The following is a 144,179-nucleotide window of genomic DNA, read 5'->3' as shown; positions in this document are numbered from 1 at the left end:
GTGCACTGCCATGTGACAAGCTAAGGATTGCCAGTAGCCAGCCCCAGAACACCAGTCTCTGGGAAGAAAGCATCACTCTGATGATACCATGATTTGGACTTTCCATCTTTTAAGCTGAACCATTGCTTTGATATTTACTTGAGCAGTCCAGGAAACTAAAACTCTAGGCATACCATATTCAAACAGCAGAAAACCAAGACAAAGAGAAAATCATGAAAGAAGACAAAGAAAAAACCCATTTCCTACAGAAGAACAAGGAAAATTATATCAGACTATATTGCAGAAGAGAGTGTAATGAAATATGTAAAGTGTTGGAAGATAAAACCACCAACCTGGAGAAATTTCCAGAGAAATTTTTCTTCAAAAGTGAGGGAGAAATAAATACTTTCTCAGACAAATATATTTGAGCAAATCTATTTCAAGTAACTTGTCTTGCAAGAAACTTTGAAAGTTCTTCAGAGAGAAGGAACATGGATACGTCAGAAATTGGGTCTACATAAAGAAAGGAAGAGGATTCAAGAAGAACAAATGAAGATAAAATAAAATCTTTAATATTTCTCTTCCTTTATTTTTTAAGGTACAAAGTTTTTTTTACAGATCAAAGAGAATAACATCCCATAAGAAAAACATGTAAAGATTTTAACATTCATGATACAAAATAAAGTAGAACTTTTTAACATAAAAAATGTAGCGCATTTTTGGGGGGTTAACTTTTTTAACAGCTCCCATATACTCCCCCCACACAGTTTTTCCTTTATTTCCTTATTATTCCCTATTATTATTATTATTACCCCATTAGCATGGTACCTTTGTGACAATTGATGAAACAATATTATTATAATTATACAATTATATATCATCCATAGTTTACACTAAGGTTCACTATTTTGTGTTGTACAATCCTATATGTTTTATTAAGAAAAATCTTCACATACATATTTACTATACATGGTGCACAATCAATGGCTCACAATATCATCATTAGTTGTATGTTCATCACCATAATTTTTTTAGAACATTCATATCACTCCAGAAAAAGAAATAAAAAGAAAAAAGGAAAAACTCATGCTGCCATACACCTTACCCCTCCCTCTCATTGACCACCAGTGCTTCCATCTACTCAATTTATTTTATCCTTTTTTCCCCACCCCATTATTTATTTATTTATTTATTTATTAATTTTTATTTAGCCCTATTTTTTACACATCTGCCCATATTCTGTATATATAAAGAGCATCAGAAGACACAAGGTTTTCACAATCACACAGTCACATTATTAACATTACATCTTTATACAATCATATTCAAGAATCTAGACTACTGTAACACAGCTCAACAGTTTCAGGTACTTCCCTCTAGCCACTCCAATATATCATAAATTAAAAAGGGACATCTGTGTAATGCATAAGGATAACATCCAGTATAACCTCTCCACTTTGTTTGAAATCTCTCAGCCCCTAAAACTTTCTTTTTTTTCTCATTTCCCTCTTCCCCCTTTTGGACAAGAAGCCTTTCTCAATCTCTCTCTCTCTCTCTTTTAAACTTTTTTTATTGTATAATATAACATATAGATAAAGCAAAGAAATAAAAAAGCAATAGTTCTCAAAGCACTCTTTGAAAAGTGGTGACAGGATAGATCCCAGAGTTTGTCATGGGCTACCATAAAATCTTCTCATATTTTTCCTTCTAGCTGTTCCAGAATATAGGAGGCCAGAGGACTTAAATACTTTTTTATTACCACAATTGACTTTTTTCCTTTTTTTTGGTGAACAATAACATATATACAAAAAACCTATAAATTTAAAAGCACAGCACCACAATTAGTTGTAGAATATATTTTGGACTTTGTCATGGGTTACAATTTCACAATTTTAGGTTTTTACTTATAGTGGCTCTAAAATACTGGAGACTAAAACATATCAATTTAATGATTCAGCATTCATATTCATTTCTTAAGTCCTATCTTCTGTGTATAATTCTACTAACGCCTTTGATCTTTCCATATCTCTCTTTAGGGTTGTTTGGGCTATGGCAATTCTAAATTTTTCATATTGGAAGGGTCTGTCACTAACATGGGGTAGGGAGATGGAACTATCTGATATTCTGGAGAGGATGGGCTAGGTTTCAGGACTCATCTGAACCAGGGATTCATCTGGAGGTTGTAGATTTCTTGAAAGCTACTCTAGATTCTAATTGTGGAATCTTATGTATTGCCCTAGATGTTCTTTAGGGTTGGCTGGAATGGTCCTGGTTGGGGGTTGGCAGGTTATGACAGGTAGCAAGGTCTAACTGAAGCTTGCATAAAAGCAATCTCCAGAGTAGCCTCTCAAATCTATTTGAACTCTCTCTGCCACTGATACTTTATTAATTATATATCTCTTCCCTCTTTTGGTCAGGATGGAATTGTTGATCCCATGGTGCCAGGTCTGAATTCATCCCTGGAAGTCCCCTCCTACATTGCCAAGAAGACTTTCACCGCTGGATGTCATGTTCCACGTAGTGGGGAGGGCAATGATTTCATTTGCAGAGTTGGTCTTAGAGGGACTGAGGTCACATCTGAGCAACAGAAGAGGTCCTCCAGAAGTAACGCTTAGGCATGCCTATAGGTAGTCTAAGTTTCTCAGCTATCTACATAAGCTTCACAAAAGTAAGCTTCATGATCAAGGGCATGCCTATTGGTTTGGGTATCCTTAAGGTGTGACACAGTATCAGGGGATTCCCTGATCGTAAGGTTCAATAGTTCCATAGTTTTTCTCCCCTCCCTCAGGGGACATTGCCAATACTTTCTGATTATCTGCTTAATATACTCTAGGATGCTTCCGGGCATTATGATAATCTATACAGGATTAAAGGACCTCTTTCTTATTCTTCCATGCCCAAGTATTGAAAAGACTATTTTGTCCCAGTTTAGAGGATTTGGGGGCCTTGTAAAAAGCAGTTGACCATAGATTTGCTGGTCTATTTCTGTACTCTCATTTCGATTCAATGGGTCAATACTTCTATCTTTGTCCCAGTACCATGGTGTTTTGACTACTGTGGCTTTATAATAGGTTTTAAAGCCAGGAAGTGTTAATCCTCCCACTTCATTCTTCTTTTCTAGAATGTTTTTAGTTATTTGGGGTCTCTCCCTTCCAGATGAATTTGCTAGTTAGCTTTTCCAAAACTTCAAAGTAAGTTGTTGAAATTTTGATTGGTACTGTGTTGGATCTGCAGATCAATTTGGGAAGAATGGACATCTTAACTATATTTAGTCTTCTTATCCATGATTAGGGAATGTCTTTCCACCTATGTAGATCTCCTTTGATTTCTTTTAGCAATGTTATATAGTTTTCTGTACAAGTCCTTTACGTCCTAGTTCATTCCTAAGTATTAGATTCTTTTAGTTGCTATTTTGAATAGAATTTTTTCCTTAACTGACTACTCAGCTAGGTCATTGCTTGTGTACAGAAATGTTACTGATTTTTGCACACTAATTTTATATCCCACCACACTGCTGAATTTGTTTATTAGCTAAAGCAACTTTGCTGTAGATTTCTCAGGATTGTCCTTCTTTGTCTCTCATGATTTCTTTACATTTAAAGTCTATATGATTTCTTTACATTTAAAGTCTATTTTGTCTGATATTAGTATAGCTACTCCTGCTTTCTTCTGATTATAACTTGCATGGTCAATCTTCTTCCATCCTTTCACTTTCAATCTATTTGTATCCTTGTGTCTAAGATGAGTCTCTTTTAACCAGTATGTAGCTGGATTGTGTTTTTTAACCGATTCTGCCAATCTGTATCTTTTAATTGGTAAGTTTAGTCTGTTAACGTTCAAAGTTATTACTGAAAAAGCATTTCTTGATTCTACCACCTTATCTTTTTAATTTTATTTGTCATATATATATATATTTCCCTCTTTCTCTTTGTATTCTTTAAATTATCCTTAGTGGTACTCTTCAATTCTGTGCCCTCCTCCAGACCTCCCTCTTCTGTCTTTTTTTTTCTTTTCAGCCAGCAGAACACCTTTTAGTATTTCTTGCAGGGCTGGTCTCTTGATGACAAATTCTTTCAGGACTCTTTGTTTGTGAAATCTTTCATCTCTCCCTCAGTTTTTAAGGACAATTTGGCTGGGTACAGACTTCTTGGCTGGAAGTCTTTCTGTTTCAGGATCTTGAATATATCATGCCACCACTTCTTGCCTCCAGGGTGGTAGTTGAGTAGACTGAACTCAGCCTTATTTGATTTCCTTTGTACATAGTAGCTTGTTTTTCTCTTGCCACTTTCATTATTTTCTGCTTCTCTTCAACATTTGACATACTGATTAGTATGTGCCTTGGGAAAGGCCTATTTAGATTTATTCTATTTGGAGTTCTTTGGGCTTCTTTGACTTGCATATTTATGTCCTTTATGAGGGTTGGGAAGTTTTCCCCCATAGTATCTTCAACTACTCTTTCTAGCCCTTTACTCCTCTCTTCTCCTTCTGGGCCACCAATGATTCTTATATTTGTGTGCTTTGTTTTTTCTGTCTTTTCCCTGAGTTTCCATTCATTTTTTTTTTACATCTTTTTTTGCTATTTGCTGTTTTGAGTCTTTGAAGTCAGTTATTCTGTCCTCTATATCACTTATTCTTTTTTCTGTCTCTTCAAATCTGGTGTTGTGGGCCTCTAGTATGTTTTTTATTTGGTCAACAGAGCCTTTAATCTCTGTGATTTCTGCTATTTTTCTATTTGTTCTTTCAAATTCCTTTTTGTGCTCTTCTACTGTCTTTTTGATCTCTTTTATATATTTGCTATCCAACTTATTTTATTAAGTAGAGTTGTATGAATATCTTTGATTAGTTGTCCAATGTCTGTCTCTCCTCTGGTCTTTTAATTTGGTCATTAGGCAAGGCTATGTCTATCTGCATGTGATATCCTTAGTGATCTTCTGCTGTCTTCATCGCATGTAAATATCTTGATTGATTTACTTTGGGAGTTGATTTCTTTCAGTAGTCTTAAGCCTTGTGTTTGTGGGATGGTTGTACAGCTGGGAGCAGGGCACAGGGTGGAGCACTCAGTATGGTAATTTGTTTCAGGGTAGGTATGGGTGCAGATTGGGGATGTTACACTGATGATTGTGAATGTGGGCACCCAGCAGCTAGGGAGGATGTAGCTGTGTGGGTGCACTGGTCTGGGGGGCATAACTGCGGTGTGTGGTGCTCTAAGGCACGGGGCCCTTTGTGCACATGTGTAGAGCTGTGGCAGTAGGTTGGTGTTAGGCTTTCATGGATTGGGGGCAGATATGACCCATCTGCACAGGTTGGCACTTTCTCAGAGCTGGAAAGTGAGACTGAGGGCTGTGTGCATGTGCAGTTCTAGGACTGCTATAAAGTGTTGTTCCCAGAGCTGACTGACATGATTGGGGGCCTGTGCACACGTATGGGCCTGGGAGTGGCACAAACAGATGCGTTGAGCTCAGGGAAGGTAGGGTGAGTCTGTGAAACACTATGGGTGGGATGTAGGGTAGCCTAGGTATGGAGGTTAGTGCCTGCAACCTTTATGTGCTGGCAACAGCCCACATGGAACAGGGAGTGGGAGGCAGTGCTCAGGAGGGGTTCAGGAGAGGTGGGTTGGGCTGCACTTGAGGTGGGGGTGTCGTGCAGGCACATGCACTGGGGGCTGGTGGGGTGGGGGCACATGGAGCATGGGGAATAGGAGCGGGTGATGGCATTCAGGTGCGTGGGGTGTGGGGTGAGTCGCTGGTCATGTGGCAGCACTGCTGAGTGTAGCACACCTGAGGAACGTGGCTTGGCTTACTTCCTATTCCCACATTCACGTCCGTGCATTCCCGTGGTCTCTGTGGCTCTGTGCCTCCACGCCAGGCTCAAGTTTTCTGCCTCTCAGTTCCTCAGCCTCTGCAACCTGGGCTGCCACATGTGGTGCAGAAGGCTCTCCCAGGTCAAACACACTCCCAAATTGCTGCCTCAGTTGTCCTCCATTCCGTTCTGTAACTTTTCCATGGAGCAGGGCTAATTTTGAGCTACTCTAGTTGGCCATCATCCTGGAAGTGTATTTCTCATTCTTAAATGATATAATGCAGAAGATAATTTGTTCAAAATAATAATAGTAATGATATATTTGGTGATTGTAGCTCATGGATAAGTGAAACAAATGATAAGAATGTTATGAGGGTCAGAAGGGAGGTACTGGGAATACTGTATTATAATGCACTTGCACTACTCATGAAGCTCTATAGAAAAAGTGGAAGATGAAAAAAGAAATAAATAACAAAGTCAATTGATATAAATGAATTAATTTCTATAATTAACTGGTTTAAATACATCAGTTAAAAGACAGAAACTGTTTTAATAAATAGAAAAATTTTGGTGAATTTTGCCTTTTGCATAGCAGCTACCAACCTCCATTAGCTAACCTTGTGTCAGGTGGCAGTGAGGTCTGCAGCCTGTGTTTCTAGTGAAGCTTGCTGGTGCCAGGGTAGACAATAAAGAGCTTGTCCTACAAAAACTGTAACCTTGTTCCAAATTGCTGGGGAGTCAGTTCATAGGGTGCCTATTTCAACTCCCATAAGCTGGAGTGATAGGCTGTGACGATTTGAAGAGATAGTCACTCCCTATGGTAGCTAGATTCTGGTGTCAACCTGGCTAGATGAAGGTGCTTAGTTCTATTGCTGTGGACATGAGCCAATGGCATGTGAATTTCATCTGTTGTTGAGTACATCTGCAGTCAGCTAGGAGGCAATGCCTGTTGCAATGAGTGATGTTTGATTTAACTGACTGGTGCTTAAATGAGAGACTCAACGTAGCACAGCCCAAGCAGCTCAGCATACCTCATCTCAGCACTCGCAGCTCAGACAAGGCCTTTGGAGATGCAGAAAGGAATCACCCCAGGGAAAGTTGTTGGAACCTAGAGGCCTGGAGAGAAGGCCAGCAGAGATCACCCTGTGCCTTCCCACATAATAAAGAACCTCAGTTGAAAGTTAGCTGTCTTTCCTCTGAAGAACTAATGAAATAAATCCCCTTTTCTTAAAAGCCAATCTGTGTCTGGTGTGTTGCATTCCAGCAGCTAGCAAACTAGAACACCCCCTTTGGGGGGACCAAAAATAGTTTGTAAAAGCCACAAAATAATGTCTCCAGCCTCAGTAAGGGAAAAACTGCAATCCCTAAGGAGTGGGAGAATTACATTTCCAGAGGTACCACATCATAATACTCAGAATGTCTACATCTCAAGAAAAAATTACAAAACATACAAAGAAATAAAAAAGTAACAATAACAAAACATACAAAGAAACAGGCCCATCAACAGGGTAAAAAGAATTTGACCAAAACCATCCATGAGGACATTCATACATTGGAGTTATTAAAGACATTAAATCAACTGTATAAAATATCTTCAATGAGCTAAAGGAAATCATGAACAAAGAACTAAAGGAAATTAGGAATAAGGTTTCTGAACATAATAGACAGAAATTATAAAAAGAAACCAAACAGAAATTCTAAAGTTAAAAAGTACAATGATTGAAATGAAAACCTCACTAGAGGGATTCAACAGCAAATTTGAATAGGCAGAAGAAAGCAATCAGAGATAATACAATTGATAATAACCAGTGTGAAGAGTGGAAAGTAAAAAGAATTAAGAAAAATGAACAGAGTTTGGGAGACCTGTGATACAATCAAACATACAAACGTTCAACTTATAGAGGTACTAGAAAAAAAAATTTGAAGAAATAATGGCTGAAACCTTCCAAAATTTGATGAAAGACATGAATATATACAACCAAAAAGCTCAATGAAATCCAAGCAGAATAAACTAAAAGAGATCCACATCAAAATAATTGTTGTCAAACTAAAAGAAGTCCTGCCAATTAAGGAAAAAAAAAAGACAGGAGAGAGAGGCTTGGAGGAGAGTATAGAAATGATGATCAGTAAAGGTAGCTAAAAGGATAAAAAGAGAAAAAAAATAGATCTGACAAATAAAAGTCAAATGATAAAATGGCTGAAGTAAGGACAGCTTTTACAGTAATAACATTGAATGTTAATGGATGAAACTCCCCAATCAAAAGACAGTTTGGTGAATGGATTAAAAAAATGATCCATCTATACGCTGTATACAAGAGACTCATTTTAGACCCAAAGATACAAATAAGTTGAAATTGAAAGGATGGAAAAAGATTCCATGCAACCAATAACCCCCAAAAAGCTTGGTAGCTATATTAATATCAATACAAAATGGACTTTAAATGCAAAAATATTATAAGATATAAAGAAGAACAAATATATTAATAGGAGGGTGAATTCTGGAAGGAATAACAATCATAAATACTTATGCATGTAATCAAGATGCAATAAAGCACATGACGCAAACACTGGCAAAACTGAAGGGAGTAATAGATGTTTCTACAATAATAGTGGGAGACCTAAACACATTTCTATCTTCAAATAGATAGACAGTCTAAATCCTCTTCAATAGATAGAGGATCAATAAGGAAACTGAGAACCTAAGTAATATAATAAATGAACTAGACCTAACAGACATGTATAGAACACTGCATCCCAAAACAACAGGATATACATCCTTCTCAAGTGCTTTTGGAACATTCTCCAGGATAGACTGCATGCTGAGGCACAAAACAAGTCTTAATACATTTAAAAATATCATAATTATACAAAGCACTTTCTTCAGTCATAATGGAATGAAATTGCCAGAAAACTGGAAAATTCACAAATATAAGGAGGTTAAATAACACACTCTTAAACTATCAGTGGGTCAAAGAATAAATTGCAAAAGAAATCAGTAATTATGTTGAGATGAATGAAAATGAGAACTCAACATATCAAAACTTATGCAATGAAGATAGTGTTGAGAGGGAAATTTATAACCCTAAATACCTACATTAAAAAAGAGGAAAGAGCTAAAATCATAGACCTAATTGACCACCTGCAGAAACTAGAAAGAGTACAGCAAACTAACCCTCAAGTGAGCATAAGTAAAGAAATAACAAAGATTAGAGCAGAAATAAATGAAATGGAGAGAGAAAAAAAATAACAATAAAACCAAAATTGGTTCTTTGAGAGATCAATAAAATTGACAAACCCTTAGGTTGACTGAGAAAGACAAAAAGAGAGAAAAAATAAAAAATATCATAAAAGAATACTATTAACAACTGTATGCCAACAAACTAGACAACTTAAATGAAATGGACAATTTCCTGGAAATGCAACAAGCTACACTGACTCAAGAAGATATAGGAGACCTCAACAAGCTAATCACGAGTTAAGAGACCTAATTTAGTTACTGAAAACCTCCCAGTCAAGAAAAGCCCAGGACAAGATGGCCTCATAGGTGAATTTTATCAAGAATCTCAGAAGAATTAATACCAAATTGTGCTCAAATTCTTCCAAAAAATTGACAAAGAAGGAATACTACCTATGCTGGTTTGAGAGGATTATGTGCCCTAGAAAAGCAATGTTTTCATCTTGATCCATCTCATAGAGGCAGCCGTAGAACTACAGAGCCCATGCAGCCAGAGACTTTTGGAGATGAAGACAGAAAACAACCCTGGGGGAGCTTCATGAAGCAAGAAGCCTGGAGAGAAAGCTAGCAGATGTCACCATGTTTTCCATGTGCCTTTCCAGTTGAGAGAAAAACCCCAAACACTAAGGAGCATTATTTTTATGATTCATGGATCCAGCTAGCTACCTCAGACTAAGTCCAGACTGAAAATACATCTGTCCAGGAAGAATCAGTGGAAGACCCTTTTATCTGATGGCTTGCACCCCCTGAACTGCATGCAAAACTGACAAGATTTTGAGAATTTTGTATGAGAATAGCACTTCAAGCTTTGACTGAAAGTCTTGAGATGAGGCAAAACTAAAGAAAAATGACTGCAAGGGAAGAACTAGACTGTCAATACATGGACTGAAGAGATTTCCTCAGGTCAAGAGAAAGGATCCTCTATCTCTGTCTTTGGGTAAGGTGGGGCTTATACACCAGGTTCAGAGAGATCCTGGCTGCTACCCTGGTGCCTAATGTCCCCAGTGGTATTCAGGGAGAGCATGGCCACTGTCCCAGTTCCAGCAGGCCTGGAGGACAAAGCATTGATTCACAGGTGACTCACAGGCCTTGGAATATAATGGAGTTTGCCCTGCTGGGTTTAAGACTTACTTGGGACCTGTGTGACTCTAGTTTTCCTTCCAATTTTTCCTTTCTGGAATGGGAATGTTTATCTGACACCTGATTCAACATTATATTTTGGAAGTAGATAACTTGTTCATTAGGTTTTGCACTGCTATAGATGGAGATAATTTTGCACGGGGTAGACCACACCCATAACTGGTTTTGATGAGACTTTGTACCGAGTTGTTACTAAAATGTCTTAAGGATTTTGGGATGTTGGGATGGACAAATATGCTTTGTAAGTGGGAATAACATGCCTTTTGGGGTCTAGAGGGTGGACTGCTGGAAACAAAATCATGTCCTCCACAAAAGACATGTTCAAATCTTTATCTGTATTCCTGTGGGTGTGAACCCATTTGTAGATCAGACCTTTTCAAGATGTTATTTTTAGTTAAGGTGTGAACAAACTGAATCAGAGTGGGTCTAAATCCATATAACTTGGAGGCCTTAAAAAAGAAAGGAAATTCATATGGAGTCAGTAGAGAAAGCCACAGGATGAAGATAGAATTCAGAAGAAGTCAGAGAGGTAAGATGGAGTTCACAAAGTGATGGGGAGCTGCCATCTACAGAACACTACTGATATCTTGATTTTTTTACTTCTAGCCTTCAAAACTGTGTGACATTATGTGATGATTTTCTGAGCCATTGATTGTACACCATGTGTGGAATGTATGTATAGGAAGATTTCTCAATTAAAAATATATATATATATATATATTTGAAGATCCATCCAGTTTGGCAAGGGAAACTTTGGATTGTATCTGCAGAATTGGACTTTGGACAAACTTATTTCTTCAGATTTACTGTTTAGGTTTTTCAAACAAAATGTAGGAAACGTCACAAGCAGATGGTTGAGCAATGAGGCAGGTCATCTCTGGTTACTATGCTCTTTAATGGGAAATAAAAAGAACTTTGTCAAAAAACTGATGATGACTAACATCAGCCTCCCAGAGTTCCTCAACAGCTGCCTCTGTGGACCTCTGCACCACTACCTCCCACATGGATTTTGGGGAATCCAACCTAGTGACCCCTGGCTCCCACCTTGAAGCATCAAGGTGGGATCACAAGGAGGGAAAAAAAACCCCAAAATACTGCAAAATATTGCATGACAATAATTTCCTGTGGTTAAGCCAATTACTGTATGATATGTATCTTAGCATCCCTAGCAAACTAAGACAGGCATATATGAAAAACCCACAATTAAAATTATAGTCACTGGTGACAGACTGGAAGCTTTCTCCCTAAGATGCAAGCCAAGGATGCCTGCTTTCACCACTGCCACTTTAAATCATACTGAAAGTTCTAGCCAGAGCAACTAGGCAAGCAAAACAAATAAAATTCATCCAAATCAGAAAGGAAGAAGTAAAACTATCTCTATTCACCAATGGCATGACCCTATATATGGAAAATCCCAAAGAATCTATAAGAAAGCTACAGGAGTTAATAAATGAATTCAGCAAAGTTGTGGTGTAAAAGATCAACATGCAAAAATCAGTTGTAACCATAGGTGTGGAATCTTGAATAGGGTATGAGATCATGTTGTACAGGTTAGGTTTGTACAGGTTAGTGTGATGCCCCAATATATCCCAGAGATTGGGATATTTATTGGGCAGAGAATAAAAAGTATTTGCAAAGTCCCCTTGGACAGCTGGGGAGAAAGGAGGAAATATTAAACTTCCCCCTCTGGGGAATTTCTGATAGTCTCACAAGCAGTAGGGATAATAAATTCATTAGGATGAGCCCTCAATCTTGGGTATAAGTAGTGGGGATAACAAATTCAATAGGATGAGCCCTCAATCTCGGGGCTTGTCCCTATGATGCTTCTTCCTGCAATGGAGAGGTTAAGCCCACTGATAATTATACCTAAGAGTCACCCCCAGAGAGGCTCTTTTGTTGCTCAGATGTGGCCTCTCTCTCTAAGCCAAGTTGGTAAGTGAACTCACTGCCCTCCATCCCCTATATGGGACATGACACCCAGGGGTGTAAATCTCCTTGGAAACATGGGACCTGACTCTAAGGGATGAGCCAGGACCCAGCATCATGGGAATGAGAAAGCATTTTTTGACCAAGAGGGGGAAGAGAAAAACAAGACAAAATAAAATGTCAATGGCTGAGGGATTTTACACAGAGTCAGGAGGTTATTCCCCTTTTAGTTTATGATGTATTGGAGTGTCTAGAGGGAAGTACTTGAAACTGCTGAACTGTGTTTCAGTAGCCCTGATTCTTGAAGAAGACTGTATAACTATATAGCTTTTACAATGTGACTGTGTGATTGTGAAAACCTTGAGTCTCGTGCTCCTTTTATCCAGGGTATGGACAGATGAGTTAAAAAAAAAAAAGATAAAATTAGATAAATAATAGGGGGAGATAAAGGGTAAAAATTGGGTAGGTTGAAAATACTGTGGATCAATGAGAAGGAGTAAGGAGTATGAGATGTATGAATTTTTTTTTCTTTTTATTTCTTTTTCTGGAGTGATGCAAATGTGCTAAAAATGACCATGGTGATAAATACACAACTATGTGACAATACTGTGAGCCACTGATTGTATAATATGGTTGGACTGTATGTGTGTGGATATTTCTCAATAAAAATATTTTTAATTGAAAGAAAAAAATTTCTAGCAGATACCATTAGTAGTATTATATCTTTAGGTTAGATTTATTCATGGTATCTTCAAGATGAAGTTATGTTAAATCTTTTCAACTTCACCCTGTTTTTACTGTAAGCAAAAGTTGGGAACTCAAAAAGCTCTTTGAGTGTTGCTATCGAATTGATTTTTTTGTTAAAGGGCAATATATTTCTAGAAACTTCTTTACCTCCTTCCCAATGTCTGTACTATTATTAATAGCTTCCAAAGGACCAATCAAATAATACATTTATCTTTTTCTAACTCAAAACAAGCTAAAAAAGAAAGATCAATTATATTTTAAAAAATCAGTTGTGTTTCTATACACCAACAAGGAACAATCTGTAAAAGAAATTAAGAAAACAATTCTATTTCAATATCATCTAAAAACTTAAATTATCTATTAATAAATTTAACCAAGAATACAAAAGACATGTACAGTGAAAAGTACAAAACATTGATGAAACAAATTAAAGACAATAAATGGAAAGATATCCTATTTATGGATTAAAAGACTTAGTATTGTAAATATGTCAATACTACCCAAAACAATTTACAGATTCAATGCAATACCAATAAAAATTCTAACAGCCTTTTTGTGGAAGTGGAATTTTGTTCAAATTCATATTGAAGGACACGGGGTCCTGAATAATGAAAATCACCTCTTAAAAGAACAAAGTTGGAGGGCTCATACTTATTAAAAAGCTATATTAACCAAAGCATCTGGCACTGCCACAAGGGCAGACTGACCAGTGGAAAAGAACAGAGCTGAGAAATAAACCCATAATCTATGTTCAATTGATTTTTTATAAAGATGCCAAGTTTACTCATTGGGAAAAAACAGTATATCCTCAATAAGTGATGCTTTGAAACTGGATATTGATATATACAAATTTTATAAAAGAATGAAATTGGATTCTTATCTCATACCATATACAAAAATTAAATTAAAATGGAGCAACATCTTATATATAAGAGCTAAAACCATAAAACTCTTATGAGAAAACATAGGGGGAAATCTTGAGGATCCTGTACTTAGGCAATAGATTCTTAGATATGATACCAAAACATGAGCAACAAAAGAAAAAACAGGTAGATGGGGCTTTGTTTCAGTTTGCTAAAGTGGCCAGAATGCAATATACAAGAAATGGGTTGGCTTTTTAAAATGAAATTTTATCGATATACATTATATCAATGTATATCTATACATACCATGTAATCATCCTAAGTGTACAATCAATGGCTCACAGTGTCATCATATAGTTGTGCATTCATCATCACAATTGACATTTTTTCCTATTTTGTAAAAAATAACACATATTCAAAATAATAATTTCAAAGCATACCACAACAATTAGTAGTAGAACAAATTTCAGAGTTTGGTATAGGCTACAATTTCGCAATTTTAGGTTTTTACTATTAACTGTTCCAAGATACTGGAGACTAAAACAAGTATCAATATAATGATTCAGCAATCATACTCATTTGTTAAATCCTACCATTTCAGCATAACTCCACCATCTCTTTTGATCTTTATCCCACTCTGTGGGGTCATTTGGGCTATACCCATTCTAATTTTTTCATGTTGGAAGTAGCTGTCAATAATAAGGGATAGGGGATGGAACTAGTTGGTGTTCTGGAGAGGCTGGCCCCTCTGGGTTTCAGGACTTATCTGGCTTAGGAATCCATCTGAAGGTTGCAAGTTTCTGGAAAATAATCCTAGTGAATGGAACCTTTGTAGAATCTCATATAAAGCCCTAGATGTTCTTTAGGACTGGCAGAAATGGTTTTGGTTGGGCTTTGGCAAATCATGATAAATTGCTATATATAGCTGAACAGCTTGTATATGAGCAGCCTTTAGAGTAGCTTGTTGACTTTATTTGAACTCTCTCAGACACTGATACCTTATTTGTTACACTTCCTTTTTTTAACTTTAAAAAAAATGTGTAATATAACATATATACAAAGTAAAGAAAATAAAAAGCAATAGTTTTCAAAGCACTCTTCAACAAGTAGTTACAGGACAGATCCTAGAGTTTATCATGGGCTACCATATGATCCCCTCAGATTTTCCTTCTAGCTGCTCCATAATATAGGAGGCTAGAGGGCTTAATTATTTTTTATCATTACAATTGACTTTTTCCCCTTTTTTGGTGAACAATAATATATAAACAAAAAAGCTATAAATTTCAAAGCTCAGCACCACAATTAGTTGCAGAACATATTTCAGACTTTGACATGGGTTACAATTTCACAATTTTAGGTTTTTACTTCTAGCTGCTCTAAAATACTGGAGACTTAAAGAGACATCAATTTAATGATTGAGCATTCATATTCATTTGTTGAATCCTATCTTCTCTGTATAAGCCCACTATCATGTTCGATCTTTCCATCCCTCTCTTTAGGGGTGTTTGGACTATGGCAATTCTAAATTTTTCATATTGTAAGGGTCTGTCACTAATATGGGGTAGGGAGATGGAACTATTTAATGTTCTGGAGAGGCTGGGCTAGGTTTCAGGACTTATCTGGACCAGGGACCCATCTGGAGATCGTAGGTTTCTCAAAAGCTACTCTAGTGTATGGAACCCTTGTGGAATGTTATAAATTGCCCTAGTGTTCTTTAGGATTGGCTGGAATGGTCCTGGTTGGGGGTTGGCAGGTTATGATAGGCAGCAAGGTCTAACTAAAGCTTGTGTAAAAGCAACCTTCAGAGTAGCCTCTCAAATCTATTTGAACTCTCTCTGCCACTGATACTTTATTAATTACACATCTTTTCCCTCTTTTGGTCAGGGTGGAATTGGTGCCAGATCTGGATTCATCCCTTGGAGTTCCCTTCCACGTCACCAGAGAGACTTTCACCCCTAGACATCATGTTCCACATAGGGGGGAGAGCAATGATTTCACTTGCAGGGTTGGGCTTAGAGAGACTGAGGCCACATCTGAGCAATTAAAGGAGTCCTCCAGAAGTAACTCTTAGGCATGCCTATAGGTAGTCTAAGCTTCTCTGCTATGTACACAAGTTTTGCAAGAGTAAACCTCCTGATTGAGGCATATCCTATTGATTTGGGTGCCCCTAAAGTTTGAAACAATATCAGGGGATTCCCTGATGGTAAGGTTTAATAGTTTCATATTTTTCTCCCCTCCCTCAGGGGTCTTTGCCAATACTTTTTGATTATCTGCTTAATATACTCTAGGATATATCCAGGCATTACAATAATCTATACAGGATTAAAGGACCTCTTTCTTATTCTGTGCTCCCTGTGTTTCAGTTGCTCAAATGAACTATACAGAAATGTTGTATTAGATTATGCACTACAGAAAATTTCAGTTCCAGACCAAATAAACTTTTTTTCCATTGGTCTCAAAGAGTACGTGTGGTTCTTCCTTTCCCCTATGTTCTGAATTACTTTAACCCCAACCTGTTTAGCTTCATTCTTATCTCTAAATATTAGGTTATATATATAAAACAGCCTCTCGAAATCCAGAAAAATAATTGCCGCTCCAGACTTAATGTGTCTGCTCTAAAAGCTTACAATCTAGGCCCCTGTTTTCTTATAAGCATTTTCTAAAGGTGGCCATACCATTTTCTGTTCTTTTGTTTCTGACTTATTTCATCTCACTAAATGTCCTACATGTTCATTTGCATCCTTGCATGCCTCACAACTTTGTTACTTTTTTTAGCCACACAACCTTCATTCATAAGTATACACCATTGTTTGCCAATCTACTTCTCCATCAGTGCATCCTTCAGCCACCTGCATTCACTGGGCATCAAGTAGAAGGTCCAAAGTCCACAGTCCATTAACATTCTCAATTTTAGATAATTTAATTGTTCCCAAGAGAAAGAAAACCAGTAAACATACCCTCAACAAATAGGAGAGCTAAACCTCCTCTTAACTCTTGGCCCACTCCCTGTTATTTACCTCTGCTGTTGCTGTGGTAGTGCTGATGGTTTCCTTTTGAACATAGTTCATAACATGCAATAGCAATTTCCCCCCGTATCATGGATTTAAACACTCTTTATACAAGAATTACTTTGAAGTAATTGCTGTGAGAACTAATTCATATCTCTAATGTTAATCACTAGGACATGTAGGTTTATACAACCCCTTTCAATCTTTTTCATCTTCAAAATGGCAATATTACTTATAGACCCATTAGAGCACCACCTTCACTCCTATCTATTTCCTTACATTGGAGTTCAACCTCATTAGCTAATGGTTCACCCATCTCTAGCTTCTATGTATCTCTAAGTCCTCTATATTCTGTATTATAAGCCTCTGATTATACCTTTATGCTAATCCTAAAAGTAGAATCATACAGTATCCATCCTTTTGTGTCTGGCTTATTTCACTCAGCATTATGTCCTCAAGGCTCATCCATCTTGTCATGTGCTTCAGAATGTCATTTTGTCTTACTGCTGCATAATATTCCATTATATGTATATACCACATTTTGTTGATCCACTCAACAAAATGGGCATTTGGTTTGTTTGGTTTGTTTCCATTTTTTGGAGACTTATTTGCTATATTTCTGTTTTCCACTTGTGATCAGGATGATAATGTCGATCTCACAGTGCCAGGGCCAGGCTCATCCCTGGGAGTCATATCCCATGTTGTCAGGGAGACTTTCACCCTTGGATGTCATGTCCACATAGCGAGGAGGGTAATGATTTTATTTGCAGAGTTAGGCTTAGAGAGAGAGAGGTGACATCTGAGCACCAAAAGAGGTCCTCTGGAAGTAACTCCTAGGCATACCTATAGGTAAGCTAAGCTTCTCCATTACATAAATAAGCTTCATAAGAGCAAGCCTCAAGATCAAGGGCTTGCCCTATTGACTTGGGTGTTCCTAATGGTATTCACTTTTATAAAAACAATTTATTAAGTTACAAGTTACAATTCTGAGGCCATAACAATATCTAAACTAAGGCATCCACAGAAAGACACCTTGCCTCTGAAAAAAGGCCATCAGCATGGGACACCTCTGTCATCTGGGAAGGCATGTGGCTGGCTTCTGCTTGTCTTTATACTAGGTACCATCGCCATCAGCTTTTGGTTAAAAACTCTTTATACAAGAATCATATCTTTAATTTCTTTCTAAGCCTCTGTGGGTCCTCACTTAGCTTCTCCAGAGCCAACTCTTAAGTTTCATCTCTTTGCTTAACATCTCCAAATGTCTGTATCATGGTTTCATCTCTCTGCTCTCTGTCAGCTCTAAGCTCTCTCTACATTTTCTGCTTTTATTCTCTTCATACAGGGTTCCAGCAAAAGGTTTAAGATCCACTTTGAATTGGGTGGGTCACATTTCCTTGGAAACAATTTAATTGCAAGGTTCCATCCACAAATTGGTGGGTCACATCTCTATAAAATCAATCTAATAAGTCAAAAGGTCCTGCCCAATAATAGGTCTGCCCTGCAAGATTGGATTAAAAGAACATGGCTTTCTGGGGGTATATAACAGCTTCAAATCAAAAATTTTTTTTAAATTGTGCACTAAAGGACATTACTAAGAACATGAAAGGACAATATACAGAATAGGAGAAAATATTTGGAAATCATATGTATGTAACAGTTTATATAAAGGATATATAAGGAATTTTTACAATGCAACAACAAAAAGACCAACATCCCAATTAAAAGATTGTCAAGGGCTTGAACAGACACTTCTTCAAAAATATACAAATGGCCAATAACCACATGAAAAGATGTTCAATATCATTTGCCATTAGGGAGATGCATGTTAAAACCACAACAAATACCACTTCACAACCACTAGGATGGCTATTATTTTTTTATGGAAAATAACAAGTTTTGGCAAGGATGGAGAGAAATAGGCCCTCATATATTGTTGATGGGAATATATATGAAGTTGCTGAGGAGAAGCGTTTGGTAATTCCTCAGAAAGTTAAACATAGAACTACCACATGACCCATCAATCCCACTTCAAGGCATATACCCAAAACATTCAATGAATGTAGGGACTCAAACAGACACTTGTACACCAATGTTTGATTTGGTATTATTCACAATAGTCAAAAGGTGGAAGTAACGTGTGTCCACCAATAAATGAATGGAAAACAAAATTTGATATATATGCAATGGAATATAATACATATATATATATATATAGCAGTCCAATTAACTGCATTGTGCCAATGTAAATTTCCTGGATTTTATAATATACTATTCTTATGTAAGATGTTATCATTCATGGAAGTTGAATGAATGATACAAACAACCGCTCTGAATTATTTGTGTAACATCTTGTGAATCTATAATTGGTCAAAATTTTTAAAAATTAAGAAGAAAAGGGATGGAAAAATATTTGCCATGCTAGAAGAATCAAAAGCAAACCATATAGCTATATTAATTTCAGACAAAGCAGACTTCAGATCAGGGAATATTATCAGGGACATAAAGGGGCATTGCATAATACTAAAAGGGTCAACTCTTCAAGAAGACATAAGAATTCTTAGTGTGCATGTACCTAAGGGCAGAGAATCAAAATAGCTGAAAAAAAACTGATAGAAATGTAAAGAGTTACAGAAAAATCCACTTACACTGGCGATTCCAATTCCTCTCTATCAATAACTGACAGATCCAGCAGGCAGAAAACCAGCAAGAGTATAGCTGAACTGAAAAGCACCATCAATCAACTGGATCTAATTGACATTTATAGAATATTTCATGTAACAACAGCAAAATACATACTCTTCTCCAGCTCATGTGGAACATTTACCAAGATACACCATATTTTGGGCCATAAAACACCTTAACAAATTTAAAAGAACAGTGATTGTACAAACTATTGTCTCAGACCACAATTGAATTTTAAAAAATAAATACAGAAAGACAACTGGGAAATCCCAAATATCTGGAGATTAAACAACACATGGCCCAAGCTAAATGACACATGGTTCAAAGAAGTCTCAAGAGAAAATTAAAAATATTTTGAAGTAAATGAAAACGAAAATACAAGTAGGATGTAGTAAAAGCAGTGCTTAGAGGGGAATTTATAGCATTAAATGCATATGTTAGAAAAGAAAAAAGATTTAAAATCAGTAAGTTAAGCTTCCATCATAGGAAAGTAGAAAGAAAAGAACAAATTAAATCTAAACTAAGCAGAATGTGCCAGTTTGAAATTGTGTACCCCAGAAAAGCCATGTCCTTTAATCCTGATTCAATATTGTTGGGTGGGATCTTTAGATTAAGTTGTTTCCATGGAGATGTGACCCACCCAATTGTGAGTGTGACCTTATGGATTAGGTCCATAAGAGATGTGTTTCAATAGAGATGTGTCTCCACCCATTCAAGGAGGGTCACTTATTGGAATCCTTTAAAAGAGAACCATTTTGGAAAGAGCTTCAAAGCCAACAGAGAAAGAGACATTTGGAGTTGTAGAAACAAAACACCCCTCAGGGAAGCTCTCTGAAAACCAGAAGCCAAAGGATGAGCAGACACCAGCAACATGCCTTCCCAGCTGAAAGAGAAACTCCAAATGTCATTGGCCTTTCTTGAGTCAAGGTATCTTTTTCTGGATGCCTTAATTTGGACACTTCTATGGCCTTGGCGCTGTAAACTTGTAACTTAATAAGTTCCTTTCATAAAAGTCATTCAACTTCTGGTATATTTCATTCCAGCAGCTTTAACAAACGAATACAGGTTCTGGCACCAGGGGTGGGGTGATGCATTAGCAAATACCAAACATGTTGCAATGGTTTTTTAAATGGATAAGCAGAAGATTCTGGAAGAATTGTGAGGAGGTTAATAGGAAAAGCCTAGAATGCTTTTAACAGATTGTTGGTGGAAATCAGACTTTAAATATACTTCTGATAAAGCCTTAGAGAGAAATGATGTGTTACTGCAAACTGGAAGAAAGGTGACCCTTGTTTTAAAGTGGCCAAAAGTTTGGCAAAATTGACTACTGATTTGGATGAAATCGATTTTTAAAGCTACAAGCTGGGGTACTTAGTTGAAGATATTTCCAAATTAAATGTGAAAAGTGTGGCTTGACTGTTTCCTGCAGCTTATAGTAAAATGCAACAGGAAAGGGATAAGCTGAGAACTGAACTCTTGGGTACAAAGAAACCATTAATTGGTCTGGAAAATTCTGAGTGAGACCCCAGAGAAAAGAGCCCCACATGAAGATTTAACCAAACATGGAAGCAGTCAGACATTACAGGACAAGTGAGTATTGGACATGGAGTTATCCAGAGAGGATTTGTGGAAAGTTCTATTGTCTGATAGTTAAGATCCCTGAATACTGCACAGAAAATGGACAAGTATGTAGTGGGATCTGTACAAACAGGATAACTGCCAATTTGGACTAAAAGTGACAGAAAATGGACAAATTGAGGAAAAATTACTTCACAGTCAAAACCATGGAAGCTAAGGTTTGGGGCCAAGAAATCTCAGGTCAGGAGAGCAGACCCACCCATGCATGTGGAGAGTATGAGTTTTCCTCAGAAGCAGAGCACAGGCCTTCTGCTTCATTGTTCAGGAAGAGTTTTGATGCCCCAGGCCTCAGAGAGGGTAGAGGACATAAACCAAGGAGGGGGGGGCGGTGTCTGGCAATTTCCGCATTGTTCTGAGGGGGGTGAATTATGTGCACCAAAGACAGCAGAGGGCCCAGGTGCTGCCCTGATGTTTGGGGAGTGTGGAGCTGAGAAAAAGGTGGTGCTTCCAATGATTCCCTGTGTTGCAACCCTCACCCCAGTGTTTTCAGAGAGCAGGGCTGCTGTGAAAGCCCTTGGAAAGGCGGGGCTGCTGCTAAAGCCCTGTAGATAAATGACTCTCAGATTTTGAAATCTAATGGAGTTTACCCTGCAGGTTTTTGGAACTATTTGGGTCCATTGCCCCTGTGTTCCTTTCATTTTCTTCCTATGGCCGTGAAAATATGTATCCTATGACTGTCTCACCTTTGTATATTGGGAGCAGATAACTTGTTCTGGTTACACAGGTCCACAGCCAGAGGAAAATATTTTGCCTTAGAACAGACCATACCTGTAGCTGACTTTAGTGAGATTCTGTACTGTTTCTGACTTTGTATTGTATTTGTATTGTTATTGAAATGGTTTAAAGCTTTTGTGATATTGTGATGGAATGAATGTATTTTGTATATGGAAAGAATGGGGTCCAGAGGGTGGAATGTGCTAGTTTGAAACTGCTGTGTGCCCTAGAAAAGCCATGTTTTTAAATCCTGATTCAATATTGTAGGGTAGGATCTTTTTGATTAAAGTTGTTTCCATGGAAATGTTACCCATCCAATTGTGAGTGGGACCTTATGATTAGGTGGTTTTCATAGAGCTGTGTCTTCACATATTCAAGGTGAGTCACTTCCTGGAGTCCTTTAAGAGGAAACCCATTTTGGGAAAAGCTTCAGAGCCAACACAGAGAGTGACATTTGGAGATGCAGAATGAAAATGTCCCTGGGGAAGCTTTCTGAAAACCAGAGGTTAAAGGACCAACAGATGCTAGCAACATGTTTTCCCAGCTTGACAGAAAAACTGTAAATTGGCCTTTCTTAAGTCAAGTTATCTTTCTCTGGATGCCTTAGTTTGGAAATTTTTAAGGCCTTAGAACTATAAGCTCATAACTTAATAAATTCCTTTTATAAAAGCCATTACATTTCTGGTATATCTCATTATAGCAGCTTTAACAAACCAATGCACAGATGAAAAGAAATAATGAAAATTGGAGCAGAAAGCAATGAAACTAAAAACATGACATCAATAGAGAAAAATCAATGAAACCAAAAGCTGGTTCTTTGAAAAGATTAATAACGTTCAGAAACCTCTTGCTGAACTAATCAAGAAAACACATATAGAAAGTGCTAATTTCCAATACAGAAATGAGAAAGACTCCATCACCACTGATTGCACGGATGTTAAAAAAACTAATAGAGAAATATTATGAACAACTCTATGCTTACAAATTTGATAACTTAAATATAATGGACCAATTCCTTGAAAGATACAATTTAACAGAAACTTACACAAGGAGAAATAAATAATCTGAACAGGCTCATATCTATTTAAGAAATTGAATCAACAATTGACAACCTTCCAAAAAAAGAAAAGATGATGCCCTGATAGTTTCACTGGTGGTTCTACCAAATTCAAAGAAGAAAGGACATCAATTCTTTATAATCTCTTCCCAAAAAATAGAAGCAGAGGGAACACTTCTGAAATAATTCTGTAAGAACTACTTCCCACTAATTTCAAGTCCATACAAAGACACTGCAAGAAAGGAAAACTACAGATCAGTATCTCTCATGACTATACAAGCAAAATCCCCCCCCAATATTAGCAAATTGATTCCAACAATGTATAAAAATAATTATGTACCATGACCAAGCGTGATTTATTCCAGGTACATAGAATTTGAAAAACAATTAATAAAATTTATCACATCAACAGACTAAGGAAAAAAAGTCATATATCATAGTAATAGATGCAGAAATCCATTTGCTAAAGTCCAACATCTCAAAAATCAAAGCAAACAATGGAGAGGAACTTCCTGAACTTGGTAAAAAAAATAGCTACAATACCCTACTATTAATATTATATATAATGATGAAAAACTAGATGCTTTTCTCTTAAGATGAGATACAATACAAGGATGTCCCTCTCACCACTCTTATCCAATCCAAAATCCAACTAGAAGCCCTAGCTAATGTAATAATACAAGGAAATAAACAAAAGGTATATGGATTTGGGAGGAAGAAATAAAATTCTCTTTGTTCACAAATGACATCATTGTCTCTGTAGAAAATCCAAAAAAATTTACAATCAAAAAGCCCTTCTGAAACTAATAAGCAATTATGCAAGGGTTCAGGATACAAGGTTAACATACAAAAGTCAACTGTTTTGCTGTATGTCAGCAAGAGAACAACTGGAATTTGAAATTAAGAACACAGCACTACTTACATTAGCAAACAAAAAATGAAATACTTAGGTATAAATCTAACAAAATGTGGACAAGATCAATCAGAAAACTATAAAACTCAGAAGAAAGAAATCGAAGAACATATAAATAAATGGAGAGATAATCCATGATCTAAATTAAATTTTGAACCCTAAGGTAAACTATGAACTTTGGTTAATAACAATGTATCCATATCAGTTTATTAATTATAACAAATGTGCAACACTAATGCAAGATGTTAATACTAAGGAAAACTCTCTCTCTCTCTCTCTCTCTTTTCTCTCTCTCTCACTCTGGTAGAAGGGGTAATATAAGAATTTTCTATATTTCTTGCTCATTTTTCCTGCAATCCTAAAACTACTTTTAATATCCTTTTTTATTCAGTGGTGGGGGGAAGTGCACTGGCTGGGAATTGCATCTGGGTCTTCCACATGGCAGGCAAGTATTCTGCCACTGAACTACCCATGCACCCTGTAAAACTACTTTTATAAAAAGTTTATGAGGGTGGGCCGCGGTGGCTCAGCGGGCAAGAGTGCTTGCCTGCTATGCCGGAGGACCCCGGTTCGATTCCCGGCCCCAGCCCATGTAACAAACAAAATATAATAAAATAAGAAAATGTTTAAAGATGTTTCCCTTTCTTCCTCCCTTCCTTCCTTCTCTGTCTTTCTTTCAAAAAAAAAAAAAAAAGTTTATGATTTTTTTTAAGTGAAGGTGAAATTAAGACTTTTTAAAGACAAAAGCTGAAAAAATTTATCTCCAGAAAAGTTGCAATACAAGATCTATTAAACAAGTTCATTAGTCTGAAGGGAAATGATATTGTATAGAAATCTTGTTTTGCAAGAAGGAATGAAGAATATCAGAAAGAGAGAAAATGCAGGAAAATATAGAGGCGAGCAAATAAGACAAACAGAAATCCAACCCTAAGACAGTGAACTTAAATTCAAATGTATTCATAATTATACTTCATAATATCCAAGAACTGAAAGCAGCCCATGTATCCATCAACAAAGTAGACAAACTGTAGCATATTCAGACAATGGAATGAAAAGGAACAAACTTCTTATAGCTATAGCAACAGGGATGAATCTCAAAAACATGACTAGTGAAAAAACTAGACATAAATGAGTACATATTTTATTATTTCATTTAAATGAAATTCAAAGATAGGCAAAGTTAATTTATTAATAAGGTTACTCAGAACAAAGGTTACTCTGGGGTAGAGTATAAACTAGAAAAAATGCACTAGTGAAAATTCAGAGGTGACGGAAATGATCTGTATCAGGGTTTGGCAAACTTTTCTGAAAAGAGCCACTGAGAACATATTTTAGACTTTGAGGGTCAACCATTCTCTTTTGTAATGAAAGCAGCCATAGATAAAATGCTATCTGAATATGTAGATTTTTCCTTGCTCCCTCAATTTTAAATTGGTTTATGGAACTTACTGTACAAACACAGGCTTCACAATGATTATATGGATATTTTATTTAAGTGTGCCTATGGTTAAGCTAAAAAAAAAGTAAACAAATGGGTGTCATTGATTTCTAATAAAATTTTATTTGCAGACACTGAAATTAGAATTTTACATAATTTTCAATGGGTCCCAAGATAGTCTTCTGTACTTTTCCAAATACTTGAAAAGTAAAAACCATTCTCCGCAGGCTGTACAAAATAAGGAAGGTGGTGTGCCAGATTTGACCTGTGTTGTAGTTTACTGATCCATTCTATAGTGTGATAAAGGGGCAGGTTATGTGGATGTATGTAACTATAAAACTGATCAAACTATTCACTTAAGATCTGTACATTTTTCTATATGTAAATTATCCTTCAACAGAAAAGGTCATTAAAAAAAAACAGAGGCAACAGATGGGGAGACCAGGACTAGGAAGTAAGCCAAGCTGTGTTCCTTGAACACACTACCCTTACCAGTGCAGCCCTGTGACCTGTGACTCACCCCACACCCCATGCACCTGAACCCTGTCACCCACCCCACACCCCTACCCCATTTGCGCATGCCTGCCCCAGCCTAACCTACATCTCCTGCCTAAAAACAGTCTTGCCCTGCCCCTTCTGAGACTCACCACCCCTCCCTGCCTCCTGCAGGTGGTCACCAGCACATAAAAGCTCTGGGTGCTTACCTTTATATCCAGGCTACACCCACCCCCAGTCCATACAGCCATGCAACCTCGCCTTGCCCCCCACCCCCACCCCCAAGCTCTGCACACATGTACATCAGTTTACGGCCCTCTGAGATCCACCACCCGCATGACCTCCAGTCATGCTGAGGTAGTTCATAAGAGTGGCCCCAGTATTACTACTGTATTTCCTTACAAAATGGCTTTATGAATTTGTATACTCTCAAAGATGTGTAAAAACATGCTTTCTGAAAAAAGGTAGTGAAACAAAATGTCTGCTGCATCTGCCAGGCATGCCCGGGCCCACCTGCATTCCAGACAAAAGAAATCAGCTTCAAGCCAAAGCTTATAGCATCATCCCTGTCAGTTCCTATAGTAACTCCCACCCTGCTTGCTTTCCTATATAATCTGGAGATAAAGGATATTTGGGGCCCAGATTTTGGACAGAAGTCCTCTGAGTCTGCCGCAGCAATAAAAACTTGTTCACATCTCAAGAGGCTCTGGCATTTTTTTGTGTGGTGTTCAGAAGATTCCCTACTTCAATGCCCCCAGTTCTGGGCAAGCACTGACCTCCATATCCAGGCCACACCAGCAGATGCTAGCCTTGCCTGCTGCCACTGAACTCGGCACATGTGCACTTAAGGACCCTGACACCCAGACCCACGCATCCGCAGTCACACCCTCCCTATCACTAAGCACCCATGCCTTTGTGAACTGACTTCTTGACACCTGCACCCCAACACACTGCCCTGCTAATGTGCATACTTGTCCCACTCCCCAGCACAAGTGCCCTGCTTCTACACCTGGCAGGTGCTCCCATGCACATCTGTGTTATACAGCACCTGCCCTGCACACATATGCACACCTGCTCCAATCCCCTCGAGGGCATTACCCACTTAGTACCACCCCCCACCTAAGACCTTCAATTCCTGTGACCTCTGCCCACCCCTACCACACTCCCATATCTGCATCCAGGGCCCACTGGATCTCCCCCCGTGCAAGGAAACACCCATGCCCTGACCCCCGCCCATATCCCAACTTGTAAGCCACATATCCTATACTTTGATACACGCAACCCCCATGCTCCATGCACACTAGTCCCATGCATCCACATACCCTCTCCATCCACCTCCCACAGTGCTATACCTCAGTGTACCCCACACTGCACCCTGCTGCTATGCTCCAAGGTCTTCCTGAGCTGTACCACATACCCATGGCCCCTGCACCACACCTCTACAACCCTGGGACCCACACCCCATGCTCACAGGCAACAGCATAGCATCCTTAACCTGTGCCTATACCTGCACTGCAATGTATCACCATGTTGTTGTGCCCTGCCCTGTACCGTTCATTCTGCTGCATGTCCATCCCACAAATACAAAGCTTTAGACTACTAAAGAAAATCAATTTACAAAGTAAATTTATCAGGATATTTACATGCTACAAAGACAACAGAAGATCATTAAGCATATCGTAATGCAGACAGATATAGCCCAGCCTAATGACCAAATTAAAACACCAGAGGTGACACAGACTTTGGAACAATTAATCAAAGATGTTCATATAACTCTACTAAATAAAGTAAATGGGATGGCTAATGACATAAAGAGATCAAGAAGACAACAGAAGGGCATAAAGAGGAATTTGAAAGAATAGATAGAAAAATAGCAGATAACTCAGAGATTAAAGATGCTGTAGACCAAATTAAAAATATGCTAGAGACACACAACAGGAGATTTGAAGAGACAGAAGAAAGAATAAGTGATATAGAGGACAGGATAACTGATTTCTAACACTCAAAACAACAAATGGCAAAAAAGATGGAAAAATTTGAATTGGATCTCAGGGAAATCATGGACAAGACAAAGCACACAAACATAAGAATCAGTGATGTCCCAGAAGGAGAATAGAAGAGTAAAGAGCTAGGAATATTAGTTGAGGATATAAAGGGGGAAAACATCTGAACCCTTATGAAGGAAATAAATACGCAAGTCAAAGAAGCCCAATGAACTCCAAATAAATCCAAATAGGCCTTCCCCAAGACACATACTAATTAGTCTGTCAAATGTTGATGAGAATCAGAAAATCCTGAAACTGGCAAGAGAAAAACAATCTACTACATACAAGGGAAACTACGTAAGATTGAGTTCAGACTACTCAACATGCACTATGCACGTGAAAAGGCAGTGGTGTGATATATTTAAGATCGTGAAAGAGAAAAACTTCCAGCCAATAATTCTGTATCCAGCCAAATTGTCCTTCAAAATGGGAGACTGAGTAAAATATTCACAGACAAATAAATCCCGAAAGAATTTGTCAACAAAAGACTGGCCCTACAAGAAATATGAAAGGGAGTTCTAGCAGTTGAAAAAAAAAAAGGCAGAAGAGGGAGGTCTGGAGGAGGGCATAGGATTGAAGAGTACCAGTAAGGGTAACTTAAAGGATAAAAGAGATAGAGGGAAAAGAATATATAGATCTGACAATTAAAATCCAAAGGATAAGATGGTGGATTCAAGAAATGCCTTTCCAATAATAATTTTGAATGTTAATGGACTAAACTTACCAATTAAGCATTGGCTGAATGGATTAAGAACTATAATCCAGCTATATGCTGCTTACAAGAGACTCACCTTAGACACAAGGATACAAACAGATTGAAAGTGAAAGGATGGAAAAAGATCTTCTATGCAAGTTATAAGCAAAAGAAAGCAGGAGTAGCTATATTAATATTTGTCAACATATACTTTAAATGTAAAGATATAAGAGACAAAGAAGGATACTATATATTAATAAAAGGAATAATTCATTAAGAAGAAATAACAATCATAAATGTTTACACTTCCAATCAAGGGGTTCCAAAGTACATGAGTTACACATTGGCAAAACTAAAGGGAAAAAAAAAAAAACTAAAGGGAGAGATAGATGTTTCAACAATAATAGTAGGGGAATTCAATACACCACTCTCCTCTATAGATAGAACAACCAGACGGAGATCAACAAGGAAATAGAGAAGTTAAACATCTTGATAAATGAATTAGACCTAACAGACATACATAGGGCATCACGCCAAAAAACACCAGGATAAACATTCTTCTCTAGTGCTCAAGGAACATTCTCCAAGACAGATGATAAGATGGGGCACAAAAGTGGTCTTAAGAAATTTAAAAACACTGAAGTTATTCAAAGCACCTTCTGTGATCACAATGGAATGAAGCTGGATATCAATGACACCCAAGAATGAGAACATTCACAAACATATGGAGATCAAATAACAGTCTTAAAGAACCAGTGGGTCAAAGAAGAAATTGCTAGAGAAATCAGTAGCTATCTAGAGATGAATGAATATGAGAATACACCATATCAGAACTTATAGGATGCAGCAAAGGCTGTGCTGAGAGGGATATTTATTGCCCTAAATGCGGATATTTAAAAAACAAGAAGGACCAAAAAATCAAGGACTTAAGCACAAAAATCAAGGACTTAACTGCTCACCTGAGGAACTTGAGAAAGAACAGCAAACTAACCTCAAAGCAAATAGAAGAAGAGAAATGACAAAGATTAAAGCAAAGTTAAATGAATGGGAGAACAAAAGAACATTAGAGAGAATCAACAAAACCAAAAGTTGGTTCTTTGAGAAAATCAATAAAATTGACCAGCCATTAGCACACTGATGAAAAAAAGAGGATGCAAGTTAACAAAATCAGAAATGAGAGGGTCATTACCACAAACCCTGAAGAAATAAAAGAAATCATAAGCTGATACTATGAACAACTATATGCCAACAAGCTAGAGAACTTAGATCAAATGCACAAATTCCTGGAAACACACAAGCTACCCTGACTCAGGAAGAAATAGAAGATCTTAAGAAACCAATCAGAAGTAAAGAGATTCACTCAGTCATCAAAAATATTCCTATAAAGAAAACCAGGACCTGATGGCTTCACAGGGGAATTTTAATAAACATTCCAAAAAGAACTAACACCAATCCTGCTCAAACTTTTCCAAAACACTGAGGAAAAAGGGACACTACCTAACATTTTATAAAGCTAACATCACTGTAATATGAAAACTGGCTAAAGATGCTATAAGAAAGGAAAACTAGGCCATTTTCCCTAATGTACATAGATGACAAAATACTGGCAAAATGAATCCAACAACACATTAAAGGAATTATACATCACGACCAAGTGCAGTTTATACCAGGAATGCAAGAATTGTTCAATGCAAGAAAATCTATTAATGTAATACAGCACATTAACAAATTGGAAGGAAGAATTCACATGATCATCTCAATTGATGCTGAAAAAGCCTCTGACAAAATTCAACATCCTTTTCAGATAAAAACACTTCAAAAGATAGGAGTCAAAGGAACTTCCTTAATATGATAAAGGGTATATATGAAAAACCCATAGCCAGCATCATACTCAATGGAGAGAAACTGAAAACTTTCCCCCAAGATCAGGAATGAGACAAGGATGCCCTCTGTCACCACTATTATTCAATATTGTACTAGAAGTTCTAGCAAGAGCATTCAGGCAGGAAAAAAGAAATAAAAGGCATCCAAAGTGGAAAGAAAGAAGTAAAACTTACATTATTTGCAAATGACAGCATACTATACTTGGAAAATCCTGAGAAATCTACAACAATGTTACTTGAGCTAATAAACAAATTCAGCAAGGTAGTGGAATATAAAATTAATGTGCAAAAATCAGTAACATTTCTATACATAAGCAATGAGCTAACTTAGTTAAGGAAAAAATTCCATTCAAAATAGCAACTAAATGAATCAAGTACTTAGGAATGACCTTAACTAGGGATGTAAAGGACTTGTACACAGAAAACTACATAACATTGCTAAAAGAAATTTTTAAAAAAATCTAAATAGGTAGAAAGGCATTCCCTGCTCATGGATAGGTAGGTTAAATATAGTTAAGATGTCAATTCACCCAAATTGATGCACAGATTCAATGCAGTACCAATCAAAATTCCAACAACTACTTTGAAGATTTGGAAAAGCTAGTTACCAAATTCATCTGGAGGACAGAGAGACAACCGAATAGCTAAAAGCATCCTAAAAAAGAAGAATGAAGTGGGAGGATTAACTCATCCTTATTTTAAAACTTATTATAAAGCCACAGTGGTCAAAACAGCATGGTACTGGCACAAAGACAGAAGTATTGACCAATCAAAATTGAGAGTGCAGAAGTAGACCACCAAATCTATGGTCAACTGATTTTTCACAGGGCCCCCAAATCCATTGAACTGGAACGAAATAGTCTTCAATAAATGGGCATGGGAGAATTGGATATCAATAGCCAAAAGTATGAAAGAGGACCTTTACTTCACACCCTATACAAAAATTAACTTAAAATGGATCAAACACCTAAATATAAGAATTAGTACCACAAAGCTTCTAGAATATAATGTAGGGAAACATCTTCAAGACCTAGTAATAAGAGGTAGTTTCTTAAACATTATATCCAAAGCACAAGCAACAAAAGAAAGAATAGATAAATGGGAACTCCTCAAAACCAAATGCTTTTGCACCTTAAAAGACTTTGTCAAAAAGGGGAAGAGGCAGCCAACTCAATGTGAGAAAATACTTGGAAATCACATATCAGAAAAAGGTGTGATATCCTATATACATAAAGAAATCATACAAGTCAACAGTAAAGAACAAACAATCCAATCTTAAAGTGGGCTAAATATATGAATAGACATTTTTCTAAAGAGCAAACACAGAGGCTCAAAAGCACATGAAGAGGTGCTCATTTTCATTAGCTATAAGGGAAATGCAGATAAAGATTACAGTGAGATACCACCTCACACCTATATGAAGAGATGCTCATTTTCATTAGCTATAAGGGAAATGCAGATAAAGATTACAGTGAGATACCACCTCACACCTATATGAATGGCTGCTATTAAACAAGCAGGAAACTACAAATGTTGGCGAGGAAGTGGAGAAATTGGGAGACTTATGCACTGCTGATGGGATGTATAATGGTGCAGCCACTATGGAAGACAGTTTGGTGGTTCCTTAGGAAACTAACTATAAGTGCCCCATGACCTGGAAATAGCAGTACTCAGCATTTACCCAGAAGAGCTGAAAGCAACAACACAAACAGACATTTGCATGCTGATGTCCATGGCAGTGTTATTCACAATTGCCAAAAGATGTAAATAATCCAAGTGTTCAATAACAGACAAGTGGATTAGCAAAATGTGGTATACACATATGATGGAATATTATGCAGCAGTAAAACAAAATGATGTCCTGGAGCACATGACAAGATGGGCGAACCTTAAAGACATAATGCTGAGTGAAATAAGCCAGACACAAAAGGACAGATACTGTACGACTCCACTTTTATGGCCCTGATAAAGGTAAAATTAGAGGTTTATAATACAGAATAAAGGGGATTTAGAGCTACATAGAAGGTAGAGATGGGGTGTGGTAATTAGATTCAGTTGTCAACTTGGCCAGGTGAAGGCACCTAGTTCTGTTGTTGCGGACATGAGCCAATGATACGTGAACCTCATCTGTTGCTGATTACATCTGCAGTCAGCTAGGAGGCATGCCTGCTGCAATGAATGATGTTTGACTTAATTGGCTGGTGCCTAAATGAGAAAGTGCACCATAGCACAGTTCAAGCAGCTCAGTATACCTCACCTCAGCACTTGCAGCTCAGCCCAGGCCTTTGGAGATGCAGAAAGAAATCACCCCAGGGAAAGCTGTTGGAACCCAGAGGCCTGGAGAGAAGGCCAGCAGAGATCATCCCATGCCTTCCCATGTAAGAAAGAACCTCAGTTGAAAGCTGCCTTTCCTCTGGAGAACTAACAAAATAAATCTCCTTTTATTAAAAGCCAATCCATCTCTGGTGTGTTGCATTCTGGCAGCTAGCAAACTAGAACATGGGGGAATGGTTAGCTAATAAGGTTGAGCTCAAATATAAGGAAATAGATAGAAGTAAAGGCAGTTCACTACTACGTGTATAAGTAATATTTCTGTATTGAAGGCGAACATGATTGAAAGGTGTTGTATAGACCAATGGGTCTCACTAATTAACACTACAAATATAAATAAGTTCTTGCATGAACTACTTCAGAGATATGATTCTTCTACAGAGTGTTTAAGTTCAGCGTATAGGAGAAAAACTGCTATTGCATGCTATGGGATATGTTTACCAGGAAAACATCAGTAGTGCCACAGCAACACCATGGGTAAATAATGGGGGTGGGGTGGGGCAAAAATTAAGGGAAGGTTTAGATTTCCTATTTGGAGGGATTGTTTACTGGTTATCTTTCTCTTCATAGCAGTAAAATTATCTAAAATTGAGAATGTTGATGGAATGTGGACTTTGGACATTATACATGGTGCCTAATGAAGGCAGGTGGCTGAAGGATGCACTGATTGAGAAGTAGATTGGCAAACATTGGTGTATACCTATAATTGAATCTTTTGCTGCCACAAAAAGGAATGAAGTTGTGACGTATGCAACACTGCAAATGAACCTGTGGGACATTTGGTGAGGCAAAATAAGCCAGAGACAAAAGAGCAATTATTGTATGGTCTCATTTAGAAAATGCTTATAAGAAAACAAGGGCCTAGATTTTAAGCTCTTGTAGCTGTCACATTTTGTCCAGAGTGGTAATTATTATTTGTGGATTTTGAGAGGCTGTTTTATATATGTATAACCTGGTATTCAGAGATAAGAATGACAGCTATCAGATTGAGATTAAGATAATTCAGAACACAAGGGTAAGGAAGGCATTGTGTATATTTTAGAACTTCACCTACTCTTGAGACCAAAGGAAGAAAGGTTAATTTTGTTCAAAACCTAAATTTTCTGTAGCACATATTTTAACTCAACCTCTCTAGATAGCTCATTTAAACAATCAAAACACAGGGAGCCCAGATTAAGAATAAGGGCCTTTAATCCTATATAGTTTAATGTAATGCCTGGATACATCCCCAAATATATTAAGCAGATAATCAAAAAGTATTGGCAAAGTTCCTTGAGGGATGGGAGAAAAAACATGGAACTATGAAACATTACCACTGGGGAAACCCTTGATATTGTATCAAACATTAGGGACACCCAAATCAACAGGCCAAGCCCTTGATCTTAAGGCTTGCCCTTGTGAAGCTTATGTATGCATCAGAAAAGCTTAGCCTACCTATAGGTGTGTCTAAGAGTCGCCTCTGGAGGACCTCTTTTGTTGCTCAGATGTGGCCTTGCTCTCTCTAAGCCCAGCTCTGCAAGTAAAATCATTACCCTTTCCCCTACGTGGGACATGACATCCAGGGGTGAAAGCCCCCTGGAGGCATGGGAGATGCCTCCCAGGGATGAGTCTGGCCTGGCACCATGCCATCTACAATGCTATCCTGACCAAAATGGGGAAAAGAAGTTTAACAAATAAAGTATCAGTGGCTGAGAGAGTTCCAACAGAGTTGAGAGGTTACTGTGGAGGTCACTCTTAGAAAACTTCAGTTAGACATTGCTACCTACCATAACTTGCCAAACCCCAACCAAGACCATTCCAGCCATCTAAAGTACACCTAGGGCAATATATAAGATTGTACAAAGGTTTCAGGCACTAGGGTATCTTCCCAGAAACCTATGTCCTCCAGATAAGTCCCTGGACCAGATAGGTCCCGAAACCTAGAGGCCAACTTTTCCAGAACATTAGCTACTTCCACCTCCTTACCCTTTATTATTGATAACTTTTTCAACATGAAAAAGTTAGAATAGGCATACCCAAATACCCCTAAAGAGTGGGAGAAAGAGCAAAGGTGATGGTGGAGTTATACAGAGAAGGTAGGGTTTAACAAATAAGTATGATTGTTAAATCATTATATAGATATTAGTTTCAGTCCTCAGTATCTTAGAGCAGTTAGAAGTAAAAACCGAAAATTGTGGAACTGAAACCCATACCAAACTCTGAAATCTGTTCTATAACTAAATGTTTTGCTGTGCATTGAAATTTATTGCTTCTTTGTATATATGTTATTTTTCACACAAATATATATATATTCTTTCTAGCCTCCAATGTTTTGGAGCAGCTAGAAGGAAAAATCTAAAATGATGGTATGATAGCCCATAACAAACTCTGGGATCTGTTCTGTAGCTACTTGTTGAAGGGTGCTTTGAAAACCATTGCTTTTTCCTTTGCTTTGCATATATGTTATATTATACAATTTAAAAATTTTTAAAAATGGGGGGGAGAGCTTAGCAATGATGCTCTGTTCTTGCTTCATTAATGTCACACATACACTGAAATAACAGAAATAGTTTAAGACAAATTTTCACACAAAATATCATTAATTCTTGTATTATTTAAGGGAAGCAGATTTAGGCAGAATACGCTGTACTCTATACTTGTTTTGTAGTTGAGCAAAAAGATCCAGAGCAGGTTCCAAATTTTCTGAATGCTGTTTTATTTGGTAAGCTGTCAGAATGCAATATATCAGAAACTGAATGGCATTTAAAAAGGGGAATTTATCAAGTTGTAATCTTACAGTTCTAAGGCTGTGAAAATGTCCAGACCATGGCATCCAGGGACAGATACGTTGATTCAAGAAAGGCCGATGGGTCCAGAATATCTTTGTCAGCTGAAAAGACACATGGCAACATCTGCTAGCTTTCTCTTCTGGCTTCTCATTTCATTAGGATTACCCAGGGGTATTCTTCTTCATATCCAAAGATCTCTGGCTGTGTGGGCTCTCTCAACTCTTTTGGCTCAGTCAGTTTGGAAGCTTTTTCTGAAATGGTTCACTCTTAAAGGGCTTCAGTAAGCAAACCCACCTTGAAACCATCTCAACAAAAGTTACTACCCACAACTGGGTGGGTCACATCTCCATGGAAATAATAGCAATATTGAATGAGGATTAAAAAACTTAGCTTTTCTAGGGCATACAATAGATTCAAACAGGCACACTAACTTTCTTAAAGACTTTTGGAAACTTCTCTTGTTCCTTGGTGTAGAAGTCCACTCAGCTCATTAGTAGCAGGATTTTGACTGAATGTATATGCTGGCAACTTGGCTGATATTTTTTACTAATCAGCAGAATTGATTTCTGGCATATCTGTAGGTTAAGATACATTTATCTGTTGGCTGTATCAATATCATAGTGCTTAGTCTTCATCTGCTTTGACCTACCTTAGAGTACCACTTGATATCCTTGAAGAGCTCTCCCAGTCTAAATTCTCTATTCCCTTTTTTCCAGGATGTGCCTCCCTCCTGATTCTCTTTCTCCTTCCATGATCTCTCATTGTCTTTCTCAGAATCCTTTGCTGGTCTGAATGAATGACCTTTTCTAGTTTGCTAGCTGCCAGAATGCAACACACCAGAGATGGGCTGGCTTTCAATAGAAGGGGATTTATTTAGTTAACATATAGTTCTTTAGAGGAAAGGCAACTAAATTTTGACTGAGGTTCTTTCTTATGTGGGAAGGCACAAAGCGATCTCTGTTGATCTTCTCTCCAGGCCTCTGGGTTCCAACATCTTTCCCTGGGGTGATTCTTTTCTGCATCTCCAAAGGCCTGTACTGAGCTGTGAGTGCCAAGATGAGATATGCTGAGCTGCTTGAGCTGTGCTATGTTGAGCTCTCTCATTTAAGCACCAGCCAATTAAATCAAGCATCATTTATTACAGAATGTATAGTCCTCTTAGCCGACTGCAGATATAATGAGCAACAGATGAGGTTCATGTACCAATGGCTCATGTCCATAGCAATAGAACTAGGTACCTTCACCTGGCCAAGTTGACACCTGAACCTAACTACCACAGACCTCTTCACCCTTGGATGCCCTCCACCAAGCTTTCCCCCAATGTGAACAGTCTCCTCACCCAATTTGAGCTCCAACATATCACAAGTATCTACCCTAGTTCATGGATGCACTGTTCATCACACTTGGACTGTCAACATCCCATGCTGCCTTGACCCTTTGAGTAGACACCCTTCTCTTCCCACTTGGACTCTGACTCCCCATACCAGACCACTCCTCCTCACTCTGCTGGGTTTGAACATGCCATGCCAGGCTGCCTCTCTTTGTGGAAACCTACCTTGTTCTCCTTTTCCTAAAGGCGTTAATGTTGAATTGCTAGATTTCCAGGAAGATCGCCAAATAGGGTTCAGCCCTGCTCCAAGGAAAAGTTAGAGAAGCGATGGGAAGGTGACTGAGACAGTGATTCAAGAGTGCAACTGACCTGGAAGAGCCTTCTGCATCACATAGGGCAGCTGTGGCTGCAAAAGCTGAGGAACTGAGAAGCAGAAAACTGGAGCCTAATTTGGAAGTGCAGAGCCCACAGGAATGCATGGATGGGGAGATGGGCACTAGGAAGTAAACCAAGCTGCATTTCTTGAATGCGCTACCCTTGTCAGTGCAGCCCCGTGTCCCGCAACTCACCCCATACCACATGCACCTGAACCCCATCACCCACCCCCACTCCCTGTGCTCCAAATACCCCAGCCCCACCAACCCCCAGCATGCATACCTGCCCCACACTCCCACCCCAAATGCAGTCCAATCCACCTTTCCTGCACCCCTCCGGAGCACTGGCTTCCCCTCCCTGCTCCCTGCAGGCTGTGCTGCCAGCACATAAAGGCTGTGGGTGCATACCTCCACACCCAGGCAACACCGCCCCCCATCTACAGTGTCACACAGCCTCACTCTGAACCCTCCCCCCCAGCTCTGCACATCAGTTTATAGCATTACCAGTTGTGCACATGGTCAACGGTCCCCAATCACATCCTTCAGCTTGGGGAACATCAGTTTATGGCACTCCTACACCCGCACATGCACACAGTACTCAGTCATGATTCCCAGCTCTGAGAAAGCGCTTTGCACAGCTGGGTCATATTCACCCCCAGACCATGAAGGCATAATGGCGATCTGCTGCCATATCTCTGCACATGTGCACAAAGGGCCCCATGCCCTAGACCAGTGCATACCAGGCTTACAACCCCCAGACCTGTGCAATGAGAACAAAAGAAGGTCACTAAGCATATCACGATGCAGACAGATATAGGCCAGCTTAATGACCAAATTAAAAAACCAGAAGACACAGACGTCGGAACAACTAATCAAAGTTGTTCATATAACTTTACTTAATAAAATAAATGGGTGGTTAATGACATAAAGGAGATAAAGATGGTAGAAGAGCATAGAGAGGAACTTCAAAGAATAAATAGAAAAATAGCAGATATCACAGATTAAAGACTCTGTGACCAAATAAATACATAGAGGCACACAACAGCAGACTTGCAGAGACAGAAGAAAGAATAAGCAATATAGAGGACAGGCTGATTTCAAACATTGAAAGCAGAAAATGGTAAAAAAGATGGAAACATTTGAATTGGATCCCAGGGAAATGATAGACAAAACAAAGTACACAAATAAACGAATCACAGGTATCCCAGAAGGAGAAGGGAGGAGTCAAGGACTAGGAAGAGTAGTTGAGGATATAATGCGGGAAAACTTCCCAAGCCTTATAAAGGACACAAATTTACAAATCATTGGCACAAAATGTTTATTTGACTAGTGCATTTCCTAACATAACTTATATGGACAGGTTAATTGAACACTGTAAGTACATGAAACTTTGAATAGGGCATGAGATTTTGTAGGTTTGTCCAGTGCAATGCCCTGAAAAATCCCAGAGTGATTTGAACAGTGAATAAAGAAGTATTTGCAAAGTCACCTTGGGGGAATGGCAATACAAGGGGAAAATTCAGCTTCCCCATTTGGAGAATTTCTGATATTCTCACAAGCAGTGGGAACAACCAAATCAATAGGCTAAGTCCTCAATCTTTGGGTTTGTTCATATGAAACTTCCCTGCAAAGGACAGGCTAAGCCTACTTAAAGTTAGGCCTAAGAGTTACCCCCAGAGAACCTCTTTTGTTGCTCAGATGTGGCCTATCTCTCTCTCTCTCAACCAAGATGGCAATCAAACTCACTGGCCTACCCCTCTCTACATGAGACATGACTCCCAAGGGTGTAAACCTCCCTGGCAACGTAGGATAGAAAGCCTAGAATGAGCTGGGTCTGAGCATTAAGGGATTGAGAAAACCTTGACTGAAAGGGGGAAGAGAGAAATGAGACAAAATAAAGTGCCAGTGGCTGAGATATTTCAAACAGAGTCAAGAGGTTATCCTAGATGTTATTCTTATACATTATATAGATATCCCCTTTTTAATTTAAGGTATATTAGAGAGGCTAGATGGAAGTGCCTGAAACTGTAGAGCTGTGTTCCAGTAGTCATGTTTCTTAAAGATGAATGTATAATGATATAGCTTTTGCAAAGTGACTACACAATAATGAAAACCTCGTGTTTGATGTTTCTTTTATCTATAGCATAGACAGATGAGTAAAAAATACGGATTAAAAATAAGTAAATAGGGGGAACAAATGTTAAATATATGTACACACACACACACACACACACACAAGTCAAAGAAGCCCAATTAACTCCAAACAGAATAAATTCAAACAGGCCTTTTCCCAAGACATATACCAATCAGTTTGTCAAATGTTGATAAGAAGCAGAAAATCCTGAAAGCAGCAAGAGAAAAACAATCTCCTACATACAAGGAAAACCACATAAGACTGAGTTCAGACTACTCAACTATCGCCCTGGAAGTGTGAAGGCAGTGGTATGATATATGTAAGACCCTGAAAGAGAAAGAGTTCCAGCCAAGAATTCTGTACCCAGCCAAACTGTCCTTCAAAACTGGGGGAGACTTTAAAATTTTCATAGTCAAACAAATCCTGAAAGAATTCATCAACAAGAAACCAGACCTACAAAAATACTAAAGGGAGTTCAGTCAGTTGTAAAAAAGAAAGACAGCAGAGGGTGATCTGGAGGAGGGCACAGAATTGAAGAGTACTATTAAGTGTAACTTAAAGGATAAAACTGAATTACTCATGAGGAGGAAAAAAAGGAAGAAAAGGGACAGTGATCTTAAAACACTTTGCTGGATTTTTAATATTTAGCTCTTTGATCCATCTGGAACATACTTATGTGAATGCTGCTTTAGGAATCTGATTTTTTCTTTTCCTGAATGGCTAATTAATAGACCCAGCAGCATATATTGAAAAGTATACTCTTCACACTTACTGGAAATGTTGTATTAATTATAATCCAATTTCTCATATACACATGGATCTGTCTCCATATTATCTTAACTATTTCCATACTTCTTTCTTGATTCATTCATTCATTGTAATTATCATTTAATCTGGGGAGAACTGACATCTTTACTTTATCAAGTCATTCCATATAAAGAGATGGAATGTCTTAAATCTTTTTACATGACAGTAAAGTCATAGTTTTTTTCATGAGTTTTGTTCATTTCTTGAACTTATTCTTAGTTGTTCTGTAGCTTTTATTATCAGATACGGTTTCTCTTTTTTTCTATTGACTGTCATGATCGAGGCTCATTAAAGAAGGATTCTTGTTTGTTAATCTTTTATGGCACCACCCTTGACTCACGTACTAGGTCTAATAATTCATCAATAGTGGCCCTAAATTACCTACAAATTCTGTGGAATTTTTCCCTCCATTCCAACGTTTATATTTTATTATTTATTTTGCTTGTCTTATTGTATTAGCAATTAACCTCCACTATAGTTTGATGGCAGTGACATCATTGCATATCTGGATCTCGCTCCTGACTTCAGTGGGAATCCTTCTAAATTTTTACAATTAAGTATGACATTTAAGTATATTTCTGATAGACATTCTTTACAAAATTATGGTAGTTTCCTTCTATTCATAGTCTGCTAGGAGTATTTTGTAACGAATGATGAAAGTAAAACTTTACAAGTGCTTTTCTTTTTTTTTTTTACAGCTACTGAGATAATATACATCTTCTCCTTTAATCTGTTAATGTAGTTAAATGCAGTAATAGGATTTTAAAATTAATTTTAAATTTCAAAAGTAATATGTAAACCTATTCATGTTATAAGAATGAATTACATATAAAGTTAACACATTTTTGACTAATACCCTCAATTCTAATATGCATCCTCCAGTTATCATCATTATGAGTTTTAATGTTTCATAGAAAATATACACTATTGTTTTGTTAGTGTATTTTAAAACAGCACTCAATTGAATTTTCATTTTCATTCAAAATGTGTTTCGGTGATCTCTCCTTATTGGTACATCTAAATATTTCATTCCTTTTCAAATACTCTAACATTCAATATTACATCATGTAAATACAGATATTATTGTATTTATTCATTCCCTAATCAAAAAATTTTTTCACAACAAACAATGCTGAAATGAATAACCTTGTAGTTGTCTCCTAGTTCATATGTTTTCTAAGACAGATATCTTACATTCTTAGCTTTCTAGGAAGTTTAAAAATATTTTTAAAATCATGAATGGGTGATGAATGTAAATACGTACTCTTAATACTTCTGGTTTTCTAAGAAATTTAGAAACACTTTTAAAATCACAAACAGGTGTTCAATGCAAGTGCATACACTTCCACTAAATGAACATACTTTTCTTTTAAGCTGTGAAATAGTGAATTATAGTAATTCTTAATCTTGAAATATCCTTATATTCATAGGATAATCCTTATTCATCATTGTGGTTACTTCAAAAATATACTGCTGGACTTGCTGATGTTTTATAAGATTTTTTCTTCTATGTCCATAAGTGTAATTGAAGTATAGGTTTCCTTTCTAGTGCTCTCTTGGTTTAGATTTGGTAATCAGTTTGGGTAGTTTTATAAAATGTATTGGCTAGCTTTCATTTTATTTTTTGTGCCTAGAGAATTACTCTGTTATATGAGCTACACACCAAACTTCATGTTTAGTATATTAACAAACAAAACATTGGTTCTCTATGAGTCATAATAAAAAAATACCTGTTATAACAATCTGGAAAAGGTAAAATCAAAATCATAATCTACAGCAAATATCTTACAAAGAAGGAATCAGTAAAAGTTAATGCAGTGCAGCTTTAAGGACGAAAATCATCACAGGAATCTATACTAAACACTGTTATCACTTGAGACTACTTGTGAAGCTGAGGAAGAGGAATGCCTCAATTCACACTGAACCAAGTACTGTGTTCTGAAACAAGCTAAAATTTCCTTAAACAAAAAACAGCATTTGCTGATTTTCAGCTTTTATCACACAATACTGATACTACTGAGAAAAGAAGGCATGCACACAGTATCAAAAGATTTAATGTACATGACAAGAAATACACTAAAAATAATTGTTACAAAAGCAAACTTCAGGAAGCTATAAACATGAAAGAACCATTTGTTTCCCTACATAGCAGTCTGAAATAAATCCAAAGAGCAGTATAAAGACCACTGAAATTCATTAGTTCAACGAGTGAACAAAATGACATATTTTAAAACTCAATGGAAAAAGCTACTAATTAATACTTTAGATTTTTTTTTCTTACAAGTTTTGTGGTTTATACTCAAAGTTCAACCTACATTTAACATTTTTAAGTTCAGTCATGCCAAAAGTTTTGACTTGCTTTCTACCTCTCCTAAGTTCTGGTACTGCGCATACACCAGAGGAATTATACGTTCCTTGAAGTTTGGTCGAATGTGTTCCTTAACAATTTTTTTTTTTAGATTAATAGTTAATTACCCAATTTAAGTCTTCCACATCTTCACTTATTTAAAAAATCTACTTGACTTTCCCTATTTCTGGGGCAAATGTATTTAAGTTTTCTACTCTTACTATAAATTTGTTAAAAGTTTTCTCACAGTTCCAATAGTTTAGTCTTAAGTTAGGCTAAACTATGTTGTTAGAGTCATAATAGCTCAGAAGTTAATAGTATCTTCACGGACTTTATATTTTCTTAACATAAATCCTTTTCTCTTTTGATGCTATTTGCAACTACTTATATTAATTTACTATACTGATTTCCTTTTACCATAATTTAATTAGTAAAACTCCTTTTTTTCCTCAATATTTTCAAGCTTATGTTTCTGTAGGAGTGTTGTTTGGAATCAATTTATAGTTTGGATTTCGTTTTTTATTCAAGCTTTAAAACTTTTGAGTAAAATTAACCCATTTATACTTATTGTAAACATTGATGTTTGCACTTAACTCCCCCCTTCATTCTTTCTATTGACAATATGTCTGGTGTTTTATTTTCCTTCTCCTCATTACTGCATTTTGTTGGATTGGATAGGTTTATTTTTCTATTTCCCCCATTTTTAATGATGTGTAAATCCAATTTAATTCTTCTAGAGTTCAATCTTAACTCTAAAAAATTTCTTCATGTTGCATATTCAAAGCATGTAGAGTTAAAATCAACATGTGGTATTAATTTGCACTGCGATCCCTTGAATAATTTTCTGAACTCTTTCAGATGATCAGTTTTCACACCATAAAACTGGAAACACTAGCACTTCATTCGTTATTTTGAGGATTAAATGTGATGCTATGTCAGGCTCAACGTCTCTATAAAACAATAAGTCTTCAATTCATTCCATGTCTTCTTCATTATTCCACAAAAAAACTTGAGGTCCAAAACACAGAATCAGTTCTTACCTCCTTTGTCCTTCAAAGTCACCTCCTTTTCACCTTTCATATCTCTTCCATCATTATTGCCTTCATCTAGTCTTTCAATTTCTTTGTAAATCTCAGAAAATGATTTCATTCCCCCTTTTGTTTTAAAAAAAACCTTTCTATATTGTACCCACCGACCTCTTTTGCTCTTAGTGAACATCATTTCCCGATGCTTCCACGCCTTTCTTCATCTTCCTTCAAAATGGCGGACTTCAGACGTTCCACGAGCAACAGCACGTGCGCCTGCGCCTCCCGCGGCCATCTCGACCAGCAGGCCCAGCGCCCCCTTCCGCTTCGCGCCTGCGCAGGAGCCCCGAAACGCCGTCGCTCCTCCCCCGGGTTGAGTACGCCTGAAACCGCACGTCCCCGTCCTTCCCTCCCCCTCAGACTTCGCACCGCCCTCACCCTTTCCTGTGAGATTCTTCCGCATATGGCAGACCCATTTTGGTTGACAGCCTGCGCACTCGGAGAACGATCCAATAGGGACCTACGGCCAGGTTTCGACACTCAAGTCTTGTTTGTGCGCCACGGCGATCTTCCTCAGGGTCCCAAAGTTGATAACTGATTTGCGGGACTTTTTTGCATCTCGTGAGGCAGCAAACGGGAAGAATGGGACTGTGGCGGAGGGATCTCTCGCTCGGGTTTTGCGTACTTCAACTAATGGGGGTCGCCCTGGAGTCGGAAGGGGGAGGGGAAAGGGCGGGGCCGCCAAGGAATTGTTTTTTTCTGTCGCCCCTCCCTCGCCAGGCCGGCCAATGGTGATGAGCTGTCTTCCTACGGGCCCCGCCCAGCGGCCCCCGGCAAGCCAATGAGCCGCGGCAGCGGCTCTGAGGGGGCGGGTCCGGGGGCCGTGCGCGTCCTGCGAGGCCGGGGCACCAAGTCGGCTGGAGTCTGCGGGCGGTTGCGAGCGGCTGCGCCGCGGGTGACTCAGGAGGCGGGAGGCGGGGTGAGGCACCGCGGCCTCGGTCGGGGAAGGGCGGCGGCGGCAGGGAGGCAGGCCGGCAGGCCGTGGCAGAGGGCGCCTGGGGGCCGGGAGGGGCGCGGGCGAGCGCGGGGTGCCTGGGGCGGTGACGACCCGGCCCTCCCTCAGAAGGCGCCTCCGCCCCGGGTGAGGGGCGAGCCCCTGGAAATTCACTTGAGTCGCAAGCCGGGCTCCCTTCACTCCCTCGGCGCTCAGGCTTCAGATTTGGGCGAAGCGAAACTTGGGCGAGCGCGGGGGCGCAGCTTCGGGGTCCGCGTGTTCGGGGGGGAGGGGGCCGGGGACTCCCGGGCCCCCGCGTCCGGCCGCCGCCCGCGCTTGCGTTCCTGGCGCCGGGCTCGAGCGGCCGCTCCCGTCTCACGCCTCTTCGCGTGTCGCAGGCGACCCTCCCCGCGAGCCGGGACGATGGTGCTGACGCTCGGGGAGGGCGGCCCGGCGCTGGTGGGGAAGCGTTTCCTGAGCCTGAGCGCGGCCGAAGGCGGCTCCGACCGCTGGGACGTGGAGCGCGTCGCCGAGTGGCCCTGGCTCTCGGGCACCATCCGGGCCGTGTCCCACACGGACGTCACCAAGAAGGACCTGAAGGTAACCCCTCGGGACGCCCCCTGCGACTGCCCCCTACCCGTTCTGAAAGTTGGCGTGATCCGAGGGTGCCGAAAACCAGACCCTGGTGGGACTGCACAGCGCCGGCACTGTTGGATGATGGGTTCGAGGTGGTGCAAACGCGCTCGATTATCGCTCCAAAGGTGGGGTAATTGGGAGAATTAAGGTGGGCAAGTGGATGACGACTAAAATCATGGTAAGAACAGGGAGGGTAGTGGCTTGGAAGGGTTTTCAGTTGTTTGGTATGGTTGGTTGGTTACACTTAATTTCTTGTTCAACTTTTTAAACTTTGAGGCTTGTTAGAAATGAAGCGGGAAGGTAGAGGGAGGAGCTTATTCGTGTTTTTGGCGAATTAGGGTGTGTGTGTGTCCGTAGATGGTGGGTCAGGTCAGGAGTGGGTTCCTGATGCTACGGGATGGGGTCTGTGGGTGGGTGTGGAAGATGACCACATCTGTAAGGATGGGGTGGAGCTGCCCCATATATGGTGTATTGGAGGAAGGGCCTCAAAATATTCCACTTGGGTGTATGGGGAGGGATGGGGGGGGGGGATGGGACCTAGTACAGCCAGTGATTTTTAATCAGAATGACACTCCGAACCATTTTCAGTCTGATCTTTTCAAAGAGAGTTGAATTCCGATTTACTCCCTAACCCATCAATGTGAAAACGTTGTCTGGGTACAACCAGAGAAGAAGCCACTGTACCAACAAAGACTCCTTTGTGCAAAAAATAACCCCCCAAAATGCTCCCTCACAAAGACTGTGCTAGTGATAACTTGAAGGAAGCTTGACAGAATGGAAGATATTTCCTCTCTGGGTAGTAAATATCTTGTTTTCTGTACCTTCATTTGGTAATCATCTTTGTTTTTTCTTGAAAACTGCTCAAATACGGGAAGCAAGTTTTGGTGTTAGCAGTCAATATGTGTTGATTTCTGAAACATAAGTTAATTTTAACACTTTCAGGGTGACAGTTCATGCCCAAACCAGCAAGGTGTTGTGGGAAGAGGGATGTGTGGTTCTATTTTTGAACTTTGCAGTGTACCTTGTGTTCATGATTAAAAGGAGTGACGATCGAGCACCTTAACCGCATGCCAGGAGTCATGTGAACATATCATAGCCATCATCTTTTTGAATCCTTCCAGCATGTCTTTGGGAGTAGGGAATAATATTGCTCCTGTTTGACAGACGGAAGTACCCAAGCTGCCCAAGCTCAAATACCTAGGAATTGGGATATCCTATATGATATCCCAGGAAGTTTGGACTCCAGGAGCCATCCTTTTCAATCCCAGCCTGTATTACTGAGGTTGTACCACAGAAGGGCTTTTGTCATACATTGTAAAGTTCGGTTTTCTCCTTCCTACTTATTCTTCTAGCAAACTTGGACATTTAGATAGTGTGTAGTGTGGTTCAGGGATAACCAGTCTCTCTCCTTTGGTCAGTGACCTTTCTACAAAAAGTAGCCTTTTGAGTATTAGATTTCAGTCATCATTGTTGTGGCTTGTTTCACCTACCAAGTACAGGTTTCTTTAGAGCATTTGTTTTTATCAGATTTGACTGGAAACAAGGTTTGATTTAGACTTTGTAGTTTTTAGTTCTTTGGTAGATGAGAGACTTGGTGTTCCCTTCCCTGACAATGATTGAGGGCCTTTTCGGCTAGATAGGCAATCTGAGAGGTTCTTACGCAGGTATTCTTTTTAATCTTTATGCTCTCATTTCCCAAACTTTGAGGTAGTGGTGGTATCCTTATTTGCAAAATGAGGAAATAGATTTAGGAAAAGGAGTCTTGTCTGGAATTTCACAATTGGCCTCTAAGTGATTAAGGCAGGATTTGCAACTCTCGAGACACATGGCTTTGTCTTTACTGCACTAAGATGACTAGTGTAGAAGTAGCAGATATTTCAATTCATTAATAATTTCAACTGTATTTGATTTTTTTTACCTTATTTGTAGATTTCATAACTCAGCACCAGATGTACTCTTTTTAGCAGTCATAAGTTATTGCTACATTGAAGATGAAGTAATTGCCTTATTGTGTTAACAAAAAAAAAGTAGGATTATAAAACACAGATCCAATTTTACTTGGTGAGGTTTAGGCAGGCTTACACCTGGGTTTATGGATGATGAGGTTGTTTGGGAGTGGAGCATGGTGCTAAGTTGAAGGTGAATAAATAAATAGAATTGGAGAAGTGTGAAATGTTCTAGTACCAGTATAAGTTTGTCTAGGCTGGCTGGCTTAGTTGACTGAGGATGATACTAATGAGGCCAAGGCTTGTTAAATCTGCTTTACTTTGAGAGTGACTTTGTAACTTTGAGAGTTACTTTGTAACTTGATAAAAAGACAATATATCTAGTAGTTTGTTACAAGTTAAGATGGAGGCATTCTAATTATAGATAGTAATTATTAAATGCTTATTATGTAGCAAGTAGTAACTATAGTTCACAGTATATTTTTGGTGGTTATCTACATTTTTTAGCGGCAGAAATTGAAGCCTCAAAAAGTTAAATAACTTGCTCCTAAGAATGTCTTCAGAACTCGGTAAACACTAGGCTTTAATTTTAATATTCAAGTAGAGTGAAGTTAGAGCCCTTTATTTTGCTATTTCCCCAGCACCTGGAACAGCCCTTGGCATAAGTGTGTGCTCAAATATTTGAGTAAATGAAAGAAATATAGGATTATTATCTCTACATGAAAAAAGAGCTTAGACGTTATCTACTGATGGGCAGTGGTCTTCTCTTCATCTGGAAAGACAACTCATCTTAATTATGTAGTTTTAAGGACCTTCTAATTTCTAGTTTACTCTTTCTGTTGGAGTCTATGAAGCCAGTTGTTTTCTATGAGGCTTTGTTCATATAATTATGCATGCTGGAAATGCCCTCCTTCCAACTTGTCTGTCTAGGTTTTTCCCTTCCTTTGAACCTACCTCACCCTTGACTTTTCTTGCTCCATCTTAGTCTTTAGGTGTGTCTTAAGCAGATAAATAGTACTTGCCATCCATATATACCATTTTCTGGTATTAAATCCCATTTTGGCACTAGGGTATCTTGACCAGTGCCTAACCTTACACACAATTACAGCTTGAATGTTGGTGAATTCTGCTGCCAGTCAAGCAAGTTAAAATGAGAAACTCATAGCACAGCATAATAAAAAACTGTATACCCTTTATGAGTAAATGTTAGATTCTAGGACTTTTAGATCAGCATTTTATTTAGGATAAAAAGACATAAGTAGGACGTAAGGATTTAATTTTCTTAATTTGTGGAGAGGTTTCCTGTATTGTAGTGCTAAGCATAGAATTGATACGTAATTAAAAACATTTTGACCAAAAAAAATGCCATTCTATATGTCCCTAAACATTTTACTTGTTTTTTCTGATGGTTTTCATACTTATATAATCAGGTGAGATAGTTTATGCTGAGCGGAAGATTTTGAAATTAGCTTCATTAGTACCTGCTCAAGATATTTGATAGGCTAATAGGTATACATTTACAAAATGTTATATTAGAAAGGCAAATTAGAAAATTATCGGTAATGAATTGAAAATAATTCACCTTTTTGGGCTTTGGAGTTGGAACGCATAAATAATATTTTGTTAGTGGACTGAGGGAGCATGGCAAAAACAGCACAATATGGAATGGGAACTAGTTACATCTATCAGCAAGCAGGAGCTTGTGAAGTCAATTTAGTTCCCCTGAATTCTAATCTGTGTGTCTTTACACTTTTTTTGGGGGGGGTGTCCTTATATATGGACTCACAAGGCACAAATGAAAAACATGCATGGTTTTGACAAGAAATTTTTGAAAGAATGATGGTGAAAGTTCGCAATTTGCTGCTTTTATTATGTTTTTTAAATGACATCTTTTTTCAAATGAAAATTAATATGGGTTTGAGCAGTGCAACTTAATACCCGGTCATCATAAGCTTAAATTATTTTTAAGGAGCTTAATTTATTTTGAAGTCACTCAAAGATTGGGATTTAAAAAGGGACCCTGTCTGAATTTTGGTTTAGGATTTACCTTAAGCTTTAAGTAGCAATCAAATAAGAATTGTGACATCAGGTAATTTTTAGGAAACTCTTTATGATCTTAATCCTTCCCCCTTTTTTTGCTGGGTAGTTATTAGGGAATCATTGAAGACCTTCTTTTTCCCACTTCTAATTTAAGAAGTGACATCCTAATAAATTAAAATTTGAATTATCATGAAGTTCTTAAAGCTGTTTACATTCCTTACCAGAAATTTTACAAACATTGTCATCTTTAATCCACCTAACAATTCACTTCAATTTTTACTTTGATTTTGAAATCATCAAAAGAAGATTCTGAAAGCTTAAACTTTACCAAGGCTTCTTAACCTGGGTCTGGGCCTCTATATATCAAAATATTTTCTTTGTAACCCTATATATTTTACTTTGTCCATGTAAAATCATTCAGACAAAGCTTTAATAGTTCATCAGAGTGGTCCATGACCAAAAAAGAAACTCTTAGATCAAGAAATTTGTCAAAAGTCATATATTTTGATTGCCATAGATGGAATTCAAATCTAAAATCTCTGCCAGTCTCAAGTTTCATACGTGCTAATTCCTCACATCGTATTGCTAATGGATAGAGAAACTCACCTAAAGGTAAATTGGCTTTGAGATTGATGTGAATCTGGGGAAGAAAAATTAGTCAATTTAGAAGAGGTTAGAGGACCTGGTATTCTGTGGCTAGGACAACAGAAGGGAAGAAGACAGAGTTTCTGAGACACCTCTGAGAATTACCAGTTGAATGTAGTGATAGCTGGAATCACTATCCAAGGAGAGTATTCCAAGCCTTGCCACATAGTAGGTGATCACTTATTTCCATGGATTCTGATTTAGAAAATATTAGTAATAACTGTTACGTTAAAAGCTTACTGCATCAAGAAGATGCAGTCTCCCAGTGGAAGTTGCCTGGTAAGATAAGTAAGAAGTTTTGGGATTAGGGCTAGTGGTATATTAGTTGGGAATTTACTGCCTTCTGAGTGAAAAAGAGAAACAGAAGGTAAGAGTCCAATTCAGAGAGAAGTATGTTCATTCAAATAGTTGAGTACTGACTGTGTAATAGTAATGTACAGTGGTAAGCACAAGCAGGTACAGGCTTTGAACTGCTAGAATTAATGATATATCAATCACTTAACCCCAAATAAATAGTTTAAAATGTGGATAAGTATTAGGAAGTAAAAGTAGGAGAAGCACAGAGCTTTGAATGCAGTTAGCAAGGGGGCCTCTTGCGGGAGGCTATTTGTAAGGGAACTCTTTTGAGGAAAGAATTTTTGAACTGGTTTCCGACAGATGAATGAAGGTTAACTAGTCAATAAACTAAAGACGGAAAAGGGAGAGATGATTGATATCCATACAATAAGGAACATGACTGACAAATTAATTAGTTAATTTCTTGAAACCCAGGAATAAGAGGCATCTTTAGTAAGTGGAGGAATTTTAAATAAAATACAAATAGTGATTTTTGCATTGCATATTGAGGGAGTTTATTGTATATCAGTTAGAATATTTAAAATGTTACCAAAGATTTAGAGTTAACTTAAAGGGTAGCTTTGTCATAATGGGTTAAGGAAGCTAGGATGTTTTGGTACTTTTGTCTGACCTTTAAGGTTATGTGAATAATTCCTACTTCTGGGTCACTGCCAGAAACCCACTTTTGGACTTCTCAGACTGAAAATTCTTATGTCTTACGATATTAAGTTGTTAGGATTGTATTTTGCTGATGAAAAGCCAAAAAATTTACAGTTACTTGGAAAATCATATTTCAAAGGTAGTTTGACTTTCATATTAGATGTTAAAGGTAGTTCTGGAAAACTGGAATCAATTATCAATTAGTCATTTCTGTTTTTAGTAAGCAGCAAAATAGTCAGACTCCAAACTGGGTTAAGTTTCCCAGCTCTTTCAACTCAAAGGGCTATAGAGGATGTACTATATGAAGTCTTTTGTTAAGTCCTAAAGGACATCAGAGGTATTTAAAAGCTGGTGATGGGTTATAGTAACGGGGGTCATCTTAAGCCTAAAAATAGTATCAACATAGAAATATAATGCAATGTAATAAGTACTTCTAGGTTTCACATTGTATCTTCCAAGTCCAGAAGCTCAGATGTCTAATTAATATATGTAAAAACCTTCAAAGTTTGTGGGCTTTTCAGAGTTTACTTTGGGGGTAGAGACTGGGCCAAAAAGCCCTTCTGCTTCTCAAAGTGGTTTGAGAGCTAAAGCTTTACATATCAGATTATATTTATTGTGAGTTACAAAGGGAAATAAGAAAGCTGGAAGGGGAATAGTTCATTCAGATAAAAGGTTCAGAAGAATAATAAACTATAAGAGTATAATCCAACTTGGATATTTTTAATGTTTATTTTTGTTAATCAACTAACTTTTTTCAATTCTACTTTTCTCTCTAGGTGTGTGTGGAATTTGATGGAGAATCTTGGAGGAAAAGAAGATGGATAGAAGTCTACAGCCTTTTAAGGAGAGCATTTTTAGTAGAGCATAACTTGGTTTTGGCTGAACGAAAGTCTTCTGAAATTTCTGAGCGAATTGTTCAGTGGCCCGCAATAGTGAGTAAAATGTCCCTTCAGACTTAATTAAACTCATGAGAAGAGGGCATTTCATTCATTATGAGGAAAACAAGGAAATATATTTATCATGTCTACGTCCAGCCCTCTGGGAAATAAAAGTTCAGGCCTGTGATAATGTGGACGAGTCAGAAGAGTATCTGGAGTCTCCTACACAACCTGGTTAGGAGCTCTGTCACTCTGGGCCAGTCTCTTGACTCTGGCACCACTTTCTTCACTTGTTAGGTGGGGGTGGAGGAAATGTGGAGAATGTCTAGGTCCTGGAGGAAATGTGGAGAATGTCTAGGTCCAAGGTCAGAAATCAGTTACATGCAAACATGCAGACCTGTTTGGTTTTGCTCTTCATTGTGTTTTCAGAAAATTCAAATTAGTTACCAACTTTTAAAGATGTGGAGAGTATACCTACAAATCTATAGTTCCAATTTCTCTTGAAAAATCTGTAAGATCTGGCAACGCTGGGACCTTGTGGCTGTTCCTTCTCACAGCAGTAGGCTGGAGCTGAATCACCTTGTCCCTCGCTGCCTGGGTTCAGTAAGAATTTCTAGTCTGGGTCTCATGATCTCTTAAGGTTTCCTCTGCCTCACAGAATTCATTGGCTCTAAAGATAGTATGAGTAAATATATGACTTTGCCATTTCCATGTTGTAAGTTTGATGTCGTTAAAGTAGAGTGATCACTGTGTCTGGAGTTTATCTCAGGTTTTATGGGCCTTGAGCTGTGGCTTAAAGGAGGAAGGGTCAGGCATAGAGAGTTGGAAAGGCCAGGAGGCTGCACAGTTGATGAAGGGTCTTTGCAGGCTTGTGCTAGTAAAGTTAAGATTTTACCCATAGGTGAGGAGAGCTGCTTTTTGTTTTTGAGTGATGTAGCATTGTGGTTAAAGTTGTATTTTGCCATTTGTGTTTTTTTTCAGCCGGTAGGGATTTGCTTAAAACACAGACCCTGTCTCCTAAGAAAAGTGGACATAAACACAGTTTTTTTTGCATACATTCTTTGGAAACCATGGATATGTGGACCCAGTTCTATATGCTAATGAGTTCCAGATGTATATATCTGCATATATATGTATATATTCTGCTGTCTGCCCTCTACTTAGATTTTCATATCCAACTTCCCCAGGATGTCTCCTGGCATTTCAAACTCAGTACTCTTAAAATTGGCTTTATCTCTTCTGTCCCCCAAAATAACTTGCATCTCTGCCTAACCCTGTGTTCTTGGTTGGTGATGACAGTTTTCCTGTTGGTCACTATCTTAGTCTGTCCCTCACAACGCTACTTCCTAAATATTTCTGGATCTTCTATACTACTTCATTAGTCCATCCAATGGCTTATACAGGTTCCAACTCTTGCCTCTTGCTCTCCAAGAGTCTTAAAATAACTCTACTTACATTCCTCTGGTCTTGGCCATGGTATACCTTCCAGAATGATATTACTTAGGACCATTCATTAGAGGGCATCCTGTAGCTTGCATAATACAGTGCTAAAGTACTTAATTTGGGAAATTGATTCCCTCCATCATTTGGCACTGCCTATTTTTCCAGCCTCATCTCTGACCAACCACTTTATGGTTTTAAGCTTTAGTTATAACAGATGCTTAGAGTCCAGCAAGCACTATGCATTTCTTCAGCTCTATTTGTGCCTTAGCCCTATAATGAAGATAGAATTATTTTCAAATAGCTAAATATGGATAAATTTTACAATTCTTATTTAAATTACTGGGTTTGGATAAAAATAGTTTAATGTTTTTGTGATTCCAGAAATACTTTTAGTATTTTGAGATACTTTTAGTAACCTCTAATACCCTTCCTCTTCATTTTTTTTTCTGTGGTTGAGAATTTCTTACCTCACCATCCTCCCCAGAAATGGGTGCCCTTCTCTGCATACTTGTGATACTTAGTGTATATCTTGTTGTTGCCCTTTACATAATATGTGATTTTATGTTTATCTCCCTTATTAGAATGAATTTGAGGACACAAATTACAATCTTCACCTCCGGTGCAGTGCTTGACAAATAGGATGCACTTGAATATGCGTTGAAGTGAATGGATTAACTTGATAAGTTTAGATTTGGGGAGATAGATCAGTTAGAGGATAGAGTCAAAGATAATTCTTAGTGTTTTAGTTGGCTTGTGGGATAGGGATGATAGTGTTTTTAGTCATAGAAATGGGACATCATAGGGGAAATTAAAACTATTGAGTTCATTATCCAGCCTCTTGAGTTTGAGAAATAAGAACTGGCAACTTACTCAGAGAGGTGTTAAATATTGAAGCTTCCTGGGGGAGGACTAAAGGCCAAACCATTTGTTTTTGTTAAATGGTGATTCTTGAGTTAGAATTAACCAATTTTTCCCCACTCTTTAAATGATAATTGTAATTTTATTTTACAGTTCTTACATTTCAGAATGAAAGTTAGGCTAGTGCAGTCTTTTTTTTTTTCCTTTCAGTTTTATTGAAGTATATTCACACATCACACAAACCATCCAAAATATACAATCACTGGCTCATAGTATCATCACATAGTTGTGCACACATCCCCATTATCAATTTTTTTCAATCATATAGTTGTGTATTCATCACCATGATCATTTTTAGAACATTTGCATCACTCCAGAAAAACAAATGAAAAGACAACAGAAAAGAACCTATACATCCCATACTCCTTACCCCCTCTCTCATTGACCACTAATATTGCAGTCTACCCAGTTTTTTTTTATACCCCTTCTTCCCCCTCCCACCATTATTTACTTATTTTTTGTTTTTATTTTAATAACTCATCTGTCCATACCCTGGATAAAAGGGGCATCAGACACAGGTTTTCACAATCATATGGTCACAAGGTAAAAGCTGTATAGTTACAGTCTTCTTCAAGAATCAGGGCTACTGGAATACAGTTCAACAGTTTCAGGTACTTCCTTCTAACTCCTTCAATACACCATATACTAAAATGGGATATCTATATAATGCATGAGAATAACTTCCAGGATAACCTTTCAACTCTGTTTGAAATCTCTCAGGTACTAAAATTTTATTTTGTCTCATTTCTCTCTTTTGCCTTTTGGTCAAGAAGGTTTTCTCAATTCCATTATGCCAGGTCCTGACTCATCCCTGGGAGTCATATCCCATGTTGCCAGGGAGATTTATACCTCTTTGAGTCATGTTCCATGTAGGGGGGAGGGCAGTGAGTTCACCTGCTGACTTGGCTTAGAGAGAGAGAGACCACATTAGTGCATAGTCTTTTAAAGATTTAGTCTAGTTCAGGTTAATGGGTTGGCAAACTATGGCTCATGGCCACCTGATTCGTAAATAAAGGTTTTTGAATCACATCTGGGCCCATGTGTTTGTTTATTGTCTACAGAAGTTGCACTACAATAGCAGAGTTCAGTAGTTTTGACAGAAAACTGTATAGCCTACAAAGCCTGAAATGGTTACCATCTAGCCTTTTACAGAAAACTTTGCCCCACTACCCAGGCTAGGTAAAAATGGTATAATGGCAAGTAAGCACTTAAATTTTAATATGATACTTTTTCTTATTTATTTATCACTTCTCCCACATGTGTAATTGCTTAAATACCTAACAGCCATGTACCACATTATTATTTGTACAGTACTATACTTTCAACTCTTAATCTGACTTATTATATAACTTTGGACAAATCCTTTGAAAAATTTGGATTTCACATTCCTTTTTGTAAATAAATCCTTTGATTTTGAAAAGTGAATTCACGATTTTTTTCCCTAGTAGAAATTTTAAAGAGTTATTTTCAAATAGGTAAATGTCAATAGCAGTTTGTCAGTTGAAAATGTCAATAAATATTATAATTTTGTCCCTATTTAAATTACTGGGCTTGGATAAAAATGGTTTAATGTTTTTGTGGTTACAGAAGTAGTTTTACTGAGATACTTTTATTAAATAAAGCAATTAATAGCTTTATCTTTTTCAGTATGTGTGGTAAATTACCATTGCCTGTCTCTATTTCAGAATTGTGCTGACATCAGCTAAAATACCAATAACATTTTCTTCTTTTTTGTTGTAGGTGTACAAGTCTCTATTGGACAAAGCTGGTTTGGGATCCGTAACTTCTGTTCGATTTCTAGGAGATCAACAAAGAGTGTTTCTTTCTAAAGACCTTTTGAAGCCTGTACAGGTAAAACAGAGAATATTAAACCATAAAAGCAGAAATACAAACTCCTTTAACATAAGAATTATAATATTGATGTTGATTGCTCTAATTCAGAACACCTAACAGGGAAGGACCCATTCCATCAGCAGTTAGTTGTTAGAGATTGTCCCTAAATGTTAGCTGTTTGGTTGGTACTATACTTTTGCATTTGGAAGAACAAAGGTACTACAGTTGACAGGGTAGCGTGTATATATGGGAATCACCCAGGTGGTATGAAAATAATTTTTAAAAGGTTGACAGTCATATGCATATGTATGCTTTACAATTAGCTTACTAAAACCCCTATCTTTTTCACAACCTTTAAGCTCCTGGGTCTTCCTCATATGTGATTTTTTTTGGTTTCCTGTTATGAAAATGATAGTGAGGGGAAAAATACTTAGAACAATTTATCTCCACGAATCACTATTCTCCCCTCCTTTGTAAAGAAGAATGAATTTTGGTCTTACAATATCCTTTAGATATCATCTATATGAAGATATAATCCCTTCTGCCTGCTTCTGTTTTGCAATTTCAGAGACTGACCTAACCTGTTTAATTAAACCTTTCTCTTTAGAGGTAGTTCAGGTTACTTGTCATTGCCAGTGCTGGGCCTGTCTTCTACTCCAGTCTCACTTTTACTTCTATATCCTGGAAGTGAGAGAAAAAATAGGTTTCACAACCTCAGCCTTATTTTATGTTTAAGTAAATGAAAAAGAAGAGGATACTTTTACTTAAATTAGTTTGAGACACAAGTTAACTCTCATGTCAGGTGGGCAATCCTGATGGTTTTCCTGCCTTAAAAGGGATAATGACGCTTGTGAGGACCTGGAAACATGCAGGTGGATGTGGATATCTTTCTTTACTAAGTAATAGAACTGCTTTTACTTCCCTTAATTGTCTTTTGTATTTACCTTTCACATGTCCACACTTTTCACTTAGAGTAGAACTCTTTGGTTTTGTTTCCTGAGATTGAAAGAGAAAAATCTAGAAGAGTAAATTTTTATATGTTCTTAGAAAATGTTTTCCGAAATCAGAATTGCTGATACTCTGGTATATTAGTTTGCTAATATACCAGAGTATATTAGCATGCAGTGAGAGAGTGATATATGAGAAATGGAATGTCTTTTAAAAAGGGAATTTAATAAGTTACAAGTTTACAGTTCTAATGCTGAGAAAATGTCAAACTAAGATACCAAAAAAAGGTTACCAGCATTTAAGAAAGATCGATACCACCTGGAACACCTCTGTCAGCTGGGAAGACACATAGCTGGCATTTGCTGGTCCCTTGTTGCTGAGCTCCATTGCTTTCAGCTTTTGTTTCTTGTGGGGGTTCCTCACTTGGCATCTGTGGGCCTTCACTTAGCTTCTCCAGGACACAACTCTGAGTTCTGGCTTGCTTAGCATCTAATAGGAAGGCACATGGCGATGGGCTTTGCATCTCCAAACATCTGGGTCTTGTTTTAACTGTCAGCTCTGAAACAACTTCTCCAGAACATCTGCAGCAGCTCTGAAACCTCTCTGAAATGTTTTCCCTTGTAAAAGACTCCAGTAAACTAATCAAGACCCACCCTGAATGGTTTCCCCTGGTAAAAGACTCCAGTAAACTAATCAAGACCCACCCTGAATGGGTGGCGTCACATCTCTATCTATTCAAAAGGCCACACCCACAACTGGGTACACCACACCTCTGTGGTGATAATTAAAAGTTTCCACGCTATAATATTGAATCAGGACTAAAAGAAATGGCTGCCCCCATAAAATTGGATCAGGATTAAAACGTGGCTTTTCTGGGGTACTGTTACAGTTTTCAAACAGGTACATCTGGTAATATCAGTGTGATAAAACCTATGTTGTTATTAATATAATAATACTGAGGGGGAGTGTGATGTATGCCCTTAACTTTTACTGATGATAGTAGTAGTGATCAAAGTTCAGTGCTTCAGGGGCTTCTTTAGATATGGCTAATAACTGCATGACATTCTGGTTTGGGGGATGTGATTATACCCAGTAGAATGCTTGCTCTAAGTAATGCACAGAATGTCTCAATATTGTATGGTATATTTAAAAGTTGGGCTTGAAACTTAAGATTTGCCTTTTGGTTGAATTTGGCTCAGTTATCTGTGGGTAAGGAAAAAAAAAACAGCATTCAGATCAACTATCTGGTATTTTTAATGAACCCTAAAACTTCTCAGACAGACTAGAATTATTCTACTTTATTTAGGAGCCCATAATGGCTTTCTCCATAATGTGCTGTTTCATCTTACAGTAGGAATTGGAGAACACACTTAAATATTTTGAAATTTTGGTAGCAATAAACACCCAAGAAACAAAACAAAACAACCCACATATTGCATTCTGGTGATTAATGTTAGGCATAGTCCCATTGAAGACTAGATTGGGGGAAATGGATACAGCATTCTTGATTGCTTCATATCTATTTCACAGTGGCAGAAAAGCATTGGAAGGGCTGCTGTTTTTTTTTGTTTTTGCCCTGCTAAAATTTGGTTTTGGCAGGTTATTCCTATTGACAGTTCTGCATACATTTATCATAACTGGGTGTGCACACAAAGCCAGAAAACTATGGACTACTGCCAAGAATGAAGCCCTTGCCAAGAACTGAGTGTACCAAAACTTGCTGAAGCCTTAGGCTATTTTTTAGATTTTCTGCTGGGTTTCCCCCACTCCCCTCCTTTGTAAAGAAGAATGCATTTAGAATACTATCTAAGTTAAATGACTTTGAATGAACTGATTTGTTTGGTAAAAGTAAGGATTTCAATGGATTGTCATCATGGCTTTGTCTTTTGCATGTTTTACCTGTGTTTCTTCTACCCTTTGGATTTGGAGCTGTGATTTCCTCCTCCCCAGTGTTTGGAATAGTGTTTTAGACTTGGATTAACCAATTTGTTTGCTTAGTATGTTTCCCATAGCCATGGTTATGTCATGTTTAAACTTATGCTTTGAGCCACTCTAGTATTTCTCCTGTTGAATTGCTTAGAGTGGCTTAATTTCAGTGTGCCCTGAAACTGATCATTTGATGGTTCCTACTTTTTGACCCATCCAATTCATTAGGGTTGCAATGGTTTGCTGCCTTTAAATGGATAGTTGACATTGACTCTTCCATTATTGATCAAAATATTTACTGAGACTTATCTGAAATTTAGTAGGTGATAATCCTTAAGCTTTTGGGAGCTTTGTGTTTTGAGAAGGTGTTTTGATACCAATCCATGGCTATTAACTTTACTTAAAAATTTAATGATCTTTTATTTTTTAGGATTTAAACAACCTTCGACTTTCCTTTACGGATAATCAGAATGTCAGTAAGGAATTTCAAGCTTTTGTTATGAAACATTTGGATGAAAGCCATCTCTTACAAGGTTTGTGAATTATTCACCAATGATTATTTTATAGGAAGTCTTTCTCATTCATTCTTTGCTTGAAATTTCAAATTTTAAGAAAATCTCTTAGCTGCTTTCGCATAAAACTAAATGACTGAAGGACTTTGTTAATATATTTTGAAGCCTGTATAGTTTGGAAAGTTTGGGCATTATGTGAAATTATAAAAGGAAAGTAGATACTTAAGTGCAGCTATATTTTTGACATGGAATTTGATATATTTGGAATTTCAGTCTTATAAAATTGATAAGGGATTAATTTGGCAGTTGTGACCTTCTCATTTACTTTTATTGAATTGCTAAATTTCACAATCAAATGTTTTATCAGATCTATCAATTCTGTTGGGATTCCTGAATTTTGTTCCACTAAAACTACACAGGGCTATGCATTAGGTTTTGATGAGTTGTCTGATACTAATTGGTCTGATGCGACATACTAGAATAAATATATTGCTACTCAAAGATAAACCAATAGGAAAATGGAGCTTGAAAATAAAAAGTTTCTGTTTTTCTCTAAGCCTTGCTGAACTATGCCTTCTCTTGTATTAGCCATGTCTTATAATGTTTACTTTGTCTACTTAATTTTTTTGTTCTGGATGATGGTACTATTGGGAAATAATGCAAATTGCTCTAAAAACACTTTTTTTTTAAAGGTGATAAAAATTTAGTTGGTTCAGAAGTAAAAATTTATAGCTTGGACCCATCTACTCAGTGGTTCTCGGCAGTCATTGTAAATGGAAACCCAGCATCAAAAACTCTTCAAGTCAACTGCGAGGAGGTAAAGATGATAATTGCATATAAGCAATGCAATTTTTCTTGAGAGGGAAAGATAGTTATAAAGAGGATTTATGATATCTTGCAGCTAAACAGTTTTATTATTTTATGTTAAAATATTAGAGCAGAAATAAAAATAACCCCAAATTGTTTTAAAAATGCATTCTGTGTAAGAAGTAAGTCCCTATTATGTTAATAGAGTTGGCTTTCATTAGGTTCTCAAGCATTGTTGTTTTAGTTTTCAGTATTTTTGTTTTATTTTTAAGATTCCAGCACTGAAAATTGTCGATCCGGCACTGATTCATGTTGAAGTTGTTCATGATAATCTTGTGACATGTGGTAAGATAATAATGTTTGAGTATAATCTTTTCCTTTTTTCGTTCTCCCTTATCCTTCTCACATTGGGAAAAATAGTGAAGCCATCTTACCTATTTTTAAATATTTTAGGTAATTCTACAAAAATTGGACCTATAAAACGGAAATCTAATGAGAATAATGGAAGCCTCATTCCCAAACAAGCAAAATCTTGCTCTGAGGTAACCTTGATTTATTTTTGTCACTTGTGTAACACTTTCTTCAAACTCTATAAAGTGATAGCCAGCTCTTCCATTGGTTATAAAGCTATCTTCTCTACTCTTCTCTGCTGTATTCCTTGTTGTTTTTGCTAATTTCAGATCTTGGTCATTATTTCTACACTTAAGACTATGGAGCTAATGTAAGTTTTGACTCTCTATAAAAAATGTCAGATTTTTTTTGTTGTGTGTTGAGAGGTCTCAAAAGACTTGAAAGTTTCTCCATATGGATTTATTTTTGAGGGTAAATTGAGTTTCATGTGTTTAATTGGAAGAAAACCTGGCATGAGAAGAGGGGAGGAACCTTACAATTTTAAGTATATTTGTTGTTGGAGAACCCCTTCTCCTCAATAATAAAGAAGTATTTATGGTTATTTATGATTAATTATATGTTCTTGTTTTTCAAAAGAAATTATTGGTTTCTCATTACTAATTTCTGCTCAGAAAAGTATACAAGCTCCTATGAATGGCACTGTAAGTTCAAGTATCATATTTAAATCTGTTTTGGAATAGTTAGGATTTGGATCAAAAAACTGGATTGAGACTATTTCTCTTTTAGGTGAGTTCAGTCTTTAGGACATATTATAGTACAAATAACATTTTCATTTATTACATATCTAAATGCACTTGTCTTACATGGGTAGTTTTCTGTATTATAATTTTCAAAAATGCTTTATACTTTGCTCCAGGAAGGAGGTTAGAATTTTAAAATTGACCAAGCTCTATTTTGTTCAATGTTGGCAGCATTGAGATGGAACCTTGGGCTTGGGTAGTAAGGCAAGGAGAAACTGCAAGTTGATGAGCCGGATCAGGGTCAAGTAATTATCCCAGGGTTCTGGGTTAAGTGCAGACTGAACTTATGACAGGGACTAGAATCTAAGCAAGCACTGTGCTACACAAATTCTTAAGAGTCTAGTTATCTAGTCCTTATAGGCTTTCCTGAGTCTTATTCCTGTATATAAGCAACAGGTAACTTGATATATGACCTTTAAAGTTTTGTAAACCAAGGCATCCAGTACCTTTGTCACCCTACCAAGTGTATAGGTCTAAGCAGTTAGACAGAAGCTCAGGTTTTTTAGGTAAAGAATGAAGGGAAAATTCTGAAAATCACTTTCCTTTTTGCCTTAAAGTTTATAAGGCAATTTTGAGTACATTCATCCAAGAAACCAGAAACATTAAGCTCTCATTGTGTCCTGGATATACTTAGTCCTGGGGGTAGGTAGGTATCTGGAGTCTTTGTTTCAGAGTTCATAGTCGAGTAAGGGAGCAGGCCCCCAAAGGCTTCCTCTTTGCCTCATGGGAGTGCTGTAAACAGGAGGTATGTAGGTGTCTCAGGGAAGCAGCCTTGGCTAATGCTTGGAGAGTGAGAGAACTTGTGCCATTCACAGAAGGGCAAGTGTCTCATCATGGCCAGAAACAGCATAGGACTCATGGGAGAAGGCAGGGTCACTGGAGGAAAGAAAGTTTGAATTTTATCCTTTTAAAGGGTTGGGGAGGGCAGAGGGGTGTGGGTCAGAGTGCTTAAGACTTTTAAGTTCAGGAGATTTGTACCTGATGGAGAGGGAAAGAGGTGAATGTAGAAGGGCACTGGTTAGGTGAATGGGATTGTCCAGCATAAATGGGCCTGAAATGAGGCAGAAGGTAAGAGGATGGAGATTTATATCTAGGAGATGGCATCAGTTGGATTTGATGAAAGACTAGGTGTTAGGATTGAGGAAAGGTACCCCCATGAAGTGGTTAGAACAAATGAAGTGACTACTTCATAGAACACAACAGTTCTAGCTTAGGAAGCTTAAGTGACATGGTTAAGACTGTCGTTTCTGATATTGTTTGTAGTCTCCCAGGATAGAAAGAGACTAGGCTTGGAAGAATAGAGGTCCCTTTTCTAGAAGGGAATGTACAGTAAGCCTCTGGGGAGTAATGTAGTAAGGACTGACTGTAAAATGAGAATGTTAAACAACCAATTATTATTCCATCTTAGAGGTAAACTCAAAGAGGATGTTGTCAAGTAGTCCACGTCAACAGAAGCTTAGAGAGAAACTGGGTAGAATAACTACCTGTCAGGCTTTGACACTGGAGAAATCTTTAGTGATCTGAGTTAGAGAGAGTAAAAACCAATCTGGAGAAGTTGATTAGGTTTTGCCTGTCATGGAGAATGTTTTAAAAGTTCTAGGTGTGATGAAGAGGAGAGCCCCACAATGCTGTGTTGGGAAGGGGGAGTCGGAATAAGAATGGTGTCCTGATAGATACTGGGAGAAATCACCCCGGATTTCAGACCGCTGGGGACCCCATCAAAGACTTAAGTTTATCAGTGATGGGAGAAATAGTTGAGAAAGTAAACTTTAATAACCTTCAAGGAGGTGCTTGTAAAATGTAGTATAGACATATATAAGCAGTCTTGTCTGCCTAACTGAAGCTCTTCAAGGCTTTTCCTCAGCATATTGTACAGGACACTGTTCAGTGTGTGCTACCAAACTGATTGTTGGGTGCAATAGAAGCTATTAAAAATAAGCCTCAAAAAGAAAAAAAAGAAAAAAAAAAGATAAGCCTCAATTTTGGCTTGAGATGAGCCCCTTTACCCATTCGAGCCTTAGCTTCTGCATCCAAAATGAGAAACTAAATTTGATGTTTTGAAAATTTGTATTTCAGCTCTTAAGTCCCCTACTAATCATCTTCTTTTAAAACAGTGGCAGTCTACAGTAAGGGAAAATGAAGATGATAGATTTTTACCTGGTTTTTAGTTTTTAGAATTTTTTTCTTTTTAATTTAAAACTTATTTGCATCTTAGAAATTTTGGTTACTCCAGAACAGTATAGTAAACAAAATAAACATCACTTAAAATCACACAGCTCAGAGACTTTCGCATTTTTAAATATTTCCCTTTTATCTTTTTTTCTTCCTCATGTATTCATGGAGGCTATTTTTTTGTTGTTCTTGAAAAATCTAAAACCATATTCTATACCCTACTTGATGCACTTACAGTATATTGTGAATATTTTTCCCATATCAATAAATATTGGGTGATTTGGAAACACTGGCCTGGCCTAGATTTTAAGATAGCTTGGGAGGCAAAGGAGGAAGTGGGGAAAGAAACAGTTTAATATGTGTGAGCAAAACATGAGTGTACAGTAACCCGTTTGGCACACATCTCACTGTATTTACATTTCCCAAATGTGTAGGACTGGCACAGAATTCACTTTTAGGGTGGTCTTGAAAGACCTTAGTTTGGGATTAAGTAGACAAGACTCTACTGTCTTGATGATTACTTTTGGTTAAGATAAGCCCTGTGTGCTAGTATCATCTGACTCCTTGAAGGTCTTCTTTGCCTAGCAGACTACTCCTCAGAGTTACAATGTTACTTGGTTAATTGGGAGAGAGTCTGCTGAGGAGGGTGAGCCAGCAGCATCTTTATTAGAATACCATCAAACACTCAATTATATTATCTCCATCTGCTGGCAGGGAGGAACTATTGCCATGACTGGTATAGAAGACCTTCAGGGAAAACTCTTCAGGTAAGAAGAAACTTTGACCCTTTGTCAAGTCAGAGACAAGTGTGTAGGTTTGCACGTGAAGATGGGTGTGGGAATTGGAGACCTATCTGTGTTGCACTAGACCTTAGGAAAGTTGTGCAGTGATATGCCTCAGTTTCTTAAAGGAAGAGCAGTGCTAATTCTAACACATGCTGACAGAACTGAGGAAATTTTCACAATATTTTTCTGCTTTAAGATAGCTTTTCTCTAAAATTTATTTTACTTTGTACCAGATGCTATGGTAAAGCACAACTCTGTTATGAATGCCTCCTTGTTCTCATTTTACAGATGAAGAAACTGAGCTTAGAGGGGTTAAATATGTGTTTGTATGAGTCAGGGACTGGATTGAAACCAAGGTCTAATACCAAAATACATTACTCTTACCCACTGTGCTGTTGTTGCCTCTTTCCAGTCTTTCTTCGGTGTGGTGAAAACCATGCTAAAACAGCCTTCTTCCTTCTTTCCTCCTCCCTATCCTTACTTCGAACAAATAATTATTGAAAATCTAGTATGTCCTAGGCACTGCATATGCAGTGACTAGCTTTACCACCTGGCTCTTCAGATCTAGCTATTTCAGACTGCTGGATGCCACCAGCATCCTTTCATTCTACCAGTCTAATTTACTGAGCATCTGTTGTGTGAGATCCAACAGTGGCCACAAGAGTAGAATTTCTGCTCATAAGGAGTGGTATGTTCCATTGTGGGGAGACTGATAATAAAGAAGTAATTAGATAAAGATATTTTCACAGTTTGATTTTGCAATGAAAAATATAAACACAGGAATATGAGAACTACTTTGGAAATAGAGCAGACTTGAAGGTGAAGAAATGGAACCTACCAGCTACCCAGGCACAGGGAATAGCAAGTACTTAGGCCCAGGCAATAAAGGGCTTGGAATGTTTGACGACCAGAAAGGAACCCAGTATAATTGCTGCATGCTAAGCAAGAAGAAGGAGGGACTGAAATGAGTGGATGGAGTCAGAGGAGACCCAGACCACATAGGTTTTTTTTTTTTTTTTTGCATGGGCAGGCACTGGGAACGAACCACATAGGATTTTTATAGGCAGAAAGAGTGTCATAATTTGATATGATTGATATTTTGTAAAAATTACACTTCGATAGAATAAATTTTAGGTAGGAGGCAGAAGTTACAGGCAAGAATGGAAGGAAGTTAGGCAAGTTAGGACACATAGTATTTTGGGAGAGAGATGCTGGTAGTGATGGCATGGAAAGACTTAATAAATATTTAATAAATATTAATAAATACTTTGGAAATAGACCAGATTTTCTGGTTCATAGATTGGGTAACAGATGAGAGAAATGAATGTGTTTTTCACTTGAGCTGCTAGACCGACATTGCACACAATAAAAATTTATGCATAGGTTTGCTGTCTAAATTTCTTTAGTATGTTACCAAGTATCAACTCTAAACACATTTCAAGTAAGGAAAGTATGAATGAGGGAGGAAGATGCTTGGTAAAAGTGATCCTTGAATAAGTACTTGTATTTTATTTTGCTTTAAAAATATTTTCATTGTAAACAACAAACTAACATACAGACATTCTTGACATACAGACCTTCTTGATATGATTACAATCAGTGGCTCATAATATTATCACATAGTTGTGTATTCATCACCATGATCATTTTTTGAAACATTTGCATCTCTCTGACAAAAGAAAGAAAAAAGAAAAAACTCATACATGCCACATCCCTTACCTCTACGTCATTGTACACTACATTGACCATTAGTATTTCAATCTACTCTATTTTTTTTTAACTTTTTTTTATTGTTTAGTATAGCATATATATAAAGCAAAGAAATAAAAAAGCAATAGTTTTCAAAGTATTCTTCAAAAAGTGCTTACAGGATAGATCCCAGAGTTTGTCATGGGCTACCATATGATCCTCTCATATTTTTCCTTCTAGGTGCTAGGCTAGAGGGGTTATACTATTTTATCATCACAATCGACCTCTTTTCCCTCCTTTTCTTGTGAACAATAACATATATACAAAAAAGCTATAAATTTCCAAGCACAGCGCCACAATTAGTTGTAGAACATATTTCAGACTTTGACATGAGTTTAATTTCACGTTTTTACTTCTAGCTGTTCTAAAATACTGGATATCAATTTAATGATTCAGCATTCATATTCATTTGTTAAGTCCTATCTTCTATGTATAATTCCACCATTACCTTTGCTCTTTCCATACCTCTTATTGGGGTTGTTTGGGCTATGGCAATTCTAAATTTTTGATACTGGAAGGGTCTGTCAGTAATATGGGGTAGGGAGATGGAGCTGTCTGATGTTCTGGAGAGGCTGGGTTAGATTTTAGGACTTATCTGGACCAGGGACCCATCTGGAGGTTGTAGGTTTTTGTCAAGTTACTCTAGTGCCTGGAATCCTTGTGGAATCATATATATTGCCCTAGGTGTTCTTTAGGATTGGTTGGAACAGTCCTGGTTGGGGGTTGGGAGGTTATGATAGGTAGCAAGGTCTACCTGAAGCGTGAGTAAAAGTAACCTCCAGAGTAGCCTCTCAACTCTATTTGAACTCCCTCTGCACATGATACTTTCTTAGTTATACTTCTTTTCCCCCATTTGATCAGGATATAATTGTTGATCCCACAGTGCCAGGTCTGGATTCATTCCTAGGAGTCCTCTCCAGTGTCACCGGGGAGACTTTCACCCCTGGATGTCATAGGGGGAGGGCAATGATTCACTTGCAGAGTTGGGCTTAGAGAGAGTGAAACCACATTTGAGCAAAACAGAGGTCCTCCAGAAGTAGCTCTTAGTCATGCCTATAGGTAGTCTAAGCTTCTGTGCTACCTACATAAGCTTCACAAGAGTAAGCCTCATGATTGAGGGTATGTCCAATTGATTTGGGTGCCTCTAAAGTTTGACATAGTATCAGGGGATTTCCTGATGGTAAGGTTTAATAGTTCTAGTCTTTCTCCCCTCCCTCAGGGTACTGTGCCAGTATTTATCTGGTTAATATACTCTAGGATGTTTCCAGGCATCACAATAATCTATACAGGATTAAAGGACCTCTTTCTCATTCTTTGCTCTCTGTGTTTCAGTTGTTCAAATGAGCTATATAGATAGGTTGAATTAGATTATGCACTACAGAAAATTTCAGTTCCAGATCAAGTAAACCTTTCTGCCATTGGTCTCAAAGAATATATGTGGTTCTAAAATATAGACACTGTCCTACTCAATTTATTTTAACCTTTCTTTCCCCTATTTATTTCTTATCCATATTTTTTACCCATTTGTCCATACCATAGATAAAAGGAGCATCAGACACAAGGTTTTCACAATCACACAGTCACATTGCAAAAGCTATATCATTATGCAGTCATCTTCAAGAAACATGGCTCCTGGAACACAGCTCTACAATTTCAGGTACTTCCCTCTAGCCACACCATAACTAAAAAGGAAATAGCTATATAATGCATAAAAATAATCACCAGGATAACCTCTTGACTCTATTTGAAGTCTTCTAGCCACTGACACTTTATTTTGTCTCCTTTCTCTGTTTCCTCTTTTGGTCGAGAAGGTTTTCTCAATACCGAGTTCCAGCTCATCCTAGGATTTTTCTGTCCCACGTTGCCAGGGAGGTTTAAACCCCTGGGAGTCATGTCCCATGTGTGGGTGGGGCGCAGTGAGTTCACTTGCCGTGTCAGCTGAGAAAGAGAGAGGCCACGTCTGAGCAACAAAAAGAGGTTCTCTAGGGGTGATTCTTAAGGCTGATTTTAAGTAGGCTTAGCCTGTCCTTTGCAGGGATAAGTTTCACGGGGGCAAACCCCAAGATTGAAGACTCTGCCTGTTGATTTGGTTGTCCCCACTGCTTGTGAGAATATCAGAAATTCTCCAAATGGAGAAGTTGAATTTTTCCCCCTTTCTCCACATTTCCCCAAGGGGACTTTGCAAATACTTCTTTATTCGCTGTCCAAATCACTCTGGGATTTATCGAGGCATCACACTAACCTGGACAAACCAACAAAATCTCATGTCCTATTCATGGTTACATGTACTTAATGGTGTTCAATTAAACTGTCCATATAAGTTAAATTAGGAAATGCACTAGTCAAAATATAAATTTTGCACCAAATAAACATTTCTTGTTTTAGTCTCACACAGAAGTTGAAGTTTTAAAATATGATCATCTGTTTTCAACACCCTGCAATATTGACATTCCTTTATTTCCCTCATGCAAAACATTTTTTAATTTGTTCATTTAGTCACTGACATACACTCTAGGCATTCCTAAATTATACCATATCATACTTTATTGTCTGTCTTTCCTTCTGGTTTCATATGTGCCCCACGCCCTTCTCCCTCTATCATTCTCACATTCAACTTCATTGAATAAGTATTTTTAAATGACTTAGAAGTTAAACTTTGGGAGTCTAATCTTTTAATAGGTGATTCCCAAAGAATTGTAAAATATTACAATTGAAAGGGCCTTTAGGAATAAGCTTATTTAATGTCTTCATTTTAAGAATTAGGAGACTGAGCCCAGAGTGGTTAAACTGACTCTCCCAAAGCTATGCTTAGAATAGCTAAAGCCCAGCGAAATCTAGGGCCTTGTCTCTTTGTACTTCTGGAGAACATTATCTAGCCAGAATTAAGTTGACTTAAATAGTATAATATATGACCAGATAATTTACTATTTAAAAATAGTTAGAGGTTATGTTGACACTTTGATAATGACTAAGTAAATTTTTCAGATATTTTTATTTAGCAAATACTAGACAGTCTTTTCAAGGCTACCAGGGTAAATATCTGAGAAGGAGATCCATGAGCAGACTATATATAATTTTAGAATTAGGAGATTTTGGAAGTTGGCTAAGGGAAGTTAATTTTAGAAAGTTAATAACCAGAAGATGAAGGAACTTTGAAGATGATCTTCAAGTTTAGCTTTGGTATTAAGGTAAATTTAAAAGATTTTTGTAGCTTGATGGAGATCTGCTTGAGTAGATATGACTTAGAGTTTTTACACATGAAGAGGCTGATGAAGATGGTGAATAGATGTTACCTGGTTTAGCCATAGAATATTTAGGTGTCTGAAGTTGAATTTATCTCTTCCTTTTCTTTACATGGTGAGAAATTTATTTTGTAGATAATAGAAACTCAAAAGAAGCAGGTCTGGTCATATTTTTCTGAAGATAAAACTACATGATAAGGAAATGGGACAGGTCCTGCCCAGATCAGGAGGATGGAATGAGATATTCCAGAGCTCTATCCCTCACAGAAGCTTTGAACAATCACCAAGAACTTGCACAAACATTTTTCTCAAAGCTCTGGTGAACAAAAGATTGCAGTAACAGGGTGAGAGCAGAATTAAGAAAAAGACCAATTAAAAACAGTAAGATAACCTCATGGCACTTTTGCAGATCTCTGGTCCTGGTTCCAGAGGAAGCAGAGTAACCTTTGTGCATATACTAGGGTGCACGTATATGTGTGCCAGTCTGTCTGGGGTTAGTCTGAAGGACTGAACCAGGAAATGCATTGCAAGCTCACTATCACAGACCTTTCCCTGTGCCTATGCCGTAGTTCATAGCGCTCCTGGTGAATTCCTAGGGTATGCTCACATGTGTACGTAGAAAAGAATGGGGAGGACTCTATACTTTTGTCTTTGGCTGATCTCTAAACTCATTATTAGGACTGCTAAACTCTGAAGGAGAGCACCAGCATAGGCCAATCTGCAAACACTGGGGAAAGGATTTTCTTTTTCACTTTTTTTTGGTAGTTCTTGGCATTCAAGAAAAGTCCTGCCATCACACTAGCTGAATTACAAGCTTTAAAAACTGATGCTGTAGTCTAAATTCCAGAGGTAACACTTTAAAATATCATAATGTCCACACTGCAACAAAAGACTAAGAACAGCCAAAAAAATGGGAAACTGTTATCCATACAAAGAAGATTAAAGCATTAGAAACCATCACTGAGGAGGATCAGACCTGGGACATACCAGAGAAAGATTTATAAAAAATGGTCTTAAATGTACTCAGAGAGCTAAAGGAAACATGGATAGACATCAGGAGAATGATGGATGAACACAGAAAGAGAATCAGTAGAGACATGGACATTATGAAAAGGAAAGCAGACCTGAAGACCACAGTAACAGAAAGGGTGCAACAGCAGATTACAGCTGGCAGAAAAATCAGTGAACTTCAATTGTGAGCATCTACTCTGAGGAGCAGAAGGAAGAAAGAATGAATAAAAGTAAACAAAAGAAAAAAAAAGTGAACAGAGCCTTAGCACTTCGGGACAACATTAACCATACCAATACACACTTTATGGGAGCCCAGAAGGAGAAGATACAGAGAAATGAGCAGAGAACACTGTCAAAGAAATAATGGTTGAAATTTCCCCAAATTTAATGAAAGATAGGAATATACGTATGAAGATGCTCAGTGAACTCCAAATGGACCCATGCTATTCAACAAACTGTTGAATGCCAAAGGTACAGAATTATAAAAGCCAAAAGAGAGAAACAACATGTCACATACAAGAGAGCTTCAGTAAGATTAAGTGCCAGTTTCTCATTGGAAGCCGTGGAGGTGAGAAGATACTGGGAAGACGTAAAGTGCTGAAAGCAAAAACTGCCAACCAAGAATTCTGTGTTCCATGAAACTGTCTTTAAAAATGAGGGACAGGGCAGGCCACGGTGGCTCAGCAGGCAAGAATGCTTGCCTGCCATGCCAGAGGACCCGGGTTCGATTCCCGGTGCCTACCCATGTAAATAAAATAAAAAAAGTTAAAAAAACTTAAAAAATAAAAATAAAAATGAGGGACATTTTTAAAGACATGCCAAAATAAACAAAAGCTGATGGAGCTTGTCATCACTAGGTAAACTTTAGCATCTATTGTAGATCTCTTATAGAGTTTATGAATTATAAGCTGTAGAGTTCTTCGTTTGAAAGGAAAGGGCACTGGACAGTAGGTTGAAGCTATGTGAAGAAATAAAGATCTCCAGTAAAGGTAACTACATGAATAAATATAAATGCCACTTTTTACTTTCTATACTTTCTGTAGGATCTAAAAGGCAAATGTATAAAATGTAATGATAAATTAATGGACTCATAATGTTATAAGTATATAATTCATGAATAGAACTACATAAAGGTAGGGAGACATGGGAGTAAAGGAACATGTTTTGTGTATGCTATGAAAGTAAAGTTGGTATGAAATAAAATGAGATTATCATAGATTTGGGATGTTGAATTTAAGACACATGCCAGCCTCAAAGAAAATATCAGAAAAATGTGCATGGGGGAAGTAAGAAGGTATTTTAAGCAGTTCACTACAAAAATCAACGAAATATAAAAATAGACAATAATGGAAGAATTGAAGGCAGAAAAAGGTATAAGACATAAACACTAAAGAATAATATGACGAAAGAAGGTCCTGTATTATCAGTAGTTACTTTATATGTAAAGGCAGTGATTAGAATGGATAAAAATAAATAAATAATAAAAATCTAAAAAAGCACCAACCAACTCTATGCTATACAAGAGACTCACTTTTTAAAAAAAAAGTAGGTTGAGAAAGAAAGGATAGAAAGACTATTCATGCAAATAGCAATCAAAAGAGAGCAGGGGTGGCTATACTAATTTCAGACAAAATAGACTTTTAAGTAAAAATCAGACAAAGAAGGGCATCGTATAGAAATGAGTCAATTTATCAAGAAGAAATAATGATTATAAACATATATGTACCCAATAACAAAATCTCGGAACAGGTGAAGTAAATATTGACAGTCTGAAGGGAGAAACAGATCATTAATAGAAGACTTGAAAATACCACTTTCAATAGTAGAACATCTAGACAAAAGATACTAAAGAAATAGAGAACTTGAACTATATAGAATACCTCATCTAATTACAGCACACTACACATTCTTCTCAAGTACACATAGATCATTCTCTAGAGAGACCATATGTTAGGCCACAAAACAAGTCTCAATAAATTTAAGAAGATTGGAGCCATAAAAGTATCTTCTCCAACCACGGTGGAATAAAGCTTAGAGATCAATGAAAGGGGGAATTCCAAAATCCACAGATAAGTTGAATAAAACAATAGTCTTTTAAAAAATACTGTATTCTAGTAACATATATATAACCTAAAATTTCCCCTTTTAACCACATTCCAACATATATCGTGGTATTAATTATATTCAAAATATGCTATCATCATCACCAGCTATTACGAGAACTGTTCTAGTACTCCAGACAGAAGCACTATACTCATTAAGGATTAACTCTTCAATCGCTACCTCCACCCTGAAGCCTGGTACCCCTGTATTATAATTTCTCAATCTTATAAATTTGCTTGTTTTAATAATTTCATATTAGTGAGATTATAGAATATTTGTCCTTATGTCTGGGTTATTTCATTCAATTATGTTTTCAAGGTTCATTCCTGTTGTTGCATATATTGGAACTTCATTCCTTTTTATGGCTGAATAATAATCTATTGTATGTATATACCACATTTTGTTTATCCATTAATTTGTTGATAAACACTTGGGTTGCCTCCATCTTTGGCAGTTGAGAATAATGTAACTATGAACTTCATTGTTTAAATATGTTTGACTCCCTGTTTTCAGTTCTCTTTGGTATATACTTAAAGTGTTTATTCCTCATTGTGTGGACTTGAACAGTTGGCCATAGATGCATGGGTTTATTTATGAACTCAGGTTGATTCCATTTCAAAAATCTTAAACAAAATGCTATGAAGCTGAATTTAACTGGGTAACAAAAATATCATACACTGTGATCCAGTGGGATATTCCAGGAATGTAAGTGTGGTTCAACACAAGAAAATCAATGTAATATAACATGTTAACAGAGCGAAGGGAGGAAAACCACATGATCATTTCCTTGAACATAGAAAGAAGGTTTTGAGAAAATCCAGCAACCTTTCTTGTTAAAAACACTCTGAAAACTAGGATTAGAAAGTAATTTCCTAAATATGATTAAGGACGTGTGAAAAATCACAGCTAGCATCATACTCAATAATTAAATACTGAAAGCTTTCCCCCTAAGATCAGGAACAAGACAAAGTTGCCTGGTTTCACTGCATTGTACTGGAAATTCTGGCCAGAGTAATTAGGTATGAGAAGGGTAAAAGGCATCCAATTGGAAAGGTAGAAGTAAGATTTTCCCATGATCGTTACACAGACTATCCTGTAAAATCTACAGCAAAGCTACTAGAGCTAATGAATTCAGCAAAGTGGCAGGGTACAAGATCACCAAGCAAAAATCAGTAGTGTTTCTGTTCACTATTAATGAAGAATTCTGAAATGGAAATCAAGAAAATGATCCCATTTTCAGTAGCAACTAACACAATACGATATCTAAGAACAAATGTAACCCGGTTTTAAAGGACTTGTACACAGAAAACTGCAAGTCATAATTTCTGAAAGAAATTAAAGATGATGTAAAAAGAAAGACATTCTGTTCTTGTATATTGTAAGACTTAACCTCACCAAGATGTTAGTACTATCCAAAGCAATTTACAGATTCAATATAATCCAAATCAAAATCCCAATAGCATTCTTCATGGATATGGAAAAGCTAATAATCATATGAAAGGACCAGGGGTCCCGAGTAGCCAAAAACATCTTAACAAAGACAGTTGGAGGACTCACAGTTTCTGATTTCAAAACATAGTCACAAATTTGCAGCAATCAAAACTGTTATTGGCTTAAGGAAAGACATACATAGACCAGTGGGAAAGAAATGAGAACACAGAACAAACAGAAAGAAAAGAAAAAAAAAAGGATTTTTTCATGAGAGCCAAGAGTCATGGGGAAATGGTGCTGGAAAACAACAAATGGTGCTGGAAAGTTGGATATACACTGCAAAAGAAAGAGTGGACCCTCTACCTCATACCACATACAAAAATTAACTCAAAGTGGAGCAACTTTAAAACACTTAGTAAAAAATGTAGGGAAATATCTTCAGGACTTTGTATTCAGTAATGGGTTTTTTAACTTTATCCTAGAAGTATGAGCAGTCAAAGAAAAAAGATAAATTGGGCTTCATTAAATTTTAAGACTCCTATGCATGTAAGGACATTATCAAAAAGTGAAAGGAACAAACATAATGGCAGAAAATATTTGAAAACCATGTATCTGATAAGTTTATTTCCAGAATATATAAAGAACTCTGACAACTCAACAACAAAAAGACAACCCAGTTGAAAAATGGAATAAGGACTTGAATAGACATTCTCTAAATAAATGGCCAATAGTAAGTACATGAAGAGATACCCAACATAATTTGCTGTTAGGGAAATGTAAATAAAAACCACAATGAGAAATCACCTCACAACTAGTAAAGCAGGTATTTAAAAAGTGGGAAATAACAAGTGCTGGTGAGTATGTGGAGAAATAGGAATCATTGTGCATTATTGGTGGGAATTTAAAATGGTGCAGCTGCTGTGGAAAACAGTTTGATGCTTCCTCAAAAGTTAAACATTGAACTGTTATATGACCAGGTTATCCCACATTATGAGTATGAAAATGAATTCAAAGCAGTGATTTGGAAGGACACTTGTACACTGGTTCCCATAATAGCATTATTCACAATAGGTAAAAGCTGTAAGCAACTCAAGTGTCCATCAGCAAATGATGGATAAAGCAAATGTGATATATGCATACAATATCTTAAAAAGGAATGAAATTCTGATACATATCACTACATGGATGAACCTTTTAAGTGAAACAAGTCAGATAAAAAGGGACAGATATGTGATTCCACTTATATGAAAAAGCTAGAATACCCAAACTCTTAGAGACAGAAAGTAGTGTTGATTACCAAGGGAAGAAGGAATGAGTTAATGCATGATGGTACCAGGTTTCTCTTTGGGGTGATGGATAGTGTGAGGGTAGCACAAGATTTTGAATGTAATTAATCATGCTGTATGGTACACTTGGAAGTAGCTGAGATGGAAAAGTTTATGTTTTATTATTTGTATTTACAATTCAAAAGGAGAGCAATTAAGAAAGCAGTGACATACAATACATGATCTTGGACTGCATCTAATGAATGAGAAAAGGCTCAAAAGACATGAGCCATGAAAAAACTGGAAAATAGACTAAGCTTTTCAAGTTCTTGAACTTGATAACAGTACTTAAGGTGGTTACATAAATGAATATCTTGTTAGGAGTTGTACACAGGTATATGTGTTCTATGAGCATGATGTATATAACCTACTCTCAAATGGTTAGAAAATAGGTGGATGGATGGAGAGAATGATATAGCAGATATGGCAAAACATTAAAATTGGTGAATCTGAATATTTGGAAGTGGATATGTTATAGTTCTCTATATGGGTTTTTGTTATTTTTATAACTGTTTTATAAGTTTGAGATTATCTCAAAATAAACTAAGGGGAGAAAAAAGGACAGTCTCATGGGGCTGTCATAACTTGATATTTTTTTCCAGTTTGGGATGATCTTTGTGGCTTGATCAGCTATGTAAGAGCAAAAACTGTTTCCTCAGCATTAATTGTATTGCAAAGGCTCATTTGTTATACCCAGGCCTTAAGGATCCCAGTCTAAGAGCCTTATGTGGTGCTTCTGTCTGAGCATTCAAGTTAATATTAAAATGAATGTGCTTGAAGATGCCACTTTGAGACTGTCCATTTAAAGCTTACTTTTATGCACTGTATTATAAAGTAATTGCCACATGTCTGCATTTTCCTGGTATTATTATTCAGAGGTCTAAAAGAAATCAGTATGTATCTTTTTTTGGGTGGGGGGAGCGGTGCCTGGTCCGGGAGTTGAACCTGGGTCTCACGCTTGAAAGGCAAGCATTCTACCACTGAAACACCTGTGCACCCTAGTGTGTGTCCTTTTATAAAAGACTTACGCTTTGTGAGAAGCTAGAGTGATTCATTTATAGCCTTTAGAATATGAGGGAAAAAGCCTTTATTTTATGATTTATCACTTGAACTCTTTTTTTTTTAATTTGGTAATGGTATTAATGTTTGTTGGTATTAAAACAAGCACGTAATCTTGGGTTTTCCTAGCACTTTCCCTTTAATGTCTGTTGGTTTGGTATTTTTTAGGCCTCCCCTAGTCTGTGTCCTGTTCAGTCTGATCCCACAACAGTGTTTAAGGAGATACTGCTTGGCTGTACTGCAGCAACTCCACCTAGTAAAGACCCCAGACAGCAAAATACTCCCCAGCCTGCCAACTCTCCACCTAACCTTGGAGCAAAAATCCCTCAAGGGTGAGTAGTTTTGTTATAGATGTCTAATCATCATCATCATAATATTTTAGTCATGGTTGTTTTGGCTGAGCTTATTTTGCTCAGGTGGCAAGTCTCAACCATATTCATTGTTTCTGGCAGAGAGTGTTGGTATGCCAAAATTTGTCATAATGACTTGCCTGTCGTTCATTCTTTCTCAGGTTTTTCAGGGAAATTTTTCATTAATGTTTCCAAGAGAAAGATTGATCACATGACTTCAGGCATGAAAGGGTAGTAGGCATACAGAGCTACATAGAAAACAGTGTGGAAATGAAGGAGGCATGAGAACACACTTTCTTGACTTTAGATGATTTAAAGAGGAGATGAGATGATTACTTGAAATGCTACACAGTTGTGGAATGGGCATCTTTTCAAGAAAAGGGGAAAAAGATTGGTTGTATGTGGAAGACTGAAGTCAGTGGGAGTGTTGGGTACAAGGTTGACAGAGGGAAAGGAAGGGGGGGGCAGTGGCCCCAAAAAGGCATTTGATAGACTTAAAATATGGGTCAGAGAAACTGATGTAGAAAAGTAGGTTTGGGAGGCCACTGCAGAAAGATGTTGGGGGAGTGGCTGAGCACATTGGTTCACTGGGAGAAAAGCGGGTACTTGGGACTAAGCTTGGAGGATGGCCATGCAGCAGTCAGAAGTAGAAGAGGAGACATTAAGAAGTTCAGTGATGTCCAGGAAATTTTTCTAATTTGAATGCTTTAGTGAAAAATTATTCTCGGGTATAAAATCTTTTGTAAAAGGCAAACAAAATAAAGCACCAAGAAACATAACAGAGAAAAAAGAACCTTTAGGATGAATTTCAGAGAAGCAAAAGTTCTTTCAGAATATCTCTAGTAAGATGTGTATGTTTGAGGGTGGGGAGGGGAGAATGCCAAATCTTCCTCTGAGACAGAGCAAGTATTCTATAGTCTACTCTGTTTGCTTTGGGTTCTGACCAGTCTAAACAAGAACTAAATTATCCGGGGTTAGGGCTGGTTACATGTTATTCATAAAAGGGCAGGGTTTTGTGCTGCTGCTGCTGGTTTACTTGTTTTTAAATTTTATCTTGACACATTGACCTAAAGTAAGATTGTATTTCCAAGTCTTGGCAGTCAGCAAGAATGCTACTTTAACCTATCAAATTCAAACATAATTTTTATCAAATAAGAAGGGAGGGTTCAGCAGCAGTTTCTCTGAAATTAAAATAAAAAGAAACTTTCAGAACTGGTCCTGCACATACCTTATAGGTTTGACATTTGAAAACCACTGAGCTTCTTATCTATTGGGTATGTTTTTGGTTCCCTTTGATACTCAGTTTAGTTTAGAGGAAAGCTAAGTACTGTAAGAAGTAGAACTAATTTGAAAGTAATAAAGGATTTATGAGAACAGGCAAATAGGATGTAGGGTAATATTTTTCCAAGATTGGTTAAGATGTTTTTGCAGAGCCAATGACTAACTTACTTTTAACTCCAGCACACAGAAACCTATTGTAAAATCTTTAATATGAGCAGTTTTCCTTTCTCTTTCATATTGCTTGCTTTTGGAACCAAACAATTGATTTTGTTAGGTAGGTGAGCAAGAAAAGAGACCTGAATGCTAGTGTTTGTGTATCCTTTTTCAGATGTCATAAGCAGAGTTTACCAGAAGAACTTTCTTCTTGTCTAAATACGAAGCCTGAAATACTGAGAACAAAAGCAGATATCTGCAAAGCAGGGTTGGTGTCTTCAGAAACCTCTCAGATTGGAACTGGAGACTTGAAAACCTTGAGTGAGCCAAAAGGTAGCTGTACTCGGCTGAAGACAAACACTGATCAGGATAACAGATTGGAATTTGTTCCCCAGCAATCACCTGGCCTTCTGGAGTGCTTACCTCCAAAGGCTTCCAAGGCAGAATTGGGAGTTGCCAGTACTCCTGAACTACAGAGGCACCTAGAACATACATCTCCCACCTCTGACATCCATGTTGCTCTTTCAAGTAAGGCAGAAGTGAAAACAGATATCAATAATGATAGCCCTAATAGTTGGGCTGGAAAAAAGGTAGAACCTTCAACTTTAGGTTGCCGGTCACAGAATTTAAAGGAATCTTCAGTAAAAGATAATGAAAGCTGTTGTACAAGAAGCAACAATAAAATCCAGATTGGTGAGTGTTGCCACATTTTTTATTTGGAGAAGGTAAGAAATGATAGTGTGTATATAATCTGTTTCTTACCTTATGTGAAAATAACTCTAGGAAGTGTTCTTATGAATAGGAAAGTTTAAAGAAGAAAGTAGAATCCGAAATTCTTACTGGAAAATATTGCTGTTAATATTTGTTGGACCTTTCCAGATGTATGTCCAAGTACAGAGAAATACGGATAAATTACTACACAAATGGGTTCATACTCAGTAATCACACACTGTGAATTAGGTAGAGTAGGTCTCCTGTCAGCATTTTAAAGGCTGTAGGGATTATGTTTTGGGCATTTACCATGTGACTTAACTCTCCTATATTAATTAGTAATTAGGGATTCTCAATTTTTAGTTGCAAGAAAATATCCTTGAAACAAAATTTAAGGTGATCTGTTGGTTACTTTCTTTTCACGTTTTCACTGATCTTTCTGTAACTTTTCAAGTTGGAGTAGAAGCAGTGACACTTCATGCTCCCATGGGTAGTTCACATCTGATAGTTAAAAATATAGAATTGCATCAGCACCTCTGGAAAAGGGACTTTTGCTTAAAAATATTAAGGACAGTGCTGAAATGCTATACGTTTGCTTTGCTTAAGTGGAGGTCCTGCTGCACCCACAATTTCAAACTAAATACGCTTCTTGTAGGGAAAATGGCACACTATCTCATAACTACTTTTATATTGAGTTCAAGGATGCATTTCAATGATGATAGTTATCAGAAGCTCCATTACTAGAATTATAAGAAATTAATGACTCCAGCATATCAGAGAGCTATTACAATTAAAAAATACCTTTTATTATTATCAGCTATGTGGGTATTAAGTTTTAAAAAACTATTCATTTAGATAAGTAAGAAATAAATACATCCATGCTTTAGCTTTTACTGCAGGCCTCTCTGAAACTAGAGGGCAAGATGGGAGGCCTTTGACTGCAGGCCTTTTGATATAGGGTTGAAAGCATAGGAGAGGAATTTTCTCGTAGCCTAGTGATACTTCTAACCTAGTATCTTCAATCTTGATGTCCAAATTGATATAGCAGTTAATTTACATAAAATTAATTGCATGATATTACACTTCAGAGTTATATAAGTTCCCAAAAGAAAGTGAATATTTGTAACTATATCCCTGGTTCTATTTCTTTATTCTTTTTGAGTTATCAACCCTCACACTCCTCTAGTTGTTTGAAGCCAGTTATTTTAGTGGTATGCAAAAAAAAAAAGGTAAAAGTTCTAGGTGAGTTAGCACATTATAGGCACATAGTAAGCTCTGAAATTACCTGTCTCACTTAATGTGTTGTGCAACTATTCCCCATCTAAAATAATTTTAAGGGAGATTTCAAACCTCGTCACATGTTGATGTGAACTCTCTACTATGACTTTTGGCAGAGGAGTAGGAGAGTGATGATAAGATTCTGCACTATTCCCACTAGTCCTGTTGGGGGTACAGAAAGACTGATTTGAAAAACTGTTCCTCTCACTTGCTCCCTTGCAAAACAAAAGCCCAATAGAGTCGAGCAGCTACATTTTCTCTCAATAAATGTGTGGCTCCTCAAAAGTAAGCATCACCTTTTTCCCTTGGGTCTTCTCTGAATTGAGAGAATTAGTAATGGTATCTCCTCATACAGAGCAAGATTTAGATAATTCTCAAATGGCTATTTCTAGATTTTTCTGCCAGGATAGAAGAGATAAAATAATCTTTGGACTCTTTCCCATGATTTTGTAGAAACCTGGTCTGACTCAAAGAATTTTGTCTTTTCAGTATCTGAGTAATTAAAATTCTAACTTTGAACTACTGATCTCTTTATTTTCTCTCCTTTTATACTTTATTTTCTCTTTCACTGTAACTGAGTAAGAATGTTAAAAGGGATTGAGACCTGACAGCATCATTTAGCATTTTACGGTGTGTTCTAGTCCTTTAAAAGCAAGATAAAATTAGATAACTATCTCTTAGGTGCTTATTGAAGATGTTTCTTTATTTAAAACTTGATTTGGGATCATTCTTCCTTCCAGAAATATTTCCTTCAAGACTAGCCTCTCCCACTCATCTGTCATTTTCAGAAATTTGTCGTTTTTGTCTTACATCCCCCTTCTCCAGCACCCTTGTACAGTAAGGAAGTCTTTTTTGTCTTGTTTTCTATGAAATAATCCTTATGACTCTTGATTTATTCTTTTCTGTTACTTCTTTTTCTTTAGAAATCATGTTAGTGTGTCCTCCCATTTTTCCTGCCCTTTACGAGTTAAAACCTAAAGCATGGTTTTTCTTACAATTCGTAATCCAGTCCTTAGCTAGTTCTCTTAGTCTTGAAGAGAACATGTGTGTGAAGGAAATGGAAGAAATATCAAGGGTCAAAGGACTTCTGTTGGATACATGTCTTGCATAGACTAAGGGGCTTATGCAGGAAAGCTATTTAGATGTTATTATAATGGTTAGTTTTTGCAGAGTACTTTGGAAGACACACCTTAAACCAGAACCGATGCCACAGCCCTCTGTTGAAGAGAACATCTCTGGGCATTGTTTATGTTGCAAGGGAATTGAAAAAGTCGCTGATTTGGCAAAGTCTTTCTAAAATTTTTCTCTTATCTAGAGTAGTAGATAGAAATATACAGTAACTTGAAATTGTGGATCTGGTTGTTGAATTACGGCTTTTAAGTTGCCACATGGATTCACCAAATGAGAATCCATTTGTGGAATCTCAGAGAAAAACTGTTCCGATAGTTGTCTTCTGTTAAGCCATTTTTTGAAGTTTCAATTGTACCAGGATTATGAAAATTGGCCTTTTGAATAGAATTCAGTCAAATATTGAAGTGATGCAAGGATTTTCAGAAATCTGAGGTCCCGTTTCCTTAATCTTCTTTTCCTAGCCCCATCCCGGAAGTCAGTTTTTACAGACCCAGCCAAACTCAAGAAGCTACAGCAGAGTGGCGAAGCTTTTGTGCAGGATGACTCCTGTGTGAACATAGTGGCCCAGCTCCCCAAGTGCCGGGAGTGCCGCTTGGACAGTCTCCGCAAGGATAAGGAGCAACAGAAAGACTCACCTGTGTTTTGTCGCTTCTTTCATTTCAGGAGGTAAGGCATTTGGGGAAGAACTCAGATAATCCAGGCTCCACAACACACTTTTTTCCTTCTTTTCTACAAGCAGTGAAGTTGGAACTAAAAAGAGTTGTCGTTACATTTTAATCCATGGATTTGGGAATCTAGACCTTATTGTATATTGTTTTCTTCCCATCCTCCGTTTTGGTGTATTTTAAAGCAAAGAAGCATTTAAAAAAAAACTATCATAGTAGCGTTTGGTAATTAATTTCTTGGCTATTAAGTAAGATTATTTCTTGTCATTAGAAATAATGTAGAAATGATTATCTGTTTGTCTACATCTCTGAATATGTATTAAAAGTGGCATTATTGGGTCAAAAGATATGCATGATTTTAAAGGTTTAATACATATATTCTGCCCAGTTGCCGTCCATGAAGGTTGCCCTTGGGTACATGACTGCTGATAGAGTTTGAGCATGCCTTTCTCTGTGTATCTTTACCAACAATAAGAGGACTATCTTCTTTTCCAATTTTATAGGCAAAAAAATCATTTTCATGTTCCAATTTTTTAAACACCACATTCATTTTCTTTAAATTTTTCCATCTTGAGTAAAGAAAAGGTAGCCTTTACATATATCCTCTGTTTAAATGAGAGTGTTATTATGGGTGCACATGAAATTTTGATATGATTCATTATCTCAGAAACCTAGAAACTTTCAAGTTCAGCTAGTTCTAATCATGAGCAAGAAGTGTTGCGTTTAATTTCCTGTTTTCCTCCCTTTTAGTTTTATAAATCAAGATTGCTGATAGACTTAGTTAAATGCACAGGTATTTCAGACCATTAACTGTATCTGTGCTGATATCTTCTAGAGTTAGGCTTACTTAGCAAAGGCAAGTTTTGTAAATACAAGTTTGTCCCATTCATTTCTAAGTAAATTACAAAAGTACCACGATGATTTAGAACTGTGATAATTGTTTGCACACACACACTCACATGTTCTGAATAATATCTGTCCCCAAATATGCTCTCAAAAAAGGTAGCTTGAATCTTTCTTGCACAGGTGTGTTAAGATGCATACTGCACATACCATACTATTATATACTTTAGAGAAACAATTAAATGGTTATACTTTGTACAAAACTCTGTATTTCTGTTATAAATGTGTTTTCATGTCGTAGCGCCTCCACTGGAAAGTATATGACTAGACTGGATGAGAAATTGTTTGGTTTAAATTGCAGAGGCATTTTAGAGAGGGAATAATTCTTTTTTCTTTTGAATATTATCAGAGCTTTTTATTTTTTTGTAACCACCTAGGAATTATAGATTGTATGACTTAGCTATTTTTCTACTTAAGTTTCTTTGAAAGGGAGAGTGCCTTTGCTTAATGTTGCATGATATAAGCCAGTCTAGTAGAAACTATAACAAACTCACTTCTTTGGTGAAACAATATCATAATTTTGAAAAATAGAACTGTTTTTTTCTTCTGATGCTTACAGTGAAGATTGAGGCTGTCATCAGCCTCCTTATCAAGTTTGTTTCTCTTTAAACTCTCCTGCAGATAGAATCTGAGTGGGAATAGGGTCATGAAGGTAAAGCTTGGTGGCCAGGTCCTGGTGCCATTTTTCTCCCTCTTTATGACTTTGGAATTTGTTTTCCGGTATGACTATCTTTAACTCGACTGTTAATTAAAAACTTGAAGTTCTCCATTGGACTTAAAATAAATTTGCATCCTTCAGGCAATCCCCAATCTCTTTATCCCTCCAATTCATCATGCAACTCTTCTGGACAGATGTTTTTTCTAAAGCACAATGTTGTGTATGTCTCACAGGCTCACTGAGTGTCATAGCTGCCCAGTACATAGTGAAGAAATCAAGGTCCCCAGCAAACCAAGTCAAGGCTTACAGCAGCAGTTGACTCTAATTTACCCCTCCAACTTTTCCCTGATTCTTACCTGTTTGAATAAACCTTTTTTTTCCGACCTAATTAGCTAGTCTATTTCTTGTCAGCACCCAATTTACCTGCATTTTCTTGCTTTTGTATGAAATACTGTCTCCTTGACATGCCTTTGCTTACTTGTCTACCTATTCTAGCAAGAGGCCAAGCTCATTGACTGTCTCTTCCACAAAGCCTTCTTCCAATTAGTCCAACAAAACTCAGTCAACAGTTCCTCTGGTTCCTATCAAACTTAATGACTGTCATGTCTTAAAATCTATTATATCCTATTTCACTTTAGGTTTTACATCTACTTCCTATTTCTCCAGATTAAAACGTGTTTTAAAAAACCTTAAAGCCAATATCATTCATAAAAAATTCTAAGTCTCAGAGAATGTTGAAATAGAATCCTGAGAAAGTACCCTGCCTTTCCCTTTCCCTTAGGTGCTGAGAGCCATCTTAACACTGCTTCTCCTAGGAGTTTACACAGTAAATTGCAGCTAGAATTTGTATGGGTGCTGCTTACTCCCTGATCAGCACAGTCGTGGCTTCAGTGACTGTCCAGGAGCAGTGGCTGTATTCAGATCTGATCAGTTTATTTCTTTTTATTCTTTATGTACTTCTGTGGTGACTGGTGGTTGTCCTGGCTATTAAGACTCAAGTCCAGTGGGTCAAGCAACTGTCCCTGCAGGAAGTATGATTTGTTTCTTCTCAGTCTGAGTGCAGAATACACCTACTTCTCTGTCGCTCTCTGGCTTGTCTTTTGGGGTAAATCTTGCCAGTTTTTTTATCTTTCTACTGATATTGCCAAATAACGGTTGGTTTTAATTAGCCATGGAGATTACAGAAAACTGGGAAGGACTGTTGAATTTAAAAATTACAAGGTGCAAATCAATTTGTGGGAATGGTGTGGGTGTATGTATACATATACATAGACAATTGTTTTTTCCACTTCCCCCAGGTTACAATTCAACAAACATGGTGTGTTGCGGGTAGAAGGCTTCTTAACACCAAACAAGTATGACAATGAAGCAATTGGCTTATGGTTGCCCTTAACCAAAAACGTGGTGGGGACTGATTTGGACACAGCCAAGTATATCCTGGCCAACATTGGAGACCACTTCTGTCAAATGGTGATTTCTGAAAAAGAAGCTATGTCAACTATTGAGCCACACAGTAAGAACATCTCTTAGGGGGTAGGATTTTTTTCATCCAAATTGATTTCTGTTCCTAAATGGCCCCCAAGTCCTAATTGCATAGGTTTCATTTTTACCCAGAAGGTTAGGTGACTTAGATATAATAAGGTTTCATTTTTCCTTTTGTAATAGGTTACTGACTACCTCTTGGTTTCATCAGAGTTGGCTACCTTTATGTTGGGGCTTATTTGGGGACAATTTTCAAAGGAAGTAGAACTCCTTTTTTGTTAGCAAAGGTAAAAATGAGTCTAGAGTCTAGAGTCTTTAAGTCTAGAGCTTTACCAGTAGAGTCGGCTCCCAAAAGAGATGAGGTTCCAGGTTGGTTTTTTTAAGACAAGTTCTTAATCAGGAATACATTTCAAAGAAAATAAGAATAGACAGTCTCTACCCTAGAACTACTGAATTGGAGTCTACAGGACTGGATTTCAGGTATGAGAACTGCAATGAGCTCAGATGGAAATGATTCTGTTAGGATTTTAAGGGAATTCTTGGACATCCTAGCTCAGTGTGTGCCTATCTTTTACACTGGGCAAAACTCACTGAGCTAGCAGCTCAGTGATCCAGAAAAGTCCAGCACATCAGAGCCAGAGATCTTTCATGCATCTCAAGGTATAATTACAAGAGGACAACATATCTTTCTCTATTTATGTTCCTCTGTAGAAATATATAACCAGCTGGAAACATCCAGGGGCATTTGTCTTTTAAGTCTCATGTTTTCTTTCTTCCATCATTTTATCTTTTCCAAATGGTCAGAAGTTAAAATTGAAGCCTATCCATGTTTCTGGTGGGTAATTTTTCATAACCAAATATGTTTGAATACAGGCATCCACACATATCAGTCTTGATGAAGAATTTTGGTTATAGGTACCAGAAACTAACTAAGGCTAGCTCATCACAAAAATAATTTATTGGATAGGAATGGATTCTGTTATAAGAGTTCAAGGGACGAGAACCACAGCACTCCCAGCAGCAGGAATCCAGAGCTAGGTGGAAGGGTGGTGGTGTGAGCTCCTAGGGCAACCAGAGTCATTGAAGAAAAGAGCACTTTTAGAACACTCTGCTCTATTAGGGTAGTAAAGACACGAGTCAAGAATTTCATCAAATGCTTTTCTTCCTGTAATTGTCTGTTTAGTACAAGTGATGCTGGTTTTCCATTTTCAATGGAGAGACACAGTTTCCTTATTAAATGCATTTAAGTAAATGTGTAGTGGATATAAAGAAAAATTCTTCAGTAACTGATAAAGAGATAATACATGAATACACGGAATGTAGAAACACTTTTTTGAAATATGTGAGTAGCTTTACTCTTGAATCTGCAAGACTCTTTTAAGCAAGGGATGTTTTTTTCTTTTACTAAAGGTGAGTCATCTGAAGATATATTTTTCATGCAGAAAAAGGCACTGGCAGTTGTCTTAAGAACATAACTAGAAAATTTTCTGCTTGAAGATTTAAATGTGATTAACGTTTCCTCATCCTTGCCTTTTTAACTATCCAGTTCCTCTTTCCTTACTCTGTGACAAGCTTGTCAGCTTATAATGAGAAACTCTGAGTGAAGGTGTTTTCTGAGTGTCACCTATCCTTGGACCTGGCGATTAATAGATCTCAGTCATTATGCTTTTATTCTGTCTTTTGGATGACAAATAATCATTAAATATGTGTCTTAAGAGATCTAAGAATACTCTCTAATAAAACAATCTAATCTGTGTGACCAAGGTGAAGTTCATAAAATCTCATCATTTGTAAAATGCCTAAATCTTTATATATTGTGCACTGAGCTGTCTGTTAAAGTGTAATGAAATGGTAAATGGCCACTCAGCACTTAGATTAATTTGATGGAAACAGAAGCTGGTAATTTGAGTTGTGTGCAGTCTGAAGGAAGAACAAATTAATACACTGGATTAGGAAGAAGACAAAAGAGCAAGGAGGAGGCAGTGTTGGTCCCATGTGGCTGAGAGGAGAGATGAGGGCAGGCTATCATCTGGTCACTGCACATTGGACATTTCTGTGGCCAAGGGAAAAAGAAAATCCCCACCCACTCTCTCAGGCTATAACCCTTGAAGCTTTCCGATATCTGATTTGGTCACATAAGTGGACACTCTCCATGCTGCAGAGGCAGGGTACAATGTCTCTCCAGTTATCAGATTTTGGCTACTGAAACGGAAGATGCTGCTTGGTAGAGTCCTGGATTGTGCCTTAATCTGTTGGATATTTGGTTAACATGGGTCAGTACTGAGTGCCTGAATCACTCTTGGAACTGACAAAATCCAGTGTCTGGCCCTGGCCAGTGAAGAGCTGACCTTGGTCTATTGCACTGACAATAAATTAGTGGGCTGCTCCTCCCTCCAGGCCCCGTAACACCTCAGGTTTTCAGTTGACAGTCTGTGAGTGGATTCAGGGCATCTGTGAATACTCTGATTCTGTATACTGAGTACTGGCTTTATGCATCTGAGTGCATTTATTTTTCCTTTGAAGGAGGCCTGGAGCATGCAGCTTTCAGGTTCTCAGAAGGACTTGTGACCCAAAAGATTAAAGAACCACTGCTGTGTGATATTTTGTCTTTGCTCCAACTTGTGTACCCACGGCTGCTCTTTTCACTGATTTATTCGGTGGTACTTACTAAGCACCAGTGGTGTGCAGTGCTTCTTGTGGAGGAGGCATAGCCAAAACAGAGATTCTGCTTTTATGGAGCTTAGTTTCTTAGTTGGAGATAAAATACACCTGACTATAGTACACTATGAAAGGCATGAGTCTAAAGTACAAATGCAATTTTATGGGAGTGCTGAGGGAATCCTGGAGAGCTTTACAGGAGAGGCAGCATTTGAAATAGGTTCTGAAGGCTACACGGTATCCATGAGAACCTCAGAGGAGGGAATGGCATCAACACCCCATCCCCTTCATGTTTAGTTCAGAAGCCTTTTCCTTCCAAGACTAAGCAATTTATTGATTTCTGCAGGACAGGTTGCTTGGAAACGAGCAGTTAAAGGTGTTCGGGAAATGTGTGATGTATGCGACACCACCATCTTCAACTTGCATTGGGTGTGCCCTCGATGTGGGTTTGGAGTGTGTGTGGATTGCTATCGGATGAAGAGAAAAAATTGCCAGCAGGGTGAGAATGGGCTTAGTCCTCCTAGCCTTGCACTCAAATTAAACCTGTCGTGGATTTAATTAAAGTAGGTGGGGGTGGGGTCCATGAAGAAGGTTACTACAAGTCAGTTACTTGCAGGTGCTGCCTACAAGACTTTCTCTTGGCTCAGGTGCGTGAAGAGCCAGATCCATGAACCAGAGAACCTGATGCCTACACAAATCATTCCTGGAAAAGGTATTTCATGTGGTTTCATGATTTCCGCTCCCCCCCCCCTTATTTTTTGTTATCACATAGGGCTGGTGGTTTGGTTTTACTTTGTATATTGTAATTAATATACTAAGTAATTACTAACTGTAGTAAGTGCCATAAATCGTCCAAAAGTGTATCGTAATACTGTGTCTAAAACATTTTGATTAAGGTCTTGTAAATAGTTTTACAGGAGGAAAGAAAATGGTAATTTGGGAAAAGGTTTGTTCAGCACCATGGAAAGGGAAATGTGGACAACACTGTACTGCTGAGAAAAACAATCCTGTTGGAAACAGCCTCTGTTTTGTGATGCTACGGTTAAAAGTGCCTTATATCCTTATGGGTTTGCCTCTACCTTTTTTTTTTTTTTTTAAGCTCTGTATGATGTTGGAGACATTGTTCATTCTATAAGAGCAAAATGGGGAATAAAGGCAAATTGTCCCTGTTCAAATCGGCAGTTCAAACTCTTTTCAAAGCCAGCCTCAAAGGAAGACATAAAACAGGTATGGCCTCTGATGCTGGAGCCACCATTCTTGTTATTATCACCTGTCCATTTTTTTCAACTAACCCAAGGACTTCTGTAGGATACTTAAAAGAAACATGGGAACAATAGAAAGAGATTATTCGTTATGTTTCATATGATAGTGCATAGACCCATACTCACTTTTTACCTTACCCTTGTGGACTTCATTGGTAGCCTTTTTTAGAAGGTTTTAAAATTTTGTTCAAGAAAATCAAAACCAAAAACCTCTTTTGTTAGGTTTTACCTGATAAGTTATTGTCAAACTTGTTTGGTTTTTTAAAAACTATTTGTGTTTTGCAGAGTTAAATTATGTAATATATCAAGCTTGTAATGCTTATGGAGAGTTGACAGAATAATAATGAAATGAGCATTTTCTTGACCCATGTCGCTCTTCCTGGTAGCTCCTCCTCATCCCTGTCCTCATCTCCTCCTATTCTGTCCCACATCCTTTATCTCACCTCCATCATTGTTACCCTGCATTTTGCTGAATGATGAGAAATTATTTTACATTTCCTAAAGCTGTGGTGTGGAAGACAGCCTGGGTGGTAGAAAATTTGTGGTATTTGGAGTCAGAACTGAATTTAGATTCCTTTTCTGACACTTTCTAGTTGCATTAAGTTTGGCTCATGTGACCTGATATACCTGATGACCTGTGTGCTTCAGCTTCCATCTCAGGAATGCAGAAGTAACGCTGATAACTGGTCTCCAGAGGCAGGGCCTGAGCCACAGCAGGAGTCTACCTGCGCCTCTCCTGCTCGTGGGTATGTGCACCACCAGGTGGCTTGTCAAGGCCCAGAGCATCAGCGATGTCCTCATCCCGATTTTTTTTCAGTTCATGTTTGAGTTCTCAAGAGCTGTTCATCATGGCCTACTACACTGTGCCAAATCAGAAAAGCACTTCCCTTCCCCTTTTCTGTATTCCATTTCCTTCTGAAATCACAGCTTAACCTTTCCAGCCCTGCCTCATTTATTCATTCATTCATTCAACAACCATGCTTTAACTGCCTGTTCAAGATACAGGAGTGAGTTCACGGGGGAAGACAGGTATACACTGGTAACTTTAAAGCAGCATAGTAGACAGAGATGAAGAGAGGGCCGTGTTCAAGTATGAGATAGGTAACACACGGTGGGGGGAGTGTATTTAAATTCTTAACATGTCTTTTCAGAAGTAATATTGAAAAGCTAAAAATTAAAATCTCTCCAATCTTTGTAGTTCTGCTGTATTATAATAGGATTCCTGTAACTGTGGTACCCAGGACTATTTATTATGTGGTTTTGTTTTGGATATTTATTTCTTATTGGTGGTCTGTTATGAGGGAAGATAAGAAAAGGAAAATATTCTTCAATTTATATGTAAAATTTTTCTGTACTTAACAGACATCCTTAGCTGGAGAAAAGCCTACTCTTGGTGCTGTGCTCCAGCAGAATCCCTCGGTGTCAGAGCCAACAGTTGTAGGTGGTGATGCAGCTGCCAGGCCAGCCAGCAGCATGAAGCCTGCCTCTGCAGCCAGCACATCTCCTTTAAACTGGTTGGCAGACCTCACCAGTGGGAATGTCAACAAGGAAAATAAGGGTGAGTGTTTCCCGCTTCCTTATGGGCTCCTTTAATCCTTTCAGAGAGGAACTTGGCAAGCCTAGCTGCTGTGAGATCAGACTGGTTAGGAATCAGGTAGAATGGAACATGATTTCCTGTGGTCATCCTGGAACCTGACAGGAGTGTTTTCCATATGCAGTGACAGGAAGAAAAGCATTCACTGATGAAAGAGCTCTTCATCACCATAAGGTTGAGGTTCTGTACACAAGAGTGGAGGGAGTGAGGCTGAGACTTGTTTTGATCTGTGGTTTTTGGTCTTGCTACCCTTACCCTGTATGTAGTTTCTGTTCTGTCTAAATTGGAATGTGCTGTCTTCAGTTTTTTCCCCTCACCTATGCTTTCATCTCAGGATGCTTGATAATAGTATAAAGAACACAGGTTTTAGAATCAGGTAGAGTTAGGTTAGAATTGAGGTGATATTCTTTCTAGCTATATTACAAGAAAGAGAAATTGTAATTGTAATGCATTGAATTCAACACTATAAATAAAGGAATTACATGGCATGGGCAAGTGGAGTTTTTCCATAAATACAAATGTAGTTTAACATTCCAAATTTAGGAGGAAAACCCTATAATTATTTCAAGTAAGATTCAACACCTATTCATGATATAAAAACTTAGCAAATAGGGAATAGAAGGGAACTTACTTAATCTAAAGAGTTTCTACAAAAAAAAACACAAAAACCGACAGCAAACATGATAAATAATCATTGAATATCTAAATACTTTCCGTCTGCATTCAGGAAGGAGACAGCTTCTGTTGAATGTTCTTACCAGTGTATGCAATAAGGTGAAAGGAAAGAAGGAAGAAATAAAGCTAGTAATGTTCACAGACAATCTGATTATATATGTGAAAAATCCAAAAGAATCTACATTTAAACAAATCTACCAAGGTTACTAGCTATAAAGTTAATTTACGAAATAAAAGTTATATTTCTGTATACTAGGAACAAATAGAAAATGAAAAATTTAAATATACTATTTATCATGTTACATCCTTGGGTAGTAGATATTTACTGTTTTAATGCCAATGTGTAGTCCTTGTCTAAATCAACCCTTAGTATTTTTCTTCTTATATATATATTTTTTTCTGCATGGGCAGGCACTGGGACTCGAACCCGGGTCTCCGGCATGGGAGACGAGAACTCTACCACCGAGCCACCGTGGCCTGCCCTCCTCTTAAATTTTTGTTTCCAGTAATGAAAATCAAATTCCAAAGTAATTTTGTTAATAGAAGACTAATAAGAAATTTGCCTTTCAGAATGCTTTTCAACCTGAATGTTTTTTTTGTTTTGTTTTTAGAAAAACAACCAACAATGCCAGTTTTAAAGAATGAAATCAAATGCCTTCCACCCCTTCCCCCTTTGAGCAAATCCAGTACAGTCCTCCACACCTTTAACAGCACAATTTTGACACCTGTAAGCAACAACAATTCTGGTTTCCTCAGAAATCTCTTGAATTCCTCTACAGGAAAGGTATGCATTCATTTTGTTTGTACTCCATCTTGTAAAGTTGAATCGAACAGGAATAGGCTAGACAAAATTGAAACAGGAAGTAAGATATGAATCACCTGCTTATACTTGGTGTGGACAGTCAAGTCACGGAATTGGCAGGTGAGCTTCACAGGATTGAAATATTACCCTGGGCCATTAGACTTTTGCCTGTACCCACTTCCCACCTCTGTGAGTAGACTTAAGTGGAAGAAGCAGGACTTCTTTGGAGTCCTAGTTTGGACTCTTTTTCTGGATACGTAAAATGTACTCACCCAATTATACGATTTTTTTTAAATACAGTAGGAAACAACATATTTAAAATTCATTGTCTTTCTCAAACTCAGACAGAAAATGGACTCAAGAATACGCCCAAAATCCTTGATGACATCTTTGCTTCTTTAGTGCAAAATAAGACTTCATCTGATTTATCTAAGAGGCCTCAAGGACTGACGATAAAGCCCAGTATTCTAGGCTTTGACACTCCTCACTACTGGCTTTGTGATAATCGCTTGCTGTGCTTGCAAGATCCCAACAACAAAAGCAACTGGAACGTGTTTAGGGAGTGCTGGAAACAAGGGCAGGTAAGATGGGCCCCTTGCTCCCTTCCAGTTCACATCCTCCTCCTCAGTTCCTTTGGCAGATTTCCTGACAACCCCACCCCTCCATTACAAATGTTATTTCCTTCACCTTCTGTTTTTGTCCTTTATTGTTTAGGGTGCATAACTAGGTGGAGTGTGGCTGAGTCTTGTTTTCATAGCAGACATTTCTGAGCTTTTTTTCCAATTAATTTTTTACTGTTGCTGACCAGTCATCATTGGATTTTTGATGAGTGTTTCAGGCTTAAATGGTAAACTTCCACAGGGGGAGTTGGGGGCATGATTAAAAGGCTGGTGGAGTTTAGGAGAGTAAACAAAACATGGTAAAAATCATGCACCCTTCTTCCTTGAATTAAGGCCTTGTGTTAGGGGCAACTCTGGGTGACCAGAACCACTTGGTGTCATCTTGGGACTCCCAAAGTGCCTGACTTTTAAGGACAGCACTATTGTATCATATGTCATGGTTGATGTTTTTGGGAGATGCATGGCTTTGTAGTCCTGTTTCTGTGTTTCTTCCCATTCTGGTTTGTTTTTTCTGCATCTTTGGCTTCTTTTCTCGGCCAAATGGGGTCCTGTCTAAACAGGACAATGCCAGGACTTGAGAAATGACCAAATAACAAGCACATACTGCATACTTGTACTAATGAGATTTGCTCATACAGAGGAAGCAGTACAGACCGGATAGTTTACCAGCATGTGTTTTTGGATTCCATGTTTAAAAAATAGCGACCTTGTTGCCAGCATTTAAAAATTTGGGCGGTTTTACAAAAAGATCAGGATTTCTAGCTTGTCTTGGACATCCAAAAGACTTGGCAACCTCAGGTCCTTATTCTAGCCTGCAAAAGCAGACTAGAGGCCAGTAGTGGCTCCCTCATTGTGCAGGACACGTCCACCAAGTTTATGTCTCCCTGTCCCATCCCCACCCTAGCCCTGGGCCTTGGAGTTGATATATCTTGAGTAATGGGATCTGAGATGGGAGGGATGAACCTTGATCGTATACACTTACAAGTCCAGTGTGAGAGCAAGGTTAGGGTGGAGCAGATGTGGGAAAGACAAGATGCTGTGAGCCTTCACATCAGTGCCTAGATTGAGGTCTAGCCCGTCAGAAATGAACCAGCAGCTGTGAGGAAGGGCTGCCTGGGGACATCAGGGGGAGAGTAGGGGGAGTTCAAACTACAGTATTCATTCTGTTCTTCCAGCCAGTGATGGTGTCTGGAGTGCATCATAAATTGAACACTGAACTGTGGAAACCTGAATCCTTCCGAAAAGAGTTTGGTGATCAGGAGGTTGACCTCGTTAATTGTAGGACCAATGAAATCATAACAGGAGCCACAGTAGGAGACTTCTGGGATGGCTTCGAGGATGTTCCAAGTATGTAATAAAGAGGGTTGGTATGTGAAAGGAGGGGACATGGGAAGAGTCAGAGATGAAACTCAGTGATAATCGTGGCGTTGTCCATGACTCTGTTTTAAAATTGGTGTCTTATCTCCTCCTCCCCTTTGTTTTCACATAGTCTATATTCTTGGGCTGAGGCGAATTCAGCTTTTAGTTTATTAAGAGAGACGGGGTTTTGGTTGTCAGTCCTTCAAACAGCTGCATGTCTGCTCTGTGATCGGAGAGTGGTGCTTCTACCTGTGGCTTGGGGGAGGGGCACAAAGCAGTGTTGGTGGTTTTATGTGTATCTCACTTCCAAATATCTTTTTTTCTTTAAAATTACTACTTAGCAAGGTGAACAAAGCTGAAAATGCTAGGGAATGTGAATTGACTTATACACAGGGTCTCCTGGTCACTGCCTCTTTCTTTGGGTGGGGGCAGAATACTGGGTAGACAGTGGAGAAGTCCTCTGTGTCTGGGTGTCAAGGCTTAGCCCTATCTGTAGACTGATCAGTCAGTAGACTGTTTCCAAGAATATGAAATCCAAGAGGGCTCTGCAGATTCACAGCTGACGGCCACAGGCCACAGCACCCCAGCCGTGTTCAAGTATTTGGCCAGTTTTTTAAACTTTTAGTAATAAGATTTGCCCTTCTTTTTAATATACTTTCACCTTCTCCTGCTCTCTTAATCCCCATTACCCAAATTTATGGGCTATAGCCCATACTTTTAGACCTTGGTACCAAACTTATGATTAATTTTTCCACAAGGCATAATTGGTTTTTCCAGAAATAGATGCTGAGATTGAGTTTGACACGCAAGGTGTTCATTAAGGATCAATGGCGTTTCACAGATGATGTGAACTCTGTGAAATGAAGGAGGAGGCATCAGGAACGGTCTAATGTCCAGCTGCCATACAGGCCCAACAATGCCTCAGCCAGCCTAGCAGGGAGTTCTGCAGCAGGTTTTACCCCTTGTTGTCTTGTGTTGGACTGAGTTGGGAAATGTCAGGGCCTTTCTACCCCTATGTCCCTCAGTCTCTAGGTGACGGTGGCCCTAGGAGGGACATGACCTGGCATAACTGCAGCTGAGTCAGACCCTGCAGGAGTAGGTGGGCAGCAAATCCTTCCTTGATGGGGATCTGGTTTCATAGCTCTGTACCACATTGTGCTCCCCAGGTGACAGGTTCAAATCTTGACTCCTGATATGTTTTTGTTTTTAATATTTTCATTGAGAAATCTTTACACACATCACTCCAGAAAAAGGAATAAAAAGAAAAACCCCATATATAACATTCCCCTTACCCTTCTCTCTCATTGACCACTAGTACTTCCATCTACCCAGTTTATTTTACCCTTTGTTCCCCTATTATTTATTTATTTATCCATATTTTTTACTCATCTGTCCATACACATTAGTAATCAGATACAAGGTTTTCGTAATTGCACAGTCACATTGTAAGTTATATCTTTATACAATAGTTTTTAAGAATCAAGGCTACTGGAACACAGCTCAGCAGTTTCAGGTACTTCCCTCCAGCCACTCCAATACACCACTGATACATTCTTGATGAGTACATGAGCTTGGTCATTTAAGCCCTCAGGGCCTCACACTGTCTCTTGCCAGACTTATACTCAGTGCAGCCCAACATCAGTGGCAGCCTGCCTTTCCCACAATTATGATTCTGTTGCCACCCACCCAGCCTGCCACTGAAATCCCCTGCTGTTTTTTATATACTTTTATGCCTGAATTTTTCTGCCCTTGATGCCTCCAGGAATGTGCACCTACTTAAACTGTGTCATGGGATTATGCTTGATTGACTGTAAAACATTATCTACATATTAGTCCTTGAGAGCACAAACTCTGAAGTCAAACCTGGTTCCAATTCAATCTATCACTTAACAGCTAGGAGACCTTGGGTATCTACTGAGGGTCAGTCTCCTTATCCAAAAATGGGAATGCCACATACTGCCTGTCTCAGTGGGATTTTGGTTTAGTTGTAAGAGTTGAGGCTGGAACACAGCAAGAAACAAGGGTGGCTTTCATTGCTGCTAAGCATGGTTATCAACACTGCCTTTCCAATCTGAGTTTCTGGATTCTGGTTTGTTGTAACTACCTGCAAATGGGAACTCAGAAAACACTTCTGACTACACCTGCTATATGTGATCTAGAAGATAGCAGGAGGAAAAGAGTGGGCCATGTTGGCCTTCTTGTTGTCCCTGGTAAGAATATCAACTCATCTCAGTCTCAGCAAAACAAGTCATTTCTGTTTCATCCTGGCCTTCGGAACACTGGGTTTAAGTATCTGGTGGAGGCTTTATTGTTAAGGTGCATCGCTGTGGGTCTGTCAAGAGCTGCTCATGTCTCCCAGAGTACTGCAAAGGAAGAATAGATTGGGCCTGAGAGGGACGATTGCTGAAACATCACCCGGTTGTAATGGGCAAAAGGGCGCAGCCATTAAATAAGTGTCTTGAAAAGGTAGGGCCCTAAATATAAATTAGTTGATGATCTTTATTTTGCTACACTTTGCTGCCTCCTTACTACAAATGGATTTCTTGGCACTGTGGAAATAAAATGGTTCGCAGGTATCAGGTTATGAACATTTTATAGAGATAAATAAAATATATATCTTATTTGCATTGTTCAGGCATAAAATGCTAATTTGCCATTTATGTTGGCCTGTGTCTATGTCAGGAATACTGACAGTTCAGTTAATTCTGCTTGCCTTTCAGATCGCTTGAAAAATGAAAAAGAATCAATGGTGTTGAAACTTAAGGACTGGCCACCGGGAGAAGATTTTAGAGATATGATGCCTTCCAGGTATGAGAGAGGCAGGAACAGGTGATTCTGTGCTTGACTTGATAGGATAAATACTTTTTGAGGTGGGGAGGAAATGATTTTCAGGGAAGTATGAAAGTTTCCATCGTTTCACTGGTGTTTATTTTTCATTTCTAGCTTATCATCTTTTTAAATGAGATGATCAGGTTATTAACTTTAAGATCTGGTTGAATAATGAAACCCCTCCATACATGTTTTCCATTGTAGTTAATCTCCCAGAGAAGAGGCAGACTTGCAAGCACTGACCTGATTTGGAGGTAGTAGTTAAATCAGATCTGTCAGGGTTAGGTATAAATAGAACCCTGAGTTAGACAAAACATCTGAATGGGTAGGTCTATTTTCCTGATTTGAGCTTGAAACCTTGAAAAAGGGCATTAGAACTAATTAATAATATGTATCAATTCTCATGCTCAAGAATTTGTTGCTCAGGTTTGAAACATACAGGTCTTTTCAACCCATTTGTGTGGTATAAGAGAGAAAGAAGATATTCGTAATTATTATAATTCTAATCTTACATATTGATGATAGCCATCTCCAGCTTCACGAGCACAGAAATTTTTGTTTGTTCCTTTTGGTGTAGAAGGAGCAAAACAAATCACACAATGATAGAATAGCAAGGCAAGTTTATTCAGGAATTCCTGGTTCTCCTCCCCTAGGTTTGACGATCTAATGGCCAACATTCCACTGCCTGAGTACACAAGGAGAGACGGCAAACTGAACCTGGCTTCTAGGCTGCCAAACTACTTTGTTCGGCCAGATCTGGGTCCCAAAATGTATAATGCTTATGGTAAGGAGAAAAGAGCTAACTTTATAAGTCATAATGGAAATAAACAAGTCACAATGTTTGGAAAGTTGACTTTTGGGGAGGAGGGAGATGGAAGACATCCACAACCCTAACAGAACAGCAACAGTTTTCATTGTTGCATATCTCCTTTCCTTCCTTGCCCACATATCTAGGTATGTCCTTTTCATGGTTGTAGGGCATATACAATTTTATATCCTTTCCTACATCTATTATAAAATCTGTACATGTTGCTAAATAGTGTTTTGTATGATTTCTTTATGGTTGCATTATGTATTACTGAATGAATGTAGTTTTAATAATTTCCATGTTGATGGGACATGCAGAGCAATCTTTGTTTTAACATCTGCTGCAACTTGAATCTAGTTTTCTACATTGTTGGGTAGTTCAGTTACTTTAGTATTGAAAGCTCCCTTTGAATTGGATTTTCATTGTTTGGACTTAGCTTGCTTGGTCAACTGTTCAACAAGGAGGATTGCTCAGGATAGGGATTGGTTTCTACAGTTATTGGAAGCTACTTTTTCATCATCATTGCTATGCTCAACTAATTTTATTTATGGTCTTTGTTTAGGGCTGGGTTAAAATTAGTCATTTTGAGGGAATTATTTACCAGTATATTGTTGAACGAAGTTTCCAGTTGTTTGGCTTTTACATTATTTGGTCCCCATTTTTCCAGTCCTTTTTGAAATTGCTTCCTTCATTTTTGCTCCTTTCTCCCATAATTACTTAGCAATCATCTCCTAACTTCAGTGTCTTTTAGACCTGAGGGTGGCAGACGTTGTGAAGAAAGGATTAAGTTTGTTGGTGTATTAGCAACTGAGGACCCCCAGTGTCACAGTTCTCTTATGGTAGAGTCAGCCCAGGGACTACCAGGAGTGGGGCTGGGGAACATTGTGAGAGGACAGGGTTTGTGATAGGAAGCCCCTGACAGTTGAGATGTCCAAGAGAATTCTGCCAGGGTGTGGTGAGAAATGGTCCATGAAACAAAGGACACAGCAGGCAGAAGTCCCCTTGCCTGTTCCCTGTGCTTTTTAGTCTCTGTTCTAGTTTGCTAGCTGCCGGAATGCAATATACCAGAAACAGAATGGCTTTTAAAAAGAGAATTTAATCAGTTGCTAGTTTACAGTTCCAACGCTGAGAAAATGTCCCAATTAAAACGAGTCTATAGAAATGTCCAATCTAAGGCATCCAGGGAAAGATACCTTGGTTCAAGAAGGCCGATGAGGTTCAGGGTTTCTCTCTCAAGTGAGAAGACACATGGGAACATAGTCAGAGTTTCTCTCTCATCTAGAAAGGCACATGGTGAACACGGTCAGGGTTCCTCTCTCATCTGGAAGGGCGAAAACGGCGTCACCTGCTAGCTTCTTCTCCTGGCTTCCTGTTTCATGAAGCTGCCTGGGAGACATTTTCCTTCTTAATCTCCAAAGGTTGCGCGCTCGTGGACTCTCTTTCTCATGGCTGTGTCATTCTGTTCTGCTCTCTCTGAATCTCTTTTTCATTCTCCAAAATGTTTCCTCTTTTATAGGACTCCAGAAACTTATCAAGACCCACCCAATGGGTGGAGACATGTCGTCACCCAATCCAGCTTAACCACTCTTGAGTAAATCACATCTCCAGGGAGATGATCTAATTACAGTTTCAAACATACAGTATTGAATAGGGGTTATTCTGCCCTTATGAAATGGGATTTAGATTAAAACATGGCTTTTCTAGGGGACATACATCCTTTCAAACCAGCACAGTCTCCATTTAGCAAGCCCTGCACATCTTGTGAATCCTGCAGCACTTCTGGCTCAAGTTCCCTTTCCTTGAGCCCTTCAAAGCCTGACCAATCAGCTGGATGAAGGGGCTCTTAGGGTACACTTTGTTTACTGTGGGGTTTACAATGAAATTATGTAAATGAAAGCATTTTTCCATTAAAATAGATGGTATAATGCTGCATAAAGGTTATGTTACCCATACTTGACAGAAATGAATTTTAAGGAAATAGGTAGCTGAGTTTTCAGAATAAATTGCCTATTTGGTTTAAATAATTGTAGCAGTATGTCTTTTTCCCATAGGTATTGATAGATGGCAGTATTACTCTATAAAAGCTTTTCGTATGACTAAGTTGTTCATCTCCAGAAATAAGCATTTTGGGGTTGAAAATAACAGAAATGTTTTTGTTTTCAATACCTTATACCTTCTCATAAACATTACTAAAACAGTGGTCTGTCTTAACAGGTTGATTGACAGAGCAAATGGGCTCTCTAGAGAGATCATTTAGTCCAACCTTTCTCCAGCTCCATCACCTCCCCACCCTCAGTGTTACAAAGGAGAATCAGGACTTGGGGACAGTAGACGGGACATTGGCCTGCTTGGAATCTCCAAGGAACTAGAGGCAGGTCTGGGACAAGAACTTACATCTCTTGATTTCTAGCTTAAAGCCCATGACCCTAGCCTCCTCCTATCCCAATGCCCCATTGCCCAGAAGATCCCACTATATGAGTGTGTTTTTTTTTTTTTTTTTCTCTGCATGGGCAGGCACCAGGAATCAAACCCGGGTCTCTGGCATAGCAGTCAAGAACTCTGCCTGCTGAGCCACCATGGCTAGACCTCAGCTTGTTTCTTTTCATATAACTCTAGTGTTTTTTGTTTTTTCAAGATTTTCTCTTTTCTGGATATTCTTTCTCTTGTGAACATTTGGTTTTTTTGATCTTGGTTCCATCCAAATTCAGGCTCCCTTAGTTCAGAGACTGGTTTCATAAAAGGGCAGTTATCTGTGGTTGGGATTGGATAGACTGGGCTGATAGCAGGGTAGGTGTCATTTCCTTCCTCATCTGGTGTTAGCAGCTGCTGAGGCCTCAAGGCATGTTCTCTGTTCGTAATGCTTCCTATGGATCCATCCCCTCCTTTCACCCTCAGTGTTATCCACCATCCTTGAGTTTGGGTGCATCAGTCTCTTATTTTTATAGTTTTACCATATATATTTGTATTCATGAACAATATGATTTCTTTTTAACCTGCTTTTGAACTGATTGGAATAGATTCAGATGTTTTTTATATTTATCCATGCTGTCATACACAGCTGCATTTATTTTATTCTTCTTCTATGTTGTCTTTTTCCTTCTTAAAATTTACTTGGTTACTTTTTATTAAATGGACGTATTTTCCAAACACACTCAAAGCTCATGATTCTATTAGTGACTCCCTACATATTCATCACCTTGCTCAACAGCTATAAACTTTTTGCCATAACTGTTTCATTATCCCCTCTTTTTTCATTTATCCTTCACAATTTTAAAGCAAATCTTACATATGCTATTCTCTCAAGATCTAATACTTTACCTTCTCCTTTGGGCTGACATTTCAGCAAGCTATAAAGAAGGGAAAGCACAGCTGGGTAATGGGTCTTGGTCCCAAGTTGGAACTATGGGTATCCCCTCCTATGTATAGCCCCGCCTAAAGGTGCAGATCCAGGTGGGCCAGTCCCTTGGCTTCCTCCAAATATTAGGTGGCCCATTACAACCATGCTTCCCTCTACCACCCATTCAAGAAGCACATATGAGAATTCCTTAAAAAGGTGAACTTCTTACTCTGTGACTTGTGAAGAGAGGCCTCGGATTTGGGGTTTAATCCTGCTGATCTGGCTTTGTATTATGGCCTGGGAGTTGCTCCTTACCTTGTAATGAAAACAACTTGTACCTCTAGAGTCTGTGTAAACAGCAACACCTGTGGTGTCAGGGATGGGGTGTCCAAGGGTGGCAGGGAGCAGGACGATCCTTCTCCTATGGATGAGAGATGAGGGTCACAGACCATGAGCACCACAGGAGACTGCCTCACCCCTTTTCCTTACAGTTGAGGGAACCAGGGACTTCCTACGCTAAAGTACAGCCATGTAAAGTCTCAACTCTGTAGCTGTATGGGTGGATGGTTTCTATCAGACTCCCCATTTTGTGTCCCACTAAAGTCCTTTAGTGCCTTTTATCCTCCATTATCCTGTCCAGAATCACATATTGTATTTAATTGGCATCGTCTCTTTAACTTTTTTTTTTAATTGGGAAAATATGGTGTGGCAGTGGCTCAGCAGGTAGAGTTCTCACCTGCCATGCCAGAGACCCGGGTTTGAGTCCCACTGCCTTCCCATGTAAAAAAAAAAAAGCATTGTGTACACTGGGAAAATATATATACATCTATCTTTCCATCCCAGCCCCTCCCAAGCATAACACATTCAGTGAGATAATCACATTCACAGAGTTGCAGTACCTTCCGTACCCTCCCATTACTAGAACTTTCCCTTCCCCTCAAACAGAACCATGCAGTTATTTTGTACCAACTTCCCTTTTCCCCTGCCTGTAAAGAGTGAAGTTACAAACCAAAAATGCAGTAGTACTGCATTTATATTTACTATGTCATTACCTTCACTGGATGGAGATCTTTATTTCTTCGTGTGGTTTTGACCTATTGACTGTTCTTTCCTTTCTTAGAAAACTCCCTTTAGCATCTCTTGTAGATCTGGTCTAGTGGCAACAACCTCCCTCAGCTTTTGTTCACCTGGGAAGTCTTAATTTCTCCCTCATTTTTGAAAGACTATCTCACCTACAGAATTCTTGGTTGGCTGTTTTTTGTTTTCAGAATTTTAATATGTCTTCCCTCTGCCTTCTTACCTCTGGTTTCTAGTGAGAAATGGGCACTTAATCTTATTGAGGCTCCCTTAAACATGACAAACACAATGCTTCTCTCTTGTGGCTTTCAGAAGTCTCTACTTTTGGTATTTGACAGATTATAATACATGTCACAGCATGGGTCTATTTGGGTTTATCCTATTTGGAGTTCACATCTTGGATGTGTGTATTCATATCTTTCATTAAATTTGGAAAGTTTTTAGCCATTATTTCTTTTCTAATGTTCTCTCTGCCCCTTTCTCTCTTTTTTCTACTTCTGGGACTCCCACAATGCATACATTAGCACACCTGATGATGTCCCACAGATTCGCCAGGCTCTGTTCACTTCCTTTTTTTCTTCCTTCTGCTCCTTAGACTGAATCATTTCAATTGTCTTATATTGAGGTTCTCTGATTCTTTCTTCTGCCAGCTCCAAACTGCAGTAGAACCCCTTTTGGGAATTTTTTATTTCCACTCCTGTGGTCTTCAGCTCTATTTAGTTCCTTTTCATAATTTTCATCTTTCTATTGATATTATCTTCGTGTTTATCTGTCATTTTCCTGATTTCATTTAGTTCTCTGTCCTTGGTTTCCATTAGTTCTTTGAGCATATTTAGGACCATTTAAAAAATCTTTGTCTGGAATATCCAATTCTGATCATTCTCATTAATAGTTTCTAAGGCTTTAATTTTTTAGGCCTGGGTCTTGCTTTCTGTTTATTTGGATGTTTTGTAATTTTCTGTTGAAACCTGGACATTTTGATATTTTAATGTGTTATTACTAGAACATAGACTTTGAGGTATCTGTAGTGTAAGCTTGTATCCAGCTAGTGTTATGACAGAGCTTTCCTTGAGTGCCAGGCCTGAAGGTGTGGTGGGGGGAGGGGGATAGGAGAGAGAATACTTTTCCCAGTGTTTGCAGATTGACCTGTGGGAATGCTCTCCTTCAGAGCTTATCTATACAGTGAGTTTAGAGGGTAACTCCAGACCAAACCAAAGTGTCTTTCTGCACGTCTTGTCTGGGACATGTTTGTGTAGCCCTAGGAGTTCCCCCGTTTATGCAGTTGTGAATGTCCCTATTCCCTAGGAAACTGTTTCGCTTAGTCTAATCACTGCACTGTGTGTCCTACAGCCAGCAGTCCCTTGCCCCAGGCAGTATGACTTGACTGCTTTCCCACAGTATTCTGTAGGAGAATTCAGTGAGCTTTCTTACAGGGCAGGTTCTAGGACAGCAAGTCCCTCAGGCTGCCACCAGCAAGATTGAGCAGGATTTACAAACTCCCCAGTACATGCTTAAGGGATACCCAGACCAGGGATCTTCTTTGGGAGAGGTGGGGAAGGTGCCATGAGATACCACCGCTCTTAAGGAGCCTTTCTTGATTCAGCACATACCCCATTACTGCATTGCTTTCACTGTTTTCTTTGTGAAAGATGCTTCTGCGAGCTCTTGTGGGTTGTTTTAATCTTCTGTGGGGGGTCAGACCCTGAAACTTCTCACTCTGCCATCTTGATTGGGGCCTCACCTCCAATTAGGTAGACCTTGGGCTTCGTCTCCTGCCTCAGGCCCCTCCCAGATTGTGAACACCAAAGCTTGAGTTCACCTGGTTGAGCAAATCTCTCTGGCAAAATCCAGCTTTGTTAGTTGGTCTTATTTCTTGTACTCCCTGCTTTCTAGTTTTTGGCTTCAGACTATTCTTTCTTTTCTTGGCAGTACATTGATTCATTTACAAAAATTGTCAGTAATTTTATCCCGAATTTTTAGTTTGAACAGGAGGGTCTTTTAGGTACCTCTTCTGCCATATCACCATAAACAGCAATCTTAAAATTGTCTTTGTCTTTTTTCATAATTAAATATTTGATAAGATTTTTCTTTTAGAGTTGAAAGGATAAAAGGATTATAATATTAAATATCATTCTCTTCCTTTTACATGATTAGAAGCAGTTTTAAATTTTGTGACCAGTACCTCCTAATTACAGTAACTTGAGGCATTTTCTTTTTGCAGGATTAATTACTCCAGAAGATCGGAAATATGGAACAACAAATCTTCACTTAGATGTATCTGATGCAGCTAATGTCATGGTTTATGTAGGAATTCCCAAAGGACAGTTTGATGAGGAAGAAGGTAGGATGCTGATGAAATGGGGATTCACATCTGAGTTAAGGACCATGGTCTGATGTATGCTTTTTCTCACTTAGAAGTCCTTAAAACCATCCAAGATGGAGATTCTGACGAACTCACAATAAAGCGATTTATTGAAGGAAAAGAGAAGCCAGGAGCCCTCTGGCACATATATGCTGCTAAAGACACTGAGAAGATACGAGAATTCCTTAAAAAGGTATGCACCTTTCCCTTATGGCATGGGAGGAGTGGCCTGTGGTTTGTGTATATGTATTTTCTTTTAAAAAAAAAAAACCTGCTGAATGGCTTATATTGTGGTCTGGGGGTTGTTTCTTAGCTTTACTGGTATGAAAAAATAACCTGCTCTGCTATTTACAACAATCTATGTAAAGGCCGCATCCTGTAGTGACCAGAGAAGTGCTGTAAGTAAAAATATGCTATAACAGCATGGTCGCTTTCAGTTCCTGTTTGGTCAGACTTGCTCCTTCTTTTAGAGAGTTAAGTTCTGAGGGAGAAAGTTTAGTATATTCCTGATATGCATGATGGATACAAAGATACGGATGCAACTAATATTTTGAAAGAATACTTCAAAAAGTAGCAGTAAAGTATGTCATGAATTTACTGGGTCGCTGGGAAACTTTATAGCCTCCATCGTTAAATCTGTCCACGTCGGATTGGATAGGCTGAAGGTGGTTGCTAAGGATCAATGTTTGTTAACTGATTAGGCTAGACCTCTGAAAAGAGGGGCCTGTCTTTTGTCTGTGTTTCACTTGGTGCATTATGAGATTTTGTGCTCTGCCTTGGTTGTTCCTCTGATCAGCTTGTAGCATCTGTCTCTTTGGCATTTGTTGCCTTGAAAATCTGAATGCTTCAGAAGTTTGTGTATTAATTTTTAGCCCTGGTTGGCGGTGTTCTGAGTGAGTGACCAAGGTCCCTGTTGATTTTGTCCATTCTCGGCTTGGGAAGAATTATCAGAAAGGGATTCTGGATTTCCTTGGTAGTTGGCAGGTCATTTAGTCAGGGCTCTGCTTGGAGGCTCCAGTCAGCTGGAAAGATGGTACATGTTCACTTTTTAACTAATTCACCACCATGGCTGCCAGTTGTAGTCCAAGTTTTGGTGTCTAGGACACTCTTCAGTTATTGGTGAGGAATGGGTCTCCTAGTCTTAGCACCACGTAGGTCCTCAGTGAGTGTTTGTTGAAATCAGATGTGTCTGGCTAAGACAACTTAGCCAGGTAGAAAACCTGGTCACCATGTTGTTCATTTGATGGTCACCCGAAGCTTGTTCTTTGCTGGTACAGGCTTGTTCAAATTTAATCTACACTTATTAGGGGGACCATTCTGTAGCTCAGATTATTTACTGAATATGGGTTTTAAATAACTGCAAAACAATAGGTTTATTTCTAAGGAGCTTGAGCCTACTTATGTTCAAAAGTCTAGTCTAAAACGTCCAAATATAGTATTTATAAAAATATTCATAGACTTCAACTCACTGTGGGAAGTCAAATTTTCTTCTACTTTTCTGTCGGTTCATTCTACAAATGTTTTCGTGTTTTCCTACCAACAGGGGCACTTAACCATCTTTTATTGCCAACTGGCAAGTTGAAGGTACCTGACATTTGCTGACAAGCAGCACTGCTCAGGTAGAAGAAATGCCCTCTTTTAACCTTGTGTTGCTCAGTTGCACAGTCTTTTAAATGTTTTCTAGGTGTCAGAAGAGCAAGGTCAAGAGAACCCAGCAGACCATGATCCTATTCATGATCAGAGCTGGTATTTGGACCGATCCCTACGAAAGCGTCTTCATCAAGAATATGGAGTTCAAGGATGGGCTATTGTACAGTTTCTCGGAGATGTGGTATTTATCCCAGCAGGAGCTCCACATCAGGCAAGAACCATTTCTTTGTTTTTTTATTCTCTATATATTGTGAACTTAGTGTTACTAATGTGTTGTGGTATTTTCCAGGTTCATAATTTATATAGCTGTATCAAAGTGGCTGAAGATTTTGTTTCTCCAGAACATGTCAAACATTGCTTCTGGCTTACTCAGGAATTCCGTTATCTGTCACAGACTCATACCAATCATGAAGATAAATTGCAGGTAAAAGTGGCACAGATTCCTGGCATTCTCTGACTCTGGCTTAATGACCCTTTAAAGTACTGGCCATATGAAGAAGGTCAGTGAATTTGTCTTATATCACATTTGATAACAGTCAGTTAATGTATTAGCGTCACATCTAATTCCACTGTCTAATTTTGAAAAGGAAGAACAAACTTAGAGGAAATCTCACCTTATTTGATACTGTTTAGATTCTATGAGGTTGGTGCAATCTGAGAGGTAGTATTTTGAAAATTATTTCAGTAGTAAATTATATAATAAATGATGAAAAAATAATGAGACTTTGTCCCTCCCTATACTCACCAAGGGTATGCAGTGTGTGGCGTCAAACCCCGTGGAGGGAGGAAATGAGCTTCTAGATTCTTCAAAGGAGGCATTTGTATGAAATACTGGCCTGAAGGGGCTCAAGGGCCTTTCTTGGAATGACATTTCATGGAATATTGAATTTTAAATTCTAGTTGAAAGAATTGGCAAAAAGTTGGTGTGGGGAGCAGTGGAGTTCACTCTTCCTGACAGATTTTAAGTTTAAAGGTAAAATGATTGTATTTTCTTCCATTAATATTAGGTGAAGAATGTTATCTACCATGCAGTAAAAGATGCAGTTGCTATGCTGAAAGCCAGTGAATCCAGTTTTGGCAAATTCTAAGGGTCCCAGAGACGCTTTCATCCCTCTGCACAATGGACGTGAATTCCTGGCAGCTGTTCAAACTCTTCAGGCAGGATCCCTGTGGACTTTGAGATTCATGTTACCTCATCATCTTTTTTAAACTGTACCTGACTTGTAAGGGTACTCTGTCTAATGTATATTTCTAGTGTTTACAGACACTAAATGTGTATATGTAGTAATTATTTACAGACCATTCATCCTTAAACTGTGACTTCTCACCTAGTGCAGAACTTTTACCAAGCTGTAAAAACAAAACCTCTTAGCTCTGGAACAATACCTGCAGTTATTCCCCAGCTGTTTGGCTAGACAGTTTAGTCATAGTGGGTTTGTAACTATTGGGAGTCACTCTGCACAGTTTATTTGGGTTGTATTTTATGTTGGGTCTCTCTGAGTATATCCCCTTACTTACCCCTTAAGGTTCAGAAGAGCAATGGAGGAAACGACAGCTAATGATGCAGTTCTGATTAAATTGCATAGGACTGGCATTATGTAGCAGAAATAACTACTGTACAATTCTTGGGGTTAACCATCTTAGGTAAATGGAGTTTTAATTTAAATAAAGCTTTGCTAATTTTAAGTGTTAAGCATTTTGCATTAAAATATTCATATAATATTTTGGCTCTATTCATTGTCATCAGCCTCTGGTTTTGGACCAACTCACCTTTGTGGGATGTTACAGGTCTAAGAAATTGCTCAGGGAGCAACATGACATCTGATTCCTTGTTACAATGTTAATATGGAAATAAGTTTCCCACCCTCAAGCCAGACTTCAAAGGAGTCTTGGATAATTCACAGACTAACAAGAAACATAAAGACAAAAAGTTAAAATAAGCAAGAGTCAGCAAGAACCTTCAAATTGCCATAATAGACCTGCAAAATTTGGAAATTCTGGAATGATCCAATGTTTATATTCTAAAATATTTAATATTTCATAAAAATGAGAGTATTAGAAATAAGACAAATATTTCATAAAAATGAGAGTATTAGAAATAAGACATAGAAATTGCCAGAAATGATTAGATACCTTTGGAGGAAAAGGTACATTGAACTTACAGAAATTAAGCACATGATTAAAATTAGAAATTCAGAAAAGGTTGAAAAAAGTTCAATTATGAACTAGAAGAAAGCTCTGGAAAAATTACACCGAATCAAGTATCAAAAAAAAAGTGAGATGGCTCAGTGGCAGAATTTCCGCCTACCATTCCAGAGACCTGGGTTCTATTCCTGATAAAAAAAAGTGAGGAACACATGAAGAAATGTGAATATACAAGGATGGAATGAGGAGACTGGTTTCATCAGTGACAGCTAAGAAAATAGTGGATGTATTAGTCAGGGTTCTCTAAAGAAACAGGAGAAATGTTAAAATATTGAAAGATCTTTATAAGAATTGTCTCACATAACTTTGGGCGTGAGCAATTCCAAATTCCATAGGTCAGGCCACAAGCCAGGAACTCCAATGAAGGTTTTTGATGAATTCCTGAGAAGCTGGCTGGCTGAAGTAGAGATGGAAATACTCTCTTCTGGTTGCTAAAATCATCACATCTTTTAAAGCATTCAAGTGACTAGATGAGACATTTCAAAAGCAATCTCCTCAGTTGATTGTACATGTAATCAGCCATATATGCAATCAGCTTGCTGATGATTTAGGCCAACAAAATGTCCTTACAGTATCAGAGCTTGTTTGACTAAACAACTGGACATCAAGACCTGGCCAAGTTGACACATGAACTTAGCCATCACAGTGGGGATGGGGAGGAAGGGAAATAAACAGCCTGAGAATTTTCTAGTACTGATGACACATGCCAACCCACATAATGAGGAAGCCCAATAAACCAAGCAGGATAAATAGAAGTTCTTAAAAGCAGTCAATGGAAAAAAGGTAGACTCAAAGGAGTGGCAGACTGACAGTTAACTTCACAACAGCAACAGTCAGAAGAAATTAGATGCCAAACAATCTGAAACATAAAAATGTAGACCCATCAAAATTACTTGATCTTGATTACAGACATTTTCAGACAAAACCTAGTGTTTATTATCAATAGGCCCTTATCGAAGAAGGTGCTTCTAAGGGTATCCTTAGAAAGGAAAATTATTTCCTATAAGAAGAATGGTTTACAAGAAAAATTGTAAACTTGGATAAATTTAAGTAAAAATAGTATGGAACTAAATATTTTTTAAAGTCTAGGTAAAACTAGAATTACAGACAATAAGTACATGGTTCAGAAGGGTAGGGTTAGAGATAAGTATTTTTAAATCCTGGCATTATTGGGAAAAGAAAGGAAAGATACTATGCTTATTTAAGTATTCCTGTTAAAAATTCTCAGGTAACCATGGAGATTATAATAGAGTATCTAATTTCCAAACTAAGAGAAGGGTAGGAAGGAAGGCAGTCCAAAAGAAGACAAAGGAGGGAAAAAGCAAATTGATAAGCCTGAATGTATCAAAAGTAAAAAATGTGATGGTGGAAAGAGATCCCAGATTATTACTTATCAATGTAAATGGACTAGCTGAAAGGCAAAGGTGGTAGACTGCATTAAGGGAAAAAAAAACCATGTCTAAATATACTTAAAATAGAAGGACATAACTTGAAAGTAAAAGGATAAAGATGAATACTAACAAAAGAATCTGTATTAATATTAGATGACTAGATAGACTTTCAGGCAATGTTTTGCAAGAATTAAAGTTACTACGTTGAAAAATAGGCTCAGTTCACCAGAAATAATAAATCTAAACCTCTATGTGCCAAATAACAGTTTCAAAATACATAAAGCAAAAACTACCCATCAGTGGGGGTGCAAGGGCTTAAACATGAGAAAGATCCAAGGGAAAGTCTGGTTCTTGTGGTTTAAGGAAACTTGAAATAGTGTTACTTCTAGAAAAAAAACCTGTCCAATTAATGAGGGGAAGGAATGAGTGTCAAGAACTGAAAAGGATCTTGGGTTTTAACCTACCTACAAACTAACAAACTAGCTTATTACTGTTCATTTAACAATACAGACCACAGGAGAGGCCTGGATCAGAGGCAAAAAGCTTTGTCCATGGCACAGCAGGCACCACGCTGTTCATATCCTTCCATGTACCCCAGCCTGTGGGCAGCACTATGGGTCTCAATGGGGTTCTGCTCTTGGCAGTAAGCTGTGTTACAGGAGTGGAAGGTTGACCTTAGGAAAGTTATTCTTACAGCGAGTGGAAGCAAGCTTGCTCTTTGTCAAGGGAGGAAACATTACCTCATCTCCCAAGTTTGCTCAGTGCAACTACCACCCTGAGAAACGGCCCAGGTAAAGGATGATCAGGGCTTTGTGTTCTTGCAATACCTGATGAGAATCTGCAGAGATGCTCAAGGTGCATGGCAGTGATTTATTGGGAAGAACTTGCCCCAGTGCCACAACTATTGAATGTATTCCACTATACCTGGCTGGTCATAGGCATGGAAGTGCTATAAAGAAAGTCCTAATTAGTTCTTTTTCCCTTCAAAAGGTTACTGAGTTCCAGGGACCATCATACTATAACCACAATCCTGAGAACCCAAGGGGCATCATCCTTGCAGAAAGCAGGAAACTGATTTGCCAGGGCCAGTGGTGTTCACTCAACCATTCCTTCAAGAGCATGCTAAAAGGTATGCACAACTACCTCTTAAGGCTACAGACAAGCAAACAGCAGGCTCTCCCCTGGTCTAGCAGTGCAAGTGGTGAAAGAAGCAAAATAATACCCCACAAAGGGGGACTCTAAGAAGAAGCAGGGGAAGCCTCTGGGAAGTCTAATACAGATACAGAAATGTGCACAAAGCAATGAAATAAGTTACCACAAAGTAAACACCCATGTATCTACCCTCCAGTTAAAGAATCAACATTACTGGCATCCCAGAGGCCACCACTGCCCTTTCCCGGTGGCTTGCCTTTCTCTCCAAAGAGGGAAAATACATGCACTTTTGTGCTATTTGCTTTTCCATGTTGTTGCATGCAGTTTGTCTCCACTCTGGAATATGCAATTGTATGAATATTATGTATCACTTATTCTTTATATTTTTGATGAATTTTTGGATTCTTTCCATGATACTGAAAATACCATTGTACTTCAGTGCATGGAGCATGCAGTTTTCTTGGGTTTATTCCTACAAGTAAAATTTGAGTCAGAATATATTGTATGTTCAAATGTTCTAATGGTAATACCAAACTTTTTTAAGCAGTTGTACCAATTTGCACTCACAAAGTCAATGTCTACGTCCCTATAATGCATTGTTTTGTGGGTTTCCCCTGACTTCAAGTATGTGGTCATTTGGAAATGTATGTACCCTGGAAAACCATATTTTTAAAGCCAAAGCCAGTCTGTTCCTGTCCAAATAAACCTGTTGTAAATTAGGGCTTTAAATAAGGTTACTTCAGTTAAGGTGTGGCCCAGGGTGGGTGTCTTACAAGAATGAAATCCAGACAAAGAGAAACCCACTGAATCAAGAAGCTGAAAGCAACAAAATCCAGAAGATAAGGGAGACCAGCAGGGGCCACCATGTGCCTTGTCATGTGGCAGAGGAGTCAAGGATTGCCAGTTAGCCAGTCTTCAGGAAGAAGACTTGATGATAGCTTGATTTGGACATTTTTCTCAGCCTCAAAACTGTAAGCTAAGAAATTCCCATTGTTATGTCGGTGCATTTCATGGTATCTGCTGAAAATAGCCCAGCAAGATAAAACAAATTTTGGGGTCAAGGAGAGTGGGGTACTGCTATCACAAATACCAAAAATGTGGAAATGACTTTGGAACTGGGAAATGGGTAAAGGCTGGAAGAATTGAGGTTCTTGATAGAAAGGGCCTAGATTGCTTTGAAGAGACTGTTGGCAGAAATATGGATGCCAAAGTTCCTTCTAATAATGCCTTAGAAAGAAATGATGAATGTGTCATTGTAAACTGGAGGAAAGGTGATCCTTGTTTTAAAGTGGCAGAGAGTTTGGCAAAATTGAATCTTGATGTTGGATGGAAGGCAGATTTTGAAAGCATTGAGCTTGGATATTTAGTTGAGAATATTTCCAAACTAAATGTGTAAAGTATAGCCTGGTTTTCCTTGTAGCTTACAGTAAAAGGTAAGAGGAAACGGGATAAACTGAGACCCGAACTCCTGGGCACAAAGACAACAGAATTTGATGGTTTGGGAAATAAGTCCCCGGAGAATAATGTTCCATGTAAAGGTTTAACTAAACAGGATTCAATCAGCCATTCAGTGCAAGTCAGGTTTGGAAATACAGTTATCCGGAAAGGATTTATGGGAAGTTCTTATGTCTGATGGGGTTTGGACCCCTGTAATCTGCATGCAAAACTGACAAGCTTTTTGCAAGATCTATATGAACAGAACCACTGCCAGCCTAGGCTAGGGGACAGATTGAAGGAAAAATTACTTCAAAGGCAAAACCATGGAAGCTAAGAAATGGACATACACCTTGGGCCAGGAGAATGGACCCTTCCATAGTGTGTGAAAGCGGTGAGTCTGCCCCTGTACTTAGAGAGGGTGGGCCTTCCACAGAAATTGTTCAGGAAAAGTGTTACCACTCCAGTGTTCTCAGATGCCTGAGGGATTGAAGGCTGGCTACCATCCCTATATCTGATGAGGGAGAAGACTAGAACCTGGCCACCATCCCAATTTTAACAAGGGCAGAATCTTTACCCCATTATTTGAGAACAGTAACGTATTTGGGGAGAGGATGGCCCCTATGCACACACTTGGAAAGGGTGGGGCTGCCACTCCATCAGGCCTGGAGGAGAAAACATCATTCCATAGATAGCTCTCAAGAGCTTAAGATCTAATGGAGTATAAACTGGGGGGTGGGGGGGGGGGGGATGTCCAGAACTTGTTTGGGACCCAGGTTCTCTGTTTACCTTCTAATTTCTCCCTATGGGAATGGGAATGTTAATTCTATGCCTGTCTCCCTTTTGTATATTGGGAGCAGATAACTTGTTCTCTAAGTTTCAGAGATGGAGGAGAATATGTCCAAGGAAAAACCACACCTATAACCAGTTTTGATGAGATTTGTACTTAGTATTGTTACTGAAATGACTTAAGGCTTTTGAAATATTGTGATGGAATTAATGTATTTTGCATATAGAAACAACAATTTTGCATACAGAAACAACATGTCCTTTGGGGATACACAGAGTGGAATGTGGTCATTTGAAACTGTATGTACCCCAGAGAATCATGTTCTTAGAGCCAATTCATTCCTGTGGGTGTAAATCTATTGTATTTCAGTTAAGGTGTGGCCCAGGGTGGGTGGGTCTTAATCCTCTTACTAGAGTCCTTTATAAAAGATTGAATTCGACAGAAAGCCACAGTAGCAAGAAGCTGATATCAGGGAAACCTGGAAGAGACCAGGAGACACCATCATGTGCCTGGTCATGTGTCAGAGGAGTCAAGGATCACCAGCGATCAGTCTTCAGGAAGAAAGTATCACCATGATGCTTTTCTCAGCCTCAAAACTGTGAGCTAATAAATTTCCATTGTTAAGCCAACCTATTTCACGATATCTGCTTTCAGCAACCTAGAAAATCAAAACAAATGTATTTTAAATTTTTCTGTCCACCTCTCCTAGTAGTTCTCAGCAGTTATATTTTCTGTCCTACCCAGTCTGCCATATCCAGAAGTAGAAGTGCCTTCTTCTGAGTTTTAAAGGGTTAGCCCAGGAGATGAGAAAGGCATTGTAGGCAAAAGGAGCACAGATTTTATATGAAGCGTTGTGGAAGAATTATTTTTATATTTATCATTTTATTATATATCATTATTATTTAAATGGGTAGTGTATTGGTTGGTATTCTTTTCCATTTAATTATATGCTTCCCTCTTTAGAGCAGGAGCTGGGAAGGATAACATACTACATTATCTTTAAACCCATTTTAGCTAAAGACTTTGAGTGGACTTTTTAGGTGCCACAAACAAGCTGCAGTAGAGGAAGATTCACACAGTTATGAGTGGTACCGTGGCCACATTCCGTATTCTGTGTTGTCATGGCCTTCCAACCACCAATGCTCCAGGCAGCAGCCGTAGCAACAACAGGTTCCTTACCTGACCCCTTAATGACAGCTTTGATGGCTTGACTGAAACCAAAAGTCCAGTGGCAGTTCCCCAACTCCTAACTTCTCTAGCTCTTCCAACTATTATCCCTGTTTAAAAGTTCTTTACTGAATTTTGAATAGTTTGTTTCCAAATCCTGACCAAAGCAAGAATATTATGACAGAATCTTATGATGAATTGTAAGATGAAAGAAAATATTAAAGAGAAGGTGCCTTTCTGGCTGCTTGGAATTAGGTGGATTCCACAGTGTCCCGGAAGCCCTACTTCAGGGAGTGGGAGCTGCTGAAGGATTTTAATCAGGGGAATCATTTAGGAAGATAGCTGGCAGTAGGAAGATAGATTGGGTAGTGGTTCCAAAATCTGGCTGAATATTAGAATTTTTAAAAAGTTACACATTACTAAGTGTCAACAAAGAGTTAGTGAATTAGAATTTTGAGGTGAGTGGGCCCTAGAGTGAAAACGAAGCTTCAAATCTTTTCATGTGATTTAATAATGTCTATATATTGACCATAAAGGGTTTGGCTGGATTAGGAAAATATGGAGATGGTGAGTCCTGTTGTGATCATGTTTATGGCTGACATGACATGGTACTCTCTGGAGTAAGGCAGAGAAAAAGGAGTGAATAAGAAAGACAGGCCAGGCAGCTTTCATGTGCTGGGTGTGAAGACAAGGACAGAGGGGTTCTTGGGGCTGTGCTGCTAGTAACATACTGGGTCTTCCAGGGCCAGCATAGGAAAAGTCCTGTGCTCCAGCAGGACGTTGTACACAGCTGATTTTACCAAAGCTATCTGAAACTACCAGAGTTAACTTAGCTTATAAAAATGTAAACAACTTAGAATATGAAAAGTTGTGAAAGACTCACTGTAATAAGAAAAAAACTGGACAATTTTTAAAGTATTTTTCATTCAAGACACTGACAAGCTGAAAATGAACAGAAATACAGATAAAATTCCAGAGAAGAAATTCCGAAGTGAGAAGAGACATGCAAACTGCTTACTAAAGACAGAGAGACTTTGAAGGTAAAGGAGAAATCAAGCAAAACTTTTTATTAAAGACTGTGGGCTGGAGTGAAAAACTGGAAATTAGAAGAGCCCCTGACACAAAGCTAATTACTCCCAACCACCAATTCTCCTCCATGGGACTTTGGTTGAATAAGCAGCAAGCAGCACATTGAGCTGGGTGGTAGGCTAGAAAGCAAAAAGAGAAAGCTTGAATATTCCCTATTAGAGAAAAGGACCTGATCCCACTTTCAAGACATTTAAAAATGAGAACTGAAACTAAAGCTGTAGCACAGCCCCAACCCAGCTCAACTTCTGATTAGATCAAAGAGACTAGCCCTCACCCCAGTTGCCAGACATTGGTATGGGCAAGTACTTTCTGAGGAAAGGATTATCTACTTCAATTGCTATGTTCTTTTATACATAAAATCTAGCATACAAAAAAAGAGAGAAATGTGAATGATCAAGAAGATGTGACTCATAATCAAGAGGAACAAAAAAGAAGCAATAGAAACAGCAGACTTAGGTAAAGAAACAGAGATAAAGACCTTAAAGTAACTATTAGAAAAATGTTAGAGTTCCAGGAAGACGGTATAGGATAGATGAGTTCAACCCTGCTCCAAGGAACTGCTAGAGAAGGGATGGGAGGGCGTCTGAGACAGTGATTCCAGGGTGTAAGTGACCTAAGAGAGTCTTCTGCATCACATAGGGCAGCCCTGATTGCAAAATCTGAGAAACTGAGAAGCTGTTTCTGAGGTTTTGAGAAAATCTGAAAAACAGAGACCCTCGGGCTGATGCAGTCTAATGTGGAAGCCTGGGGCCCTCATGAGCACATGAATAGGGTGACAGGGACTAGGAAGTAAGCCAAATCATGTTTCTTGAATGCACTACCCTCACCAGTACAGCCCCATGACCTGCAACTTACCCTACACCCCACATACCTGAACCTCATCACCTAACCCCCTTCCCACGCTCCAAGCGTTCCCAACCCACCAACCCCTCTCGCGTGTACCTGCCCTACAGCCTGCAGCTCAACCCACCTCTCCTGGGCAAGCCCAGTCTCACCCCACCTCTCCTGAGCCCTACCTCCCAGTCTCTGCACCCTGCAGGCTTTCACCAGCACATAAAGGCTGCTGGCGCTTACCTCCATACCCAGGCTACAAGCGCCCCCAGCCCATACAGTCATACAACCACACCCTGCCCCACCTGAGCACTGCCCATGGATATATCAGTTTATGGCCCTCTCAGATCCATGCATGTGCATGGTCCCCACTCAGGTCCCCCAGTTCTGAGAAAGCTCTGACCTGCACAGCCAGGCCACATATGTCCCCAGCCCACGCATGCGCAATGCCGACCTACTGCTCTAGCTCTGCACATGTGCCAAAGGGCCCCATGCCCTAGGCCAGTGCACACCAGGGCCCAGTACCCCAGACCTGTGCACCTGAACAGCCACCTCCTCTCCTGTTGCTGGGTGCCCATGCTCACATGGACCAGTTGAGCATCCTCAACCTGCACCTATACCTGCGCTGCAATGCATCACCACACTGTTGTACCTTGTCCTGTGCCCTGCATCCTACTCCACATCCATCCCACAAATATAGTCTTTAGACTACTGAAGAAACTCAACTTCCAAAGTAAACCAATCAAGATATTTACATGCTGTGAAAGCAAAAGATCACTAAGCAAATCACAGTGCAGATAGATATAGCTGAGCCTAATGACCAAATTAAAACACCAGAGGAGACACAGATGTTGGAACAACTAATCAGAAATGTTCACATAACTCTACTAAATAAAATAAATGGGATGGCTAATGACAAAAGGATATCAAGAAGACTAGAAGAGCATAAAGAGAAATTTGAAAGAACAAACAGGAAAAACAGCAGATACCACAGAGATTAAAGATGCTGTAGATCAGATAAAAAATGTACCAGAGAGACACAACAGCTATTTGATGAGGCAGAAGAAAGAATAAATGAACTAGAGGACAGGACAACTGCTTTCAAATACTCAAAACAGCAAATGGCAAAAAGATGGAAAATTTTGAATTGGATCTCAGGGAAATGACGAACAAAACAAAGCACACAAATATAAGAATCATTGGCATCCCAGAAGAAGAAGAGAAGAGTAAAGAGTTAGGAAGATTAACTGAGGATATAATGGGGGAAAACTTCCCAACCCTTATAAAGGACATAAATATACAAGTCAATGATGCTCAATGATCTTCAAATAGAATAAATCCAAATAGACACTCCCCAAGACACATACTAATCAGTCTGTCAAATGTTGATGAGAAGCAGAAAATCCTGAAAGCAGCAAGAGAAAAACAATCTAGTAAATACAAAGGAAACCACATAAGATTAAGTTCAGACTAATCAACAGGCACTATGCACGTGAAAAGGCAGTAGCATGATATATTTTAGATCCTGAAAGAGGAAGACTGCCAGTTAAGAATTCTGTACCCAGCCAAATTGTCCTTCAAAACTGAGGGAAAGATTAAAATTTTCACAGACAAACAAATCCTCAAAGAATTTGTCAACAAGAGACTGGCCCTACAAGAAATATGAAAGAGAGCTCTAGCAGTTAAAAAAAAAAAAAAAAAGGTAGGAGAGGGAGATTTGGAGGAGGGTACAGAATTGAAGAGTACCAGTAAGGGTAACTTAAAGGATAAAAAGAGAAAGAGGGAAAAGAACATATAGAACTGACAAATAAAATCCAAAAGGTAAAATGGTGGATTCAAGAAACACTTTTTCAGTAATAATTTTGAATGTTAATGAACTAAACTTACCAATTAAAAGATACAGATTGGCATAATGGATTAAGAAACATAATCTAGCCATAAACTGCTTAAAAGAGACTTCATCTTAGATACAAGGATATAAATAGATTGAAAATGAAAGGATAGGAAAAGATGTTCCACACAAGTTTTATCCAAAAGAAAGCAGGAGTAGCTATACTAATATCAGACAAAATACACTTTAAATGTAAAGATATCATATGAGACAAAGAAGGACATGCTATACTAATTAAAGGATCAATTCACCAAGAAGAAATAACAATCATAAATGTTTATGCTTCCAATCAAGGAGCTCCAAAGTACATGAGACAGATGTTGGCAAAACTGAAGAGAGAGACGGATATTTCAACAATAATAGTAGAAGATGTCGATACACCACTCTCCTCTATGGATAGAATAACCAGACAGAAGATCAACAAGGAAACAGAGAAGTTAAATAACTTAATAAATAAATTAGACCAAACAAATATATATATATATATATATATATATCATTATACGCCAAAACACCAAGATATACATTCTTCTCTAGTGCTCATGGAACATTCTCTAGGATACATCATATGCTGGGACACAAAACAGGTCTTCATAAATTTAAAAATGTTGGAATTATTTAAAGCACTTTCTCTGATCACAATGGAATGAAACTGGATATCAATAACCACCCAAGAATGACCACATTCACAAATATATGGAGGTTAAATAACACACTCTTAAACAACCAGTGGGTCAAAGACGAAATTGCTAGAGAAATCAGTAGCCATCTGGAGACGAATGAAAAGGAGAATACAACACACCAGAACTTATAGGTTGTAGCAAAGACCATGCTGAGAGCGTAATTTATTGCCCTAAATGCGTATATTAAAAATAAGAAAGAGCAAAAATCGAGGACTTAATAGTTCACCTGGAGGAACTTAAGAAAGAACAGCAAACAAACCCCAACACAAATAGAAGAAGAGACGTAACAAATACTAAAGCAGAGTTAAATGAATGGGAGAACAAAAGGACAATAGAGACTTCTGGGTCAAGATGGCGTCTTAACAATGTGCGCATTTTAGTTCGTCCTCCAGAACAACTACTAAATAACCAGAAACAGTACAGAACAGCTCCTGGGGCCACGTCAGTGACCAGACACAGGGCGTACCCCAGTCTGGACCAGCTGGACTGGCTATAAGCCCCCACAGAACCGTGAGTTCTCAAAGCTGCGGTGGCCAGCACCTCTCCCCCACAGGCTGCTTCCCAGAGGGGAAAGTAAAGGAACTTTACCAGCAGCAGGGACTGAGCACAATCAAACGCCAATTGTGGAATTAATTAACAAATACTGACTACTAAAAATAGGCCCCCAGCTTAGGTGAACCTGGTCAAAGCAGAGGTTGCTCATTTTTGCCCCAGCGCCAAGGGGGCAGGGCTGACAGAAAAAGGGGGAAAAAAAAAAGAAGGAAACAGAGGTTACTGTGGTTGTGTTTCTACAAAGGCTTGAATGCCTTTGGATTCAGCAGCAGGACTTCTCAGGCTGCAACTGCCCAGGCATAGGCAGAAGTGAGCTCGTTTGGGGGCTTTTCTGGAGCCTGTGCCTTCCCCAAGGGAGGGGTGAAGCCCTACTCAGGTGGAATCCCTCCCTCAAGGAATTCAGACACCAGGGCTTGGTAATTTGAAGCCATTAAAACCAGCCTAGAGAACAACTACTAAATAACTAGAAACAGTACAGAACAGCTCCCAGAGCCACGACAGACACCAGACACACAGTGTACCCCAGTCTGGAACAGCTGGACCGGCTAAGAGACTCCGCTGCGGTGAGGTCCCCGGGCCACGGCAGCTGGCGGCCAGAGCCCATCCCTCCCTCCTTCCCGGGCTGGCTGGGAGCCTCGGATCAGCGGTTCCCCAAGCCATGGCAGCCGGTGACTGGTGCCCCTCCCACACACGCGGCTTCCCGGGCTGGCTGGGAGCCTCGGATCAGCGGTTCCCTAAGCCGCGGCGGCCAGTGACCAGAGGCCCTCCCACACACACAGCTTCCTGGGCCGGCTGGGAGCCTTGGCTCAGCAGTTCCCCAAGCTGCAGCAGCCAGCGCCCCTCCCCCACAGGCGACTTCCCGGACGGAAAGGAAAGAGTCTCCAACAGTAGTAGAGACTGAGCCCAACCTAACACCAATAGTGGCATTAATGACCAACTTCTGACTACTAAAAATAGGCCCTCAGCTCAGGTGAAACTGATCAAGGTGGAAGTCGCCTATTGGGCTAACTGAAAAAGAGGAAAGGGGGATGAAACAGAGCCTTCTGTGGCTGTTTCTATGGAGGCGTGGTTGCCTCTGGGCTCAGCGCTGGGATTACACAGGTTGTAACTGCCCCGAACGCAGAAACAGGATGCTTTCAGGGCTCTCTACAACCTGAACCTGCCCCGCGGGAGGGGTGAAATGCAACTCAGGTGGAATCTCTCTCTCAAGGAATTCAGATCCCAGGACTTCACAATTTGAAGTCATTAAAACCAATCTACAACCTTTCCTCTATCTCCACCACACACCCAGCAGCGAGAGTCTTCCACAGTTAAAGGAGCCGCAACATCTTTTGCTGGTGGGACCCACAGACAGACAAGCACCACATACTGGGCAGGATAAGAAAAACAGAGCCCAGAGACTTCACAGGAAAGTCTTTCAACCTGCTAGGTCCCACACTCAGGGAAATCTGATTAAATGCCCAGATGCCAGCAAAAAATAACAAATCACACCAGGAAAATTGAAGATATGGCCCAGTCAAAGGAACAAACCAATAGCTCAAATGAGATACAGGAGCTGAGACAACTAATCCTGAATATACGAACAGAAATGGAAAACCTGTTCAAAAACCAAATCAATAAATTAAGGGAGGACATGAAGAAGGCATTGGATGAACAAAAAGAAGAAATGGAAAGTCTGAAAAAACAAATGACAGAACTCATGGGAAGGAAAGATACAGTAGAAGAGATGAAAAAAACAATGGAAAGCTACAATGGTAGATTTCAAGAGACAGAAGTTAGAATTAGTGAACTGGAGGATGGAACATCTGAAATTCAAAAAGAAACAGAAACTATAGGGAAAAGAATGGAAAAATTTGAGCAGGGGCTCAGGGGATTGAATGATAATATGAAGCACACAAATAAACGTGTTGTGGGTGTCCCAGAAGGAGAAGAGAAGGGAAAAGGAGGAGAAAAACTAATGGAAGAAATTATCACTGAAAATTTCCCAACTCTTATGAAAGATCTAAAATTACAGATCCAAGAAGTGCAGTGCACCCCAAAAAGATTAGACCCAAATAGGCGTTCTCCAAGACACTTACTAGTTAGAATGTCAGAGGTCAAAGAGAAAGAGAGGATCTTGAAAGCAGCAAGAGAAAAACAATCCATCACATACAAGGGAAATCCAATAAGACTATGTGTAGATTTCTCAGCAGAAACCATGGAAACTAGAAGACAGTGGGATGATATATTTAAATTACTAAAAGAGAAAAACTGCCAACCAAGACTTCTATATCCAGCAAAACTGTCCTTCAAAAATGAGGGAGAAATTAAAACATTTTCAGACAAAAAGTCACTGAGAGAATTTGTGACCAAGAGACCAGTTCTGCAAGAAATACTAAAGGGAGCATTAGAGTCAGATACGAAAAGACAGAAGAGAGAGGTATGGAGAAGAGTGCAGAAAGAAGGAAAATCAGATATGATATATATAATACAAAAGGCAAAATGGTAGAGGAAAGTATTACCCAAACAGTAATAACACTAAATGTTAATGGACTGAATTCCCCAATCAAAAGACATAGACTGGCAGAATGGATTAAAAAACAGGATATTTCTATATGCTGTCTACAGGAAACACATCTTAGACCCAAAGATAAACATAGGTTGAAAGTGACAGGTTGGGAAAAGATATTTCATGCAAATAACAACCAGAAAAGAGCAGGAGTAGCTATACTAATATCCAACAAATTAGACTTCAAATGTAAAACAGTTAAAAGAGACAAAAAGAAGGATACTATCTACTAAAAAAAGGAACAATTAAACAAGAAGACATAAGAATCATAAATATTTACCCACCGAATCAGAATGCCCCAAAATACGTGAGGAATACACTGCAATCACTGAAAAGGGAAATAGACACATCTACCATGATAGTTGGAGACTTCAATTCACCACTCTCATCAATGAACAGAACATCTAGACAGAGTATCAATAAAGAAACTGAGAATTTGAATATTACAATAAATGAGCTGGACTTAACAGACATTTATAGGACATTACACCCCACAACAGCAGGATACACCTTTTTCTCAAGTGCTCATGGATCATTCTCAAAGATAGACCAATGCTGGGTCACAAAGCAAGTCTCAACAAATTTAAAAAGATTGAAATCATACACAACAATTTCTCAGATCATAAAGGAATGAAGCTGGAAATCAATAATAGGCAGAGTGCCAGAAAATTCACAAATACGTGGAGGCTCAACAACACACTCTTAAACAACCAGTGGGTCAAGGAAGAAATTGCAAGAGAAATTAGTAAATATCTCGAGGCGAATGAAAATGAAAACACAACATATCAAAACCTATGGGATGCAGCAAAGGCAGTGCTAAGAGGGAAATTTATTGCCCGAAATGCCTATATCAGAAAAGAAGAAAGGGCAAAAATTCGGGAATTAACTGTCCACTTGGAAGAACTGGAGAAAGAACAGCAAACTAACCCCAAAGCAAGCAAAAGGAAAGAAATAACAAAGATTAGAGCAGAAATAAATGAAATTGAGAACGTGAAAACAATAGAGAAAATCAAAAGACCAGAAGTTGTTTCTATGAGAAAATCAACAAGATTGATGGGCCCTGAGCAAGATCAACAAAAAGAAGAAGAGAGAGGATGCAAATAAATAAGATCAGAAATGGAAGAGGAGACATAACCACTGACCTCACAGAAATAAAGGAGGTAATAACAGGATACTATGAACAACTTTATGCTAATAAATACAACAATGTAGATGAAATGGACAAGTTCCTAGAAAGGCATGAACAACCAACTTTGACTCAAGAAGAAATAGATGACCTTAACAAACCAGTCACAAGTAAAGAAATTGAATCAGTCATTCAAAAGCTTCCCAAAAAGAAAAGTCCAGGACCAGACGGCTTCACATATGAATTCTACCAAACATTCCAGAAAGAATTAGTACCAACTCTGCTCAAACTCTTCAAAAAAATTGAAGTGGAGGGAAAGCTACCTAATTCATTCTATGAAGCCAACATCACCCTCATACCAAAACCAGGCAAAGATATTACAAAAAAAGAAAACTATAGACCAATCTCTCTAATGAATAGAGATGCAAAAATCCTCAACAAAATTCTAGCAAATCGAATCCAGCAACACATTAAAAGAATTATACATCATGACCAAGTAGGATTCATCCCAGGTATGTAAGAATGGTTCAACATAAGAAAATCAATTAATGTAATACACCATATCAACAAATCAAAGCAGAAAAATCACATGATCATCTCAATTGATGCAGAGAAGGCATTTGACAAGATTCAACATCCTTTCCTGTTGAAAACACTTCAAAGGATAGGAATACAAGGGAACTTCCTTAAAATGATAGAGGGAATATATGAAAACCCACAGCTAATATCATCCTCAATGGGGAAAAATTGAAAACTTTCCCCCTAAGATCAGGAACAAGATAAGGATGTCCATTATCACCACTATTATTCAACATCATGTTGGAGGTTCTAGCCAGAGCAATTAGACAAGCAAAAGAAATACAAGGCATCAAAATTGGAAAGGAAGAAGTAAAACTATCACTGTTTACAGATGATATGATACCTATACGTCGAAAACCTGGAAAAATCCACAACAAAACTACTAGAGCTAATAAATGAATACAGCAAAGTAGCAGGTTACAAGATCAACATTCAAAATCTGTAGTGTTTCTATACACTAGCAATGAACAAGCTGAGGGGGAAATCAAGAAACGAATCCCATTTACAATTGCAACTAAAAGAATAAAATACCTAGGAATAAATTTAACTAAAGAGACAAAAAACCTATACAAAGAAAACTACAAAAAACTGTTAAAAGAAATCACAGAAGAACTAAATAGATGGAAGGGCATACCGTGTTCATGGATTGGAAGACTAAATATAATTAAGATGTCAATCCTACCTAAACTGATCTACAGATTCAATGCAATACCAATCAAAATCCCAAGAACTTATTTTTCAGAATTAGAAAAACCAATAAGCAAATTTATCTGGAAGGGCAGGGTGCCCCGAATTGCTAAAAACATCTTGAGGAAAAAAAACGAAGCTGGAGGTCTCACGCTGCCAGACTTTAAGGCATATTATGAAGCCACAGTGGTCAAAACAGCATGGTATTGGCATAAAGATAGATATATCAACCAATGGAATCGAATAGAGTGCTCAGATATAGACCCTCTCATCTATGGACATTTGATCTTTGATAAGGCAGTCAAGCCAACTCACCTGGGACAGAACAGTCTCTTCAATAAATGGGGCCTAGAGAACTGGATATCCATATGCAAAAGAATGAAAGAGGACCTGTATCTCACACCCTATACAAAAGTTAACTCAAAATGGATCAAAGATCTGAACATTAGGTCTAAGACCATAAAACAGTTAGAGGAAAATGTAGGGAGATATCTTATAAATCTTACAATTGGAGGTAGTTTTATGGACCTTAAACCTAAAGCAAGAGCACTGAAGAAAGAAATAAATAAATGGGAGCTCCTCAAAACTAAACACTTTTGTGCATCAAAGAACTTCATCAAGAAAGTAGAAAGAAAGCCTACACAATGGGAGACAATATTTGGAAATGACATATCAAATAAAGGTCTAGTATCCAGAATTTATAAAGAGATTGCTCAACTCTACAACATAAAGACAGCCAACCCAATTACAAAATGGGAAAAAGACTTGAACAGACACCTCTCAGAAGAGGAAATACAAATGGCCAAAAGGCACATGAAGAGATGCTCAATGTCCCTGGCCATTAGAGAAATGCAAATCAAAACCACAATGAGATATCATCTCACACCCACCAGAATGGCCATTATGAACAAAACAAAAAATGACAAGTGCTGGAGAGGATGTGGAGAAAAAGGCACACTTATCCACTGTTGGTGGGAATGTCAAATGGTGCAACCACTGTGGAAGGCAGTTTGGCAGTTCCTCAAAAAGCTGAATATAGAATTGCCATATGACACAGCAATACCATTGCTAGGTATCTACTCAGAGGACTTAAGGGCAAAGACACAAACGGACATTTGCACACCAATGTTTATAGCAGCATTATTTACAATTGCAAAGAGATGGAAACAGCCAAAATGTCCATCAACAGACGAGTGGCTAAACAAACTGTGGTATATACATACGATGGAATATTATGCCTCTCTAAGACAGAATAAACTTATAAAGCATGTAATAACATGGATGGACCTAGAGAACATTATGCTGAGTGAGACTAGCCAAAAACTAAAGGACAAATACTGTATGGTCCCACTGATGTGAACCGACAATAGAGAATAAACTTGGAATATGTCATTGGTAACAGAGACCATCAGGAGTTAGAAATAGGGTAAGATAATGGGTAATTGGAGCTGAAGGGATACAGACTGTGCAACAGGACTGGATACAAAAACTCAAAAATGGACAGCACAATACTACCTAATTGTAATGTAATTATGTTAAAACACTGAATGAAGCTGCATCTGAGGTATAGTTTTTTGTTTGTTTGTTTTTTTAATATATTTTTTGTATTTTTTATTTTTATTTTTTCTCTATATTATCATTTTATTTCTTTTTCTGTTATCTTGCTATTTCTTTTTCTAAATCGATGCAAATGTACTAAGAAATAATGATCATACATCTATGTGATGCTATTAAGAATTACTGATTGCATATGTAGAACGGAATGATTTCTAAATGTTGTGTTAGTTAATTTTTTTTTAATTAATAATAATAAAAAAAAACCAACCTACAACCTCTCCTCTGTATCCACCATGCCCCCAGCAGGGAGAGTGCGCCAAAGTTAAAGGTACCCCATCATCTTACGCTGGTGGGACCTGCAGGCAGACAAGTGCCACATACTGGGCAGGATAAGAAAAATGGAGTCCAGAGACTTCACAGGAAAGTCTTTCAACCTGCTGGGTCTCACCCTCAGGGAAAACCAACACAGGTGACTCTTTCCTCCTGACAGGAGGCAAGTTTGGTCTGGGAAAATCCAGCTGGGGTCTATAATATCTAAGTAGGCCCTCCTAAGGGGGGGGGGGCGGGGGGGGGAGGCACCATACAAGCAGGGCAAGAAACAAGAAAACAAGAACTGAAAAATTCTCCTCTGTTAAACAAAACTTAACCTAGAGGTTCAGATTAAGCTGAACTGAATGTCAAAGAACAGATAGACAACAAATTCATCCAGCAAGAAAACCCTAGGTAAAGGAAGTGAAAGCAATCTCCAGAACAAACTAATTAAGGTAATTAAATGCCTAGATGCCAGCAAAAAATAACAAATCACACTAGGAAAATTGAAGCTATGGCCCAGTCAAAGGAACAAACCAACAATTTAAATGACATATAGAAGCTGAAACAATTAATTCAGAATATACGAACAGACATGGAAAACCTCATCAAAAACCAAATCAATGAATTGAGGGAGGATATAAAGAAGGCAAGGAATGAACAAAAAGAAGAAATCAAAAGTCTGGAAAAACAAATCACAGAACTTATGGGAATGAAAGACAAGCTAGAAGAGATGAAAAAAACAATGGAAACCTACAATGGCAGATTTCGAGAGACAGAACATAGGATTAGTGAACTGGAGGATGGAACATATGAAATCCGCAAGAAAAGAAAATACAGGGAAAAATATGAGCAGGGACTCAGGGAATTTAAACACAATATGAAGTGCACAAATATACGTGTTATGGGTATCCCAGAAGGAGAAGAGAAGGGAAAAGGAGGAGAAAAACTAATAGAGGAAATTATCACAGAAAATTTCCCAACTCTTATGAAAGACCTAAAATTACAGATCCAAGAAGTGCAGCATACCCCAAAGAGAATAGATCCAAATAGACATACCCCAAGACATTTACTAATCAGAATGTCAGAGGTCAAAGAGAAAGAGAGAATCTTGAAAGCAGCAAGAGAAAAGCAATCCATCACATACAAGGGAAGCCCAATAAGACTGTGTTAGATCTTTCAGCAGAAACCATGGAGGCAAGAAGACAGTGGGATAATATATTTAAATTATTAAAAGAGAAAAACTGCCAACCAAGAATTCTATATCCAGCAAAATTGTCCTTCAAAAATGAGGGAGAAATTAAAACATTTTCAGACAAAAGATCACTGAGAGAATTTGTGACCAAGAGACCAGCTCTGCAAGAAATACTAAAGGGAGCACTAGAGACAGATACGAAGACAGAAGAGAGAGGTGTGGAGAAGAGTGTAGAAAGGAAGACTATGAGTAAAGGTAAAAAGAAGGAAAATTAGATATGACATATAAAATCCAGAAGGCAAAATAGGTGAAGAAAGTACTACCCGTGCAGTAATAACACTGAATGTTAATGGATTAAACTCCCCAATCAAAAGACATAGACTGGCAGAACGGATTAAAAAACAGGACCCATCAATATGCTGTCTCTACTCAAAGGACATGAGGGCAAGGACACAAACGGACATTTACACACCAAAGTTTATAGCAGCATTATTTACAATTACCAAGAGATGGAAACAGCTAAAATGTCCGTCAACAGACGGGTGGCTAAACAAACTGTGGCATTTACATAAGATGGAATATTATGCAGCTGTAAGACAGAATAAAGTCATGAAGTATGTAACAACATGAATGGACCTTAAGGACATTATGCTGAGTGTGATTAGCCAGAAACAAAAGGACAAATACTGTATGGTCTCACTGATATGAACTGACATTAGTGAATAAACTTGGAATATTTCGTTGGTAACAGAGACCATCAGGAGATAGAAATAGAGTAAGATATTGGGTAATTGGAGCTGAAGGGACATAGATTTTGCAACAGGACTGAATATAAAAACTCAGAAATGGATAGCACAATATTACCTAACTGTAATACAATTATGTTAAAACACTGAATGAAGCTGCATATGAGAATGATAGAGGGAGGAGGGCTGGGGCATAAATGAAATCACAAAGAAAGATAGATGATAAAGATTGAGATGGTATAATCTAGGAATGCCTAGAGTGTATAATGATAGTGAATAAATGTACAAATTTAAAAAATGCTTTTGTATGAGGAAGAACAAATGAATGTCATTACTGCAGTGTGCTGAAAATAGATAGTTTATTTTTTGTACCAAAAAATGTTTATTTGGTACAAATTTATACTTGACTAATGCATCTCCTAATATAACTTATGTAGATAGTTGGTTGAATACCTTAAGTACATGGAACTTCGTATAAGACATGAGACTTTGTTGGTTTGTCCAGGTGATGCCCTGATGAATCCCAGAGTGATCTGATCAGTGAGTGGAAAAGTATTTGCAAAGTCCCCTTCAGGGAATGGTAAGAATGGGGAAAACTCAACTTCCCCAAGTTGAATTCTTGATATTCTCACAAGCAGTGTGGGCAACCAAAGCTATAGGCTGAGCCCCCAGTCTTGGGGGTTGTTCATATGAAACTTAACCCCACAAAGGATAGGTCAAGCCTACAAATTAGGCTTAAGAGTCACCCCCAAGAGAACCTCTTTAATTGCTCAGATGTGGCCTCTCTCTCCAGCCAACACAGCAAGCAAACTCACCACCCTCCCCCTGTCTACATGGGACATGACTCCCAGGGGTGTGGATGTTCCTGGCAACGTGGGATAGAAATCCCAGAATGAGCTGAGACTCAGCATCAAGGGATTGAGAAAAACTCTAGAATGAGCTGAGACCCAGCATCAAGGGATTGAGAAAACCTTCTCAACCAAAAGGGGGAAGGGTGAAATGAGACAAACTATCAATGGCTGAGAGATTCCAAACAGAGTCAAGAGGTTATCCTGGAGGTTATTCTTATGCATTAAGTAGATATCACCTTGTTATCCAAGATGTAATGGAGAGGCTGGAGGGAACTGCCTGAAAATGTAGAGCTGTGTTCCAGTGGCCATGTTTCTTGATGATTGTATAATGATATAGCTTTCACAATGTGACTGTGTGATTGTGAAAACCTTGTGTCCGATACTCCTTTTATCTACCTTGTCGACAGATAAGTAGAACATATGGAATAAAAATAAATAATGGGGGGGCAAATGTTAAAATAAATTTAGTTTGAAATGCTAGTGATCAATGAAAGGGAGGGGTAAGGGGTATGGTATGTAAAAATTTTTTTTCTGTTTTTGTTTTATTTTACTGTTTTCTTTTTATTTCTTTTTCTGAATTGATGCAGCTGTTCTGGGAAATGATCATGATGATAAATATGCAACTATGTGATGATAGTGTGAATTGCTGAGTGTATGTGTTGGGAATGTTTGTGTTTCTTGTAATTTTTTCTTTAATTAATAAAAATTTTTTTTTAAAAAGGACAATAGAATCAATAAAACCAAAAGTTGGTTCTTTGAGAAAATCAATAAAATCGATGGGCCACTAGCAAGGCTGACAAAGAAAAAGAAAGAGAGGATGCAAATAAACAAAATGAGAAATGAGAGGAGGGTTGTTACCCTATACCCTGAAGAAAATGAAGAAACCATAATATAATACTATGAACAACTATATACCAACAAACTAGACAACTTAGATGAAATGGACAAATTCCTGGAAACACACAAACAAGCTACACTGACTCAGGAAGAAATAGAAGATCTCAACAAACCAATCACAAGTAAAGAGATTCAATCAGTCATCAAAAATCTTCCTACAAAAAAAAAGAAAAAAAAATCTTCCTATAAAGAAAAGCCCAGGGCCAGATGGCATCACAGGGGAATTTTATCAAACACTCCAAAAGAACTAACACCAATGTTGCTCAAACTTCTCCAAAAAATCGAGGAAAAAGGAACACTACCTAACTCCATTTATGAAGCTTATATCATTTTAATACAAATTAAATGTATGTAATGACAGGGTACAGATGCTATAAGAAAGGAAACTACCGGCCAATCTCCCTAAGGAACAAAAATGCGAAAATTCTCAATAAAATACTAGCAAAGCGAATCCAACAACACATTAAAAGAATTATACACCATGACCAAATGGGGTTTATACCAGGAATGGAAGTATGGTTCAACACAAGGAAATCAATTAATGTAATACAGCAGATTAACAAATCGAAAGGGAAAAATCACATGATCATCTCAACTGACACTGAAAAAGCATTGACAAAATTCAACCTCCTTTTCTGATAAAAATACTTCAAAAGATAAGAATCCAGGGTAACTTCCTCAATATAATAAAGAACATATATGAAAAACTGATAGCCAGCATCATACTCAATGGAGAGAGACTAAAAGCTTTCCCTGTAAGATCAGGAATAAGAAAAAGATGCCCACTGTTAACATTAGTATTCAACATTGTGCTAGAAGTTCTAGTAAGAGCAATCAGGCAGGACAAAGAAATAAAGAGCATCAAATTGGAAAGGAAGAAATAAAACTTTCATTATTTGCAAATGACATGATATTATGCTTGGAAAATCCTGAGAAATCCAGAATAAGTTACTTTAGCTAGTAAACAAATTCACCAAGGCGGGGGGGGGGGATATAAAATTAATGTGTAAAAATCAGTAACATTTCTATACACAAGAAAGGACCTGAGGAGTCAGTTAAGGAAAAAAATTCCATTCAAAATGGCAATGAAAAGAATCATTAGGAGTGAACTTAATTAGGGACATAAGAGACGTGTACATAGAAAACTACATAGCATAGCTAAAAGAAATCAAAGAAGATCTAAATAGGTGGAAAGACATTCCCTGCTTATGGATAGGAAGGTTAATGTAGTTAAGATGTCAATTCTACCCAAATTGACCTACAGATTCAATGCAGTACCAATCAAAAGTACAACAACCTACTTTGAAGACTTGGAAAAGCCAGTTACCAAATTCATCTGGAAAGGAAAGAGACCCCAAATAGCTAAAAGTACCCTAAAAAAGAAGAACAAAGTAGAAGGATTAATACTTCCTGACTCTAAAATTTATAAAGCCACAGGGTCAAAACATCGTGGTACTGTCACAAAGATAGAAGTATTGACCAGTGGAACTGATTAAGAGTGCAGAAATAGACTACTAAATCTATAGTCAACTCATTTTTTGACAAGGCCCCCAAATCCACTGAACTGGGACAAAATAGTCTTTTCAATAAATGGGTGTGGGAGAACTGGACATCAATAGCCAAAAGAATGAAAGAGAACCCTTACCTTACACCATATACAAAAATCAACTCAAGGAGAACTTCCAGGAAGATGGCCAACTAGAGCATCTTGAGATTAGCCCTGCTCCATGAAAAAGTTAGAGAAGGGATAGGAGGGCGACTGATGCAGCAATTTGGGAGTGTGGATGACCTGGGAGAGCCTTCTGCACCACATGTGGTAGCCCTGGTTGCAGAGGCCAAGGAACTGAAGCAGAGAGCTGGAGCCTGGCGTGGAGGTGCGGAGCGGCAGAGCCCGCAGGAGTGCACCAGCAGGTACACGGGACTAGGAACTAAGCCAGACCGCGTTCCTTGGGTGCACTACCCTCACCGGTGCAGCCCCGTGACTGGCAACTCACCCCACACCCCACACACCTGAACCCCCTCACCTGCTCCCATTCCCTTTGTTCCAGGCACACCCACTCCACAAGCCCCCAGTGCACGTACCTGTCCCACACCCCCACACCAAGTACAGCCCAATCCACCTCTCCTGCATGCCTCCCAAGCCACTACCTCCCACTCCCTATTCCCTGCAGGCTATTGCCAGTGCATAAAGGTTGTGGGCACTACCTCCAACCTAGGCTGCCCCTGTCCATAGTGTCGCACAACCTCACCCCACCCTCCCTGAGCTCAGTGCATCTGTTTACAGCACTCCCAGGCCCACGCATGCACACAGGCCCCAATCATGTCATTCAGCTCTGGGAACTGCACCTTACAGCGGTCCTAAAACCGCGCATGCGCAGACCCCTCAGCCTCACTTCCCAGCTCTGGGAAGGTGCTGACCTGCACAGTTGGGGCACATCTGCCCCCAACCATGAAGGCGTAATGTTGACCTGCTGCCACAGCTCTACACATGCACACAAAGGGCCCCATGCCTTAGACCAGTGCATACCAGGTTTACGTCCCCAGACCAATGTACCCACACAGCTACATCCTCCCTGGCCACTGGGCGCCCATGTTCACAAGCACCAGCATAGCATCTCCAACCTGCACACATACTTGCCCTGAAACAACTCACCACACTAAGTGCTCCATTCCATGCCCTGCTCCCTGCTGTACAACCATCCTGCAAAAAGAAAGCTTTAGACTACTGAAAGAAGTCAACTCCCAAAGTAAATCAATCAAGATATCTACATGCAACGAAGACAGCGGAAGATCATTAAGCATATCACAATGCAGACAGATATAACCCTGACTAATGACCAAATTAAACACTTGAGAAGACACAGACATGGAAACAACTAATCAAAGATGTTCATACAATTCTACTTAATAAAATAAGTGGGATAGCAAATGACATAAAGGAGATCAGGAAAACAATAGAAGAGCACAAAGAGGAATTTGAAAGAATAAATAGAAAAATACTGGAAATCACTGAGATTAAACACTCTGTTGACCAAATACAAAACATACTAGAGGCACACAACATTAGTTTAGAAGAAACAGAAGAAAGAATAAGTGATATAGAGGGCAGGATAACTGACTTTGAAGACTCAACATAGCAAATGGGAAAAAAGATGGAAAAAAATTGAATGGGAACTCAGGGAAATGACAGACAAATCACAGCGCACAAATATAAGAATCATTGGTATCCCAGAAGGAGAAGAGAGGAGTAAAGGGCTAAGAAAAGTAGTTGAGGATATAATGGGGGAAAACTTTCCAACCCTCATAAAGGACATAAATATATGTCAAAGAAGCCCAAAGAACTCCAAACAGAATACAGAATAAATCCAAATAGGCCTTCCCCAAGGCACATACTAATCAGTATGTCAAATGTTGAAGAGAAGCAGAAAATCCTGAAAGCAGAAAGAGAAAAACAAGCTATTACATATAAGGGAAATCAAATAAGACTGAGTTCAGACTACTCAATTATTGCTCTGGAAGTGAGAAGGGAGTGATATGATATATTCAAGACCCTGAAAGAGAAAGACTTCCAGCCAAGAATTCTGTACATAGCCAAACTGCCCTTTAAAACTGAGGGTGAGATTAAAGCTTTCACAGACAAAGAAGTCCTGAAAAAATTTGTCAATAAGAAAGCAGCTCTACAAGAAATACTTTCTGCCAGCTGAAAAAAACAGACAGGAGAGGGAGGTCTGGAGGAGGGCACAGAATTGAAGGGTACCACTAAGAGTAATTTAAAGACTACAATGAGAAAGAGGGAAAAGAATATATAGCTCTGACACATAAAATAAAAAAGATAAGATGGTAGAATGAAGAAATCCCTTTTCAGTAATAACTTTGAATGTTAATGGACTAAACTTACCCATTAAAAGATACAAATTGGCAGAATGGGTTAAGAAACACAATCCAGCTACATGCTGCTTAAAAGAGATTCATCTTAGACACAAGGATACAAATAGATTGAAAGTGAAAGGATGGAAAAAGATCTTCCATACAAGTTTTAACCAAAAGAAAGCAGGAGTAACTATACTAATATTGAACAAAATAGACTTTAAATGTAAAGAAATCATAAGAGACAAAGAAGGACATTATGTACTAATTAAAGGGTCAGTTCATCAAGAAGATATAACAATCAAAAATGTTTATGCTCCCAGTCAAGGAGCTCGAAAGTACATGAGACAGACATTGGCAAAAGTGAAGGGAGGGATAGATGTTTCAATAGTAGGAAACTTCAATACACCACTCTCCTCTATAGATAGAACAATGAGACAGAAGATCAAAAAGGAAATAGAGAAGTTAAATAACTTGATAATTGAATTAGACCTAACAGACATATATAGGTCATTGCACCCCAAAGCACAAGGATATACATTCTTTCTAGTGCTCATGGAACATCCTCCAGGGCAGATCATGTGCTGGGGCACAAAACAGGTCTTTATAAATTTTAAAATATTGAAATTATTCAAAGCACTTTCTCTGATCACAATGGGATGAATCTGGATCTCAGTAACCACCAAAGAATGAGAGCATTCACTAATATATGGAGATTAAATAACACTCTTAAACAACCAGTGGGTCAAAGAAGAAATTGCTAGAGAAATCAGCAGTTATCTGGAGGTGAATGAAAATGAGAATAGAACTTATCAGAACTTATGGGATGCAGTAAAGGCTGTGCAGGGAGGGAAATTAATTGCTTTAAATGCCTATTTTAAAAAACAAGAAAGAGCAAACATCAAGGATTTAACATCAAACCTGAATGAACTTGAGAAAGAACAGCAAACTAACCCCAAAGCAAATAGGAGAAGAGAAATAACAAAGATTGAAGCAGAGATAAATGAATAAGAGAACAAAAGAAAGAATCAATAAAACCGAAAGTTGGTTCTTTGAGAAAATTAATAAAATTGATGGGCCACTAGCAAGACTGACAAAGAAAAAAAGAGAGAGGATGCAAATAAACAAAATCAGAAATGAGAATGGGTGCATTACCACAGACCCTGAAGAAATATAAGAAATCATAAGAGGATACTATGAACAACTATATTCCAACAAACTAGACAACTTAGATGAAATGGACTAATTCCTGGAGACACACATACAAGCTACACTGACTCAGGAAGAAATAGAAGATCTCAGCAAACCAATCACAAGTAAAGAGATTCAATCAGTCATCAAAAATTTTCCTACAAAGAAAAGCCCAGGGCCAGATGGTGTCACAGGGGAATTTTATCAAATATTCCAGCAAGAACTAATACTAATCCTGCTCAAACTTTCCCAAAGAATTGAGGAAAAAGGAACTCTACCTAACTCATTTTATGAAGCTAATATCATTTTTTTTCGTTTTTTTTTATTAATTAAAAAAAGACTTAACAAAACAATTAGAAATCATTCCATTCTACATGTACAATCAGTAATTCTTAATAACATCACATAGTTGCATATTCATCATTTCTTAGTACATTTGCATCGATTTAGAAAAAGAAATAAAAAGACAACAGAATAAGAATTAAAACAATAATAGAAAGAAAAAAAAAAACCTATACCTCACATGCAGCTTCATTCAGTGTTTTAACATGATTACTTTACAATTAGGTATTATTGTGCTGTCCATTTTTGAGTTTTTGTATCTAGTCCTGTTACACCGTCTGTATCCCTTCAACTCCAATTGCCCATTATCTTACCCTGTTTCTACCTCCTGCTGGACTCTGTTACCAATGACATATTCCAAATTTATTCTCGAATGTCTGTTCACATCAGTGGGACCATACAGTATTTGTCCTTTAGTTTTTGGCTAGACTCACTCAGCATAATGTTCTCTAGGTCCATCCATGTTATTACATGCTTCATAAGTTTATCCTGTCTTAAAGCTGCATAGTATTCCATCGTATGTATATACCACAGTTTGTTTAGTGACTCTTCTGTTGATGGAGATTTCAGCTGTTTCCATCTCTTTGCAATTGTAAATAACGCTGCTATAAACATTGGTGTGCAAATGTCCGTTTGTGTCTTTGGCCTTAAGTCCTTTGAGTAGATACCCAGCAATGGTATTGCTGGGTCGTATGGCAATTCTATATTCAGCTTTTTGAGGAATCGCCAAACTGCCTTCCACAGTGGTTGCACCATTTGACATTCCCACCAACAGTGGATAAGTGTGCCTCTTTCTCCGCATCCTCTCCAGCACTTGTCATTTTCTGTTTTGTTGATAATGGCCATTCTGGTGGGTGTGAGATGATATCTCCTTGTGGTTTTGATTTGCATTTCTCTTATGGCCAGGGACATTGAGCATCTCTTCATGTGCCTTTTGGCCATTTGTATTTCCTCCTCTGAGAGGTGTCTTTTCAAGTCTTTTTCCCATTTTGTAATTGGGTTGGCTGTCTTTTTGATGTTGAGTTGAACAATCTCATTATAAATTCTGGATACTAGACCTTTATCTGATATGTCATTTCCAAATATTGATTCCCATTGTGTAGGCTTTCTTCCTACTTTCTTGATGAAGTTCTTTGATGCACAAAAGTGTTTAATTTTGAGGAGTTCCCATTTATTTATTTCCTTCTTCAGTGCTCTTACTTTAGGTTTAAGGTCCATAAAACTGCCTGCCATTGTAAGATTCATAAGATATCTCCCTACATTTTCCTCTAACTGTTTTATGGTCTTAGACCTAATGTTTAGATCTTTGGTCCATTTTGAGTTAACTTTTGTGTAGGGTGTGAGATATGGGTCTTCTTTCATTCTTTTGCATATGGATATCCAGTTCTCTAGGCACCATTTATTGAAGAGACTGTTCTGTCCCAGGTGAGTTGGCTTGACTGCCTTATCAAAGATCAAATGTCCATAGATGAGAGGGTCTATATCTGAGCACTCTATTCGATTCCATTGGTCGATATATCTATCTTTATGCCAATACCATGCTGTTTTGACTACTATGGCTTCATAATATGCCTTAAAGTCAGGCAGTGCAAGACCTCCAGCTTCGTTTTTTTTCCTCAAGATGTTTTTAGCAATTCGGGGCACCCTGCCCTTCCAGATAAATTTGCTTATTGGTTTTTCTATTTCTGAAAAATAAGTTGTTGGGATTTTTATTGGTATTGCATTGAATCTGTAAATCAATTTAGGTAGGATTGACATCTTAACTATATTTAGTCTTCCAATCCATGAACACGGTATGCCTTTCCATCTATTTAGGTCTTCTGTCATTTCTTTTAGCAGTTTTTTGTAGTTTTCTTTATATAGGTTTTTTGTCTCTTTAGTTAAATTTATTCCTAGGTATTTTATTCTTTTAGGTGCAATTGTAAATGGGATTCGTTTCTTGACTTCCCCCTCAGCTTGTTCATTACTAGTGTATAGAAATGCTACAGATTTTTGAATGTTGATCTTGTAACCTGATACTTTGCTGTACTCATTTATTAGCTCTAGTAGTTTTGTTGTGGATTTTTCCGGGTTTTCGACGTATAGTATCATATCGTCTGCAAACAGTGATAGTTTTACTTCTTCCTTTCCAATTTTGATGCCTTGTATTTCTTTTTCTTGTCTAATTGCTCTGGATAGAACCTCCAACACAATGTTGAATAACAGTGGTGATAGTGGACATCCTTGTCTTGTTCCTGATCTTAGGGGGAAAGTTTTCAATTTTTCCCCATTGAGGATGATATTAGCTGTGGGTTTTTCATATATTCCCTTTATCATTTTAAGGAAGTTCCCTTGTATTCCTATCCTTTGAAGTGTTTTCAACAGGAAAGGATGTTGAATCTTGTCAAATGCCTTCTCTGCATCAACTGAGATGATCATGTGATTTTTCTGCTTTGATTTGTTGATATGGTGTATAACATTAATTGATTTTCTTATGTTGAACCATCCTTGCATACCTGGGATGAATCCTACTTGGTCATGATGTATAATTCTTTTAATGTGTTGTTGGATACGATTTGCTAGAATTTTATTGAGGATTTTTGCATCTATATTCATTAGAGAGATTGGCCTGCAGTTTTCTTTTTTTGTAATATCTTTGCCTGGTTTTGGTATGAGGGTGATGTTGGCTTCATAGAATGAATTAGGTAGTTTCCCTCCACTTCGATTTTTTTGAAGAGTTTGAGGAGAGTTGGTACTAATTCTTCCTGGAATGTTTGATAGAATTCACATGTGAAGCCGTCTGGTCCCGGACTTTTCTTTTTAGGAAGCTTTTGAATGACTGATTCAATTTCTTTACTTGTGATTGGTTTGTTGAGGTCATCTATTTCTTCTTGAGTCAAAGTTGGTTGTTCATGTCTTTCCAGGAACCCGTCCATTTCCTCTAAATTGTTGTATTTATTAGCGTAAAGTTGTTCATAGTATCCTGTTATTACCTCCTTTATTTCTGTGAAGTCAGTAGTTATGTCTCCTCTTCCATTTCTGATCTTATTTATTTGCATCCTCTCTCTTCTTCTTCTTGTCAATCTTGCTAAGGGCCCATCAATCTTATTGATTTTCTCATAGAACCAACTTCTGGCCTTATTGATTGTCTCTATTGTTTTCATGTTTTCAATTTCATTTACTTCTGCTCTAATCTTTTGCTTGCTTTGGGATTAGTTTGCTGTTCTTTCTCCAGTTCTTCCAAGTGGACAGTTAATTCCTGCATTTTTGCCTTTTCTTCTTTTCTGATATAGGCATTTAGGGCAATAAATTTCCCTCTTAGCACTGCCTTTGCTGTGTCCCAGAAGTTTTGATATGTTGTGTTTTCATTTTCATTCGCCTCGAGGCATTTGCTAATTTCTCTAGCAATTTCTTCTTTGACCCACTCGTTGTTTAGGAGTGTGTTGTTGAGCCTCCACGTATTTGTGAATTTTCTGGCACTCCGCCTATTATTGATTTCCAACTTCATTTTTTATGATTCGAGAAAGTGTTGTGTATGATTTCGATCTTTTTAAATTTGTTAAGACTTGCTTTGTGACCCAGCATATGGTCTATCTTTGAGAATGATCCATGAGCACTTGAGAAAAAGGTGTATCCTGCTGTTGTGGGATGTAATGTCCTATAAATGTCTGTTAAGTCTAGCTCATTTATAGTAATATTCAGATTCTCTATTTCTTTATTGATCCTCTGTCTAGATGTTCTGTCCATTGACGAGAGTGGTGAATTGAAGTCTCCAACTATTTTGGTATATGAGTCTATTTCCCTTTTCAGTGTTTGCAGTGTATTCCTCACGTATTTTGGGGCATTCTGGTTCGGTGCATAAATATTTATGATTGTTATGTTTTCTTGTTTAATTGTTCCTTTTATTAGTATATAGTGTCCTTCTTTGTCCCTTTTAACTGTTTTACATTTGAAGTCTAATTTGTTGGATATTAGTGTAGCCACTCCTGCTCTTTTCTGGTTGTTATTTGCATGAAATATCCTTTCCCAACCTTTCACTTTCAACCTATGTTTATCTTTGGGTCTAAGATGTGTTTCCTGTAGACAGCATATAGAAGGATCCTGTTTTTTAATCCATTCTGCCAATCTATGTCTTTTGATTGGGGAATTCAGTCCATTAACATTTAGTGTTATTACTGTTTGGATAATATTTTCCTCTAACATTTTGCCTTTTGTATTATATATATCATATCTGATTTTCCTTCTTTCTACACTTTTCTCCATACCTCTCTCTTCTGTCTTTTTGTATCTGACTCTAGTGCTCCCTTTAGTATTTCTTGCAGAGCTGGTCTCTTGGTCACAAATTCTCTCAGTGACTTTTTGTCTGAGAATGTTTTAATTTCTCCCTCATTTTTGAAGGATAATTTTGCTGGATATAGGAGTCTTGGTTGGCAGTTTTTCTCTTTTAGTAATTTAAATATATCATCCCACTGTCTTCTCGCTTCCATGGTTTCTGCTGAGAAATCTACACATAGTCTTATTGGGTTTCCCTTGTATGTGATGGATTGTTTTTCTCTTGCTGCTTTCAAGATCCTCTCTTTCTCTTTGACCTCTGACATTCTAACTAGTAAGTGTCTTGGAGAACGCCTATTTGGGTCTAATCTCTTTGGGGTGCGCTGCACTTCTTGGATCTGTAATTTTAGGTCTTTCATAAGAGTTGGGAAATTTTCAGTGATAATTTCTTCCATTAGTTTTTCTCCTCCTGTATTAGTTAGGGTTCTCTAGAGAAACAGAATCAACAGGGAACACTTACAAATATAAAATTTATGAAAGTGTCTCACGTGACCGTAGGAACACAGAGTCCAAAATCCACAGGGCAGGCTGTGAAGCCGATGACTCCAGTGGATGGCCTGGATGAACTCCACAGGAGAGGCTCACCAGCCAAAGCAGGAATGTAACCTGTCTCCTCTGAGTCCTTCTTAAAAGGCTTCCCATGATTGCATTTAGCATCACTAATTACAGAAGACACTCCCCTTTGGCTGATTACAAATGGAATCAGCTGTGGATGTAGCTAACGTGATCATGACCTAATCCTATGAAATGTCCTCATTGCAACAGACAGGCCAGCGCTTGCCCAATCAGATGAACAGGTACCACAACTTGGCCAAGTTGACAGCTGTCCCTAACCATGACACCTCCTTTTCCCTTCTCTTCTCCTTCTGGGACACCCACAACACGTATATTTGTGCGGTTCATATTGTCCTTGAGTTCCCTGATACCCTGTTCAAATTTTTCCATTCTTTTCCTGATAGATTCTGTTTCTTTTTGGAATTCAGATGTTCCATCCTCCAAATCACTAATTCTATCTTCTGTCTCTTTAAATCTATCATTGTAGGTATCCATTGTTTTTTCCATCTTTTCTACTTTATCCTTCACTTCCATAAGTTCTGTGATTTGTTTTTTCAGTTTTTCTATTTCTTCTTTATGTTCAGCCCATGTCCTCTTCATGACCTCCCTCAATTTATCAATTTCATTTTTGAAGAGGTTTTCCATTTCTCTTCATATATTCAGCATTAGTTGTCTCAGCTCTTGTATCTCATTTGAACTATTGGTTTGTTCCTTTGACTGGGCCATATTCTCAATCTTCTGAGCATGGACAGTTATCTTCTGCTGCTGGCATCTAGCATTTAGTCAGATTTCCCTGGGTGTCGGACCCAACAAGGTTGTAAAATTTTTCTGTGAAATCTCTGGGTTCTGTTTTTCTTATCCTGCCCAGTAGGTGGTGCTCGTGGCACACGTTTGTCTGCGGGTCCCACCAGTAAAAGGTGCTGTGGGTCCTTTAACTTTGGAAAACTCTCACCGTCCGGGAGGTTCGTTAGCCGAAGCGGCTTGGAAGAGTGCCAGCCGGCCCGGGGTCCGAGTGCGGGGAGGGTCGCTGGCTGCCGCAGCCCGGGAAAGCACCCGTCCGAATTTCCTAGTCGGCCTGGGGCGCCAAGCATAGTGGGAGGGCGCCAGCCGCAGCGGCCAGCCCGGGAGAGTGCATGTTCCCGGGGAGTCACGGGTTTGGAAGGGCCCCACCTCCCCCGTCACCGTTCTCCGCGGCCTGGGGATTTCTGATCCAATTCTCTCAGTTGGTCCGGGGGGCCGCATGTGGTGTGGGCACCAGCCGCCGCAGTTTGAGGGGACCGCCTCTCCAATTCTCCCAGCTGGCCCAGGAAGGGGGAAGGGAGTGACTCCGGCCGCTTGCCGCCCCGCCCGGTGAAGCCCGCGCCCCTCGGCGATCTCACCAGAGCGGGTTCTCTCAGCCAGCCAGCCATTCCAGGATGGGGTACACTGTCTCCATATGATTCTATTTTTATGAAATGTCCAGAATAGGCAAATCTATAGATACAGAAAGTAGATTATTGGTTGCATAGGGTTGGGGGCAGGGGATATGGGGAGTGACTGCTAATGAGGATGGGGTTTCCTTTCGGGTTGATGAAAATGTTCTAAAATTGATGCTGGTGATGGTTGCACAGCTCTGAATATGCAAAAATAACTGAACTGTACAATTTAAATGGGTGTATTAGTTAGGGTTCTTTAGAGAAACAGAATCAACAGGGAACACTCGCAAATCTAAAATTTATAAAACTGTCTCATGTGACTGCGGGAACACGGTGTCCAAAATCTGTGGGGCAGGCTGTGAAGCCGACGATTCCAATGGAGAGTCTGGACGAACTCCACAGGAGAGCCTCGCCAGCCGAAGCAGGAAGGAAGAGCCTGTCTCTTCTGATTCCTCCTTAAAAGACTTCCAGTGATTAGATTGAGCATCATCATTGCATAAGACACGCCCCTTGGCAGATAACAAATGGAATCAGCTGTGGATACAGCTGACATCATGATCTAATTCTATGAAATGTCCTCATTGCAACAGACAGGACAGCACTTGCCCAACCAGACAAACAGGTACCACAACTTGGCCAAGTTGACACCTGAACCTGTCCATGACAGTCCACCCTTGTCAACTTGGAAGCTATATACATTACCTTAAACCATACCTAATTTCTAAATAATAAACATTAAAACACACATTTTTTTTTCTTTCACCTAACAATATTCAACTGTCCTGCATATAACTGGAAACACATTACATCTCTGCAGAATAGGGTGCAGGTCCTTGGGTAATATTCATTCTTAAACTTGATATCTTACAACTTAAATAGTATAACAGAAACAAAACAGCATCACAGCCTTCGTTTCTATAACTGATCATGTGGTCGTAGTTCATATTTATCACTACCTTCTTCCACTACCAATTCCATGTTCCCTTTACCCTCAGCAAGCACTTCAGCTGGCCGTGGTTCTTTGCCTAGTGGGGTGACCCAAACTTTCATTTCTGAAGTTTCAGACCCATTGGTAGTCCTGCCTGGATTGGGCTTTTGCAGTTTTCCAATGATTTTAATCACAGGGCATGGTAGTACTAAAAGATGCCCTAGGGGATTTCCTATATTCCAAGAAAACTTTTCTTTACCTCCATTGTGTAGTTGCAGTCCTATATCCCCCTGATAGTCAGGGTCAATCACCCCAGCCAATAATGCAATCCCCTTCTTGGCTTGTTGGTCCAGGGGCATGAGTAGCCCAAAGTGACCAGGCGACAGTCTTAGATTCCAGTTCAATGGAATCATTGCTGTTTCTACTGGTGGAAGCATTACCCCTTTTGGAACTAAAACCTGTAGACCAGCAGAGCTCAGGGTCACAGGGACAGGAAGCAAAAATTTTCCTAGTGGATCACTAGGGGTAATAGTGAGTGGTGCCACCACCATTTCCACTCCTTGGTTCCTGGACTCATGGATCCTGGCTATGGGAGAAACAGCACCATACAGCAGATGCTGATTCACAGCATATACAGCTTCCTGGAGAACATTACCCCAGCCTTTCAAGGTATTGCCACCTAGCTGGCACCGTAATTGAGTTTTCAAAAGGCCATTCCACTATTCTATCAATCCAGCTGCTTCTGGATGATGGGGAACATGGTAAGGCCAGAGAATTCCATGAGTATGTGCCCATTCCCGCACTTCATTTGCTGTGAAGTGTGTTCCTTGATCAGAAACAATGCTATGTGGAATACCATGACGATGGATAAGGCATTCTGAAAGCCCATGGATGGTAGTTTTGGCAGAAGCATTGCATCCAGGGAAAGCAAACCCATATCCAGAGTATGTGTCTATTCCAGTTAGAACAAATCACTGCCCCTTCCAGGAAGGGAGTGGTCCAATGTAATCAACCTGCCACCATGTAGCTGGCTGGTCACCTCAGGGAATGCGCCTTATCGGGGGCTGAGTGTGGGTCTCTGTTGCTGGCAGACTGGGCACTCAGCAGTGGCTCTAGCCAAGTCAGCCTTGGTGAGTGGAAGCCATGTTGCTGAGTCCATGCACACCCTCCATCCCTACCACCATGACCACTTTGTTCATGAGCCCATTGGGCAATGCCAGGAGTTGCTGGAAAGAGGCTGACTGGTATCCACAGAATGGGTCATCTTATTATTAAAACCTTCCTCTTTTGAAGTCACCCTCTGGTGCGATTCACATGGGACACAAATATGTTCATGTTTTTAGCCCACTCAGAAAGGTCTATCCACACACTTCTTCCCCAGACCTCTTTGTCACCAATTTTCCAATTATGGTCTTTCCAAGTCCCTGACCATCCAGTCAAACCATTAGCAGCAGCCCATGAGTCAGTATACAAATGTACCTCTGGCCAGTTTCCTTTCCAAGCAAAACGAACAACCAGGTGCAGTGCTCGAAGTTCTGCCCACTGGGAGGATTTCCTCTCACCACTATCCTTCAAGGACACCCCAGAAAGGGGTTGTAGAGCTGCAGCTGTCCACTTTCGGGTGGTACCTGCATATCTTGCTGAACAATCTGTAAACCAGGCCCGAGTTTTCTCTTTCTCAGTCAGTTGACTATAAGGAACTCCCCAAGAAGCCATAGTGCTGGTCTGGGAAAGAGAAGGTAATGTGGCAGGAGTGGAGACCATGGGCATTTGGGCCACTTCCTCATGTAACTTACTTGTGCTTTCAGGACCTTCTCTGGCCCTATCTCGTATATACCATTTCCATTTTACAATAGAGTGCTGCTGCGCAAGCCCAAATTTATGGTTTTCTGGGTCAGACAATACCCAGCTCATGATAGGCAACTCAGGTCTCATGGTAACTTGATGGCCCATGGTTAAGTGTTCAGTCTCTACTAAGGCCCAGTAGCAGGCCAAAAGCTGTTTCTCAAAAGGAGAGTAGTTATCTGCAGCAGATGGTAAGGCTTTGCTCCAAAATCCTAAGGGTCTGCATTGTGATTCTCCTATAGGGGCCTGCCAAAGGCTCCAGACAGCATCTCTACTTGCCACTGGCACTTCCAGCACCATTGGATCAGCTGGATCATATGGCCCAAGTGGCAGAGCAGCTTGTACAGCAGCCTGGACCTGTCACAGAGCCTCCTCTTGTTCAGGTCCCCACTCAAAATTAGCAGCTTTTCTGGTCACTCGATAAATGGGCCAGAGTAGCACACCCAAATGGGGAATATGTTGTCACCAAAATCCAAAG

The 144,179-nt window shown here is 38.6% G+C and overlaps 1 protein-coding gene across 3 annotated transcripts; it reads left to right on the top strand.

Moving 5' to 3' along the window:
- The first annotated feature begins 43,735 nt into the window (after positions 1-43,735).
- On the top strand, positions 43,736-107,289 carry KDM3A (lysine demethylase 3A). 3 transcript variants are annotated; one of them, XM_077134840.1, is made up of 26 exons: positions 44,271-44,351; positions 44,765-44,966; positions 51,406-51,561; positions 55,609-55,719; positions 59,006-59,108; positions 59,780-59,904; positions 60,167-60,239; positions 60,348-60,436; positions 76,091-76,254; positions 77,882-78,399; positions 81,288-81,492; positions 84,351-84,565; positions 87,539-87,691; positions 87,809-87,904; positions 88,292-88,419; positions 89,817-90,012; positions 91,335-91,507; positions 91,870-92,106; positions 93,321-93,492; positions 96,225-96,312; positions 96,987-97,117; positions 103,777-103,896; positions 103,971-104,110; positions 105,602-105,778; positions 105,857-105,991; positions 106,575-107,289. In XM_077134840.1, the coding sequence occupies exons 2-26, from the start codon at positions 44,790-44,792 to the stop codon at positions 106,653-106,655; spliced, it is 3,963 nt and encodes a 1,320-aa protein (XP_076990955.1). In that variant the 5' UTR covers positions 44,271-44,351; positions 44,765-44,789; the 3' UTR covers positions 106,656-107,289. The 3 variants fall into 3 exon arrangements, with proteins under 3 accessions (XP_076990956.1, XP_076990955.1, XP_076990957.1); XM_077134841.1 differs by lacking the exon at positions 44,765-44,966 and having other exon boundaries at positions 43,736-44,351; XM_077134842.1 differs by lacking the exons at positions 44,271-44,351; positions 44,765-44,966 and adding an exon at positions 45,002-45,180.
- Positions 107,290-144,179: the final 36,890 nt, after the last annotated feature.

Source organism: Tamandua tetradactyla, chromosome 17 (assembly GCF_023851605.1).
Source record: "Tamandua tetradactyla isolate mTamTet1 chromosome 17, mTamTet1.pri, whole genome shotgun sequence".
In the NCBI taxonomy this organism is placed as follows: domain Eukaryota; kingdom Metazoa; phylum Chordata; class Mammalia; order Pilosa; family Myrmecophagidae; genus Tamandua; species Tamandua tetradactyla.
This window is presented reverse-complemented; position numbering and strand designations above follow the sequence as displayed.

Bases quoted from the DNA above. Each gene is read 5' to 3' on its own strand.
- KDM3A (XM_077134840.1), top strand. From the start codon at position 44,790: ATGGTGCTGACGCTCGGGGAGGGCGGCCCGGCGCTGGTGGGGAAGCGT. The intron at 51,562-55,608 runs GTGAGTAAAATG...TTTTTGTTGTAG, and splicing joins TTGTTCAGTGGCCCGCAATA to GTGTACAAGTCTCTATTGGA. The intron at 87,905-88,291 runs GTATTTCATGTG...TTTTTTTTTAAG, and splicing joins ACAAATCATTCCTGGAAAAG to CTCTGTATGATGTTGGAGAC.